The sequence below is a fragment of the Microtus oregoni genome, unplaced genomic scaffold, assembly GCF_018167655.1.
Source record: "Microtus oregoni isolate MIOR12 unplaced genomic scaffold, Mior012 000037F_ref0000500, whole genome shotgun sequence".
Classification (NCBI taxonomy): domain Eukaryota; kingdom Metazoa; phylum Chordata; class Mammalia; order Rodentia; family Cricetidae; genus Microtus; species Microtus oregoni.
Window position 1 is genome coordinate 16,145,924 of NW_024543096.1, and position 144,179 is coordinate 16,290,102.

The 144,179-nt window shown below is 39.6% G+C and overlaps 1 protein-coding gene across 1 annotated transcript; it reads left to right on the top strand.

The window, feature by feature from the left end:
* The first annotated feature begins 51,959 nt into the window (after positions 1-51,959).
* Positions 51,960-116,320, top strand: Tank (TRAF family member associated NFKB activator). The gene is made up of 8 exons (XM_041631608.1): positions 51,960-52,109; positions 69,247-69,394; positions 86,382-86,490; positions 88,011-88,129; positions 105,954-106,021; positions 106,562-106,677; positions 111,978-112,528; positions 115,510-116,320. Exons 2-8 carry the CDS (start codon positions 69,296-69,298, stop codon positions 115,684-115,686), a joined length of 1,239 nt encoding a protein of 412 aa, XP_041487542.1. The 5' UTR covers positions 51,960-52,109; positions 69,247-69,295; the 3' UTR covers positions 115,687-116,320.
* The last annotated feature ends 27,859 nt before the right edge of the window (positions 116,321-144,179 follow it).

The following is a 144,179-nucleotide window of genomic DNA, read 5'->3' on the forward strand; positions in this document are numbered from 1 at the left end:
TTCCAGTACAGGCATCCACATGGGATTTCCTCAAGAAGAAAACTCTAGCCAAATGATTAATTGATCCCCCATAATGGCATGCCAACAGCATGGGATCTGTTCCAGCAATCTGTCCGAGGGCCAGCCCTCAAGTGTTGTAGAGTAGGCAGCTACAAGTAGATTTCTCCACATTCCCAGCAAAACTAAAAGAAGAAAGGGGCTATGTGTTTGGCAATTGGCTCCTTAATGAGCAAAAATCGCTGAAAACTAAATTCACCTCTGGTTCTTTTAAGCTTAAGTTATCAGAGCTCCAAGGGGGCAGACACTCGACATTAGCCATGGAGTTCCCACCTCTCCAGTAACCTCCATAGTCTATCCACCCAGATTTGGGAAGTGGTGTAACTCTGGAGCCACTTCCATCCAGACCCGTGTCTAAGTCTTACAGTTGTGTGGCGTAGGTAGGTGTCAGCTTTTATTTCTTATATTTTAATGCTTTCCAGCAGCATCGTGATTATGTGGGGGATATTTTCTTCCTGCTTGTATCCTCTACCCATAAGGAGGAGACACACCTTCCAAACTCTCTCTAACAGGATGGTGAGTGGGCAGAACTAATGTGGCCCTGATATTGGCAAATTCAATGTGAATACACAGGCCTTGGGTACTGAAACTCTCAATAAACCCAGAGACACAGCAGAAAACATGGTAAGTAACAATGACAATGCAGACTTATGGGGATTGGGTAGAGCCTTAAGGGATGGTATAATGACATTAGTGTCAAGATCCTGAGTCTTTTGATTTCTGTGGTCTTTGCTCAGATTTTTCAGGGCACAAAACTTCAGGCACATATTGATTTGCTGGTTGGTTTGCAAATAAAACAAAGAGAATTTAACTAAGTTTGGTTATCATTCTTTTCTAAAAAAATTGTAAATTAACATTTCGTGTGTGTGTGTGTGTGTGTGTGTGTGTGTGTGTGTATGTGTGTGACACATTCAAGAGTGTTGCTGTTGATGGGATCAAATCTAGGGTCTTGTGCATACTAGGTCACTCTGTGACTGAGCTACCTTATCTTGAACACCTTATCTTCCTCTCTGTCCCCTTGGTTTGCTTCTGGGTCTGCTCCATGCCACCTTCAGAGCCTGTCATTTTACCTGAGACCCTTTCTCCAAACCCAGACCCAAGGCTTTGTATTTTTCAAATGCCTGACCTAACCTCATCGTCTTTGCTGAATAATAGGTATTTGCTCCTTTAACTTAAAATGTCAGCATGCAAACTTCCTTACATGCTTGGTTTATTTCTGTGCTCTCGGTTTCACTAATCCAAAAAGTTTCAAAATGTTTAATTGTTATGTAATGTTATAGGTTTTTTTTTTTTTAATCTGGATGTTCTCCATTTGTGACCACCACTTTTTATTACTCTCCTGTTTCACAACTGGCTTTTCCCCCACCCCAATCCCGCAATGAACTTCAGTATCGTATTGCATAATATTTGACCTCAGGCATTCAGCAACAAATGATACACGAGAGAATGACGACCAGCCGACAAAGTGACCGTGACTGTTGATCGTCAACAATGATTCTTTAGTTTCTTCTATTTTCATGGTTTCTGCTGCACAAACAGTACAGCTGGGACTTGAAATTGAACCTGGGTGATTATTTACTGTGCTATCCAAGCCCACGATACAATTGCTACTGTAATTCTTAACAAATGATGAGACCATATTGAAATCAGCTCTTAGTTTAGTTACCTGCAGCCGGGATCCGAATTTATGGCCCCCGATATAGCAAAGCTGGCAGGTCACTCACGTGGACAAGAGCAGAAATGGCCACCCATTTGCTATCCAAGAAGCATAGCCTTAAAAAAAAATACCTTGATGTTTTTAGCTCCAATGCAATAAACCTAGGTTATTTTCCTGCTTCCAAAAGAATGGATCGACATAGATGTTTGAAAGCTTCCTACGGATTCAGAACAGTATAAAGGGAGCTGGAGGGAAAGATGTAGAGACTCTAACTTGAACATGACTATGTGGGTCTGATGTATGGGAATCCCAGCTCAATTTAGGACATTCTTTCCCCATGGCTAGCTGGTGCAGCAATTAGGCTAAGTAGTTTTACTAACCAGATTTTGCAAGGCAATGAAAAACAACAAGGTTTCTTTGTAAGGTGTATTTAGAAAATGTCACTGTGAGATTCCTATTGAAAGTAGTTCTACAAATTGCAACAAAAATAAGAAAAAAAACAATTCAGAGTAGGCACAAGTGGTACATCCATGTGACAGTTGTAGTAAGTCCACATGACACATTCAATTCATATGTAGCTTTCATGTGTAGAACTGGAACTTTCAAGCACTCATGTTATTATAAGCTCCCAACTAGCTTCTTCCCCACTCTCCATTTCCCTTGGGTTTTCTCTTTACAGAGAAAGAGAAGGCATAGGTCAAGGCCTCTGCTGTGCCTTGATCCCCAATGCTTGCTTCACAAAGAAGCCTTCCAATACCATGATATTCCAGGCCTCTGCTGAAGACAGAATGCTTAGCTGGCCACTCTAGTTCCCCTTTCTGGCCTGGTAATCTTCTTTTAAGGAAAATATTTGCTTTAAGATGGCAAGTAAGAGTGGAGAAAGTTTCTGTCTTCAGTCATTACCTGCACTGAGGGCAAAATTAAAAGTGTTAAGTGTCTTGTAGCACCTCTCTATTCTCTCCCCAAGGGAATAAGATTAAGCAAGCATGATCTTGGAAATGAACTTTTCATGATCTTTGGGCAAGCATGCCATAATCTTTTCCCTGTTGTTGGTTGTTGTCTTTCAAATACAGAAAGGAAATAAACCCAAACGTTCATATTAATCATCTTTTAAGTTAGTGATATTTGGGACGACTTTTTCCTCATACTATCTGAATTGCCTAAACTTTCTTCAATGACTGCTTTCCCCAAAGTAAGATAGCTTGAAGCTTTATTAAACTAAAAGAAAAAAGACTAGGTATGAATACTCTAGAACATTGCCAGCAGCTAATTTGGAAGGTAAGATTCCTTTGCCTTCTTACTTTCGTGTGTTTTCTGATTTTTAAAAATTTATTTGAAATTTTAGAAAGTAGTTCACCAAATGTCTTAGTTCTTGCAGGGGCAGGTAGAAATATTGTTATGGACTATATTTGGGCTTCACACATGGTCACAATTACAGTGTACTTCTGTCAAAGCCCTCTGTTTCCTTTGTTCTAAAATAGAAAGTAAACCTGCTTTTATATGACTCTCAGGAAGAGGATGAATGGCACAAAAATCTGCAGCCTGCCCCCCTAACGCAGCCTTTTTAAGGAAGTCATCTGCTCAATTATAAAATGCAAGCTCTACCCACCTAGTAACTAGTTCTCCTCATACAAGTCCCAATATTCTCCTGCTATAGAACAGGTTCTCAACTCCTTACTCATCTATCCCTGTGGGACATAGCTATCCCTTCTCTCTTCCCCACCCTCAGACTATCCCGCATTCAAGTAAGGTTAGCTCACTCAATTATCCACCGTGGTTCCGAGCAATGGAAGCTCAATGTGCTGTCTTACTGTACGCTTTGTATTTCGATGACATTCTTAAAGACCTGAAGAAAATAACTTGGATTAATAAAGACTGAAAAAGAAAGAAACTAAACTATCATGAACAAAAAAAAAAAATCTAAAACTCAGGCTAGCAAGATGGCTCAGCAGATAAAGGACTTACTGTATCCCTGGTGACTTGAGTTAGACTCATGGGATTCGCAGGATGGAAAGAGAGAACCAGTTCCCATAAGTTGTCCGCTGACTCCACATGCACATTGGGGCACACATGTACACACACACACACACACACACACACACACAAAATAAATAAGCAAATAAATAATGTTCAAAATTAAATTAAAAATAGGATTCTGAGTAGCATAAAAGCAGCAGCTCACACCTTGGGATGAGTGCATTTGGAAGCATATATAACAGGAGAAAGTAAAGCAAACAAAATATGGGTACCACACCTTGGAAACATAGCAAAATCGTGAACGCTCTTCTTCCCTTTCCCTTGCTCTTGTCTATCTCTTTCTCTCTCTTGGAACTCCCAGTACCTAAACATCACCTTAAATGCAAGCATCATGGTCAAATGAGCAACAGAAACACTTTGTGTTTTTACAAACATTTTACATTTTCAGGGCCCAGGAACTCTACCGCCCAGCTTTAGCATGATGTGTGGGTGGAGGAAGAAATGGAGGAGAGAGAGAGACATAAAGGGATTCAGGTCTGCTTCACCTGTCATCTCAGATAAGATTGTAAAAATGTCTGCTTCCTTTCTTAGACACATCTAAGTCTTTACAGAACCTGTCCCTTGTTTTACATTCTGCAAAATTTTTTTTGTCTCATTTAGTTGTTTTGATAATACAAGGCTTTCGGGTTTCACCGTGTTCTAATCGTTTTATCATCTGCCCTGGCGTGGTCCTTTGTTCTTCTAGATTTCCCTTTTTCTACTCTGAGAAACACACTGAACGCACCGACCCCTGGCAGCTGTTCCGTTCTCTGTGAAGCCTGAGACAAAGAGTTAGCTAGCTCTGCTGTACCTGTCAGTCACACGGTCCTGGGATTCTGCATTTACAAATACTTCAGTTATGATTTTTTTAAAAAGCTATTACTGCCCTACTCCAAACTTTCATTTTCCTAGCCCACCCTTAGTACTCATGAAACACAATAGACAACCAACATAGTTTAGTTATTTAAGAAAAAGAAGCCAGGCATGATGGTACACACACATAATCCCAGCACCAGGCAGGCTGAGGTTCACAAATCCAAGCCCATTCTTCAATACAAAGCAAAAAAACAAAACAACAGAAGAAAGGAAGAGAAAGTTCCACTTTCCTAAAAAAATCCTTCAACTCTGGACTTTGTAAAATAATGGAAAGATCAGTGACTTTGCGGAAATAGATTTTTATGGTTCTTCCCCTTTATGATCTCTAGATTCCTAGGGTTCGCTCTAGAAACAATTTCATTAGAGCTTTTAATGAAGTATACTTTTAGCTTATAGTGACACAATAGGTCACTCTTCATTTTTTAATAACTAGAAAATCTTTCCTTCCTATTTAAAAAAAAAAAAAGTCTTCCAAAAGAGCATTACCCCAGATGGATGTATTTGACGGCAAAGAACTATATCTCCTTGGTTTCCTCGAGCCCTCTTCTGCTGCCTGTCAAGAGGAAGCCCCTGCAGGTTGCATTTTGCAAAATGGTGGAGAACGAGATGTGGAAGAAGGCTGTCCTTGGGCTGTTTGCCTCATAACGAAGAGGAGAATTCTTTTCTGTAAACTTTGTGAATTGGTTAACCGATAATAACCAAGAGGCTTGCCGGGCAGTGGTGGCGCATGCCTTTAATCCCAGAACTCGGGAGGCAGAGGCAGGCGGATCTCTGTGAGTTCGAGGCCAGCCTGGTCTACAGGAGCTAGTTACAGGATAGGAACCAAAAAAGCTACAGAGAAACCCTGTCTTGAAAAAAAAAAAAAACCAAGAGGCCTTCATTTAATTTTCTCCAAAAGAGCTCTGAGAAATCGTGAACGCAGAACAAGCAGAGAAATTTTAGTCGCTTCTGCCATATGGAAAGCAAACCAGGGAGGTCAAAGACATCTAAGGCCGAGAGAGCTGCGCCGGCAGGATGGTTGCTGCTCCTTTTTCCAAAGCTGTTGACTTTTTAACAACCAGCAACTTCAGGCTTTCCGTCAAATGCTCTATTGATTATTATTTACGGCAGGCAGCATACGAGAGCAAGCTATAACTGGGCAGCGAATTGAGGGGAAATGTCAATCTTTAAAAATAAGTCTAAATAAGAATAATGGTAAGTGAGTTTGGATGTCTAAAACTGACTTCACGTCACAGAAGTCTCCAAACTCACGCTCGTCCCTGCGCACCAAAGCCTGCCTAGATTCTCATGGCCCCAGTACAATGTACAAAGCCTGCCTAGATTCTCATGGCCCCGATACAAAGGCATTAAGAACAGCCTATCGTTGTTTATTCTTTGTGATCAATTGTTTATCCAGTGTTAAACAAATATTGTGGGAAGAATAGATTGGAACAGGCTTCAGAACTATTCCTTGGATGTTCATCAACAGAAACACAGAGAGACAGCAGAGCTCAGCACTTGGATAGATGAAATCCAACAGGAAATCTAAAAGAAAACTGACTGGAATTTTAAATCCTCAACAATGAATAGAGTCATGGGATTACTGGTATAAATGCAAACCTGATGCTGCAGAAAATAACTCCGAATTTTTGTTTCCAAAAAAATAAATATATCAACTTGTCTTTCCAAGGAGATCCTTAATGATACATGTGCCAGGGTAATGTATGCATGTATATATATAATGTGTGTATTTTATATATAGTCTTTTTTGAAAAAAGCAGAAGGGGGAAAAAAAGCATGAAGAACATATAACATATGGCATTCCCTGTCGCCTCAGCTGGTGTTTGCCATTTCCTGCTTGTAACTTTCTTAATTTTACATCTTCTCCTCAGCTTCAATATACCAGACATTTAAATCAGAATTTCAAGTTGGCCTCCCCCCCCCTTTTTTTCATTTGCTGTTCCCACTCCTATTAATTTTTTTCAGCTACATGGTGAGCTCTAGTTTAAAGAAGAGCTAGTGATTGCTGTGAGGTATTGCCAGAATTAATCAATACAGTGTTCATTATGACGTGCCTGCCTGGGTAGCAGATGTCCAGATGCCAGCAATAAAATGAAAACCTATTCCAATATTTTAATCAAATTCTCTAGGACTGATAATATAGCTGACATTAGGGAGAATGAGAACCCATGACTGGCACAGAACCAGTCTTGAAAATAAAACCCCAAAGTCACTCTGATTCAGTTACACATTGCCCCCCAAAGTGGTGCCTCTTTTCCTAACTTCCACCTCCAGCCAAAGACAGGCCACCTGAGGAAGATGTCCTCTGTAGAGAACTCAGGAAAATAAGTCTTCTTAACCCTCAGAGAAACACGTTGAATTTCCTTGTCAAAGTAACTTATTAGGATTAAAAAGTATAGAGCCTGGTCTAGGATGGCTGCTGCTGATGCCTTCCTCGTCAGTTCCAAAAGTCAAAAGTGAAAGAGAAGAGAACAAAAATTAAATGCCACCTTACTCCTTCTAAATTGGCTCTTAGGGGCTATCCAGATGGCTCAGAGGGTAAAGTTACCTGTTACCAAACCTGAGAACCTGAGTTTCCTGCCTGCGCCCACATGATGAAGAGAAGCGACCCCCTCAAAGCTGTCCTCTCACCTCCACATGAGCCCCTGGCACATGCCGTGCTCACATACAAACTAAATAAATGAACGAATGAATGAAGAAACAAACAAATAAATAAAAATAAGTGAGCTATGATAAAATGTGTCTTACTTAATCTACTCTAGAAAGTCGGTTGCTGGCAACACCAGCAGTTTAGGGTAGCCCCCCACTTCTATCCGAGTTCTCGGGTTGTTGTCGAAAGTTCTAGCTTGTTTCAGTTCATTCTTGTTCCCATGGGTACTCCAAGGGGTTTTCCTGTGAGACAGAGTAAGTCACCCCAAACACACAGTGTCAGCTAAGGGATAACGCAACTAGGTAGGACTCCATCAGCATCTTAGCTGCCAAAGTGTGCCTAGCAGCTCTTGAACTAAATTCCTAAGCACACACATACATCCGCAGGGATCCTATCACACGCCTCCTGCTTCATTAGTTAAAGTAGTTTTTAGAGAACGCGGACATTATCGTAAACTCTTGGTCACGTGATCGCAAACTCAGCCCAGCACCTTCCTTGTGAGCTTCCTCAAAGCTATCTGATGGTGTTACGCTGTTCTCTTTCTAAGTCCTTCTGCCATGGGAGGATGAGTAGGTTTCGGTGAAAATATGACCAGGGTTATTTATAAAATTTGAGAAAAGAGGGATGTGAGAGGGGCTGGAGGGACGGTTCACAGGTTAAGAACAGGGGCTGCTCTTCCAGAGGACCCCAATTCAATTCACAACACACACAACTGTCTGTAACTCCTGTTTCAGAGGATCCAACACCCTCACACAGACGCACATGCAGGCAAAACACCAAATGCACATAAAATTAAAGTTTAAAAAATAATTTTTAAAGAGAGAGGAGAGAAAGAGATAGAGCAGAGAAAGGGATAGAGCTGGAGAGATGGCCCAGCTGTTCAGAACTTGTACTGCCCTTGCCATGGGCCCGAGTTTGGCTTTCAACACTCTGGTTAGACAGCTGGTAGTCACCTGTCACTCCAGCTCCAGGGGAATCTGAGCCTCTGATGTCTTTGAGCACTGGCACTCACATACACACTGGCATCAATTAAAAACATTAAAACAGTTTTTTTTTTAAAAAAAAAAGATACAGATATTTTTTGTTTGTTTTGTTTTGTTTTTCTGAGACAAGATTTCTCTGCAGCTTTGGTGTCTGTCCTGGAACTAGCTCTTATAGACCAGGCTGGCCTCAAACTCACAGAGATCCGCCTGCCTCTGCCTCCCGAGTGTTGGGATTAAAGGCGTGTACCACCACCCAGCAACAAAAAGATACAGGTGTTCTAGGTTACCAGTCTGCCTGTGGTATTAGAGTTTGTAATTTTCTCCTTCTGTTGATGCTTTTGATGTAGCAGTTCATAAGCCACAGCGTGAGTCTCCAGATACAGAACCAAGACTTCAATAAAAGGACATGGATCCAAGAGAGTCAGGTGAAACAGCCATGAAGGGAGTGGTGGGGAGGGAGGGCGTGATCCAAAACAAAGAATTCTGCTCCAGTGCCCTTCTTACCTGTCAATGAATGATCTGTAATGTGAAATTACAGGCATCTTCACCATGCAGCCGTGAGAACAATTCTTATTGCTAATATTTTTATGATCATAAATGTTTAGTTTAGAATTTTTAAAATGGTTTCATAAAAAAAAGAACAGTTGTTACCTTATGCCAGGGTGAAATCTGTTCCTCTCCAAAAGAGAAGAAAAACAACACATTCAAAATAAGGAATCTCAGAATTTCACATGGGCCTGGGCTCTGAAACTGAGAGCTGAGGTTGAGACTGGAGATGCCAGAATGGATTTTTAAATCAAGCAAATCTTTGAATCCGTTAAGAAGTCACATCTAAACACTGCTAAATATAAGAATTTCTGAATGAAATGGGCAGGATAAAATTTACGAAATAAAGCAAAGCCAAAACGTAGTGTGTTGTCACACAAAATCTAACATCATCACTTCTTGCCCCCATGTCTTACCCTGGGCTAGAAAATTAATAGGGAACGGAGACTTAAGGAATGAAGTCCTGACATCTCAGTCTAAACGGTCATGAAACTGCACTATCAGAAGACTGAGAGGAGGCAACTCTTATGATGGGAATTTACAGCATTCAAAAATAAGTGACGCCAGATGTCAAAATATGTATTTAGTGACTCATAAAATTGCATTGCCCTAAAGTGAAAAAAATAGGAATATCACAGTTTAAAAAAAATATTTTCAGCAGATGTCCCTAAAATACTTCCAACTTTAAAAGGATTCTTGACCTTCTCAGTACTTTCTGCTTCCTGAGTACCTCTCATGGCCTTGGCATTTTCTTAGCACTGTTCTCCAGAACTGGGCACAGATCCAAAGGTAGGAGATGGGGGGGCGGGGTGAATGCTGAATTAGCTCTTCCTGAGCATCCCCATCTTCTTTAACCTTCCCAGACACCAGACAGGTGAGATCGGGGACAAAGGGAGAAGGAAACAGAGAGGTTTCTATCGTATACTCCCCTTCATCTTTGTGAAAGGTGATGTACAGGTTCCATGTCACATGTGATGCTTTGAAATTGCTTCATAATCCTTCAAAGTCAAATGCCAGTGGGCATTTCATACTGAAGAAAACTCTACATATGAGAGAAAACAATAACCAAAACCCCTCCTCCCCCCCAACCAACCTCTTTATCTTCTACAGAAGTAGAGACCGAAAACTAAGTCTGCCTACGGATAGGTGTTCATCGGCCATGGTTTTTGTTTGCTTGTTAATCATTTTGTTTTTAAGACAGGGCGTCACGTACTCAGGCTATTGTAGAGAGATGAATTTCATACTCAGTCTTGATCTGTCCCTACCTACCAGTGCTGAGATTCAGCCATGTATCACTTGGCCAAGCAGCAGTTACCTTTCTGATAGAATATCTTTCGAGAGACCTTCACCTTCCAATTAAGAACAGTCCTTACCACCACCTCCTAAACATCACATGTCATTTCACACATGCACTTTGTTCAATACTCCCTGGATGCACTTCAGATTTTGGACCTCAAAGTTAAAATCATCCACTCACATAACCTCTGCACTGGCAGAGGCTTTCAAATCCATGTTCTAGAACTATGGACTTCCTGATTTTTTAAAAAAAAAATTATTTTGCTTAGCTTTTACAAATCAGAAACACCAAAAGGACTTTTAAAAAATTAGAAACCTGAATCGTGTCTCTCTCCCACTGAATTAGAATGGCCGAGAAAACAAGGGGTGAGGGGAGCCCCTCATCTATCTAGATAAATATACCTGGTGAGAAGCTAGCACACTGTCTCCTTATAGCTAATAGCAAAGAGCTCACAGTTTTGGTTTTTTTTTTTTATAACAGTGTAAGAAAACTCTTTCCTCAGGCAAAAGTGGGTGCTCTTGCCAGGGACAGAGAAGAGTCATCTGCCTCTCAGCCCCGGGGTAGTTTGACAGTATATTACCGAGCCTTATCAAAGCTCTGGGGGAGGGAGGGTGTTATCAAAACTAGTCTTAACTCCTTGCTCTGCCTGCCTTTTGTTTCATTCCCTGCTGGCTCAATCTGGAGAAATCCGTGCATCTCTGTGTTCGTGTGAAATCTAAAGGTACCTATTTAGGTATTTCAGCTGTCATCAACAATATCCCAGTGAGGGGATGAAATAGATTTTGCTTCCAGAACTATGAAGAGAGAGTGCAGAAATGACACGTTATGGGATGATGAAGGACAACATCTGCTCGGGATGATGAAGGACAACATCTGCTCGGAATGAATCACGCAGGTGCCATCAACAAGACAAACAGGAGACTTCCCCCACGAAGTAGCGAAGTTAAACTTCCAGGCTATTTTGGGCATTATGCACACCTATCCATCAGTTCAGTAAAAGTGGAATTAAACTGGATTTAACTAGATGCTTGGCTGACCTAGATGAAGGGATGATCATTATAACATGGCAAAACTTCATCCATGTAACTGACCACAGAAATTTAATAGCCGTAGCTAATATAACATAATATCCCAAGTAGACATTGGAGGGTATGCTGTATCTTTCAGAGTTTTCGCTCACAAATAATCTCTCTGCAATGGTAAACAAACCCAAGTGTCAGATGACAACAAACCCACATGACGAAGACGCAGACTCCTGTCGCATGGTTTTACTCATTTAGAATCAGCACCTACTCAGATGACCAAATTCCCAAATCTCATGTCAATACTCAAGCCCTGCAGATCTTCAGTTTTCTGGCTTATCGAAGAGAAAGCTGGGAAGAGAAAGAAACTGTGCGCAATAAAACCCGAACTGTGATTATAGAAAACACATCCTCAGACAAGAAGAAAAGCAGGAGAGAAAATAAACGTGAGAACTGGGTGTTAAGGTACTGCTGGGACAAAAACATCTGCAAACAATTCCCAGGCCCGTCAAGAACTGGCTGTCAAAGACACAGATACAGGCCAGCAAGCAGGAAATGAGGTTGGCTGAGCAGCTCTGGCACAGCCATGAAAGAAGAGAAGTGGTACTTTTGCATACTAAACTGTTCCTGACTGAGGAACTGAATTCTGGAACATCTGGAGGAGGTAGCTGTGAAGGGTTTCTGAACTTTGGCAACCAGAATGTGTCCTGGTGGTCAGTTGCCATCAGAGTGGGAGTGAAGTCCTAAACAAATACTCTGTTTTAAAGAAATAACCTTGAAAAGACAATGCAGAGTTATTTGATTCTGCCACGTTTTGTTCAGCACGTTAAGTCATGACAAAATCAGGGGAGATAGCCTCTTCAATGCCAAGATATTAATGCCTCCTGGTTATTAAATTCCAAGATTATTGGTTTGAAACAACAACAAGAAGAAGACAATGGGTCAGGACTGATGGCACACAATTTCAATCCCTGTGTTCAGGAGGCAGAAGCAGGTGAGTCTCTGGGAGTTCAAGTCTTACCTGGTGTGATAAAGAGCCCCAGACTAACCAAAGATATACAAGGAGACCCTGTCTCAAAACAACAACAACAACAACAACAACAATAACAGTAACAGCAAACCATTTGAAAATGTTTTAAAACTTGGCAGTAAAAACAGCAGTACAGTTCCACACAAGTGCATAGGGCCGATATCAGCTATAGACTGATTCCCCCTTCAGTCTAATTCCTAACTGTTTAGAACATGTTGTCAAAACTCTGCTATAGAATTGTAAGCAGAATACAAATCTCTTTGAGGTTTGAACCACATGATTTAATTTCTTTCCATTTTTAAATTGTACTAGTTTCCAGTGTTGATTTAAGGACAGACGAGCTTGCTCTAATTGTCACATGTCCCTGTATTAATATTTCTTTGTAAGTTCTAGATGTGTATATATATATGTATGTCTATGTACACATAGACATACATATATGTATACATATACATATGTTCATATACATAGACGACATATATCCATGCTTCAGAAAATCCAAATTTAAATACCAAATACATATTCCAGCTTAAGCAAAAGCCAACATAATAAAGTTAAAAATATTAAAATCAATTCAAAGTGATTATTAATCTTTATTAAACAAATGTCTATCAAGCCTGTTTTATGTTATAAACTGTGTGAATTACAAAGATTCAAATTGGACTAGAGGTTAAGTAACCCATATCTGAAATGCTGTGACCAGAAACCCGTCAAGTTTCAGAAGGTTTTTTGGATTTTTTGAACATTTGTATAAGCTTTGTTGACTAAATTTCAGTAAAAAAGACAATTGTAAAGAACACTTGTCTTAAGAGATTTACCAGGGAAAGAGAAGGGAAATGTTATGGAGCTAAAAAATGAATAAAAATATAACGATATTCAGAGGAGAGTAAAGACACAAATCAGCTGTCAAGGTTCTGATGATAAATAAACTTATGTACTATACCAAGGAAAGTAGATATGTTATTGTAGACAAAAACCATTGAGAAGTTTTAACAGCAAATGATTCTTAAAATCATATTTTAAAAATAGTATAAAGGACTGTTACCAGACATGAGGAAACCAAGTATCAACCCTACTGGTAAAGCTCCCATGATGGGACTGGGTGTAATAAAGAGCTGAACCGCCAATAGCAAGGCAGGAGAAAGGATAGATGGGGCTGGCATGCAGAAAAAATAAGTAGGAAGAGGAGGAGAGCAGAAAAGGAGGAGAGGAGGATACCAGGAGCCAGTCACACAGCCAGACACGGAATAAGAAGGGAAGAAAAGATATACAGAAATAGAAAAAGGGAAAAGCCCAAAGGCATAAGGTAGATTGGATAATAAGTTAAGAAAAGCTGGTTAGAAATAAGCTAAGCTAAGGCTGGGCATTTATAAGAAAGAATACATCTCCTTATGATTATTTTGGTGGTAGGCTCCCCACAGAGTAAAGAGTAAAAAAAACAACTGCAATTCAAAATAGAACTACCATATGAACCAAGAATCTCAAACTCACAGGATGGATAACCAGAAGAATTAAAAGTAGTTTTAAGGAGAAATTTTAGATTGTGTTTATAGCAGCATTCACAACATCCAAAGGATGGAAGCAAACGTGTACCCATGGGTCAGCAAAAAGAGTGGGTAAACAAAATCAAGTATGCACACAGTGGCTTCTCACTCTGTTTAAAAGGAAGAAATGTGTGCCATATTCCAAAATATGGATGAAACAAGAGCATCATGCCAAATGAAACACCAGAAGAAAAAAAAAAAAACTCTGATCCCCCTTACATGAAATCTACAGATACACAATCTTCTCAACAATTCACCTACAACGCCCGTCACTTGGGAAGTTCTCTGTGAGCCCCAGGCCAGCCAGAGTTACAAAGTCTTAGCAGAAAAAAGAAAAACAACCTACAAAAAGAGACTCTGGACTGCACTCCGTTCCTCGCTGCCATCCAGTGACTGGAACATAGAAGATAGTTCATAGTGTTGGTTGTCAAGCTCTTGAGAGATTTATCTGTTTGACTTCTTCATTAGAGGACTTCATAGAAAGGGTTGTGTAATTGCTAAGGAGACTGCTTTGAACCTGTAGAGATAAAGGTGTATGTTATTGCTGTAGCCAGTGTATTCTGCCATAAGCAAGAGGGAGTTTCCTGAGTAGTGGGAATCAGTGGTAGAAAAGAAAGTAAAAACAGGAGTCTCGGGGTGTAAATTTCTACCACCTGCTGCGCTTGTCCTGTTCTGAGATGTAAAGCCACCGCAAACTGCACAGATAAGGGTAGGCTTCTGGAAGCTGTGTTTTAAGTTTCGGTGCTGGCTGAGTTTAACCCAATGCATATCTGTAACAGCTCGCGAAGAAAACCTGCTTGGAAGCAATACATGTGGAGATGATCAAGACCATCTTGTGGCTATCCTTCAGTTTTCCTGGAATTACAACACATGCACGTTGAGCCAGAAGCAGCTCTATGACAGAGGGTTCTCGGAAGGAATGGGAGGCCCTCCCTTTTCCAACTGCATAGCTGGGAGAGGCTGGATTTTAAAAATACACTTCAACCAAAACAACATTTCACACCAGATTGAATGCAGGAACAGACACAAGAATCCAGCTGTCTTCGAGTGAGCCAGACATGAAATAACTTTGCAAAGATGTAAAACAATGTCACTCTCCACAGTTTTTAAAGGTAAAAAAAAAATATGTATGGTTGCATACTATATAATTATGTTACTATGTCACTAACCCTATTACATGTCATTTTTCAATAAATTAATAAACTGCCTAAGTTTCTCTAATTTCTACTATGGTAAATATTAACATAAAACGAAAATCACACACTTGGAGGACTCCTCAGCAATGATCAAGAACATGAGGGTGCCAAGGATGGTCATACATGTCTACAATCCCAGCAACATGGGAGACTGAGGCGGTATAGTCAATCCTTATGGGCTGTGAACTCAAGAGTAACCTTGAATGCACAACCAGGCAGCCTGTAAATTAAAAAATAAAAAAAAAATTTAAAGGTGTCTTGAAATCAGAAAGTTTGAGAGCCACCGTCCCTAAGAACCTAATGTTTGCTGTATGCAGCTAACACTGGCTATGTAAGACCAAGGAGCCAACAGAGACTAAGAACACATAAATAGCACAGACTTCAATATCGCCCTCTCAAAACCACTCCAATGGGAGTAGTCCCACTAGCAGGAAAGGACACAGACTTCAGGGAGAGCAGCAAAGGCTAATAGAACTTGACCATACATTGGTCTCTGATCGGATTTTACTACTGCATTTTGTCCAAGTTTGTTCTAAAAACTAATTTAGCTTCTTATTTGACCAGCTTATCAAGAAGTTCCACACCTAAATGTTCACACACATTTACACATATGTGAGCAAACACACATACATGCATATATATATATATATATATTGTGTGTATTTACATACACACATACATGTACACATGTATGAGAATAGACTGGCTATTATGAACACACCTCTATCAAAGGGGTCAGTGTGTGCTAGAGGAAAACCTGTAAGTGCTCTCACCTAAACAAAAGATATTTATTAAGGCACTTACAAAGAACACACAGTACTATGCATATAGTCAGCATACCCTTAGAGAGAGAATCTGACCTTTCCACAAGGTTATGGTCAGCACTTACTAGATCATGTAATAGACTGAAAGAAAATGTTCTCCAAAGGTAGTGACACTATTAGGAGATGCGGCCTTGTTGGAGGAAGTGTGTCACTATGAAGCCTGGTTTATAGTCTCCCATGCTCAAGATTCTACCTGGTGTCTCAGATCACTTCCTGTTGCCTGAGGATCAAAGATGTAGAATGCTCAGATCCTCACCAGCACCACGTCTGCCACCAAGCTCCCTGTCATGGTGATAATGGGCTAAACTTCGGAAATTGTGAGCCACCACCTCAATTATATGTTTTCCTTTATAAGAGTTGTCATGATCATGGTGTCTCTTCACAGAAATAGAAACCTTAACTAAGGCAATCATTAAATTTTAGATTCCCTGAGATCTTTAGTTTACAGCATAAGTAGAGAGTTCCATAACTACAACATATGGCAAACATTCCTGTCCCTGCCCTGGCTGAATCTGCGTTTGCTTCATCACTAAATTCCTTGCCAAGGTATTTTTGTTTGTAATACATAGATAGTAATACCCATCTTAAGCGTTCATCATTAAAAAAAATGCTGTGAAGAGAAGTAAGATTAGTAATGGCCAACTTCTTTCTTTGAAAGGTGCTATTTAAATTTTTAAGAGCTCTTATTAGGGCTCTCTGCAATGCAACAGATGGGATCTGAAAAATGCTTAATGTTGTTGATATTTCCTTTGAATATTTTTTCTTCCCATCTCTCTCATTTATTATTTATTAAAAGTCTAGCTCTGATGTGCATAATGAGAAAAATAGAAGGTTTCTATATTTGAGCTGAATTTGCCAAGATGACCTTATCCAGACAGTATAAAGTGTGCTGCTTCTATTATTTGGAAATGATATGCACAGTTGGAGCACTGGCCCACGAGGGCTTGATGCACATAAGTAGATGGGTTATAAGCTATTTTCTTTGTTCAAAAAAAAAAGCCACTGCTCTTTATAGTTGACAAAGACTAGGAAGAGAAAGCAAAAACTTCCACACCATTGGTGGGAATGTAAATTAGTGCAGTCTTTATGGAAAACACCATGGTGATTCCTCAGACTATTTAAAATAGAACTATCACGTGACTGAGAGTCCCACTGCTGGATCTACAGTAAAGCCAATGCAATCAGTATACAGATGTGGTCGAGCGTCCCATGAGATCTATATTAAAGCAAACGCAGTCAGTATACAGATGTGATCGAGTGCCCCACTGCTGGGTCTACATTAAAGCCAATGCGGTCAGTATACAGATGAGACACCTGCATGCCTGCATTTGTTGCAGCATGGTTCACAACAGCCAAGATAAAAAAAAATCAACTTCATTGTCTACTAAGGAAAGAATGAATAAAGAAAATGGAACATATATGTACGAGTGCTACACTCTTCAGCCACAACTAATGAAATCCTGCCATTTGTGATATGAGTACACGTAGAAAACATTAATGATAAGAATAAAACAGATAAACAAGTACCCAGGGATCTCATTTATGAACTCTTTTAAAAAGCTGGTTCTACAGAAATAGAGAGTAGAATGGTGGCTCCAAGAGGCTGAGTTAGTTGGAGGAGGGCAAGGAATTGTTTGAAAGTTATAAAAGCAGAGTTGGGAGGAATAATCTCAAGTATGGTAGCTATAGCTAATGATTCTTCGTTATAATATATTCTTAAAAATACAAATATAAGGGGTGTTAAGTATTCTTATTGCAAAAATAACTGTGTGAGGTGACACATTTGTTAATTACCTACATTTAACTACTCCGTGTGTGTATGCTCCAAGATATCATATTGTATACGAGAAACATATAGTTTTAAACTATCAATTTAAAAACAAAAAAGTGTTCTCTGTTGGTGCTTAATGTTTGTGAAATGAAAATAGGGAAGCACAATATTAAAGTTCCACCTATGGTTTCAATGATTTCACCAATGGGGTGGCTAAGTGAACACCATAGATGAAGCAATAGAGTACGATTATCGTTTATGTACCATCGGTTCAAAGCAATGAAGGAGGAAGATCAGAAAGTCTCAGTAATGGGAGCCCTGGCTGATCTGCAGTAGACATTAGGAGGGTTTAGAGCTGGTAGGTGGAAGTATTACAGCAGAGATAAAAATGGATTTTCTCTAAAGGCCTGATTGGAGAACCTACCAGAATCAGGTCATGTCTCGCATCATCCACTACACTACCAGCTTGCTTTTGGGGTTCAGTCACCTCTGGTCAAAGCCACTTTACTTCAAGGGTGGCTTATTCTTCCTCCGGATGTAAACTGTTTCCACGGCCAGCTCACTGCTTTTTCAGCTCCACACTGGAAAAGGCACCTTAGATTTGACAGGGGAAATGCCTAGGGAGAAACTTTACCTTGCCCAATTAGGATTAACACGGAGAGGAAGAAGCTGCTTCTGAAGCCTTCCAATGAGCAGGCTGCTGCTGGGCAGACTATGAGAGAAAAGAACAGGTTGTACCTGTTTATTGCTGCGTGGTGTTGTTCCCAAATAAATGGATGCTAATTGAGAGGGAGTGTGGCTTCCTAGTTTATGACACCCCGGGTCTACGCTGGGAAGTCTCAGGAGAGGTGATTTCAGTTAGAGCTAATGCTAGCCCCCACTTAATTAGCATTGCTGGGTATGGTTTCATTTTTCCCTGCTAAGGGGAGAATGTGCTAGGTTACTGTTTCCCTGTTGCGAATACTGAACTACGCGGTGGAGGTGAAGAAGTTATTTCAGAACTGAATGACTTGCTGGCAGAGGAGAACCAGACAGCGTGGCATTCTACTAATTAAGATGAGTAATGTTACCAGCCAGATGGAAGGGATACGGATCAGAACAATGGAGAGACATCCTCAGAATGACACCATTCTTTTGGAAACTGTTGGAAATCATCTTGGGGTAGAGGCTACAAGCAACTTCCATTAAAAAAAAAATAATAAAAAATGAGTCAGTCTCTCCTGAGCATCCATCCTGTGGGGACGCATATTAAGCAGACTCCACACTGAAACCGTGGAGTCGAATATTCATCTCTACCTAACGGAAGCCTAAAAGCCCGGCAGGAGAGTGAGTAACCCTTACTTTCGGCAAATACTGCCAGTCAGTACACCAATTACTCTGACACTGGCCTCGCTTCATCTTAAGCTCTGCCACCTGCCTTTGTGTTTTGCACATTTGCGTGTACACTGTGCAGACTTTACGCATTAGATCGAGTTTCTTCCTTAAGTGCCAGGGCAAGCGTTGTCATTTTGGCTGCTGGTCACCCAATCTGTTGACAGTTTCATCTGCGATGAACTTAGAAGCACATGACTGGTTGGTTATGATCTAGCCACCCCGGTTCTAATCTCTAGCCATTGCATAAGGCACAAGTAGGCCAGAGGCCGTTTTGTAGATTAATATAGCAATAAGTGGACCAGAGAAGAAACGCAAAAATGTGTAATGATCCTCCAAATGGTTTGCTAAGTGGCCTGTCCTGCTCTGAATCTCAGGAGAAAAAAAATTCTGAAGTTGGCCAGTGCTCAGCTGCCTACCCCTGCCAAAGTGGACTACTGCCATCTCAGAATCGAGGAGATTATTCAGCTCTCTGATGCAAGTCAAACCCACTCCCATCTCCTGCACGCAAGGCGCCAGCGTAAAATGGATGCTGAGCTGGGAGAACAGGTGTGTTTGTGCTTGGAGAAAGCAGACAGGGATATGAAAATGACTTAGCAGCTGGTGGGAACGAAGATTGAAGTTGTGCCAGGCAAAAGGTGCTTTTTCCTTAATTATGCAAAAGCTTTAATTTCATTGATCATGTTGTTCTCTTCCTTCTCCACCTAAATAATTGGAATTCTATATAATAACTCTTTGGGGAAGTTAACATTATTGCCAGGGATGCTTATTGCAGGAATGAGGGTCAGGAAGCAGTCTTAGGTGGATAACCTTCTATTTTATGAGGATTTTTGAACTGTGGTAAGATTAATTGGGGGAAAAAGATGTATAAGATGGGATATAATCACTAGAGCTGCAAATAATGTTGATAGAAAGAATAACCTCTATAAACAAGACCCAGGGAACCTGAAAAGCTCTTTAATAGTCCCACTGGGATTAAGCTATTGATATTCATTCATTCTTCTCATTTAATAAAAAGGTAGCAACACATTTTTTGAGGGACACTGAACCATGCTTATGAGACACATATTTTAAAAATTACAGTTTCTGTTTTCTATAGTGCCTCAGGATCGAGGCACGAGTAAAAGATTCTTCCCTAATTCATTTGAGACATGAATGGGGCAGCTATTGGGGTAGAACATGATTTTAAGATCTGTCTGTCCTTTTGCTTCAGGTGCAAACTTAACTTTTTAATTTGAATCTTAGGTGAAGCCGATGACTTATAAACAAACAAATAGAAAAGCCTCGGTCAAGGATTTTAATTAAGAACAAGAACCTTGCTCACCCATGTGTTACTGTGAACCCACGGGCCTACGGCTTCCCCTAGCCTTGCTCTGTAACCTATAAGTGTCCCCACGTAAGTATGTTTCTAAGATATGCCTAGCTTTCCTAAATAAGGTTTAAAAACCAGCGAATTATACAATCAAAACACTCCCCCCGACACACACAAGCACCATACACATACACACACACACGCACCATACACATACACACACACACACACACACACACACTATACACACATTCACAGCGAAGAACAACTGCATGAAAATGTGTTGGTGACAGTGTTGATCTTAGCCTCACTGCGCTCCCATTTCAGAAAGCAACGTGTGCCAAGCCACCAAGTTAAGGCTACCTTCTGACTCCACAGCTTGTGGTTATGAACCAACATTGCACATCTTTCCACACTGTCAAAAACTGTATCAGCAGCCCTCGGAGCTGGAAACAGCAGTCACGGAGCGAGGTTCCATATCTCTCTGTTTGACTTGTAAAATGTCAATCATTGTGTGGTCTCAGATCCATTGACTTGCTCACTGTTTGGTAACATTGCAATGACAATGTGTTTTAAATCTATGCTGGAAGGACAATTTAAACACTCGACAGCAGTGAGAATCAAGACAGACCATATTTTCTTTTCTGAATCTAGTATGCGAGAGACTCTGCACATACTGCCAGTGTTTTATTGTCATTTACATAGGCTTGGAATGTGAGCGTGGCGGTTAAGCAAGCATTGGCTGGTTGATTTTACCTTGAGAGCCTGACACAGGGAAGGGGAATGCTAGGGGAAAGAAAACAAAGGAGGCAGAAGCATAAAGCCTATAGGTATCTTTTTGTTTTCCTCGTTCTATGCAGGTACTTTAATACATTTTTTTTTAATATTTCTTTCCTTAAACTCCATATCAAGCTACTGCCCTGGAACATGTAACCTTAAAATGTTCTGTGCAACGCTCTGAACATGGTCACCTGATTTTATTAGTGGAAAAGAGTCAAAGAGAATGAGAAGAACAAGGTACAAAATGCAATGTGGTCACAGTCATTGTTGAAACAATAAATGGAGCTTTATTCTCAAATTATTTTTTTCTTAGTCCCTTTGCAGAATAAGAGCTCAATAAAAAACAATTATTCGCCTCAAAAAGAAAAGTTTCTTTTTTTAACCCAAGAAAATATTTGGCTTCTCTTATCTCTTCCAAATGTCATACATTTGGATATAAGGACCTAGAGTCTACTGGGTATTATTTGATCACACTTCTATTCCACAAACTTAAATTGAACTCTACTTTTCTTTTTTTTTCTCTCTTTTATTTTTTTATTGATTTTTATTGAGTTTTACATTTTTCTCTGTTCCCTTCCCTGCCTCTCCCCTCCCCTTTCAGCCCTCCCCCAAGGTCCCCATGCTCCCAATTTACTTAGGAGATCTTGTCTTTTTTTCTACTTTCTACTTGCCACAATTTCATGGGTATTGCTGACAGATGACATCTTAGGTCAAAGATAACAAATTTTATAACTAATTGTCAGGAGGTCATATAAGTAGTAATGTTTGTGTGGGCATGTGTTTGTTTGGTCAGTTCTTTCCTGTCCTTGAGTCCTACGGAGACCGTATAAACATACTCCCCAAACATGGTTGCCCATGAAGTGGCCTGCATTTCAAGTAAACAATGCTAAACTTTAGGAGTTCTAGCCTTTTCTACTGTACAGCAAGCATGCGTGTTGTAGGCCCTTGAGACTCCCAACTCTGCCTTTCAACCCTGTTTGCTGTACAAGCCACTCTGGAAATGCTTCCAGCAATCCCGGATGATATCTGTTCCTAAGGCATGCAGAAATGTCAGAGACCCACAGAAAATTGTCACCCAGCCAGGCTAATCCTACTGTAACATTTGCAAAGGCTAAAAAAAAAAAAATGTATGACCTCAGCCCTGCAAGAATTCCATAAAAGAGCTCGATTAGCTGATGTAAGACTACCCGCAAAGAACTCCACTTTCCAGTGTTCCTTTCTCTGCGATTATAAAACAGGAATGACATCTGCCCACTCAGTGCTTATTTTGAGAAATAGAGGGAAAAGAACAGTTTGACAACTGCTCTGGGTTTCATGATGGACACTCTCAAATAGGAGAAGAGTACATACAAGCACACGGAGTTCTAATCCTACTTCCATTCTCTGATGCTTGCGGGGGACGCGTGATAAGCATACAGGTATTTTATTCTGATAAGGTAAAACACTGATTTTCTTTGTTGGAGGAGATAACTGATGGTAGGTGTAAGCCTCTAGATTCACCAGACTATAAAGCAATCAGATGTATATTGATTACTCAGTTATTATTGAAACCACCAAGCGAGCCCCGAGATCACATGATCCTCATCATCTCCAGGTCCTCTTCACAGTTTTTTTCCTTGTGCCCTCATCATTATCCACACACGGAGGCAGGCCTCCTCCCCCTTCTGTCTTCCAGCTCAGAACTAGAAGTTCATTTTTTCCTCTCTTCCCATTCTCTCCACTGTCTGATGAGTGCGGGGATTGAGCCAAGCTAGACTTTAAACTTATAGTTACAAGAATCATGGGACTGCTTTTTATATTTGTATCTGAATGCGGACCTCCAGCATTCTATGGTTAACCCTGCTAACATTTGAGACAGCCTACATTCCCTAGAAGGTGTTCACCTACGTGGAGTCTCCGTTCCTCAACATGAGAACGCCTCTCCTACACCCCAGATCAACCTAATTAGAATATCTGTCTATGGAACCAAGAGATAAACAATCTAGGTGATTCTGAAAGTCTCTAGGTTTGAGTACTGCTTTTAAAGTAATAACTAATGTAATTCCAATAGTTATGTTAACCTTATAAAATTTAGAATATAAGACACCAGCATAGGGTACTCGTAAAAAGAAAATATGAGACAGAAAGAAACTGTTTTTAATGAAATAAAAAAGACCAAATATAACTTGACGATTCATTTAGGGAGTCTTTTTAAAAAAGGACAATAGGCTAAAAATAACTTAGTAAAGGGAAGGCAGTTAAAGTGTGGAATAGCCACCCAATGACTATTTTTCGGTTATTATAAATGATTATTATAGAACATGAACAAAAATATAGAACACAAAATTACATGATTGAAACTAAATATTTCATTTATTTGGAAGAAGCTACAAGAGAAAAGGTCAGAATTGCAAGATTATAAGATAATCTTCGCCGGGCGGTGGTGGCGCACGCCTTTAATCCCAGCACTCGGGAGGCAGAGGCAGGCGGATCTCTGTGAGTTCGAGGCCAGCCTGGTCTACAAGAGCTAGTTCCAGGACAGGACCCAAAAAGCTACGGAGAAACCCTGTCTCGAAAAAAAAAAAAAAAGATAATCTTCCTCCCTTAGTTTTGTTCAGAGAGTATATTTGCCAGCTGGGTGGTGGAGGCAGAGGCAGCGCACACCTTTATCCCAGCACTCAAGAGGCAGAGGCAGGTGGACCTCTGAGCTGGAGGCAGAAGTTCTACAGAGCAAGTTCCAATACAGCTAGAGTTACACAGAGAAACCCTGTCTCAAAAATATACACACCGGGCAGTGGTGGGACACGCCTTTAATCCCAGCACTCGAAAGACAGAGGCAGGCAGATCTCTGTGAGTTTGAGAACATCGTGGTCTACAAGAGCTAGTTCCAGGACAGGCATCAAAGCTACACAGCGAAACCCTGTCTCAAAAAACAAAACAAAAAAACCACACTCACACACACATTCTCACATGCACACATACGCACACACACTCACACACACATTCTCACGTACACACATACGCACATTCTCACATATACACATACGTGTGCACACGTTCTCACATACACACATACGCACACACACATTCTCACGTACACACATACACACACACACATTCTCACGTACACACATACAAACACACACACATTCTCACGTACACACATATGTACACACTCACACACACATTCTCACGTACACCCATTTTCACACACACATTTGCTTGTATAATTTAAGCTGAAGAACTAGAATGACTGAGCTCAGGAATTCTGGTTGAAGCCTGACCCAACAAGTCTTGGTTCTATGAAACAGTGGATGATGGTGACTGGTTTTGTTTATATTGACTTCTGATTGAGCATATATTAATATATTATTGTTTTAAAATATTCACGCATCCCATTAATATCCAACCACTTACTGCCTAAAGACTCTTGTCAGTCTAGGAATCACACGCTCTCCTCTCTTCTCTCCACTACAGGCTTCCAATGTCTGCACCTGCCAGTCATTCACTGCTTCTTGAGAGAAATCTCAGTAATCCACTTTCCAGAAAGTACCTTTTCTTTCTTTCCCAAAAACCCACAGACCCTGTGGTTCGACCTTAGAAATCACAGTAAATTTTGTTCTGCAGTGCAAAGGTCACCGACTGGCCTCCCAAAATTGGATGTGTATTTGGTGGTTGCTATTCATTTTAGAGTTTCTAGTTGGGAAAAGAAATGTTTCCCCTCTTCTGCTTACTAGCTGCAAACATACAAAATGAAAATCTCAAGATGAAATGCCTTCCACCCTTTATTTAATAGGAAGTGCTGTAGCTTTTATCAGGACTGCCATAAGATGCTGCTCTCGGTATACGTAACACAAAAGCTGAGGGAAAGGTTGAGTGGCAGCAAATAACCAGCCAGAACTCTGCTCACCAGATCTGCTCCTTTGTTGATGCAACACCTGGAATGGAGTACACATCCCCTAATTGGGGAAAAAAAAGACCTGCAATATGTCTGTCACTAATGATTTATGATTGATTTCTTTGTCACTCCATCAAAAATTCCTGCCTGAGCATTCAGTATAACCAAGATATCTGACTTACAAAATCATTCCCTTTTTTTGGTGCTTTTTTTGACTATACTTGCAAACAAAGGAGCTATCTCAGACCCTGTCAAGATTGCCACTAGCATTTTATTTCTTTAGAGTAGTCTGCAAAGAGAGCATGGCTTGTATTTTCCTGCTTAAAAGTAACTCTAGGGTCTGCCACGCACTACTACAGCTCCAGGGAAACTCAGTAATAATGATGTCAGGGTCTCTGGTAACAGTGTAGTACCTTCAGCATAAAGTATGAAAGTAGGTGCCATGTAGACACAATAGATTCTCTTAATAAGCTTTGAGCCTGAGTTAGTTTATTACAAGTACCTAAGGCAATACATAGAACACGTGTGTTTCTAGTAAATCATGAATATTATCACCATCATTATTGTTTCTCTCATAGAAAGTCTAAAGAAAGAGGAAGTCAATCAAGGGCTAAATCAGAAGGGGGAGTTCCCAAAGTAATATGTGAGCTAATTTCAATATTAATACAAACTTACAGTTTTTATTTAGCTAGCTCTTACTGAAAATAATGACTGCTCACACCATGCTCAGTAATGAGAGCATGACCTATGAGTATCATATGCCCCTTCAGCCTTTCTACAATCATCAAACATTGTCTTTGTCACTGTCCCATCTCCCACTCTGTAATCAGTGATATTTTATAAAATTGTTTAATGATTCAGCTAGTCTTAAGTGCATTATATGGATAAGAATCCCCAGAACAAACATTTAGGAATGATGCGTTTTACTCAGTTACTTCAAAAAGTCAGAAATACAGTCTCAGGAACCTATAGTGCTAGCTCTGAGAGTCAAACCTGAACAAATCTGACCTAGACATGAGAGCTATAGAGATAGAACGGTTATGTGTCTCATCCATCACAGTATGACCGACAGCTCTACAACAGAAGGCAAATTAACAAGGGAAAATTATGCAAATTCATTTAATAAGTCTCATGTGGCATGAGTTTCAGAAAGAAAGAGCAGGAAAAAATTTTCCTTTTTATGCAGTTATGCAGAAATAAGATCAGAGAACAAAAGGCCTGATGTCAAGGAAATAACCACAGATGCAGAGTGCTCAGAAACACCTCTTTGTTCAGATCTTCCTTGACCTCTCCCTCATATTCTTTCCCTTTGTGGAGAAAGCAGAACACCTGTATAGTAAGTGACTTACGACCCACCTTCAAGGAAGATGGGGCAGAGAAAGCTTTTATGGCGAAATCTCTGAGGAGAAAGGCAAAAGGTGGCTGTGAAGCTTAATATATTACTTGTCAACCTGGCTATATTGAATGATAGAAGTTCATAAAGCAAGTTCTAGGTGTACCTGTGTGGATGCTTCCGGAGATGATTAGCATGTGGTCAGGAAACAAAGTGGTGATGTGGGATATCCTTCTGTATATGTGTTGCTCTTATTGGTTAATGAATAAAGCTAATTTGGCCTATGGCAGGGCAGAATATAGCCAGGTTGGAAGAGATATAGAGAGAGAGTAGGAAGAGTCAAGGAGAAAGATGCCGTGAAACCTTGCAAGTAGGTCACAACCTTGTGGCAATACATTGATTAATGCAGATGGGTAGATTTAAGATGTAAGAGTTAGTTAATAAGAATCCTGAGCTAATAGGGCAAGCAGGGTTTCTGTGTGATTATTCAGGTCTGGGTGGCCAGGAATGAACTTCTACAAAGTGGAGAATGTTTGTCTAAATGAGGGCAACACCCTTCAGTAGACTGGAGGTTCCAGAATGAAATAAAAAAATCAAAAGAACTGGGAGGCTCCTACAGGACTATCTCTGTTCAACTCTCACTACATAGGTGATGTTTTGGGCTGCTGCCTCCATGGCCTGCTGAACCAGATTCTTCAGCCTCTGAAGGCTAATTTGCACCATCTATGCATCTTTGATCCTTTTTTATCTTGAGACTGCCAGTTCTAGGACTGAGAAGCTATTGGTTTCTCGAGCTCTCAGGCCTACAACCACTGTTCAGCCTTTGTTCAATGTCTTAGTTACTTATCTACTGTTGTGATAAAACACCATGGCCAAGCCAACTTATAAAACAGAGCATTTGATTTAAGGGTTAGAGTCCATGATGGAAGAGCAAAGGAATAGCTGGGATTTCACATCTTGATCCACAACCACGAACAGAAAGAACACTAGAAATTGTACCGGTCCAGCACTCGGGAGGCAGAGGCAGGCGGATCTCTGTGAGTTCAAGGCCAGCCTGGTCTACAAGAGCTAGTTCCAGGACAGGAACCAAAAAGCTACAGAGAAACCCTGTCTCGAAAATCCAAAAAAAAAAAAGAAAAGAAATTGTACAGGTCTTTTGAAATCTTAAAGCCCACCCTCTGTGACAGACCTCCTCCAACAAGGCCACACCAGCTAACTTCCCAAACAATTACACCAACTAGGGACCAAGTATTTAAGCATCTGAGCCCATGGAGGCCAGCCTCATCTAAACCATCCCAATCATAAACCAGCCTAGTAAATTCCCTCTTTTAATTAGAAGTGTGTTCTGTTGACACTGCTCGTCTGGAGCAGAAGTAAGTTTCCTACCTTTGCAGCTAAGCTAGGAGTCATAGCCAAAGGGCTTGCGGGGTATCTGGCATCTGGGCTAGCATTTGGTTCCTCAGATACATAGGGAAAGAAGTAATATATTGCAAAACAAAAATAGCCAGAGATTACATAGACAGGATGGTGAGAGATGAGGGGAATCAGGGAGCATAGACCATTGTCATGATGCAAGATAAATATCTACCTAAAATAAACGTATTTCGTGTGTAACTCCTTTGTGTATTTGTGGGGTTTTTGTTTTGGGGTGTGTGTGTGTGTGTGTGTGTGTGTGTGTGTGTTTTAAAAATATTCGCTTGTCCATTCTTAAGTAATTGTCATCCATCTTTTTGTGTAAAATGTATCTTTATGGATGTAAACGAGGCTTCTAAAAGCCCCATCTGCCCTCTGAGAAACACAGCAAAGATATGAACACCACAGACGCCCCCACCCCAGAGACAGATAGACCTGATGGTAGTTAACTTTTGTTCTCAACTTGATTGGATCTGGGATCAGGTTAAGAGTCAAACCTCTGGAGTAGTCTGTGAGGGCCCTTCCAGAAAGGCTTAACTGAGGGGGGACGAACCCTGCTCTACAGCAGGCAGCTCCTTCCTGTGGCCACCCAAACACAAAAAGGACCCAAGGAAAGGAAGAGCTGTGTTCACCTGCCTCGTACTTCCTGGTGATCGTATTGGTCCTGTTGCTGCTACTGTGGCCATCCTTCAGTGAAACTGGAGTGCAGATTCTCCAGCCTCCCAATGAGGACTGAAAACCAGAGGCTCTCCAAGGCTCCCTACACACCTTTAGCACCAAACTGAAATCCCTGAATCATCCAGTCTTGAGGATGAGCAGGTTGTGGGTTCTCAGCCTCTCCAGCATGTAGAAAGCTCGTGTCACGCAGGTGGTCACCGTCATGAAAGCCTAACTAGCAAGTCTCCTTTGTGAGATATGTCCGATCAGTTCTGTCCCCCTAAAGAGCCTCAACTAACACACCTGACAACTAATACGTCTGCTATTCAGTCTCTGGGCCTGCCTTGTCACCGAAAGATATCAAATTTACAGGATAATTGTAAAAATAAAATAAAAATAGCCTAGCCTGGAAGAGGTACGCAATACATGTTAGCTTCCTGCCCCTTTCTTTCATTGAAATTTGCAAACTAGGTGTTAAGGTAATAAAAAGAATCTCCACGTCTCCAAGATTAGCCTTTTGTGGAGCAGCTCAGTTTCAAGGCAATCTAATTAACACCCATCCTCACCTTCACCCACACGGGCATCGGCTCCAACAGCAGTTAATCACTAGCGGGAGGTCACAGGGCTTCTCCAGGCCTCCCGAGTCTTACTCCCAATTTATAGTTCTGAGCGTGTTTGCTACAGGAAATTTAAATATGATGACAACATGGTATTTTATTTGTGGTTCTAAAAATAGATAGGCAGATACTTTGAATTGATGATTTCCCTCGTCCTAATTTCAAATATAAACAGAATATCTAGAAATGCATAAAATACTTTGAATCAAATATTTGGGATCATTTTTATATTAATTTATGCGGCATTTATTTGTGCTGCAGTAGAGCAGCTTTTGTGGGCTGTAAATACTTTACTGTTTCAAGAACTTAATTTTTTTTTATTTTACTTAATTTTATCGTGTGTCTATGAGTACACGCATACATTCCAGAGAGCGTGTGTGCAGGTAAGAGGACTGTCTTGTAGAACTGGTACTGCTGCATCCCTGAACCGCTTTTTAGGTCTTTAAAGACATGAGATGTCACAGAGTTTGTCATACTGATGGCATGTAACAAATGACCAGGATAGCAGCACATTTGTCTGGATCATGTGGCAAACAGTAGCACATCTGTCCGGATCATGTGGCAAACCAAAACTGCCACCTCACATCCAGGAAGGAAAAGAGAAGAGGAAGAGGCCAAGGTCTTCTAGTCTCCCACATTGACCCATTGGCTATACCTCCCCAAATCCCCATCTCCCCTATACTCCCCCCTCCGCACGATTTCTGTGTGTGTCAAGCTGGAAACTAAGCAGAAATGGTAGAGGAGCACGGGCTGTGAAAACACACTGCCTGCGCCAAATCAGGAGCACAGTTGATCAGAATTAGGTCATTATTTAAAAATGAAGAACACAAAACGGATGCTTAGCCAACGCCTTGTGTCAGACTTTCTCTGGAAAGAGAATACCATAAGAGACCTTAAATATTTCTTCTACAGCTTCTCTGTCCACTGTAGCCTGCAGACGCATCATCATTTACCTGCCCTGTTTCCCAGACTGCAGGAACCACCCTGGAAGAAAGACGGAAGTCTCAGAGCCTACATATCAAACTGGTCCAACCACGTGAGCTGCTGTAATTCCTTAAGAAAACATGTCCATGCACCGAACTGTCTTGTTCTGTCTGTACACATTGTTCGACTCTGAATGGATAACTGACATGTAAAGCCATACAAAGCAGGATTTTTCTTACATTACGAATAAGAGCTAACCTATTTCAAACATCGGACTATGAGGATGTGGGAAGTGACAGATTTTTGTCACGTTTCTCCAACTTCAAGTAATATAGCTAATATACTTAAATAAATGTGATTGTTGAATGCTGGCATAACAGGGCATAGTAAAAGCTAATCCCCCCTGCATACAAAAGTGTGCAAGCTCAGTAGGTATTGTCGTCTGTGGGGATCCTCAGTCCGAGGGGAAAGAGGCAGAAGCAGCAACAGAAAGCTTTGTAAACGGCCTATGGGCTCGAAGGAGACAGCCCTCTAGAAAACAGACTTCCATGAATCAACTCAACGTTTTTTCCAGAGTATAAGAAATATATCAGATTGGGGAGCCTGGGGACAAACCCTAATTTACATTAAGTGGCACACTCCTATCATGAGGCTCCTCGCACAAGTCTTCTTAACAGAAATATCTGTGTCAAGGGTCAAGAAAAAATAAAGGCATCTGGTTCAGAGACAACTTTCAGTCTTCCAGGCCCAGGGACATTCTCCAGAAAAGGGCAGGTAAAGGCGGGAAGTTCCGCCAGAGAGAGGGAGCCCCATCTTGTCAAGCAATTGAGAAGTTCCGCCAGAGAGAGGGAGCCCCATCTTGTCAAGCTATTGAGAAAAGCTGCCAGGCCTTGGGGAGACTGCAGCCTCCACCAATCATCAAAAGCCTTCTAACTGTGCTCTTGCCCCAAACCCATCTTCTACCGCTTGCTCCTCAAATGGGGTGCTTGAAATGCTTCTTGGTAGTGAACACAAATTTAACCCTTTTTCAGTGTGGGAGCTGCAGAGACACTAGAAACGGAACAAAATTCTTCTTTTTCTCCTATTTTCCACTTGCTTCTTTTTCCTATCTCATGACTGTCACCTGGGCATGTGGGGTTTACCTAGTGGTGTTCACCTCAAGTCGTAGTGTCTATGTATGGGGGGGCTTCTTGTGAAAATTTCAGCACTCTGTCTGTTGACAACTTCCCCATGGACGTCACAGATATCCCTAACGCTGATTTGCTAGGCTCAGTTCACCTGCACTTGGGAAGTGATCCCTGTTTACCCGGCACACAGAGGCCATTCCTGCTGTGAACAGCCAGGCAAACTTCCTGCGACCTGGAGATCTAGAAAAACCTTTTCTTCAGCACAGTATGGACCTCAATCTTGGGGAGAAAGTCTCTTCTCCACATTGGTTGTTTGCCTGGGTACTCTGTCAGAGACTTGGGATAGTCTTACGAGTTATTGCCCACTCTTAAGAGAGGGGCACCTGGCACAATGTGCCATATTAAAATTTCCCATTCAAATTACTGATTGGTTTCTGTCTCCTCGTTGGACACTGACTGATGTCAGGGGGTAGAGGTCACCTTTTTTGTGGAAGACCAGACTTTAAATGCTTATGTAACCCCTCAAATATACAAAGTACCGGAACTATTTTGATGTTCTGCCAGTAATCTATTTGAAATGAGTCTATCATTGTAACTAATATAAGTGAAACAAAAATGAATTATAATTCAAATTTCAGAAAGGTCATCATATTAAATCTTCAAAGTAAAACAAAACTCAGAAACAAACTTCAAATCTAAGGTGCCTAATCAACCGTCAGGTGTCAGTATCGCTATACCTACATATCTTCCTGAAATTACCGTTTTGGTGACCAGCTAAACAAGGTCCAGGGATCTTCCTTTAAATTTTATTATAAGTGGTATTACTATTATTGTTTGTATAGTGTGTGTGCGTGTGTGTGCATGTGTGCATATGTTTCACATGTATGTGCAGCTCCCAGCAGCTTTAGATCACAACATCACAAGTGGTCAGGCACTTTGGAGCTTAGCTCTTTAAGGCTCCTACTAATCTGTCAGCACCATCGGTCAGCTGTTTGATACTAAGCAAATCAGTTTGGCTTTTCCTGTCTGGTTTCCTCTTCTTTGAAGTGGATGCATTCAGCCACATTACCCAGAGAAGTAGTAACTTGTGATCTTTCTTAGAACCTATGTTTACTGAATCTTCTATTCTGGATCAGGCCTCTTACGAGATATATCAAATTGAAAAGGAACTTAACCGGTACCCTAAAGAACCTTGCAATCACTCCGCAAATTTCAGCCAGTTAATCCTGCCAGCATCATTGTAACATCAGGCTAAGCAGTTTTCAAAGGTTAGATCTCATCGTGAGTCTGACTTGTTTTTATTAAAGTCATGGAAAAGCCAGGGCCATGGGTTTTCCTGTCTCGGCAGTTTTTCTCTTCATCTGATTTCTTCCTCACTGTTGTTGTGACTTAGAGGTTACGGACAAGCTAACATATTTTTTTTATCTCCTCATTTACAGAGAATTACAAGTATGAACTATGAATCTTGCTAATATTAGACACTATATAAGTTCTAAATTACCGTGCTATGTGTACTCACATGGAAAATTATCAGTGACCTTAGGTGTCTCACAACAATTTAATTTCATCAACTTATCAATCCAAGAGAAACCTATTTTAGGCATACATATTAGTTTTCTGTCATTTATAAATTTTGAACTTCTTTAATAGGAGGCAGTAATTTCTATTTCATCCTAATTATTTAAGCCCTTTTCTAGGTTTCTCAGTTTAGAAAGAAAATGCCGATGAGATCCTTTGTTGGTGGGATCTCACTCTCATCAAACAGGAATTCCAGTGCACAGATCAAAATAAGAGCATTATTTGGCTATTAACTAAATGGATTAATGCCTTAGATACTGAAAGAGAAAGCAGACCATCTAATGATGGACATAGACCCTTCTAGAACAAAATGCCTCATTTTCTGATGGGAGTCTGTCAACTTGCAGATTTTTAATGAAAACATAAGCAGTTCATCTTGTACTCTGTAGACTGGCTAAGCTGTCTGTAACAGATTAGAAATGTTGAAAAAAAGCTGAACAAATAAATCAGAGAAATCAAAATGTACATGACCATTTTCCTTAAACAGGGGCATTGCATCCTCCAAGGCAGCTCCATTTGCCCAGACTGGCGTTTGAGAAGAGACTATAAGCCTAGCTTGCTCCTCCACTTCATAACCAGAGCAGCCCTTCTGCGTCACCTTCCTTCCCTACACCGTTCTCTTCCTTTATCCAACTGTACTATGATCACAAGCCCATCCCAAGATCAAATCTGTAGATAGAGAATAGTGTACCCCGCTTTCTTGGATTGCCAGACCCCCCCTTCCAAAAAAAACCTTAAATTAACCCATTTCTAGTCATCTTTGTGCTGCCCCAAGGCTCACTGCGACCTCAGCTACACAGTGTTCATTCTGCCTTCCTGCTTCTTCCAGGTCTGTCTGTCCTTCTGACCCCTAGCTCGCTGGGCCCCAGCTGGCTTCCTGACTCCCCTTTTATCTCTCTGCCCACCAGACTAGTCTATCCCTCCTCTGCCTTCTTATTGGCTGTTCAGTTTTTTATTAGACCAATCAGGTGCCTTAGGTCGGCAAGGTGAAACAGCAACCCACCTTTACATAATTAAACAAACGCAGCCTAAACAAACGCGACACATCTTTACATAGTTAAGCAATTATTCTGCAGCACTAACAATGTAATATATCTTCACATAGTTAAACGAATATTCTACTCCAAAACAGAGTAGAGGTTGGAAGTGGTACATTCTCAGTTGACCACTGTTCTGTCAGTCTGGAAGCTTCCAGAATGGCATGAAGTACTCAAAAGAGGCAGAGAAACCATTTGAATTTCTTTTCACACACTCCACCACCCTGAATTCTATAGTGTTGCTGAGTGGTTGAATGATTGAATAATAAGAGACTCTATGCTTAAGTGCATGACACTAGACAGGCAGACATGCCAGCTATTTGTAGATAGTTGCTAAAACGATGGGTTTTGGAGACACGTATGAGGGCTTCTGCATGCTAGTTATTTGTGCTTTGATTGACTGGGTTAGTTCACTTTTTATGCATCCATTTTTGTATCTATAGACCAGCACTTTCACCATGGAGTACTTATAAACATCAAATGAAGAGATCTGAGTTAAGTGCTTGGAATTGTGGCAGGGCCATCGTGCATGCTTTGTTAGTCATTGTTCTCAGAGATTCTAGTCCCCGTTCAGGGTTCCCAAACAACCATCATTTGTCATGTATTTGATTTACTTGTAAAGAAAAAAGAAACTCGTTGAAGTGAGCTACTTACTTCCTAAATACAATAATATTAATTTTCTATAATAAACCAAATTTGTTTTCTAATTGCTCCTATTCACTAGTCTTGAGGTCCACCTTGAAGAATTTAAATGGTGTTTGAATACACTTGCTTCCTCTCCCTTTTCTCCAGCAAAACCATTCCTCTTTCCTGAAATCATGTGTTTATGACATGGATGAGTACTCAGTAGCTGTTTGTCTTTGGTCTCAGAGGTGGTTGTAAATCAGGAATGGGGCTTCCTTTTTTTCCAAGGCTCTTATTAGTTTGGGGTCTTGTTCAGCGATTTTACATGACTGCCTCTAGTAAACCTCAAGTCGCTTTTGTATGCCTGCCCCTAAATTGAGTCATATCCACCCTTCCTAGGCACAAGCAGCATTTTCCCTTTTGTTTCGTTTGTAGGGTGGCAGTACTTTGTAATTGCTCCTATTAAACTTCATGTTGAAATTAGCCAGTTATTAAAGTGTGTGCAGCTATTTCTAGATTTTGATTCTATCAGACTTTGGTCCATTATCTATCACAATAGCTTTATTTCGCTGGATAGCCAATAATACGGTTTGTCAAATAAATGAGCCTGACAGAAGGCTAGGGAACCTAAAACCCTACTTTTATTGCCATTCTCCAGATAATAAACCTAAAGTACCTCTTAACCGCTCAGCTTGTATACCTAAAAAACTTTATTTTAAGAAGTGCCAAGAATATTAAAATCATGTCTGTCATTAAAACTGTAAATACTCTCATATAATATTAACAAGCAAATGAAGTCTTTTAAAAATCTACTTTAAAAGCAATAAGAACAAGCAAACGCCATAAATTAAACCTAAAAGAAACAGTAAATTCTTTAAGATTATGGAAAAGTATGAAGTAAAGTTTTGACCCTTATTCTTTTACTTCTTCAATGCCTACTCTTCGTTCCTGGCTAAGAACTGTCTCTTTGCCCACACAGTGGTGTTACATTATGCAGTGATTGGGCTATGACGTTTCCTCATGCTCCCACACAAAAGGCCTGTGTTAAGAGCTTGACGGCCAGATGGTGAGCATTTGAAAAGTGACTGGATTATAAAGGCTTGGATTTCCTCAACAGATTAACCCACTGATGGATTTGTAGCTTAGTGATGCGTTATTAAGAGGTGCGCCTGCTTGGGAAAATTATGTCTTTAAAAGTGTGTCTGTAAAAGATGTACCTTGTCCCTGCCTGGCTCTTGTTGGTATCATTCTGTCTCCTAGGTGACACTGCAGACTCTGCAATGACGTTTCACCTCACCATACAAACCATGAAGTGAACGAACCCTGTGAGATCAAGAGTCTGCAGAAGTCCTTCCTCCCTTAACCCATGTTCTCAGATGTTTTGTCACTGTGACATAAAGGTGACTAACATATCCTACGTTCATCTTTCTCAATGAGTCGAGAAATGGTTGTTCTTAGGCTCATGAGCTCAGACCGGTGAGATAGCTCAGTGTGTAAGGGCACTCGCTTCCAAAGCCTGATACCCTGAGTTCAAGAAATAGGTAATAGATGGTTATTAAACAAACAATTAAACAAGCATTGATATAAGGCCAATCATTAAATTGAATTATAGCTTAAATACAACCTGTTCCACTCCTTCCTATTTCCAGGGACTATCTTAGAAGAGGTCAGAAGGAATATAAGAACAGGAGTTTGGAGGAGAGTCTGAGAAAGGTGCTTCTGGATCCGATATGTCTGGTGTATTCTTGAATTCACTGGAGCTGCGGTCACCTGCACAAGGCTTACACAAGATTCAGCTTGTCAACACATCATTATCAAAGAGGGGAGGGTTAAAGAAACCCTCTACCTTTTTAGGGGACTAGTGACAGTCAATGGTGGGTGAAGGAAGATGTGTCACTTTCTTTAGCGATGTAGCCACTGACAAGTTGCCTATGCTTCAGTAAAGAATTTTCCACCCATGCTCATACAGGGTACCCTAGTGAAACACACACAGAACAAAGACATGAAGCTAGGAGACGGACTTCTTAGGAGGGAGAAAGCTTTTAGCAGGACTGGGAGCATAAAACAGGCTAACGGCTTCTTACAAGGATGTACATGTATGGAACTTACAAAGAATAAAAAAAAATATTTTGAAGAATTGTAACAAAGTTAGTTCCCTAGCTAGCTCCTCTCCCCATAGTCCCCATCCATGCTAGCCCTGAATTCTACCGAACGTGGATACTGAAAGTATCCATATTAGCTCAGGACCCCCAAGACCAAGTTCTCAGTGCAAAGGAAATTTATCTGTCCCAGAGGAACAAAGGACAGATCAGAGACAAAGACAGGAGATAGAGGATGGGTGAGGAGGGGAAGAGAACAAGGGAGAGGAGACAGGGATATCTGTCTTATGGAATGGCAAAGATGACAAAGGGTTGCCTCTGGATAGAGTGGAGGCAGAAGTGGCTCATGGGAAAATACTTATATATATATATAAAGGTAAAATGGGAAACCCCATGTGAGGATGAGGTGTTTAATTTTAACTGGGCATGTTAATTAGGTGAGTCAAAGGGGGCTTTTGACTTCTGGACTTCAATACATTGATAACTAGACCTTGGGAATCAGTTTCAGGAGAAGGAAGTGGCCAAATAAGGGAATAGACCTTGGTGACTAGCTTTAGGAATGTTATGTAACAGTTTTTAGCAAGGCAGAGGGAATGGGGAGAAGGGCAAGGCCTGCCAGAGTCGTGTTTGCCATGCTTGGGCTGGCTAGAGTCCCTTCAGATACCAAACATAAGTATCACCACTAAGGAAGAAATATTTGCCATAAATTTATAGTAATCCTTGAGCTCGCATGATCAGCTACTCTCCTCTGCACATGGTTTATAGAAGCTGGGGAAGTAAGGTTTTTGATGGTAAGTTGCATCCCAGGATCAGTCAGTCCTGCTATAGCCATAGACCAACAAAATCTCAGAGCTTTCGCCTATCAACTATTAGAGCCAGGAAAATGTTTCTACTCCCAGAAACCCCAGGAGCACGCATCTTCTAGGTGCCTGGTGAAATAATCTAAGTAAAGTTTCTGAATTAACCATCTACTCCTATGTCTCACAGCTACCTAACCAACTTCTTGGCTGGATTCACAGGTCTCAGAGTCTCCCTGAAACACAACGGTTAACAGCATTGAATCTTAGCGCTTAGCAAATAGACCTTGTCTTATACTTCGTCAGAGGCAGAGGGAAAGAACAGCTATAGAGAATTCTTCATGGGGAGACCTTGCACATAGACTTACACTGAGAACACGTCTACCCCATGGTGCTGCTGCTTGTATTGGTTAGCCAACAAATCTTGGGTGTTTGTCTGTCGGAATAGGCACTTAAGTTTTCCCCCCAACCCCTAACTTGGGCTTGTCATTCATTTTCCCCTACCACCCATGACTATCTGTTTCTTCTTTTCCTAATGGAATTTCTCTGAGAGGATAAAAAGGTAGAATAGGGAGCAGGAATAGACAAAGGAGTCAATAAAGACAATAAGGTAAAATATTCAGTTACCTTGCCGAGACTCTAATTTAGTCAATGGTATCTTGGGCTTTTAATTTCACACGCTTGCACATAACTTCTTCAAAAAACATCTCTAACTTAGCTTCTATATCATAGTCTCGGAAGCCTCCCTCAGTGTCCCACCTGGTTGAGGCCAATATTCCAGGAAAAGCCAGCTTTCAGTACTTTGGATTTCAGCCAAACTCAATGCCCAAAGTAACAGAGGAAGTCAGGACAGGATGGGGGGAACAAAAATGGGGGTATTTCCCAGTCGATATGGGAGCACCTCTTTCCCCAAAGAAATGTACTTTTAAAAGCTTGCTTCAAACTGTAAATTCTTAAGGAGTAAACTCCCCCACACCAATGATACCTTAAGCTTTCGGTATTTCTCTTGGTTGTACTTAACATTGCTAAATTTTTGTTTTCCGTTGCACAAAAGCATGTTTAATGTTCGCTATTTCATCAGTGAGATTGTTCTAAGTACGCAGCACTGGAAGAAATGCCTCACTACATATTTACGAGTAAAAAGAACAGTTTTAATTATGTGCTTATTCAGCACTTTAGAAACTTTTTAAAAAAGTAGTTTTAGAGAATAATTCCACAAGATGCAGCAGTACCTCCGATATGTTTAAAATGTAATTTAAGAGATGGTAGTGCTTTAACGTGGCAACGAAACCAGACCACAAATCAGAAACTGTACATTTCTGTTTCTATTACCTGGAATTCTGGGGGATGCCTCCACGGACTTCTTAACTCAGCGGGGAGACTGCCCACTGCATCCAGTCTTGTCCTGGCTTCTGGCCTTGCCACAGAAGAGCACGGTGGTGCCCTAAGTATGAAGTCGCACTTAGATTCAGATGACACAGGGCAGCTGTTGCTCCTAACTTGGTGACTCCGAGGGCTCCTTCTCCCCTGTTTCCTCCTCTGTTACAAAAGGGAAATGGGACAGAAGGTGTCTAAATTTCCATGTCTAAAATTTTATGACAAAGAAAAATGTCCAAATATCACTGCCTTCCACGTGCATGTAAATCTTACAGGTTAGTTCCCCATGGCCTGAGAGAAGCACTTGCCGCCCCATGAGCTAGATCATGGGATCATCTATGTAGACAGTGACCTACGTCTCAAACTGGAAAGTCTGTCTAAAGAGACTTCTTGGCTTCTACCTTTCTTGCAAGTATCTATGGTCACACTCTAGAATCTTAAGCTATGCCTTATTTTTCCCCCCAGGCTTCAGTCAAATGGCCTCTGAAAGTCAGAAAGCAAAGAAAATTTGGGTTTTGTTATTTATAAATACAATGATTTGGGGGTCAAATGTGACTCAATGACTAAAATGCCACTTTCCAAGTAAGCTCACCTTTAAAACTCTCTACATGAAAAAATGCTTCTTCCAAAAAATTCCATGTTTACAATTTCTAAATGTTTTTTAATGCCTTAACTATTCAGGTGAAATATCATTGCTTCAAAAGGAAGTCAGAGTTATAGTCACGGGTGGTTTCAGAACATTTTCTGGTAGTTTTTGCTTCATTTCAATATCTTGCCCTGATTGGCTGTTGATAGTTACAAATAAGGAAGTCTTCAAAACAGGGGATTTTTCAGTGGAAGTCCCCAGTTCAACACAAGGGAGAGCTCAGGACAGTTCAGGCAGCGCTGCTCAGCAGTAGAGCCGGGGCAAACAAATGGCTTCCAGCATGTGTACCTGCCTACAACCTTAAAGGAAAGTAGTCTGTGAAGGGAAGCGTCTGACCTGGAAACGAGGTAACCAAATCTTCCTAATTCCTATTCACTGTTAGCATAGCAAGGGGGTTGGGACGCCTTAAGTACGGCAAGATCTGTGCCACCCCTGTACCAGCCCCTGACACGAGTCAGTAATGTCTCTGTCATCATCGTCACAGTTAGCAAATCTGGCCTTTAAAAAAGCCAGGATCCAAGGAAAACTTAAAACACTTGCAGCTCTTTTCTCTATTCCTCTAACCTTTAAGCTAGAATTTTTTATGTCTTTAATTGAAATGAATTTTGTAGGTTTATATCTGATATGTAAGTCTTCTCAAAAAGTGATTTTTTTATACCATAAAACTGAGAAACATTTGGCCTAAGTTAGCTTGCTAAGTTGAAAGTAAGTTAAGAGAATATGTAGTCATACTTCTTGCTGATATTTAAAAAAATCAATCCCAGCATGATCGAATGTGTCCATTCAAATAGGAAATTAACTTACTTTTAGTCTCGTAAGAAATACGTGGTATGAATATTTTATGATATCATTATTAGCCTTTTAAGGATTTCCAAATACAGGAATCACATCTTACTTTGTTACCAACGATTCCTTTTATCTTCATCACCATAATTAATGTTGAAGACTACATAATATTAATTTCTTAAGGATAATCATAGATCAAATATCAAGAACTGTTGTCAGTATTGTCATGTTTTCAGACATTCGATAGGAGTGTCTGTGAGAGGGAAATGATTGTATACTTCCAGGGGATCTCGTTCAGTGGCATAGTCAGACAAGGCTTAAAACCTCTCACCAGTTCATTTTCCCTGGCTTTTATCATCGCTGCCCTGCCCTTTTACAGTGGTCAAACCATGTTTAGGATGTTTTACCCAAGCTGCAGTAGGATGGGGAAAGGAGAAAATGATTTCATCCAAGTCACAGAATAATCAGGTCGTTCCTGGAAACTGTGTCCCTTCTCACTCATCCACTGCCGTCTCTCTGGTCCCCTAGGAAGACAGTTCCAAAGGTGTAAGTAGACACCTGGCACACTAGTCTGCCTCTGGGGGATGTGGAGCCGTATGCCAACTCATTTTGCCTAAAATGATGCTCAGAAGCTGAGGATTGTAGAGCAATGTCCAATTATTTCTCTTAAACATTTGTGATTATGGCTACCAGGATGGTTCAAAACAAATCTGTTAAATTCCCCCTGGGAAAACCATCTGGTTGGAGTTTTAGAAAATGTGTGCACTAACTTAAGGGAAATGATTGTCCGTGTAGTAAAAAACCTTCATGTCTGTGACCATCCTGTCTTTCTATGTATTGAGGCCTCGGTAAACATACGGAGTCCTTTACTTTAGACATCATAGACATAAATAGTAAAATATATTCCAAGCCAGTTAGCTTTGCCTCCTTCTTATGTGCACAGTAAGGGAATTATTCCTGATTGTATATTCTTTCTAATGTGTTTTAACTACAGCTAACATCTCGATTTCATAATTTTTATCTAGTCATTTTATCGATCTATTTCTTTCTAAATTATCCAATTTATATGTGATTTCTACATCAAAAAGAACACGTGACATGCTTCCTCCTTGTTTTCTCACCATACCAGCTAGAATTTCTGGATCAGGGCTCGATAACAGAGAAGAAAGTAGTCGCCTGTTATATTTCTGATATCAGGGGAATTTCCCTAGTGGTTAATATGAAGAACGAGATTGGCTGTTGGCTTGAGGGAAATGCTTTATCATTAAATATATATATCCTGACTTATTAAGGGTGCACTTAATAAAAAAATATAAATGTTAAATAAAATTCAATGTCTTTGCTAACATTAGCGACAACTATCTGATTTTAGCATTTCCGATGAGGCAGTGATCTGCTATTTTAAAAGATTTAGCAGAAATCAGGTTGCCGCTGTGTTTCTGTGACTGAGCTGATTTATAATTAGCAACTGTATTCTGTTATCTCTCAGATTCAAATAATAAAATTGGTTGATGAAACCAAACCAAGCCTACACATTTCCTTTTTCTCTTCGATCCACATGCTTAGACGCCTCTCTTCTCTCGCTTTGGCTTCACAATTCGGTTCCCAGCTCAAACTAACAGAAAAGAAGGGAAACAATGTGGTTGTCAGCCAAGGAGCCCTATCCAGGCGGAGCAAGCAGATCTATAAACAAAGCAGCTGTTCATATGCTCCCTGCAAACAGCTTCCGAAAATTACATCCAAAGAGGGAAGAAAAAAATGTGTGTCCAAATTGATTAGCCTGTCTCTAGTTTACATTAAGAAAATACATACTGGAAAGCAAGCACATGTTTGTGATTTTCTGAGAATTTTCGCATTCATATTCATAAGGCAAATTCATCTATATTTTCATTTTATGGAAGCTATCAGTGATGAGTTTCGATACTAAAGTTTACTTTCAGAAAGTAAGTGAGAAAAAAAACGCCCAAACGTTCCATATTCTGACGACAGTTTCATGCACGTGGTCTGTTCCTCGAAATGTTTAGGGAATAGATCCGAAGCATCGACCTTGGCGTTCCTGCTTGCAAGTCTCTCTGAACAACATTTTCCAACGACTTCTATTGTTTTATATCTTTGCAAATTTAGTGCTATTTCTTCACATAGGGTAGGTTTTGCTTGAAGACATTTTTTTGAAAAGTAATCTTTAATTGAAATTTTTTTGTACAATATATTTTGATCATGGTTTTCCCTCCCCCAATCCTTTCCCATACTCCCCCTTCTCTACTCACCCAAACTTGTGTGTTCTTCCTTTCCTCCTCCTCCTCCTCTTCATCCTCCTCCTCCTCCTCCTCCTCCTTCTTTCTCTCTCTCTCTCTCTCTCTCTCTCTCTCTCTCTCTCTCTCGCAAACAAAAACAAAAACCCAAGAAACACACACACACACAAATGGAAATCAAAATAAACAAGCAAAAGATCATTAAAACAAACAAACAAAAAATCTAAACAAAGCAAAATGATACAAAAAAAGTCTACAAAAAATATTATTGAGCTTGTTTTGTGTTGGCCAGCCATTCTCGGGCACCGGGCATGCCTGAAGTGTAGTTAACAAACCCAGTGAGACCCCACTGTAGAAAACTGATTTTTCTTTTGCCTTGAATATCAATTACAGTAGCTTCTTGGTTAAGGGTGGGAGGTGGCGTCCACTTCCTTTTTTCGGTGCTGGGATTCTGTCTGGCTTGAACCTGTGCAGGCTTTTGAAACTATTTTTAAAGCAATTTTTCTGATCAATTTTTTTTCAAATGTATAGCCAAATGGGATAATAGCCTACACTTTTTTTTTAGCCTACACTTTTTTTTACACCATTTCTGTAACCCTTTCTAGTGCTTATTTTGTTTATATTTTCTCTCTTTTCTTGATTGGTATATCATAGAACTAATCCCATGGGTGTGACTTAGCTTTATAAAAATATCTTTTGGCTTACCTTTATTAATATTTTCTTGATATTTTAAAGATTATTTTACTTTTCCCAGTTCCTGATTGAGTGCTTAGTTATGTATTTTTAAGCCTTTATTGTTTTCTAATAATATTTAAGGCTAGGGAATTTTAGCACCATTTGAACTCCATCTGGCAACTGCTTATATGTCTCTTTCACATAAGCCTAATTTACAATATTAGGACTAATTTGGTTTGACTTTGGAGGTGCGCATGGGGTGGGCATGGGACATGCTGAGGATTGATCCCAGGATCTTACACAAGCTCACCGTGCACTTTCCCTTCCAGTTTTTAATTGCAGTTTTATTTCCTCTTTAATCATAAACAACTTAAGTCAGTTAAATTATCTTAGAACAATTTTAGATTTAGAAAAAAATTAAGCAGGAACTATAAACTCCTGTATATCATCCTACCTCCTCCCTTCAAGTCAATTTCTTCTGTTATTGACGTCTGTATTAATGTAGTTATAACTAATCCAGATTTTTTTTATTTTATTGAGTCTTAAAATTCTTTTATTGTTTCTTTTATTTATCTCCCCTCTAATCTGTGTTAATCTCTTTCCCCTGGTAATTTGTTTTTCTCTTTCCAGTTCTTTGAAATATGCAGGGTCTTACTTTATCCCACCTACCTCAGATTCTCTACCAATGGAATTACAAGAGCCCACCACCAAGCCCCATTTACTTGTTTACCGGGGTTCTGGAGATCAAATTCAGGTCTTCATGCTTGGAAGGATGCATTCTCTGGAGGAGCCGGCTCCCCAACCCTGCTTTGCTTGTTTGCTTTTCTAGTCTTTTTCATCACATTTATATGTTTATGGTGTGTGATGATCAGAGACAACTTGAGGGTGTCTGGTTATTTTCTTCTACCTTGTTTGTGCTCAGGATTGAATTCAGGTGGTCCTGCCTCTTGGTGAGTGTCTTCATACCCTAAACTATTTCACCAGCCCCTGGTGGATGTTAATTGGAATTAAGGTGTCACTGAGCAATATTTTTACTATATAAGCTTTAATGTGTTGCAAGTTTTACTTTCATTAATCTCTAACAAAATCTCTCTTCGGTGATTTCCTTTTTGACTCATTGGTAGTTTAAGACTATGTTGATTTTCACAGGTTGATTTCTCTTCCAGTTTTCCTTGGATTACTGGCATCTATCTTCATTCCATCTTTGCCAGAGAGGATATTTCAAATGACTTCAATCTTCTGAAATACATTGAGACTTTGGACGGGGCAACTATCTATCTGTCTATCTATCTCTATCTATCTATCTTCAACTATTTGAAGGGTCTATCTTGGAGAAGTGTTCTCGTCCCTTTGCTGAGAGTGTGTGTTCTACTTCCTGTTGGTTTGGCCTAGCTGACATACAGTAGTGTTGCAAGTTGTCTTTCCCCTCTCTGGTCTGTTTTTCTATTCATCATCAAATGTGGCATAACAAAATTTTCCATGATTATTGTAGTCAGTTTTGCTTCAATTCTGAAAATGTTCTTTTCATTTACTTTAAGGCCCTCTTTGTTGTTTATGTGCATAAATGTTATCTCTTGGTAGATGACTCTTCTTGGTGATATAATCTTATGGTTTGTCTCCTGTAGAAGGTTTTTTACTCCATTCTGTCTAATATTAGTACAGTTACCCATCTCTCTTTTGATTATAAGCAAAAATATTCTTCATCTTTTATTGTTACTATTTTATCTTTGTGTGTTTGTGTACAATGTATGTGTTTTTGTGTGTGTAAGTATCCATGAATTCATGTGCATGTATGTCACGGCATACTTCCAAAGATCAGAGGACACTCCCAAATGCTAGTGGTTCTCATCTTCCATCTTTGAGAAAGGTGCCCTTGGTTTAGTTTGGCTTTCTTTTCTACTGGGTACATCAGGCTGCTTGGCCTCTGATTTCCCAGGGATTCTGTCTCCATTGCCCATCTTCCTATAAAGATGCTGGGATTATAGACAAATGCTACAACCTCTAGCTTTACATAGTTCTGGGGATAAAAACTTGGATTCTCATGCTAGCTTGGAAAATTCATTACACACTGAGTCAACTCTCCAATCCACATCTTCGCTTCCATCTATTTGTGTCTTTTCATCTAAAATAGTTTCTTCTAAACAGCATGTAGCTTGATCATTTGACTATGTTGGATTGTCCATGTTTGGTCAAGCTCATCTCTCTATCTACTTTTATAGTAATTACTAATAAGAAAATACTTCTGCCATGTACTTCTTGATGTATGCATTTCTTATACCATACCATACTTCCTTTTTAAAAGTTCAAGCAAAGTAGAAATATCCAGGCTTAACGGTAGATGAATAATTATTAAAACTTGGGCAAAAAAAACACCCAGTCTAATGAACATATAAATAAATGCCTACAAACATTATATTTTTTACCATGACACAACCTTATACCATAATCACTTACAATAATTCATGTGACATTGTATTTGAAAATAAAGTACAGAATACAAGTGAACTTGCTAGTGAATAGCCAGGTTAAAATGGCATTTAATCAAAAACACAGACAACAGAGAAATCCTATCAACCCAGTGCAAGAAGCTGAATCTGCTCAGATCTGATATTATTTTCTAGTTTTCACTGAAGAATTTGCTATGATAAATTAAAAATAACATATCTGAATTATTGGAAAAGAAAACATTAGGTGTTACCTCTCATGTTATTATCATAAAATTTAAATATCTCTTTAGTAAAAGAAAAAAATCTTTAAAGGAACATTAATCACTTCCATGCATTCACAATAGAAGGTCTACTTACGAATTTTAAATATTACTAAGAATCTGGTTGAGGGTCAGTTTAGACAATGTGGCTTTTGATATTAAAAGTTCACAAGAAAAACCAAGCCTTCTTTTAATTTTGCTTTAATGTCAAACTAAATAAAGCAACTTTAAAATTCAATAAAAAAAAAGTTAGTGTGTTTTAAGAAGTATTTCCAAAATTTAATCATTGAGCTTCTTTTCAGAAGTCATAAGCTAGTACAAATTATTCTAACTTAACTTTAGAAGTAAAAATGCAAAATCAAACTCACAGCATTATGACGTAATCCTCCTCAGTATTGAAGACCTGCTTTTATGTTCTTAGATGATATTCTGTTCCAAAGGTTGATTCGACGACTCTGGTAGCTTGGCTGATCAGCATCCTTCTCAATAGTGTCTTGTTTGCATTGGAGATGTTCTGACTTCATTGTCACTTTCTGTAAACTATTCTGTGAATGCAAGCCGGCAACTATCTGGAGTATTCTGTTGGCGGCTGCCTGACTCAGCAGCTAACAACAATTTGTAAGCATAGTCAACATGTGTCTGCAGGAGTCCATCTTCTCAAGAGAAGCCCCGTCCTGTCATGCACTGCTTGAGACATGCTAGTAAATTTGGTTCCCAGACACCATCCAGTCAATTAGGGAATGCTTCTGCAAGCTCTTGTAAACCACTCTCCCACCAGGTGGTGGTGGTGCACACCTTTAATTCCAGCACCCTATAGGCAGAGGCAGGCTGATCTCTGTGAGTTCGAGGCCAGCCTGGTCTACAAGAGCTAGTTCCAAGACATGCTCCAAAGCTAATTCCTTACTTCACCTTCTGTGTTTAACTGGCTCTTTGCATTACACCATTTTAGCTTCTTCTCATTTTTCTCTTATTTTTTTAAAAGATGTTTTCTTAGGGGTCACATAGAGATTAAAATAATTTAATTGAATTGAACTAATTCACTTAAATTAGTTTTAGTAACATTCATAAACTACAGAATACTATTAGTTTAATTCCTTGTGTCTTCCTGCAAGTTATTTTTATATATTATAAGCTCATGTAGAAAACAAAAGAGAGAAATTATAAATAAAAACCGAATCATGCCGGAATTTGTGTTTATGTAGTTGACTGATTGTACTAAAGTTGTTGTTTCTTTATATGGCTTCAACTCTAGCGGGCTTTTAAATATTCCATCTTCCCTTACTTCCTTTACTGTTCTTTATGGCAAGCCTACTAATAACAAACTCCTTCACTTTTTATTTAATGTCAAAGTATCTTTATTCTCCTTCATTTCTAAAGGATAGCTTTGCTGGATATAGAATTCTTTTTTTATTGTTGTTTTTCTTTTTGTTTTTAGACTGGGTTTCTCTGTGTTATAGTCCTGGCTGTCCTGGAACTAGTTCTTGTAGACCAGGCTAGCCTTACACTTACAGAGATGAACCTGCCTCTGCCTCCTTCATGCTGGGATATAGAATTCTTGGTTGACACTTTTTCTTCTGTATTTTCAGTAAATTTTTGAGCAAAACTGCTGTTAATTTTTTTAATTTTTTTTTTTGTTTTAAGTGTATGATTGTTTGACTGAATGTATGTCTATGTAACATGAGTGTCCCTGGAGGCCAGAAGATGGCATCAGATCCTCTGGAACTGGAATTTCAGACTGTTGAAAATTACCTTACAGATGTTGTAAGCCACCATGTGGTACTCTGGGAAAGCAACCAGTGCTCTTAACCACTGAGTCATCTGTCCAGCCATCAAACTGCCATTAATAACTGCTTGCAGGTACTATGACACTTCTCTTTTGATTTTGATCTATCTATCTATTTATCTATCTATTATCTATTTATCATCTATCTATTATTTATCTATCATCTATCTATTATCTATCATCTATCTATCTAATTATCTCAATCATCTATTTCTATCTATGCATTCTTATCTCTACATAGATGGATAGATGGATAGATAGATAGATAGATAGATAGATAGATAGATAGATGACAGACATCACTATAACCTGGCTCCTCTTCTTATTTCCTTGATACTTCCAAGAATCTCATTTTGCCTTGGGCTCTTTATTTGTTTTCTCTGAGAGGTAAGGCATCACACAGCCAGGCTGAAATGGAACTTGTGTCCGAAGACGACCTTGCACTTTTTATCCTCCTACCTCTCTCTCCTGGGTGCTAGAATTACAGATGTGCACTGACGCACATGGTTTGTACAGTGTTGCAATAAAACACAAGGTTTCACATATGTGAGGCTAACACTCTACCAATAGGCTACATACTCAGCCCCAAATAAGGGATTTTTCTTTTTTCTTTTGAGATAAAGTTTCATTCAACTCAGGTTGGTTCAAACTCTCTCTGTGCCAAGGTTGACTTTGAAGCACTCATCCTTCTGCCTTCACCTTCAGAGTGCTGGGACACTGACTAGAGATGTGGAAATAATACTCATTCCAGCTTTATAGTTTGGATTTTACATTAACATGATGACATGACATACAGTACTCTAGGTGATAAAAAGTCGAGGAACATGCTGACATTAAAATTTAACAAGAGAAAATGTGAGAATAGTTATAAGGTCGTTATGATAATTATGAATTGATAATGGTTTAAACAATGGGTGGCAGTGGGGACAAACTGTGACACTGAGGGCAGAGGGTATATATTTATATATCCTTCCCCCAAATATGCAAAAAATGGGGGAAGAATTCTGATTATTTGCCATTCCTACAAATCACATTCCAAAATATTCACTGTTTTGTGTTTTCCTTATGGAACATAATCTTCTCAAAGACATGCTTTGTTTTGTGTTTACTCATTTGCATTTTGCTTTTGTTTTGTTTTTTTTTTTTTGGAGATAGGATCTCACACGTAGCTCTGGCTATCCTAGAATCCACTATGTAGACCAAGCTGGCCTTGAATTCACAGAGATTTGCCTCCCTCTGCTTCCTGAATGCTGGCTTGTATTTATTCATTTGAAACCTGGTCTAGCCCTTTCTCGTTGGATGCATGGATTCTCTGTGGTTCTCACTTTCTGTCCAACTGTTACTAGTTCTTCAGCACATATCCTAAATTGGGAGACCAGATAGACATAGACAGTTCACAGTTAACTCTTGGGCTTGAAGCTGATATTCATCAGCGTTGGTACTATGGGTGTTGGATTGAAGTGAGACCCCTTACACAGACTGTCTGCTTTTCAGTATGAAAAGAAGTGAAACTTAATATTGGTCTTTTAAAATAGAAATCATATATAAATAGCAAGCTCCAACAGAGACTCAAATTTTCAGCTCTGTCTACTCATTTCCTCTCATTATTGGTTTTATATACTTCAACAATTCGTGCAAAAATATTCACACAAAAATACTTCTATTAGTGTTAGTTCAATATAGTTTTTAAGGTTTTCATAAAGCATATATTTTACATTGAGTATTATTTGCCCCCACACCCTCCTACCCTCTTTCTTACCCCTCTCTCTTCCAATTGTCCCTTTTGTTTCCCTAGACAGTTTCATTTCCACTTCTGTGTCATGTGTGTGAGTGTGTGTGTGTATATATATATGATTTCATGTATCTATTTAAAATTAGGGACTACTAATGAAAGCTAAAACTACAAAATTTATTTTCTGCATACATTTCTGTTGTTGGATACCTTCTTTGATTCCGTAATAGATATTGTGAATAATAGTGCTACTATAAATATTGGCATGCAAATATCTCTGTGATATATCAACTTGGAGTCCTTCAAGGAACTACCTAGGAATGTTGTAGCTGGGTCATATCTACTTTTGGTTTCCTGAGAAACCTCCATGTTGACTTCTGTAGTGACTGGACTAATTTGCATTTCTACCAACAGTGTATAATGGTTCCCTTTTGTCCATTTCTTGCCAGTAAGCATTTTGCTTTTGTTTGTTTTCTTAAGAGTTGCCATGCTGACTAGGGTAAGAAGGAATGCCAATATGGTTATAATTTTTATTTCTCTGGCAGTTGGTGATATTTAACATTTTTATATGTTTGTTGGCCATTTGCATTTCATCTTTTGAGCATTGTCCATTTCATTGACTGGGTTGTTTCCCTGCTTAAATTACTGAGTTCTTTATATATTATAGATATTGATCCACGCTCAAATGTATAGCTAACAAAGACTCTTATTCTGTAGGCTATTTCATCACTTACCTAACATGAGGTCCCATTTGTCAATTATTAGCCTTATTTCCCCAAGCAACTTGAGTACTGTTGCAAGTTTTTACCTTTGTCTAGATCTAAAAGGATCTCCCTTACATTTTTCTCTAACGGTTTTTGAGTTTCAGGTCTTCTGTTAAAGTCTTTGGTTCTTTTGGAGTTAATTTTCTGTACAGGTGAGAGATATGGTTCTAGTTTCATTTTTCTACCTATGGATGTCCACAACACTATATTTTTAATCTTCAATGAATATACTATACGTCAATTCTGATGGAAATCATAATCATTATAGGAAAATATGTCATTGTTTTGATTTAAAAACTCATCTGTTTTAAATCATTGTAGACGTGTCCATGTTCATTTCACATGTACAGTCACTTCTCTTCATGATTATCATGCTGGGAATGAAAAGAAAACTACATATTTAAGAAATACGTAGTTTTCATTATTCGAAGTTTGTCGCACATTCATGTTTTAAATGGCCTATACATTGAGCCCTGTGTTCTGAATGCATTAACTCTATAATTTCAACAAAAATTTCAAAGCAGCTTCAAATATACTCAAAATCAAAGCTGAATGAGCTAGACTTATTAAAATTTGACATTTTGCTGTTCAAAAGACATTATCAGGTGGCCACGGTAGCTGGTGGCTTTAATCCCGGTACCCAGGAAACAGAAGCAAGCAGACATTTGTGAGTTCAAGGCCAGCCTGGTTACATAGTTTTCCTGGCCATCCAGAGTGACAGGGTAAGATGACAAGTGAGGAAAGTCCGTGTGTCATAGGGCCCAGCCACTCTTCCTCTCCCAGAAGCCATCAATTAAAACAATCAGACACTGTTGCCTAGTAGAATGCCCAAAATCTAGAACACTGAGAACACTAAAAGCTAGCAAGGGCTGTCGGGGACAGAAACTTTCCTTTGTCTTTGGTGGAGTACAAATAGTTTGGCAGTTACCTAACAAAATACGTATACACATACCGTTCCTCAGATGCCTTGCATTTGCCTTAAGGAGTTGATAATGTATTTCTCCTAATAGAACTAGTACATTATTGTTTATAGCAGCTTTTTCAGCCTCCAGGCCGACGATACCGACCTTGAACAAGCTTATATATGTGGAGATGAGGGGCACATTTGAAATTTCTAGACCTTCCTCTCGATTTTGTTTTGCACCTAAGCCTGTTCTAGAAAAAGCAAAGCATTTAATGTAAGTGGTGCTGTATCACATTTAACATGATTACCTATTTCAAAAAAAAAAAACAAAACACTTGATCTTCATGTCCTTTTTTGTTTTCAAGTGACCATCAAGTCCAGTTTGTGTTGCCAGTGTATATCCATGCATAAAGGGTCATCCAATGGAGAATAGGTCACACCTTAAAGAAAGCTGTCCCCTCTTCCCCGCAATCCACTTCCCAGAGCTCGTCGGTTAGGGATACAGATCTGTGAGCCTGCTGCTTCCCTGCTAGAAAGTTCGGCAGGTTCTGCTCAAGCTACCACAGCTGATGTGAGTTTTAAAATTCTTCTAAACTATGCTTTGACTTTTTTAAGTTGTCCCAAATATTCAAGCTTACCGCTGGAACTTGACAAGTGTTTGAATCCTTGGACTTACTGACCTAAATAAAACACATATAAGTGCCAGAGGAAGAGAAAAACTGGGGCAGCCAGAACCCAATCCTCTTGTTCTAACAGAGAAAAGGTGTTTTTCTCTGTTCACCTGACATGTCTCTCTTAGACCATTCAAGCATGTCTGGAAATAGACTAATGAGAAACTTTGAATCCATGGGAAGTTTTAAAATAAATTTCTATTCCCATTTACCAACAGTCGAATTTAGTTTCGCAGGTATGTTCTTTGGAATGTAATACTAATGGGGGGGACCACCTATTGACGTGTATGTATAGTATTTCTCAATACACATAATTAAGTAAATATTTGATTCACTTAATTACATTCACATAAGGCTCCTCGGGAAAATGCAGATTCCTGGGCCTTTCCCTACCTCCTCTAAACAGGAATTTCACAATATCTCAAGTTTTTCTGGTGGTTCTCTAACCTATATATAGGATGATAGTAGTAGTTATTTATGGTTTGCTCAAAATTCTAGCTAAGACACTGAAATGACCTTTAATTATAATACAGGGTTCATTTGCTCCCAGACGTATTTCCTCTGTGGCCCCTGGATGGGGTGGAGCTTGGCGGGGGCAGGGCTTCGTAGGCGGGGCTTTTGCAAGAGGAAGGACGTGGGGCGGGGCCTGGCCCTGCGGCTGGAAGGTGAAGCGTTCCAGGGCTCGGCGCGCAGACGCTGCCCTCTGAACTGGAACGGAAAGCAACTTCCGGCTGTAGTCATTCTGCCGGGCACCGGCGACCTGTGGCGTGAGAAGGTCGCGGCGGAAATCTTCAACTGTGAGTAAAAACTGCGAGTTGGGGTGTCTGGGTCGGCGGCCGAGCCGGAGGACTCAGGACTGGGGTGTGTGAGCGGGTGGGGCGAGCTCCAGCGAGGTGGCCTGGGAGAAGCGGAGCTGCGGCGGCAGCGAGTTTACGGTGGGGGTCCGGAGCGAGGGAAAGCGCCGGTCCATGCCCTCGAGCTGACCTTGTGGGGCTTTTCCGGCCCGCGACCTCGGCTTCACGACGACAGCCCCCTTGCGCGGCTTCCAGGGATGGGAAATGAGCGCGACCCGGGCCGCGGGGTTGGGGTGCGGGGGACCCCGGAGTCCTCGACTTCTCTGCCGGAGAGAGGCTGACTTGCAAAAGCGGCAGCCCTGACGGCTGTGCTCTCGAACGCTCAGTAGGTTCTTTCTGTTTATCCCGGGAGTTGCACAATTCCCTCCTCGGCTTTCCTGTGGCGTGTCACCAGAGTCTTGTCAATGAGAAGTTGAGTAACTTCCCCCACGGGTCCCGGAGAGAATGGCTGGCTCGAGGTACAAAGAGCAGAGGTAGCCACCTGTGTACACCAGTCGTCCAGATAGTCCTCACCGCGGTGTAAAGGGACTGGCTACCACCAAAAAAGTGATGACTGTCAAGAAATCCGAACAAGGGGGAAGATGCTGTACCCAGAGGACTGAGGCTCTCTCACTGTTAGGCAGGCTGCACTGAGCAACCCCCCAGGGTCTCTTTTCTCTCACAGATGCTTTTGAGACGTGCTCGTAAAAGAAGAAATGATAGTATAGAGTGTATGAAGTGAAGTGGTGCGGAGTTGAAGGAAAATTAATGCCCCGCAGGTTGCAGCTTGGAGCAGAAAAACAAGCACCACTTTCTTGCGAAAAAAGAATTTTGTCACCTTTGAGGGGACCGTGAACCCCCACGTAATACAGTGGAATGTGAAACCACACTAAATCATTTCCAATCATGTAAGACAAAGCTTTCTATATCTCTTAAAGATGCATAATCATGTTATTTTATCCCCCCATGAAGACGAGATCACGCATACTGTTCTGTGACCTGCTGTTTTAGACTTTAGACTTTAGACTTGGTAAAGTATATAGGTGATTGTTGTCACGATTGACATTCCTCAAGATGAACCGTTGTTTGTTTCGTTCATTTTCCCCCGAAGTTTATTTCTTTTTTTGTCTTTAAAAAGAAAGATACAGTTGTTGCCAAACACGGTGGCTTTTAGTCCTAGCACTCAGGAAGATACAGATGTAGTAACCCTTCATGATCTATGCCAGATATTTTCGAGAACTGTTAGTCACTTGACTTTTAAGTGCCTGATTTTGTAAAATCCGAGGTTATGGTCTTCTCACAAATTTTTGGAATTGTTTTCTATGTTATCTCTTTTTAAGAATTTACTCATTTTAAACATCTGTAATTATTTTTGTCTGCTGTAGATAATTTCTCTCATGAGTGGCATCTTAGTTTTTGCCAACATGATCAAAACCTAGACATACCTGGGAAGAGAAATTCTCACTTGAGATACCGCCTCCCTCAAAATGGCCCGTGGACATGTCTGCCTGGCATTTTCTCGGTGGCTGGTTGATGCGGAAGGGTCCAGCCCACTCTGAGCACTGTCATCTCTGAGCAGGCTGGTCAGAACTTGATAAGAAAGCACACTGAGTAGCAAACCAGGGGAAACAAGGTAGGAAGCAGGGCCCCTCCAAAATCTGTGCCCCCAGCTGCCTGCTTGAGGTCCTGCTCCCCCAAGTGATGGATTATAGTGGCATGATGAAGTAAACCCCTTCGTCCTCAATTTGGTTTTGGTCATATTGTTTATCATAGCAGCAGAAACCAAAGTACAGCAAGTGGGTAGCCATTTTCCCCCCAAATAATTTCTTCCAGTCAGTTTTTAAGTGGATGAGATGACTTAGCAAGTAAAGGTGCCTGCCACAAGCCTGCCATCTGAGTTCTGTCCTCGAGAGAACCAGCTTCTCAAAGCTGTCCTCTGACGCACGCTCGCGCACATACACACACACACACACACACACACACACGGCGGGGGGGTATCAAAATTTAATCAGTTGTTTTCTAAGTGACTGAAAAATTATTTTATTTTTTGAGGTGGGGGACTGGGATACATGAGACCTTGTCTGAAAAGAGAAAAGGAAAGCCAGGCTTGGTGGCACATGCCTTTCTTCAGTCGCAGTACTGAAAGATCTTGGTTGAGTTCAAGGCCAGTCTGGTCTACATAGCAAGTTCTATATATAAGTGAGACCCTGTTCTAAAAAAGGGGAAAGTTGACAATGGTCAGTGGGCAATTTTATATTATTTATATTCTACCATAGGTTTTAGGAGTTTTGTTCTGTTTTATTTTTTAATCTTTTTAAAGATAAGGGATTTAAAAATGTGACATATATACTACAAAGGTCTGAAAGGCATATTTTCCAGTTGCTTAGAACAAGGTACTCTTGCCTTTTCTAACACCCCGTAGTTTATTGGAACATCTGTCATATACTGCACCTAGTTCAAAGGACTACATTAGCCATCCACCCTAAAGGTAGTCCTGTGCTATCCTGTGTCATTCTTTTCTGAATATAGTTCATAATCTTGATTTTGAAAGACATTTTCTTACCTCTTTTCCTTGACTTGCTGAAGTTCACCACAGCAAGCAGGGGAGCAATGGCAGTGTAAGCTCTAAAGGAGATGTGGAGGAAATGAAAATAAAGAGCTCACCCTAGTCTGGTGAGCTCTTTAGGAGGAATTAGGTTGCGTGGCCTTCGAGGAGGAGGTGTGTCAGTGGGAGTGGGCTTTGAGGCTTCAAAAGGCTCAGAATTTCCTTCTCTGCCTTGGTGCCCGAGAATCAGGATTTAAAGCTCCCAGTTGCTGCTTCCAAAAGACAGGATAGCCATGGACTGACCCTCTGAACCTGTAAGCAAGCCCCAATTAAATGTTTTTTTTTTTCAAATAAGCTGCCTTGATCATGACATCTCCTCACAGCAGTAGAACAGTAACTAAGACAGAAGATAACAGCACAAACTTCACTTGACATAACACAAATGAGTTAAAATCACCCACTAATATTTATGCCTTTAAAATGTTAGAAAGGAAAGATAAACAGCTATAATCAGGAGAAAAGTAGTTTTGTATCAGCTGATGATTTTCATTTGTAGTTTACCTTTGTATATGAATATGATTTTTTAAAAATACTCATTATATAGTAAACCCTCATGTCAATTTTTTTAAGATTTCATTTTTATTTGTGTTCTACATTTGTGTATGTGTGTGTGTGCATGTGTATGTGTGTGAGGGGGGGGCAGGGGAGGAGGGCACGAACTAATGTGTGTATGCCATGGTACACGAGCGGAAGTCAGAAGGACTCCCTTCAGGATTCTGTTTTAACCTTCTACCTTGTTAAGGTAGGGTCTCTTGTTTCTGCTGAGCTGTATGTACTCCGGGCTAGCTGGCCCAGCTTTGGGTCATTTCTACTGTCTGCCTCCCATTTCACCATAGGAATGCTAGGATATAAGTACATTCCACATTACTTGGCTATTTATGTGGGTTACACAGTGAGCCATCTCACCAGCCCTATAATTATTTTTGCCATAGAAAACTTAGTGATAAATTAAAATAGCCAAATAACCTTTCACATGCCTGCATTCTTGCCAAAGTAGTATTCATGTGTGTTCTGACATGTCCTCCATAGTTTACAGGTGGGTATTGCTAAGTTCCATTACCTGTCTAAGATGATTCTTGACAGTAACCAAAAATGTCTGAAATAGGCATTTATAAAAGTTAATAATTCTAGGGCCAACTCCATGGCTCAGGGAGTAAAGGAGCTTGTTACCAAGTCTGATAGCCTGAGTTTGATCCTGGGGACCCATATGGCAGAAAGAGAGAACCAGCTTCCTCAAATTGTTCTTTGGATTCCACACATGTGCCAGGACATCCTCTCCCCTCCCCCATTCACAATCCATACATAAATAACTATAGGGGTTGTTGTTGTTAATTATTCTAAGGCTGGCTAAATGGCTTAGCAAGTAAAAGTACTTGCATTGCAAGCCTCGCAACCTCAGTTTGAACTCTGGGAGCCACGTAAAATAAGTTGGAAGGACAGACTGATGTCACAGAGTCCTTTTCCATGTTGTATACTTACATGTAACTCTAAGAATACTTTAAGTGAATAATTCTATAAAAGATAAGTTAACATTTATGTATTAACAATAAACTTGGTTAAAAAGTGGGCTTTTCAAAAAAAACCCAGGATAGCCAAAACAATCCTGTACAATAAAAGAACTTCTGGAGGCATCACAATCCCTGACTTCGAACTCTACTATAGAGCTACAGTACTGAGAACAGCTTGGTATTGGCATAAGAACAGACAGGAGGACCAATGGAACTGAGTAGAAGATCCAGATATCAATCCACACATCTTTGACACCTGATTTTTGACAAAGAAGCGAAAAATATCAAATGGAAAAAAGAAAGCATATTTAACAAGTAGTGCTGGCATAACTGGATATCAACATATAGAAGAATGAAAATAGACCTATATCTATCACCATGCACAACACTCAAGTCCAAATGGATCAAAGACCTCAACAAAAAGCCAGCCACACTGAACCTTATAGAAGAGAAAGTGGGAAATACACTTGAACACATTGGCACTGGAGACTACTTCCTAAATATAACCCCAGCACCACAGACACTGAGAGAAACAATTAATAAATGGGACCTCCTAAAACTGAAAAGCTTCTGTAAAGCAAAGGACATGGTCAACAAGACAAAACGACAGCCTACAGAATGGGAAAAGATCTTCACTAACCCTACATCAGACAGAGGTCTGATCTCCAAAATATACAAAGAACTCAGGAAATTGGTCACCAAAAGAACACATAATTCAATAAAAAAAATAGAGTACAGACCTAAACTCTCAACAGAGGAATCTAAAATGGCTGAAAGACACTTTAGGAAATGTTCAACATCCTTAGTCATCAGAGAAACGCAAATCAAAACAACTCTGAGATTCCATCTTACACCTGTAAGAATGGCCAAGATCAAAAACACTGATGAAAATTTATGCTGGAGAGGTTGTGGGGAAAAGGGAACACCTTTGCATTGGTGATGGGAATACAAGCTGGTACAACCCCTTTGGATGTCAGTGTGGCAATTTCTCAGAAAATTAGAAAACAACCTTTCTCAAGACCCAGTAATACCACTTTTGGGTATATATCCAAAGGATGCTCAATCGTGCCACAAGGACATGTGCTCAACTATGTTCATAGCAGCTTTGTTTGTCATAGCCAAAAACTGGAAACAACCTAAATGCCTCTCAACTGAAGAATGGATAAGGAAAATGTGGTACATTTACACAATGGAGTATTACACAGCAGAAAAAAAAATAATGACATCTTGAATTTTGCAGGAAAATGGATGGAGCTAGAAAACATTATTTTGAGTGAGATAACCCAGACACAGAAAGACAATTATCACATGTACTCACTCATAGATGGTTTTTTAAACATAAAGCAAAGAAAACCAGCCTACAAACCACAATCTCAGAGAACTTAGACAACAATGAGGACACTAAGAGAGACTTACATAGATCTAGTCTACATGGGAAATAGAAAGTAAAAAAAAACAAAAAACAAACAAACAAAAAAACAAGATCTGAGTAAATTGGGAGCATGGGGACTTTGGGGGAGGGTTGAAGTGGGAGGGGAGAGGCAGGGAAGGGAGCAGAGAAAAATGTAGAGCTCAATAAAAATAAAAAAAGAAAGAAGTGGGCTTTTGTTTTTATGTCAGCTTGACACAAGTTGGAGAAGAACCGTAGTTTAGAAAATGCCATTGCCATGACCTGTGCAAACCTGTGGTGATTAATGTAGGAATGCACAGCCCATTGTAGATGGTGCTACCTCTGTGTTGGTGCTGAATGAAAGCAGGCTGAGGAAGCCATGAGGAACAAGCCAGTAAGCAGCACTCTTCCATGGCCTCTGTATCAGCTCCTGACTTCAGGTTCCTGTCCCGACCTTTGATAACAGACTATGATATGGAATCAATCCCTTTTCTCCCCAAGTTGTTTCTGGCCATAGTGTTTTATCACAGCAGTATAAATCTTAGTTAGGACAGCTTTTGTATGGTTGACTGATAATCAGTCCTTAAAGTTCTGCTCCATGCATATGCAACACACCACCTTTACCCTGAACTGTTCCACGTCATAGTAAACAGTTTAAATTTTCTCACCTATTTCCTTTGAAACTGCCTGTGAGATCTAGCTACAGCATAGTGACAGCTTGTTATTACCATTAAAATAAGTTTTCCAGCAAAATGGGGAAGCTAAAGACAATATAGTGAAGCTGATAGTTTCCTTTAGGATATAGACCTTGCCTGTGCAGAAGCAACACCTTTTCTTTCATAGCAGAAGTGAAGAAGAGGATAAGAAGCATTGTGTTTTGCTCAATAACATTCTTCTACCTACTTCATTTTTTGTTTTGTGTACAGTGTTGTTGTTTGATCAAGATTAGTATAGCAATTCTTTGTTTTTGTTATGATTGATGCCCTTTTATTTATTTGGGATTATTCCAGCAGTTTTTGTTTTAAGTTCTAACCTTGATCTCACACTGTATGCTAGGCAGGTTTTGAACTTAAGATTCTTCTACCTCAACTTCCCTGCTAGCAGGGATTACAAACCTGTACCACAAGGCTCAGAATAACAGTAGTTTTAAAAGAACTTTTTGGATTTTTGTTTCTTATTTTTGAGGGAAAGAAATTGGGGGAATAAATAATGCTGTTTTTCTCACAGAAAAATGTCCTGGACAGTAACTTGACTTTTCTTTCAAAGATAGTCTCCATAATGATAATATGTGATGAGTGTGAATAGTTTTAAGTATCGATACTCTATAATAACTTTGACTTACCTTAAACCAATATTTTTCCTTCACATACACACAAAAAAGTGTTTTCAGTGAAAATGAAGTCTAACTTTTAAGTCATTAAAGTAGGGAATTGCTTGAACTTGCTTAGACTAAGAAAACTAATGAGAAATGCATTTTACTGGTTACTTAGCAAGTTAGAAGTATGAGTCCTGGAAATATTTGCAGTAGAATGGAGTGTGGGAAATCATTTATTGAGCAATGGACCACATACAGTTAGGTAATTTTGATGTGGACTTCTTGCTATAAAGATGGAAATCAAAGACTTCCATCTTTTCAGTGTGAAGAACCTATTACTTAAATTGCTTGAAGAAAAGTTATTTGAGTTTGTTAGCAAATCAGCTCTTACTATGGGATGGTTAAATAGTTTAGTTTTCTTGAGGGGGACATGGGATTTTGAGACAGGGTTTCATTGTATAGCCTTGGCTGTCCTGGAACTCACTCTGTAGACCAGGCTGGCCTCAGACTGAGAGATCTACTTGCATCTGCCTCCCAAGTGCTGGGATCAAGTTGGAAAATAATTAATTAATTAAAAATAAAAGGAAAAAGATATTTCCAATAAAATTCTCACAAATCGTAGGTTATAATTTGAGCTGCATTTCCCACACAGTTGTGCACGCCCTCTGCACATGGCCTGCTGTGTATGAACATTCTCTGTCGTTTTCTCATCTGTAAATGTCAGGTTTATTCAGCTTATGAGAACAGACTAGTATGAGCCATATAAAATTTTTGTGTCCTCATTTCTGTCTAGATTCTAGCATGGCCCCTACTGAGACCCCTTAAAGTATGAGACCCCTTGTGAAGTATGTCATGGTGGCACATTCCCTGTAATCCCAGCACTTTGCAGACTGAGACAGGAGAATGACAAATTCAAAACCAGCTTAGACCACATGGGGAGTGTTTCTGTCTTTCTATTCCTTTTTCCCCCTTTCCCCCCTTTCTCCCCTTCTTTTTCTCACTTTCCCCTACTCCCACAAAACCCACAACAGAACAGTCACTCATATGCCTGAGCACAGCTTACTGGTTAGTGCTATATTTATATTTAGCTCAGAGATAGAAAATCATATGCCCAGGTTTTCTTCTGATGTTTTGGTCTCTCATTATGTACTCGAACCCCTGGCATTTATTTGATAAGGAGTCTGGGAGAAGAAAGTACAGCCATAGCCCTGATGATGACAGGGACCATATATATGATGGTAGCTATGCCGCACGGCCTGCATGTCTACGTATATAGTACGGTGTTCACGTGGTGACAAAAATCCCCTAGCACGTTTTTAAAAATGTATTCCAATGAACTATAGAGAAAGCAAGGAATAAAGCAAAACTGAAACTATGGGTTAGGTCCTATAAAATATTTCCTTCCTGGAAGATACATTTTCACCAGATTCTAACATTTAGCAAAGTGTTGCTCAGGGGTCTTTGGTTCAGCTTATCAGTTGTCCCATTTTGTTTATCCTGATAATTTTTAGTTAATCAGACTATAGAAAAATGCAGAACAAAAATTTCTGATGCTGTTGGAACTATAATAAAATTTCTTTTGTATTAGCTGCCTAATTGGAATATAGAGGTTGTTTAGTGTGCTTGCTATGAGTATATCCAGAACAAAGTTCACGACATGAAAAGTCAGACTAGAAATGCAAATTGTCATTGGAGAAATTGGCTGATTGCCTCTTACATAGTTCTGGAAGTGGTAAATGATCATTAATATTAGGAATGACAGTTCTATACCATTTCCTTTTTGTTGCTGTTGTTGTTTTGTTTGTTCATTTGTATGGCTTTTCAAAACAGGGTTTCTCCGTGTAGCTCTAGGTGTCCTGGAACAAGCTGTGGCTACCATTTTCTTTTGAGGAAGGAAAACATGAGTGTTCTGCAAGGTCTGCCTAACCCATCCACAACTAAGAAAAAGGATGTCTCACTTATGTGTATGTACTGATATTGACAGATTTTTCTGGGTTTTGCTCCTAAGGCTAAAATTTAGAGGGACTATAGTTGAGATGCAGAAAGGATAAAAATGTTTCTTTCATGCATTCGCCTTTTACTGCTCAGGTGGCAATGTTTCTGAAATAGAATGTGAATTCTTAGTATTCACACCCAGAAGAGATTGGGGAAGACAGGTGCCCTTCTCGTCTAGGGCGAAGTAGAAGAGGTTGATGTTTTTAAGGTGGTTTCCTTTCCCCATCCTGAAACTGCATTAGGTTTGAATTGGCCTCTCACCACAAGTGTGAACACTGATAGAACATTTACCCAGAAGTTTAGTGGTCTCAGCAGCTGGGGAAACCCAGCTGGGGCCTTCCCTACTTCTGACTCTCCCACACTTGTCTCTCACCCCACAAAAGAACAAGGTAGATTTTTAAGAATTATGTATAGAATTTTTACCTTTAAGGCCATGATTTGTCAGCGAGTCTGGTTGAACTGGGATATTGGAGGTAGAGAATTGTTGAGCACTTGGACCCCAAGTCTTAGCTAGCTCCTAAAGCACCACTTCTTACTCTTGTTCTTACTTACTTTATCCAGAACCGGCTGGCTCCAGAGAAAATAAGAAAAGTTCATTTTCAAAGGCTGGGAGCCTGGGAAGCTAAGGAAAGGTGGTGACAAATCTCAGGGCCTGAGGTCAACCTGAGCTATGTAACAAGGCCCTGTCTTCTAGAAATCAAAATAAAACAGGGGAGGGAAAAAAGCAGGGGTGGGGGCAGGGGTAGGCCAGGCATTGTGGCATATGCCTTTACTCTCAGCACTCAGGAGGCAAAGGCAAACAGATCTCTGAATTTGACACCAGCCTGTCTACATAGTAAATTCTTGGACCAGCAAGAGCTGCATAGGGAGACCCAGTCTCCAAACAAACAAACAAACGAAAAACCAGAGACAAAGAAGAAGAGTAGTGGGGAACAATAGAGTAATAGTTCAGAAGCTCCGTCATCCATATATTAGGAGTCTCAGAAAAGAATACAAAAATAATAAAATTGAAAACAAATTCAAGAAAATTCAAGAACTGGAGGATTGATTTTAGATATAGTGAATTTACCAAGTCTTAATTTGTGATGGATATAAGTTTCAGAAAACTGAGAACAAAAAACAACAACAACAACAGAAAACAATTGAGGATTTTGATAGTTTCATTTCAGGAAAGGAAAGCATCCATAGAATTTTATATAGTTAAGCAGTAAGTAGTATTATAATAAGACAATAAGTGCTGAATGCTAATCCAAAATAGGAAAAATGGGGAGAGTAAGTAGAGAGTATTTAAAATAATATTCTTATTTGAATACTGGGAAGACAAAAAAAATCATTGTGATATTATTGCATATTATTTAGAAGTACAGAGATAGAAACTGATAATCAGAAAGAGTTGTTGCCAAGATGAAGTAGGGAATGCGGAAGAGAAGCAAGGGACTGTTATCTGTTTTAAACCTTGTAGAGCTGTTTGTCTCAGTAGAATATTAATATGTATTGCTTTTGATAAAATAAAGACTAAATTAGGCCGGGTGGTGGTGGCACACACCTTTAATCCCAGCACTCAGGAGGCAGAAACAGGTGGATCTCTGTGATTTTGAGGTCAGCCTGGTTGGTCTACAGAATGAGTTCTAGGACAGTCAGGGCTACACAGAGAAACCCTGTCATGAAAAACCTTAAAAAAAAATCTTAACATGAAAACTTTGAAAAATGTTTTTCAGTAATCTTTTAAAAGATCCTCCAAACATAGGAGAACAATATAAGACATGCCATAGGCTGTACAAAGATTGATAAAGGAGAACTCTGTTTCTAAACTAGTACTGAAAACTTAGGATTAGCCTCTTTCCAGCATCCTGCACCACTTGCTGCATCAGAACAAAAGGGAGGGAGAATTGCAGTGACAGGGCTCTTCTATAGAAGGAGAGTGCGATTTCAGGAAGTGGAGCTTTTCTCAAAAAGGCCTATTTTCTCTTTAAATCACAAGTTTAAAACTGCTGAGCAGCATTTAGCCTTGAGAATATTACACGGATAAATAGGAGAAGGCAAAGGCCTCGTAATTATAAAGCCGTAACCTCCGTGCTCTTAACCACTGGCATAGCTCTTCATACCTCACTGTTTAATTTCCCCGAGGACGCCAAGAGGTGTTGGGCAAACGGTTGCAAGTCATAACTTGTTTTATTAGAAGCAGTTGTGAGAACTCCAATGAGAAAGAAAATAAGGTTTCAGAGCTCTTCAGGTCTCTCCTCTAGTCATTCCCAAGACGTTTAGGGTGTGATGTTAAATGTATAATGTACATTTAAATCTAGAGTCAATATTTTTGTGCTGTTTAACATACTCTCATTACAACTGCTGAATAGCTCTGATAAGCCCCATCTACCCCAAACCGTTGGGAAGCCTAACAGTTTTTAGATCTCTATCTATGCCACAGTTACCTACTTTTCACTCTTTCTTTAGGGCCACAACAATTTTTCTTAACTATGAAGATCAAATATAAATCAATTTTAACTTTTTTTTGTGCCATTCTACTGGGGAAATTGAGAGTTAATTATCTTCCATATTGATTGCATTTATATTTGAAAAAAGTTAAATGATATAAAACTGATTTCAGACGAGACTAGTTTACAATTTGCATAAAATATACCGTCTCTAAGAGAGTTTGTATGGCCCTTTCCGTGGACCTCGTTCGTCTGCTCCTCAAAACGAGTGCTGAGATTAAACGTGTGCCACCATCCTGACATATTAAGATCTTACAATAGAGACAGACTACTACTTCTGAAAATACCCTGACTTGTTATAATTTATGGTCATAAATTCGATAGACTAGGAAAGGTATTTTTAAAAGACCTGCGTTCAAGGGCTAAAGGGATGGCTCAGAGGGTAAGAGTACTTGTTGAGCAAGCACAAGGGCCTGCTAGGTCTCCAGCACCCATGTAAGAAGGCCTAGCCTGGCTGAGCATGCTTTCCTTTAGGAGCATTGGTAGTGCTTGCTAGCTGACATAGTAGGAATTCAGTTCCGTGTCAAGGGAGTAAAGTAGAGAACGTCAAGCAGGACGTCCAACATTTATCTCTGTCTGTACATGGCTCCTGCACATGTCCGTACACACAGAAATAGTAAAACAAGTCATATGGTCAAGCACTCTGGCAGAGATTTATTTTCCCTGTTTTTATCTGTGTGTAAAGGTTAACAGACCTGCATTACTTCCTATTTCATTAACCTAATCTCTTTTTAGAAAATTATAGAATTATGTTAGAATGCAAGTTTCATGAATTTCCTAGATTTCCTTCTAGCATCTTATAGGTTAGCAAGCCTGTCTTTTTTGGTTTATATGTGGGAGAGGAAAAAAACGTATAACTGTTAATGATACAAAGTGGTCTAATAATCAATTCTGCTTCTCTCTCTGTGATTTGTGTTTTGAAATTGAGTTTCCTACATCTCCTTGGTGAGAAGACTGGGTCTGACTGCTCAGAGGTCTACCTCAGTGTCAGAACATCCAAAACAGACGCACGCAAGGGATAAACCGTGGGGAAACACATTTAACCTTTAGTTCTAATACGTTATCAATTGGCTCTCTCTTCCTTATTAGTTACCTTTTCTAGCATTCGTGTTCAAAATTTAGTTCACTGTATCCTCAACCTCCCCACCCAACCCTGTAAGCGTTGTCCCTTTCCCGTGTTTTTCACTACTGTCCTTTTACTATTCGGGACAAGTACTAATGGGCCACCTGCAGCAGAACCATCTTAGGTACTGTGTTGAGCGGGATGCAGAGCCCATTTCGTGTCTGACTAGTATAGAATCATTAGTGCCTTCTTATCAAGTTGGCCATCAGAAATCATGTTAATTTCAACTTTGAAGTGTCTCTGGAATCCACTCACCTTTTATTTTCTCTGGTTTTATTCACTTTCATCTAGAATATAGCAGTAGTTTTTAAAGACTATTCCCACATCGTTTTCTTTGCTGGTCTGGACTCCATGCTAGCATCCAGTCTTACCTTCTCTCTCTTTTTCTTTTTTTTTAAAAATATAATTAGAATTTTGTTTTGTTTTATTTTTATAGATGATAAATTTTCTTTATTCTGAAGACTCAGTACTTTACATAAACTTTGGTGGTGACTCTAAATCAGTGCAACGGTATTTCCATGCTTTACGAAACCAGTTCTTTAGCCAACTTACAGTGAATAGCAGAACTAACATAGTTAATGAAGCTTCATGTATGATCTAGGAAGCACATAGATGCTGCTGAAGATACTTCAGATATGTCCCTGGTGACTGTAGCCTCTGTTATATTTCATATGAAAGCTATTTTTTGTGTTTTCAGTTTATTTGGTTGCTTGCTTGTTTTTTGGATAGAGGGTATTACTATATAGCCCAGACTGGCTTCAAACGTGACAGTCCTCCTGCCTCAGCCTCTTAAGCTGGAATTATAGATGTACCACCATACCAAGTGCTTGGCAAGAAGCGGCTTAAGAAGGCAATGGCTTTTAGTTTAAGTTGTGTGGGCAGGCAGAAGTGTGAGACACCTGGACACCCTAATCCAGTGAGGAAGCAGAGAGAGAGGACAAAAAGTGGGACCAGACTATCAAACTCCAAGGCCCACACTCACCAAAGTGCTATCTTCTGAAGGTTCCACTTCCTTCCCAAAAAGCACCTGTTCTTAAGGGCCAAGCATTGTAATTGTTGTTTGAGCCACTTTCAAACAACAGCAATGGCCTCCTTCTTGGGTACACCTTGAGTATAGTTGATGCACTGAATAGGCTCTCCCCTTTGTTTGAAATCAAGGACATGAGAAATCAAGTCTACCTTGTAAAAATATGTCTGTGCCCTGCTGAATAAACCCTTAGTTCAACAGGTGAAAGGCTGAGTTTTTAGTGACATTTTGTGCTCTTCCCTGAGCATGTTCGGAGTTTCTGCAGTAACTGCACTCTGATGTAAGCTTTATGAATAGCGTGCAGCACAGTCATATGCGATGATCGACTGTACCGTACCACGACTCTCCTCTCACATACTCTCTGCACTGGACTTCCATAAATAGAATACCCCAGTCACCAACTACAGCCTCTTTGTGCCGTCGCTGTTTCTCTAATTCTGTACTTCTGAAGTCCCTCTCATCTTTTAGGACCCATTTTGTTGTATCCTTTATGAAGTTTTCACAATTTTTTATTTAGTTTTTTTTGCCTATTTGAATTTTGTTTAGTTCTTTAACAGCTCATTCTTCTTTTCTAACACAAAAATGCACAAAACTCCAACCAGACCCAACCATGAAGTCTTGCAAATACTTAACTCTTTTGCTAGACAAATTTCTATCAAAGTATGATCATGCCTTTTATCTAACATTTAACTAGCTTTTTGGGTTGGTTATTTTCTTACTTGTCCACCTCACTAATTATAAGGTTTAAGGTTTAATGAGTAAAAAGGTAAACTCCATGACTATTTGTCTCCTGAGCAGAAGAAAAGCATCATATACTATGTGTTCAGCACTGAACCTGTCTCGAATATTATATATAGTTTATCTCTTTTCTTTAGAAATCCACAGAACAGTGACAGTGGTTACCCAAGACAAATGATTTCTTCTTCATAAAACTAAAAGTATGGGATGTCCAGACCTGACCTAGCAACTTCAATGTCAAGGACCTGAGCTTCTTCGTTCTTGTTCTGCCTTTTCTGGGAGCCTTACCTCCACATCATTCCATCCAGCTGAAAGTCAAAATCAATGACAAAGACAGCTTTTTGATAGTTACACCCATCTATCAGTGTTCTGAACATAGTGTCCCTCATCAATACCTGCTAAAAAATTAGAACTTAGAACTTAAGAGAAGGAGGTGATTGGTCACTGTGTTTGGATTTGAGCATGTTTAATTCAATAAAAAGTATTTTCCTGGAGGGTGATATTTTTTTTCAAAAAGCACATCAAAATGTAATTGACATGTAATTGTACCCAGAGACCTTCCTTTTCCTTGTCACTAATGTAAAACACATTTCCCTTCTTGGTTGAATAAAATGTAACATTTACTTATTTGTATCAACCAAAACTTAATTTCTCAGCATATATAGCTATATTTTAATTAAAAACATATTTTTAATGTGAGGTAATTTTGGAAGGAAACTTGTTAAGACATAAGCTATAAAAGAAAGTAAAACAACCGGTTATTTAGGACCAATTATTTACAAGGAGACAAAACAACAGGATCTCTAAGGGTAGGTCAGACACTCTGTCCAGCAAAGAAGCTCAATTATGACAGGAAGTAAACAATTCAGAATAGCTTCAGGAAGTTCCTGAAACTGACCAGATTCTCTAGCCCTCTCTTTCCAAAAGTATGTAAATATTAGACTGCTTAGAGTCACTTTAAGTCTAGCCAAGCTTTAAAGAAGATTCTGACCAGCCCAACAGCCTAGAAGAAGCAAGGACCAGCCAAGCAAGCTGAAAGCAAAAGGACCCCAGCTGAACTGTATGGAAAGGGTCAGACCAACAGAGCCACCTGGAAGGGACACCTTCCAACCTGGTGAGCTGCCTATCAGCTGTGCAGTATGCTCCAGGTTTCCAGGTTTTGTGAACTATCACCCAAACTGGGATAGGCTTTGTTGTCCTTTAGTCATTTCTGTAAGAACCACAGCAAAACTCATTGATTTACCAAGTTGAACTTTGGTGGTATCCATACTTTTGTCTGTCACAGGCTTCCTCTTTGGGGTGAGTGGATGTGTATATTGACTCTCCTCAGGAGAAGTCTGTCCACATAAAGGTAACCAGTTAGGGAACTCGTCCTTGGTGAGGCCAATTCTCCCTCTTTCAGCAGTTAACTTATAATTCTTTGCCTAGGCTTGTGCACCTCACCCCTGGGAGATTTTCCCCTTCTACATTAGCATGTCCATTTAGTGAATATACAATATTTGGAATATATTTAACTATATAAGAATAAATTATTGTTATATTCCACAACATGGATGAACCTCGGGAATAATTTCTTATGTGAAAGAAGTTGCACATTGAGGCCTTGTGTTGTATGATTACATTTGTTTATTTTTATGATTATTATGGGTTAAACTAGGGTGTTGAACATGTTAGAGATTAGTACTCTACCACTGACCTATCTCCCCAGCCCTTACCATATCATCTATATAAAATGATACAAAGAGGCAAATCCATTCAAACAAGCCAATTATTTGCTAGGAGATGGGGAGGTGGGAAGTTGATGTTAGCTTTTAATAGGTTCAGTGTTTTTGTCAGGTTAAAAATTGACAGAATTGTACCAGTTCTACCACATAGTAAATGCCCTAGTATATACTTGAAATGTTAAATTTTGTTTTATGTGAATTATATTTAAATATAATGATTTAAGTACTTGATCCCCAGAAAGAGAACAGACTCATGCAAGTTGTCTCTAACCTATACATCTGTGCTGTGGCACCTGGGTATAACTGTGCATAAAGTAAATATGTTTTAAAATTTCAAGATTATAAAGATTTTGGGGGCCCTCAAAAAAACTGGTTGTCCTTGAAAACCAATAGAGAATTGAATCTCTGCTGTGACTTTTAGAAAATCCTAAAAGGAAGGTTCGGGTTGTATTTTTTATAACTGCACAGGAAGAGTCATAATCATTAAGGAGCTCTCTGCTCAGTGCCAAGGAATGTATTAGAGGGATGTTAGGCAAACTGAGATGATAAAACCAAATTACCTCCTCGGAGAAAATCATGTGTAGTTCAGAAGCAGCAGGGAAGTTAGGAGACTAATAGGTAGTGGGGCTGAGCCTGAAGAGATGCGAGCTTTCTTTTTTTAATGTACAATCCAACAGGAGCTCTCCCTAGATTTTGTTCTAAAATAAGAGCATTTTCACACATTTTAATTGCTCTGTGATAACAACAGTGTGAACTCCATCCACAAACATTTATTATCTATTTAGTTTTGCTCTAATTCAGTGTAGCAAGAATTCACCTTATAAGTAGAAGTAACGATCCATTTAGTAAAAAGAAGTCCCTTCCCACATTACTAATCATGTTGTACATTTCTGTGCTAAAGTATTAATAATGCTCTTTCTCCATTTTTGGACAATATTTACAGGGTCCTATTCCCAAAGCAGAATTTTTATGAACTGGACCATGACTTAGGAACTGGAATATTAATAAAAAATATTTTACTTAACAGTGTAGATTTCATATTTTATGTCATGATTTCAGGTAAAACTTTTATGTTTTTATAAACCTTGATATCACCTAGTGTTATGTTTGTAGGACTTTTTAGGAAACACTTAAAAAGTGTGTGCAACTTTAATAACTATCTAAGTTGTTCTGATATTTTCCAGAGTTGGCATTCATCCCATCCTTTATAGTGATGATAAAGGACAAAGAGGAATGGATAAAAACATTGGTGAGCAACTCAACAGAGCATATGAAGCCTTCCGACAAGCGTGCATGGACCGAGACTCGGCAGTAAGAGAGCTGCAGCAGAAGGTGTGTGCTTTGGATTTGAAAGCTGACTGTTTCTCTTGGCAATTGAGGTTAAGAACTGAGAATGTTAGATTGCTAGAAAATATTTGGAGAACTATAATTATTAAAACACAAGAGTATAATAATAAATAATAAAATAATAACATTGAGATTTTTGTTACCTTTTAAAAACATATTGTGTCCTATGGAAAAGGTTGATTTGATGGATTCATTTTAAAGTGATTATGATTAAGATAGAACATTGTTTCTTTTTTTAAAAATTTTTTTAAATTTATTTTTCCATTCAAAAATTTACACTTTCTCCCCTCCTCCCATTCCCCTCCCATTCCCCAATCACCCTCCTCCCTCCTCCTTCCTCCTTAAGAGAGAGCAGGGAACCCTGCCCTGTGGGAAGTCCAAGCCCCCTCCCCCCCCCCCATATCCAGGCCTAGGAAGCTTTGCATCCAAATAGATTAGGGTCCCAAAAAGCCAGGTCATGCAGTAAAAACAAGTCCCAGTGCCTTTATCAATCGCTTCTCAGTCAGCCTCCATTTTCAGCCACATTCAGAGAGTCTGGTTTAATTGCATGCTCATTCAGTCCTGGTCCAGCTGGATTTGGTGAGCTCCCATTAGATCAGGCACACTGTCTCAGTTTCTCCATATATAGCTTTTAAATGTCACTATTTTATATAAGAAATAAATATAAAGTCGTTTTATAACTGAAAGACTTTTATCACTGCTTCTCAGTTTTGCATCGTTTCTTTCCATTTTTTCATATTGTCATTTGGGTACCAGGAACTAATGTATCCTGGAACTAAATTTGTTATTATTTTATCATCTTCCATTCTTTATGACAGTTAAAATAGAACAGAAGATGATAAATTATTACAGTGATGTGGCATAAGTTCATAATCAGGACTCATGGAAAAGACACGTGGAAAGGTCTAGAGGAGTCTGTTCCCTCTTCCTGTGGACTTCCCCCAGCTTCACAAGTTCTGTCACATGTGTGCCAAGTGTAAGAAGTTCCACTTTAAGATTCATAGTCACTGGATTTTGCTGTTATTTTTGAGTTCAGAGCTGGCTTCGCGGGGAAGGTAGATCCTCCATAGACGTTATTACACTGTCTAAATAGGCCTACTCAGCAGTCACAGTCTTACCACGTAAGAGTGTTTTAAAAGTCAGTTTCCAAATATGAAAGGATCAATTTTGCAAGTAGGCCTTTATGAAAATAACAGTCAGAAGATCTACTAGGAGGAATGTTAGCTTATTCCTCCACAGCAGTTGGAGGTGGGGAACTTGCATTGATTCCTCTGGTTAAAAAAAGTCCTTGAGGAGCTAGTGGTTTAAAGTAGTTGCCATGAAAGCATGATGGTCAGATTTGATTCCCAGCATCTGTGTAGATGTTGGGTGGGCATAGTGATCTGCCTGTAATTCCAACTCTTGAAAGCCAGATAATCATTCTAACACATTGGCAAGCTCTCAGGTTCACTTGACAGACCCCGCCTCCATGAGTAAGGTAGAAAGTGATTGAAGAAACTCAGAATCTATCTCAGGTTCACTTGACAGACCCCGCCTCCATGAATAAGGTAGAAAGTGATTGAAGAAACTCAGAATCTATCTCAGGTTCACTTGACAGACCCCGCCTCCATGAATAAGGTAGAAAGTGATTGAAGAAACTCAGAATCTCTCTCAGGCCTCCACGTGCACACTTGCCCACAAACATGAACACACAAGCATACATATAGATGTATATGAAGAAAAAACATTATTTATGAAATTTTGAAGTCAAAAGACGTAAGCTATCCATGAAGTTCTTTGTTCATTCAATAAATATAGTGTGTCATCTATACTATTTCTTCCTTTCTAGGTGATCCAGCTACTGTTAAACATTTCTATATATACCTTCCTGAAGTCTACAAAAGCCATCTTTATTCTTTGTGAATCTTCTCTTTGTTTGTAAAAGAATAGTGTTATTGAGTGAACTAAAGACTCTAAATCTTCTCATTTGAAGTAGCTAGAAGGAAGAGGGCATGATATAACAAAAATTATTTAATGTAGGAAAAAAGTAAAAAAAAACAAATTTTGTTCTTCTACGTCACAAGTAGGCTCATTAAGGGACTTAACAGTTCTATTTGTGTTCTAGGGTACCTTGGAACTAGGGAAGAAGATGGTGCAGTTTTGAGAATACTAAAATAAGTAAAACATTATTATACATTTTAGAACTTTCAGAAGTTCAAATAGGTAATAAATAAAATGGTTATTGCATGTATAATTTTAAAAAACAGAAAAGAAAAGAGGCTCACTGGCTGTTAATCTGACTGTTATCAGACATGACAGAAAAGATCAGGTAGTGTGTGACCTAGGGAAGAGGCATCTAATTCTTTCTTTGTGAGTCAGGTCAGCACAATATGAGTTCACATTTGGGCTAAGAACTCTTATTAGGAAGAACATAGTAAGCTAGGAGACAGGGGTCATCACGCACGTGTGTGTGCATGTGTCTATAAACAAGAAGTGAGGGTGTGTTTGCTACCTTGCATGTCTTACAAGGTGGTCCTATGACTTCATTAAAAATGATGAGGTATGGGGCTGGAGAGATGGCTCAGTGGTTAAGAGCATTGCCTGCTCTTCCAAAGGTCCTGAGTTCAATTCCTAGCAACCACATGGTGGCTCACAACCATCTGTAATGAAGTCTGGTGCCCTCTTCTGGCCTGCAGACAGAATATTGTACACATAATAAATAAATATTTTTTAAAAAATGATGAGGTATTATGGGAAAAGAAGCTGTAAAGATAATAGTCCCATTATGAGGAATATGACTAAGTATGTATCTTTAATCAGTCAAAAGTTACTGAAGAATTTTATGCTTTAGAAAACTCTTGACACTGACAAAAAAACCAGCAAACATACTGAAGACATGTTACATATGTTCTAAGTGTAAATTATATTAAAAATGGCAATCTTTATACTTTATAAATTACAATAAGTACATTAATGTAAAATTCATATATTAATAATTGTGTAATGTATTAAACCTTTACTAACATATATTAGATAGTAAGTATACGTAGGTTTATTGCACCTTGGTTGAGAAAAATAAAAACCTGAATATCAATAATTTTAAGAATTTAAAATAAGGCACTGAATTAACAGTTATGTGTGAATTTTTAAAAAGACCTAATTTCTTTTTTCCAATCAGTGTTTCTCTGCATAGCCCTGACTGTCCTGGAACTCACTCTGTAGACCAGGCTGGCCTCAAACTCACAAAGATCCTCCTGCCTCTGCCTCCCAACTTTGGGATTAAAATTGTATGCCACCACCACCCAGTGACCTAAAATTTCTTTAGTAGATAAAATGACAAGAAGGTGGCACCTGAGTGTAGGTCACTTATGAAGATGATGAAAGTAGACTCTAGAATGTTTAGTTTAATGCTAATGACTGAAATCAAGAGTGATGAAGAACTTAGAGTTCGGTTATGAGGAAATTATATATATAATGCAGTTCTAATTCTTAGTTTTAGACCTGTGGAACATATGGGTGAACTATCTGATGGGTAGGTATGAACACTGTTCTGTAGGCTTACAAGGAGTTCTGTATGGAGACTGATGGTTTAAATAAGAACGGTCCCCACAAGCTCATACATTTGGCTGCTTAGTCACCATGGAGTGACACTATATGAAAAGATGAGGATAAAGGGGGTGGCTTTGTTGGAGGAAGTGTGTGAGGAGGGACTTTGAGGTCTCAAAAGCTCATGCTAAGCCCAGAGTCAGTCAGTCTCTCTCTCTCTCTCTCTCTCTCTCTCTCTCTCTCTCTCTCTGTCTGTCTTTCTCTGCCTATAGGTCAGAATATAGTTCTCAGCTGCTGCTCCAGTACTCTGCCTGCATGCTGCATGTTTCCTGCAGTGATGATAGTGGACTAAACCTCTAAATAGACTAAGCAAGCCTCCAGTTAAATGCTTTCTCTTTTAATGGTTGTCTTGGTTATGGGTCTCTTCATGGTAATATAATACAACAGTGACTAAGATAGAGACTAGAGCTAGAACAAGACTGTGTAGTTTTAAATGGTATTTCTCAGTTAGAATGTGTAGTAGCTTGAATAGATATTTAAAAAACGAAAGTATGTTAGGATGAAAGGAAGAGAAAGACTGGCAATTTAGAATGTAGTTTAAGCAGTTTGAAAGATGGAGACCCAGAGAACACTGGGATTTTAAAGAAGAAACATAAAAGGGGGCCCTTTAAAGAGACTTAACAACAACAAAAATAGTCTACAAAGCAAGGAACATATTAGAGAAGAAAACGTAACAGAAGCCACAGGAAAGGGGTCTCAGGAAGGATACAGTAGTTAGCACAACTAGATAGCCAAGTGACTTGCTAAGAGGATGGTGGAAGGTGGCATTGTATTTGGCCATGTGTGGAGGTTGTTGAAATTCTAGGGCTGTTAGTGGAGAGGGGAACATAGTACACTGAGGCCTGGGGAACAGACAACTGCCAAAACCTGTGAAGGCTAGAGAAGTGTTTTTGTGTTTTAGGATGAGTGAAATGAAGAAAGACAGCTTTAATGAGAAGGCACAAAGAATAATTCAGTTCCTTGCACAACTGTTGGGGGAAGCTACTCGTTCATTTCCCAGCCACTTAGACTTCATATAACCACACAGAAACTGTGTTAATTAAATCACTGCTTGGCCTATTAGTTCTAGTCTGGCTTCTTATTGGCTAGCTCTTACACCCTTAACTAACCCATCTCCATTAATCTGCGCAGCACCATGAGGTCGTGGCCTATGGCAAAGTCTCTACAGGTTCCAGTGACTCCATGGCTTCTCCATGACTCTGCCCACTCTCTCTCTATAGATATCTCTTCCAGCCTGGCTATATTTTGTTCAGCCATTGGCCGATAGCAGCTTCTTTATTAACCAGTAAAAGCAACACATATACAGAAGGACTTCCCACACCATTTCTCTTTTCTGTTTAAATAAAAAGGAAAGTTTTAATGTTAACATAGTAAAATTACATATAACAAAACAGGTATCAAGCCAGAATTACAGTTACAATATTTATATCTATTATCATAACTAAGGAAACCTATAACTATCTATTCTTCAACTCCATCAAAGACACCAGAAGGATGTAATATTACCTAAGTTAACAGGAAGTGCATTGTAAGCAACTTCCAAAACTCTAGAATTGATAGAGACATCTTGCTACCTGGACTGTCATCCAAAGGTCTTCTGTGACGTTGCAGGCACCCATCTTCAGCCTACTGGCCCATAGTATTCGGCAGACTTTTCCATGAAACAGAAAATTTCAAAGACAGTTCCACCTATATTGGCAATTTGCCAATTTCTTCTGTGTCCTGCAGAAAGTCTTACACACTCTTTCATGAAGCAGGAACCTCAAAGGACTGTCTCACCTTCTTTAGGGCAGCTTCAGCAGTCATTTTTCTGTGGTTCCTGCAATTCCAGTCAAGCAGTTCAGGCAAGAGCAGTTTCTTGCCCAAATGGCATACAGGTTAGCAGAGAGCTGAATTCAAGAAAGAAGGGGAGAAGGAGGCAGCCACTTGGTTTGTTTGTAGAAAAGCCGAGCTTAGGTTTGAAACCAACCAGGAGTAGAACACAAATGTTCTCTCAGGACTGGAGAGAAAAAGACCGAAACACACATACACACACACACGAAAATAAATGTGGATGTCAGAGGAAGTGATTAAAAAAAGAGTTTCATGTAAAAGTGGGTTTTTTTTTCTGTGAAATACAGCGTCAGCTACTAGATAAAGTGATTTGAGAGTGAGAAATAAGAAAAAAATATTACATTCAAATTATTTTGAGTTTTTAGTAATAACAGTTTATATGTTTGCTTGGTTGTTTTTCAGCAGCTGTAGGTAAGATCCAAAGTTAAGTGATGTTCTCACACATTAAGATGCTAATTCAGGATTGAGAGTAAAAGAAGTGTAAGTACAAACAGGTGATGACAATTATGTACCCGGAAACATGAGTTGGAACTACAAAGAAGATATTAAGAACAAAGGCTGTTGATGGTGGAGGTCGTTTGGAAGAATGGAAAGACTATATTGCCAACTTAGCACCAACTGATGGTTAGAATCCCCTGTCTTCTCAAGTCATGAGAGTTGAGGAAGTAGAACACTTCCTAGAGTGACTAATGGGGTTTAGAGAAGCTGTGTGAAAGAACCAGAGTTGTTGAATATGTGAGAATGACCAAAATATCACATGATAACAGTTCTGAAAGAGAGACAGTCATATAATTAAATGCCTTGTGTTTTCTTCATAAGTGGTGATCCAGGACTGAAAATGGTAGGCTAGGATGGTATTTGTCCTTTTGTTGTCCCATAACCTACTTCATTGTCCAGTCTTGTGGATTTAGGCAGTATCACACAAGTTCATTTGAGGTATTTGTATCCTTGGAAAACAGTGTAATTGTCCTCATTTTGAAGTGGTATGTCAACTGCAAAAATTGAGATTCATGAGCCATTAAATCATCTGTGGTATAATAAAACAACCATTCTGGCATTGGGTTTCATATTTGATCTTATTATCTTTTTTGTTTGTTTGTTTTGGTTTTGGTTTTTCAAGACAGGGTTTCTCTGTAATTGTGGAGCCTGTCCTGGAACTAGCTCTTGTAGACCAGGCTGGCCTTGAACTCACAGGGTTCTGCCTGCCCTTGCCTCCCGAGTGCTGGGATTAAAGGATTTAAAACTTAACTTTTCCTGTAACATTTTTTGAGGGGAAAATACCTATCTAACGTGAATAGTAGAGCTCAGTCCATAAAACGAGATGTAGATTCTATAATGTGAATTGTCAGCAGTGAGGTCACGGGTACCCAAAGAGCTTGCTAGAAACTTGAGGGATGCAGTGTCCCTAGTACTCAGATTTTATTAGAGGCAGTTGTATGAAAAGATACTATATAATCATTAAACTATGTTTATAAGGAAATACAATGTTTTGTAAATTGTTTTGTTCACCGGGGGAACAAAGACAAGGAAGTATGACTAGAAAAATATATGAGAACAGAACAAGCCTTAGTTCTTGAATAGCGCATTCCCAGACCCTTGAGGTGGGAACATCCTTTGTGCAGTTCATTTCCCTCCAACTTAGTGTGCTAAGGGTCAGCGTGCTCTTAGATGCAAAATGTGCTTCTCATATGAGGCTGTTGCCAACATGTACATTTTAGCATTTTAGAGATTTTCTTATGTGGTCATTTGTTCTATAAATTACCAAGTCTAACTCACTGATTTTCTTTCTTCATATACTTTAAGATGTAAGATTGAATTTTCTAGGTAAAACAAGCTCATTTAGAAGTGACACATTTTCTAACGTCAATAATAAGATAAGAGCAAAAGCTTTGAAGTCAAACCTGGAGTTTTAAAAATTGTCTACCACTTCCAAGATTTTCAGTCTTGTTGATCTGAAGATTGAAGCTATGGCCTCAGAAATACAAAATACTATATATCTGTTGATACTGGTAAAGGGGGTTGTTGTTTTATTTATTCAGATATTGAGCTTAAGTTGTAGTAGATCTGCTAGGGAAGGTGCTCAGCAAGCAGCTGAAGATGGGCCTTTGAAGTAGAGTTATACTTAGAAATGCAAATTGGAGCTCATCAGCAAATTGATGACTTTTGCTGTGATAAAAGGTGGTGCTTTAAGTAATGATTACAGAATAAGAGAAAAAATTAGAACCAATGATGGCAGAAAAGTGACTGAACCCAATTTCTCTTTCTAATGTTGCACACTTTCTAAAGATTTGACCTGTCAAGAGACAGTCACAAGATGAGAGGCTACTAAGTTTTAGGCCTACATTCCCATACAAAAGCATCAAATATATAAAGATGGACCCATAATAAGTTGTAAGAGCTGGAAAAACCAATGATCTGCAGCAACCAAGGTTATGCCTGCTAAAGAAAAGTCACATTCAGAATGGCTGGACATTTTGTGACATTTTCTTGCCTTTGTGCTGCTACCGTCCTGGCATAGCATATGTTTGGAGGAAAGGGCCCAACTTTTGGTTCCCTCCCTACTGATGAAGGAACATAGCAGAGCTTGATTTTGGTGATATGGTCATACCGATAAGGAAAGAAGACTACTAAGTATACTCTTTAGCATAGTGCCGTCTAGCCAGCTAAAACACTGTATTTCAAGCAGGATGAATGAGAGGAGATATGGGGAATAATGAGCAGTCCTTGCACATCTTTTGGCTATGATGAGGTTACATGCAGAGTTTCAAACACTACAGTATTCTTTAAAATGTGAAGTTAAATACTTAATTGTTGTATTGTTCATGCCAAGTTGCCTGTCACTGATTTCTGCTGTTGTTCTATGAGAAACTAAATATATTTAAGAAAGATTTAAGTAAATTCTCTTGACCATCTTTCCAGAAGAATCAGTACTAAAACAAAACATTTGAATTTTGTAAGCTGATTGTTATTTATGAGCCATAAATACTGGGCTATAGAAAATGCCCTGCAGTGGACCTCTAATCCTTGTCCATGAGTCTTCTCAGTATATGATCAGGGGATAGTGATTGCTTTGTTGCAAAGAAATATGTGAAGTAAAATTTGTCTATTCTTGCTCAGTCTTGATTAAAGACGAAAATTAACAGGCTTATATAGAAAGGAAACAGTCTTAATTCAAAAATTGTTTAGGTGCTATTTTATAAGTTGGTTTTTCTTCATACAAATAAGAAAGGTAACTGATGTATGATATTTAAAGTCATCCAATTTGTTAAGCAAGGAGCTTAAAGACCATAAATTTGACTATGTCCTCTTTTTTATCATGGGTACTCTGTAGTGCTTTCTGATAACTAATATACAACAATAAATAATGTTTTGTAATGGCTAATACCAAAGCACTATATTATGGGTACTACTTTTTACAGAATACCTCTATGAGCGGTAGCTGTAGCTTAGGTGGTAGGATATAGTTTTTCTATCATACACAAGACACTGGATTCAACCCCTAGCAATTCATGAGTAAGGTGTGGTACTGCATGCCTGTGATCTCAGCTCTCAGGGGATCAGTTCTAGGTTATCCTCGGGTACGTGTGGGTTTGCAGCAACCTAGGCTAGAGACCCTGTTTCAGAATATAAATATAAAAAGTACTGTCACAGGTACTGAAGAGACAGCTCAGGAGTTAAGAGCATTTATTGCTCTTTCAGGAGGCCTAGGTTCAGTTCCCAGAACCCACAAAGCAGGCTTACAACTTCTGTGGCTCCAATTTCAAGGGCTCAAACACCCTCTCTGGCCTCTGCAGGTTCCAGGCATTCATTGGTACACATACATACATGCAGGCCAAATATTCATAAATAGAAAATAATAATTAAAAACATTTTAAAGTACTTTTGTTAAATGTTAAGCATAAATGTGATTAGGAAGTACTGAAAGCTTTGCAACCCACAACCAATCACTTTGACTTGACGTAAATAGCCTCAGTATTAACACTCTACTTCCCTTTCCTTCAGCCCTCAACATATTCTCTATGTAGAGTAGATAAAACATTTCATTCTTTTGTGGGGAGGGGTTGAGGGTGTTTTGAGACAGAGTTTCTCTGTGCGACCTTGGCTGTCCTGGAACTCTTTGTAGAACAGACTGGCCTCTAACTCAGAGATCCGCCTGCCTCTGCTTCCCAAGTGCTGGGACTAAAGGCATGCTCCACCACCACCTGGCCCATTCTGTTTTTTCTATTGAAGCTATGGGTATTAACATTATTGCTGGTTTTTTTCTTCTTCTGTAGATATTGTCAGTTTTGAACATCAAATAATTTTCTGTTCCTTACAATTTAAAATGTCTATGTATCTTTCTCCCAGATTTTAATCCTCAGAAATGTCTTGTGAAAACTTTTAGGCATCTCTGAATGTCTTGTAAGGGCCTGGTGCTCATTTGGACGGTAGCTCCTATTAACTGCATCCTCTGTGAGGGATAAACATGAATCCTCAGCTGACTGAAGTTACAGAAGGGCAAAAGAGCTGAACTATGTTTATGGCCCTTTTAAAGGCCTTAATCCCATTACTGAGGGAACCCTGGCCCATTAACCTCTTCAGCATGAATTTTGCAGGGATACATTCAAAACATACCATTCTGCCCTTTGCTATCTCCACTCTCAAATTCATGTGTGTAAACTTCATTCCTCAAAGGCTTGATGCATTTCAATAACAGCTTTAAAAATCCTAAGTACAAAATCTTGCTTGAATCTGTAGATCAGATACAGATGAGACTCAAGATTCAGTTCATCCTGTAGCACATTCCTCACTAGTTGGAAACCTATAAAAGCAAACACGTTATCTGCTTAAAAATATGATGTTAGGGAGCTGGAAAGGTGAGTTAGTAGTTAAATAGTTAAGGCTGCTCTTCCAGAAGACCAGAGTTAGCTTCCCAGAATCCACATAGCAGCTTACCTTCTGTTTGTCCAGTTCCAGAGAATCCCATGCCTTCTTCTGGCCCTTGTGGACACTGCATACAAGTGATACACAGAAATAACATGGCAGGGAAAGCATCTTTACACATAAAATAAAATTTTAAAAATATTCAATGATAAAACAAATATAGGATAGACATTCCCATTCTAAATGGGAACAATGAGAAAGGAAAAGGGGATAACGGGTGCTAGGCAAATTTCAACCCAGCAGGGCAAAGACTAAATCATGGGGCATGAGAGTCTTCTTTGAGTCCATGTCTCATCCTCTGTGCACCCTCAAGACTCTAGGCAGTCCAGCACCATTTTCTCCCTAAGTCTCCTGGTTTGGATGACATGCCTTTGATTCTCCCAGGCTAAAGTTACACACTGGTCACTTGAGCAGTCTGGGATCTGAGTAGATCTTCTACCCTGACAACTCCACAAAGCATTGTCCCTGCAGGGCACTCTACAGTGACTCAAAGCCCATTACCCTAGTGGGGACTCCAGTGGTGCAGCTCCCACAATTCTAAATAACATGTAGATGCTTTTCTTGTTAAGAGATCTATTTCTCAAAAAAGAAAGAAAGAAAGAAAGAATATCTACTAACATTTACAAAGAGGTTAGTCTATAACAGTATTTTATATTTGCCATTTCTTTTGATCATTCCAGTAAGGATCTTTCTTTCTTTCTTTCTTTCTTTCTTTCTTTCTTTCTTTATTTATTTATTTATTTATTTATTTTTGAGATGTTTCTCACTGTGTAATCCTGGCTGTCCTGGAATTGAGCTCACAGATATGGCCCGGTACTGGGCTTAAAATGTGAACCACCATATTGGGCTGTTTTTTATTTCTTATAGAAGCTAAAGTCTAAAAGTGGGGCAGGGGGCAAAATTAGATTGTAAAATGTTGAGAATAAATGTATAGAATGACTTACAAATGGCTGTGGTCCAGCTAATCCAACAATGGCTGCCTTTGAACAGAAGGTCCAAGAATCCAGTAGTTGTTCAGTCCACAAGGCTGGATGTCTCAGCTAATCTTCAGTGTGCACTGGGATCCCAAAGAAGTAGACTCTGAAGCCAGTGAAAGAATGGACTTGATTGTGAGGTGAGAGCAAACAGGCAAAGAGCAAAAGCTTCCTTCTTTCACGTTCTTATATAAGCTTCCAGCAAAGGTGTGGCCCAGATTTAGAAATGGATTTTCCCACCTGAAAAGAACTGACTGGATTATTGACAGAGGTTTCTATCCCTCCCAGTCCTGCAGTCGTTCAGTCCCAAAGATATACACAGAGGCCTACATTAATTATAAACGGATTGGTCTAGTAGCTCAGGCTTCTTATTAACTCTTATAACTTATATTAGCCCATGATACTTGTCTGTGTTAGCCACGTGGCTTGGTACCTTTTTTGGCAAGGCAGTCACATCTTGCTTGCTCTTTGTCTGGGTGATGACTGCGGTCTGAAACTTTCTTCTTCCTATAAATCTCGTTTCCACGCCTCTTCTTCCTGCCTGGTCACCTTCGCCCCATCTGTACTTACTGCCTGGCTACTGGCCAATTAGCATTTTATTAAAAATAATACAAGTGACAGGATAAAAGACCATCGTCCCACAGCCCTGGATTGAAGGTGTTCCTACCTCAAAGATCCATATTAGAAGTGGATCTTCCACTTTTCATTAAGCAAAAATTCCTCACAGATGTGCCCTTGCATTTCTGTGTTTAGTTACAGATGTAGTCAAGCTGACAACCCAGAATAGCCATCACAAGTCTACTTGTCAGCCTGACACACAATCATACCTCCTTATGTCGTGATTAATATCCAAATGAAAACAATAACCGGGTCATAATTAAACCTAACATGATATAACTGCCCCTCATACAACCACAAATACATTATAAGTTTAGAATATGTGGCAGTATCCCTTGAAAGACATTCTCTTAGTATCTAAAATGTAAATATAATATTCTCTTATTTGATGCTATGTAACAACTAAGAACTGAATAAAGAAAATATAAATATCTTTACAAATGCATTCTTTTTTTTATATTTGTTTATTTATTATGTATACAATATTCTGTCTGTGTGTATGCCTGCAAACCAGAAGAGGGCACCAGACCTCATTACAGATGGTTGTAAGCCACCATGTGGTTGCTGGGAATTGAACTCAGGACCTCTGGAAGAGCAGTCGGTGCTCTTAACCTCTGAGCCATCTCTCCCGCCCCAACAAATGCATTCTTTATAAAATATGAGAGAACCACTCATTTCAGTTATAATCCTCATTTATGCAATTGGTTGCATGGCCTTAGCTGGTATTTATAACTATATTCATCTACACCCAGTCTGTAATTCATCCACCCTTGGCAAGAACTCCAGCAGGTCTTGGCTCTTTTCCTTGCATAATGACCCATTCCTTCATTCCCAAGGGGGCTATTGTAATTTCCCATGGACTTCAATCACAGGATATAGTTAGTACCAGGAGACACCCTAAAGGATGTCCTGCACTCTAGACATAATCTTTCTTACCTCCATTGTGGAGAAGCAATCCAGTTTCTCCTTGATAATCTGGAACAATCACCTGCCTAACACTGCTAGTCCTTTCTTAGCCTGTTGGCTTTTAAGAATATCAGAAGCACAAAGTGGCCGGCGGGGGGGGGGGGGGGGGGGATCTGAGCTTTCAGTCCAACAGAATGTTTGTTTGACTCCTAGCAGAAGCACTCCCCACTCGTTTTTTATGGCTCACCACTTACTATCCTGAGAAATGGATGACAGTACTAGCAGTAGATAATCAAACCAATAATCTGATCTGTCTAACTCAATATGTCTTAGATAAGTGCTCGTATTTAGTGGGTGGTTGGGGTGGGGAGTTTATTAAGGTAGTATGCAAAGAATGGTTGAAGAAAGAGCTACGTGCAAGTCAAAAATATATGATCTTGTATGCTAAAAAAAAGTAAAATTGATGCTCAGATTACTAAAGTTGTATGACAGATTTTAAAAATAGACTGTGTATTAACTTTTGTCTAAACTGCTCTATATTGATGTAATATTTATTTTCCTTCATGAACTGTGGTGCTTCCTGTTGAGAGCATTTTTTTGTGCAAACAGAACCTACAATAAAACTTTCATATCCCTTAATCTTGGAGCAATTTAAAATGTTTTTAAATTGAGACTATGTTTTATCCACTCAACATTTATTGAATTCCCTAGTAAAAATCATTGGAAGAAAGCCATAATGTTTTTTCAGAATATTGGGATTAATGCTGAAGATGACTGAAATAATATTTGAGCAATGTAGGGTATTATAAATGGCTTACAGACATTTGAAGCTCTCTCCCAGTATAGGAAGTAAACATCTTGGGAAATATGAAAAATTAGAGCATCCAATATCTGCAATAGAAAAAATTCAACTAACAGAACTCTATCTTAATATTTATGAAACTTATGAAAACTTGAACAGCTGTATGTCCAAAATTATTGGAAATATGGTAGCATAGTTTTGAAGAGGACAGGCTGAAATTTTTCCTTAATAAAAGAACAAGTCTTTTTTATTAGAATTTTTTTCATGTATATTAATGCTTTGCCTGCATGACACACATGCCTGGTGCCTACGGAGACCAGAAGAGGGCGTTGGATCCCTCAGAACTAGCAATACAGATGGTTGTAAACTGCCATGTGAGTGCTGGGAGCCTAACCCAAGTCCTATGCAAGAGCAGCCTTTGCTATGAACTGCTGAGCCAGCTCTCCAGTGTCAGAATAGTTTTTAAAATGAAGGTTTTGCTTTATTAATGATTCTAGAGTGTGCTTGAATAACCCTTTTTTATAAATTGACAATATATGTTATTATACATTTGATCTCCATCATGTTTTGTTGTTGAACACTAAGAAAGAATACACAACCCTTTGTGACACAAGTACCTATATACCTGTTTACTTCTTAGATTTTGGTAGACCACTTGTTTTGCTAGTTTTTGGAATTAGAAGGAGTGTCAAGTACACAGAAGCCAGAGTCATCGCGGCCAGATGGTGTTTGATCCAGATGGATGGTTAGTTGTCATGCAGATCTCCTAGTTGGTAACTTGTTGCTGCCATCTGACTCAAAGAATCAGTCACACACACTGGCTGTCAAAAGCATCTTCTCTTCTGTCTGTGCTCTGTACAGAAGTGTTGACAAGACATTACTGTTGTACATTTTCAATGTGGTTGTTAGTGAGTTTTCTGTTTGCAGGGTCTTTGATAGTACTGGAATGCACTTGCTTTATAATTGTATGTTTTAAAATGCTGTGATTTGCATTGATTTTCTTATCTTTTAAAAAGATTTCATGCTATTTGTTTATTCACAATCATTTGATTTTTTAAAAAAAGATAAGTAAACTTGTTTTACTTAGTTTTCAAGCATCTAAAGCAAGGTCATTATCCCTCCATTACTTCAGGGCATTTTTGAAGGCATATCTATTTCTCAGATATTTCATTAACAATTTAATTAACTTGTTACTCAATTAATGTATACCAAACACCTCAATATATGCCAGACACTGTGTGATACTAGTGATTACAGAAACAAGTAGTCTCTGCTCATCAGACATGAAGATAAGACCAGAATTCTTTAACTACCATAAACAACTACATGAAATGACCAGGACATGCTCTACTATTTGTCCAACTACACTTTCAGCATATGTGACTTTAAATACATTAACATCTGATTTAAGAAATAGTTCAAGACTTCTATGTGAGATAGCCATTGATATATTAACTTTTCCAGCTATTGAATACATTATTTATTATAATATGTTATAAGCAGATGTGCTGAAGTGTGTCTTTAAGCTAGAGAGAGAAGATGAAAATTAATTGGCAGAAGTGTTCTGAGTTGGTTCCAAATGAACATACATGGTCTTTTGGTTTCTTCACTAAAACTGGGGAGAAAGCATAATAAATGAAGAATGGGCTGAGTCTTGAATGATTTAGGCATTTATTCTCAGCCTATCTCTAATTTTCTGCTTTTTTAAATCTGCTTACTTGCTCACTGAACAGCAGTAGGATATATATGCCCATCCAGATACAGTGAAAAATAGGTAATTATTGAAATTACTTATTGATGTTTATGAAGAATTTTGAGTTCTTTGAAATAAGAATGTCCTAAATGCATGAAGTACATAGGGAAGACCTTAACATATTGCTGATTCTTTCCCCTCATGAATTGTATGTAGCCCAGATAATTTTAAGGTATTGAGAACTAACTAATGTTTGCACCCTTTCTGCAGTCACATCACCACACCCATTCCAGCAGCTTAGGTGCCAGTGTATGGAGGGATAAGAAGTCTTGCTCTGGGAGCGTGGCTCTGCTCTAGACTTAAATATCTTGGGCTTGAATTCTCTGATGCTGAGACTCAGCATTGATTCTTTCTTCTACTTACGATAATCAGCATACATTTAACATAATTTGTGGAGTCCTGTGGGGGATGTCAAGTTATGTAAGATTGGCCTCACATAACATACAAAGTTAACATGCCAGTGGGGTTGCTTACCTGCTCTGTAAGTTATTCACGTTTGAAGTGCCTTGTGTATAAAAGTGCTTCTTTTACTTGGGTGTGTTATTTTTCTTTGATTTCTTAAATTTTTTTGTTTTTGTTTTTGTTTTTTATTTATGATTTCTTAAATTTGTATTTGAAGCTTAAGGAACAAATCTTTATAAAGAACTTTAGGCTTACTTGGGTTCTGAAAATAATACTTCATTAATTGTGAACTTTTGATTTAGTCAGTTGAAATCAAACATCTAGTACATACCAAAGGTTGCAATAACTATTAGAATCCTTTTTATATTTTAAGGAATTTATATTTAGTCATTTGTTCCTCCAGTGGTAGAAAGAGGCAAAGATTTTATAGTACGGTTTCTTAATATAACTTTAAAGAATGTACTAATTAGTTGTTATACAACATTTTCAGGTTTTTCTTGAAGATTAACATAATCTATATGTCTATATTCCTAATACATATGTCATTTTCATTGTTGTTTTCACAGGCAATATAATAAAGTAACAAGATGGGTGGAATAAAAATATAAGGGGATTATGCCTCTTAAAATCTATAAGTAATATTTTTATATAATAAAAATTAACCTTGGTATTCTTGGTTCTGGACACTATACTTTCAGAATCCATATTTGTTCCTTTGGTTTTCTTAATATTTACTTCTAGCTACTTCTTTTGTGGGTTTGTACTCTAAAATTAATTTCAGTATTTATTTAAAAGATAAAAGTTTGTCTTAAGACTGATATGTATTTTTAAAGCACAACTTTAATGCAAAATCCACTTAAGTTTTTTTCTTACTGAACAAGTATTAAATTTCAAATTACAGTACATTTGTCTTTACTGAAAGACCAAGAAAACATAGTGTCAATCTCTTGACTGAAATCTTTGAATAAGACAATTTTTAAAATTTTATAGTGTTCTAATTGTTTTAAGTTACTGATATGATGATGATCACAAGTCAGTCCCTGGAGCCAGTCAGTGACCTGTTAATAGGTTTTTCAGTGACCTGGGCTTCAGGCAGCTCCTGTGCTTATTAATAGACAGTAAATGCATCTGTCAGTGAGTATCAGGCTAACTGGGTTGGGCTTTTTTTTCCTTCAGACTGAGAACTATGAACAAAGAATACGCGAGCAACAAGAACAGCTGTCGTTTCAACAAACTCTTATTGACAAGCTAAAATCACAGCTACTTCTGGTGGATTCCAGTCGAGGTATTTTCCTTTCTTCTTTTCTTCCTTTTTTAAATGTATTTCTGAACTTTAGAGAAAAGGTAAATTTTGAGTTTTTCTATTTTTGTGCTTTATTAGTTCTGATGCAGAAAGCATAGTACAACTATACATTATGATTATTTAATTAAAATTTGTAGGACATGGAGAAGTGGACACTCACAAGTCTATAGGCTGAAACCTTGGATTGATAAAAGTTCCTAGAGGGCACTTTGCCAGTGAATAACAGAAAGCTTTTTAAAAAGTTGGTGCCTTTGAGATGAAAGTATCAGCCCTAAGAGGATAAGACGAGGTGTGGAGGTGCTAGAAGATGGACATACATGTATGTCACCGTAGATTTCTAGAGAAGAAAAGTCAGAAGAGGCCTCTGAGGTTCCAGATAGCTGAACATGTACTGTGCCCTTCCCATTCCTGTCCTATGCTTCTCTCCCTTTAAATGTCATTTGAGGAAACCAGTAAATAATCAAAAAAAGGTAAGTTTCCGTGAGACAACTGGGTAGCCAAGAAAAGCAGTGATAATAAATGTTAACTTACCATCAGTAAGTAGGTTCATGGTCTGCAACAAAGTAAGATATAAAAATAAATATAATTTATTTCATGTGTACAGAAAAACATTGCATTTATATGTAGAAAAGCAAAAGATAAACCATAATGTTAATTAGAAAAGTTCACAAGTAATGAAAATTAGATAGCTTTTTTAAAATAAATTTTTAAAACTTTTGTTTATGGATGTTTTGCCTGAATTAAGAGTCTGGACCACATGTGTGCCTTGTACCTACCAAAACCTGAAGGAGTGTTAGACCTCCTGGAACTGGAGTGAGTCACCATGGGGTCCTCGGGAAGGGCAGCAGTGCTCTTAACCGAGCATCTCTCCAGCCATAACTACATTTCTAATTTTCTATAAGCAGAGTTTTTTTTCAGGTATAATTATCTTAAACAAGAAATGCACACCTAAAAAGTGATGTTAAAAGTTTAACTGGCCTGGGAGTGTAGCTTGGGTGGAGCACTTAGTGCATCCCCAGCCCCATCACCCTCCTAGTTTAGCTGTTGATAAGTAAAATGTAAAAAAGCATAATTAATTCTAGTCTTCTGAATTCTGTATATTTTACCATTGGCTCATGGGAAAATAAGTGTTTAGTGGGAAGGAAAAACTCTAAATGGGCAACTTGCCAAGGTAAATATTACATAAATATTGAATATTGTAAAACTAGGACTTATAATTTATTCTTTTGAAATTACTGAGATATGTTTTTGTTTATTTGGTTTGTTTGTTGGCTTTTCATTGTTGTTTGGTTGTGGGTTTTTTGAGACAAGGTTTCTCTGTGTAACCCTGACTATCCTAGAACTCGCTCTGTAGACCAGGGTAGCCTGAACTCACAGAGATCTGCCTGCTTCTGCCTTCCTAGTACTGGGATTAAAGGCTTGTGTCACCATGCCTGGCTTCATTTTTATTATAATTATTTTCCCAGGGTTTTGTTCTGATGTACAAGTATTTTGTCTTACAGATAACAGTTATGGCTGTGTACCTTTGCTTGAAGACAGTGAGAAAAGGAAGAATAATTTGACTCTTGATGAACCACATGATAAAGGGAAACTAGGAACACTGAGAGATAAGCAGTCAAAGGTAGGAAGTGCTGTTAGACTCGTTCCTAAGAGAGTAAGGCTTCACAGACTTACAGTGCATTTAGTCTGTATGCCCTCACACTTTGAGTGGGTAGAACATAGAAGAAAGGAGGTGATATTCTTTCCCTAACATTGCTTCTGCAGAAACCAACATTTAAATGCTGATATGCAATATATCTTCCTTGTTTCAACTTTCTTAGGCAATGACCTACCACTGAATTTTTTTAAGAAAAATGTTTTAATTAGTTTTATGTATATAAATATATGTGTGCACTGTCTGCACACAAGTGCCTTCAGAGGTCAGAAGAGGTATCAGATCTCCTGGAAATAACTCCATACAGTGTGAGCCACCATGTGAGGGCTGGGAACTGAACCCATGTTCACTGTAAAAGCAATAATCTCTTAGCCACTGAGCTGTCTCTCTCTCTATTTTATTATTTTTAATTACATTTATGTGGGTATCTATATGTAGATATATGCACATGTATGCAGATGCCCATGGAGGCCAGATGCATTAAATCTCCTTGATCTGGAGTTACAGTTGCTTGTGAGCTATATGAAGTAAGTACGAGGAACCAAACTCAGGTCCTCTGCAAGAGTAGTGCATACTATTTACTAATGAGCCGTTTCTCTCCAGCCCTTATCACTAGAACTCTAAACTAAGTTCCGTGTTTGCAAACATGGCATACCCTCCTCAATAGAATTGCTTATATTTAAAATAAAGCTTAAGCTTCATATTTCCTGGTTTTTTTTTAAGGATTTGTTTTGTTTGTGTGTGTCTGCATCTCTTTGTGTATGGGTGTCTGTGCCTGTTACACACTCACAAGAGCTAAAAGAGAATACCAAGTATCCTCCACTGTTACTCTCTGCCACCATTAAGATTTATTTGTGTGTTTTATGTGTGTGAGTGTTTTGCCTGTATTCCTTCATATACACCACATGCATCCCTGGTACCCATAGACGCCAGAAGAAATCATCAGATTCCCCTGAACTGGAGTGAAGGATGGTTGTGAACCACTCTGTAGACCCTGAGAATCAAACTTAGGTACTCTAAAAGAGCAAAAAATTATCTTAAACCACTGAACCATCTCCCCAGTCCCAGGGGTGGGAGTCTGGGGCTTGCATTTTCTGCTAGGCTGGAAGCCAGAAAGACCCAGCAATCCTGCCTCCACCTTGGCTGGTGCTGGGGTTACAGGTAGATACAGGTGCTCTGCTTGTTACTTGAGTACTTGGATCAGAACTCCAGTCCTCATGATTGCATACAAGCACTCTGCCGAGCCATCTCCCCAGGTTCTCTAGTGGTTCCCCATCCTCCTCGTAAGCATCATAAGCATGTAATGAGATGAAAGTTTTAGCAAAGTAATGAAAATTTAAACTGAGGTAGATGGTTAGACAAAAATGATGCTAGATTTAAATTATTTTCTGTTTTTTTCCTTCAGCTTCCTTTGCTTGGCTAGCTTATTTCCAAAGAATTAATAATACTGTGCCAATTATACTGTATTTGAGGGCAGACTATGGAAAAGGCCTAAGGAAATAAGCTCTGGGTAAGGAGTAAATATCAATTCAGTGATGATCCTCATTATCCTTGTTAATAAAAGAGAGACATATGTAAAAGCCATATTTAATTCTTTGAATAGCTCATGAATTTCATTTTCTTGTGCTATAACCATTTAATAGAAGTAAAACTAGACTTTAAAATTTAAAATTATTTTAAAATTTTCTTCTTTTATGTATCTCAATCCAAAGGGCTAGTGAACCCTGAGTATATAAACAAGAAATCTATTTTTTATGTTCATATTTATTTTTCTTTTCAAAATGTTTCTAATTGAAATGAATTACATCATTCCCCCCTCCTTTTCCTCCCTCAAGCCCTTCCTAGCTACCCTCCATTGAACCACTCTCACTTGCCCCCTTTATCAAATTAATTGCAACTTCTTCCTTGACTATTTTATATATAGTGTATATGTTTTCTTTGATTTTATATAGTGTGTGTATACATACATACATAATTTGCTGAACCCATTCTCGGTTTTTGTGTATATACGGTTTCTGACCATTCTTAGTTAGACAACCAGTAATGGGGCTTATTGCTGGGAGAGGCTAATTATCCCTCTTTCATTAGTCATTAGTTGCCTATAGTTCTTTGTCTAAGGGTGGGACCCCACAAAAATTTCCTCACAAAAGTTAACATGTCCACTAATACTACCATCGTTCTGGTCTCATTTATGCAGCCATTTCCTGAAGAGATGTTTCACAGCCAACTTCCTGGTATTCTGGCTCTTACGGTTTTTCCACTCCCTCTTCTGTTAGGTTCCCTGTAGAGGCAGAAACAGTGGTGTAGCCGTGTCCATCAGGGCTGGGCTCCCCACTGTCCATCCATCTCTGCACTGTGTCCAGTTGCAGTTCTCTGATGGTTTCTGTCTGCTAAAGAGAGAAGCTCCTTTGATTTGGGGTGGTAGCTGTACTTATCTGTGGGTGTAAGGATAAGATTTAGAATGGAGTAAGGAATTATGCTGGTCTAAGGAAGTGTGATAGTAGATTATTTTCTAAGGTCCATGACCTCCCTAGCCCCAGGAAGCTGGCTGGATTTCCTGTACCCATCATGATTGCCCTGATGTTTAGTGGGCCTTAAGTCCTATTATATAGCTGTTGATTGCCACTGACATGAGTGCCACTTATTACACCTGAATGTGTATCTTGCGTGCTGGTAATTGTCGTGGTTCATAGGTATTACAGCTATTATATGTTGTGCCCCCATCCCCACCCTACCATCTTGCATAATATATTCTGGAATCAGGGAAGCAAGACCACAGGAAAGAGACTTTCAGGTCAGATCCCGCTCTAGTCATCCAGTCCTGTGTCCTAAGTGTGAGGTGTCTTCAACCTACCTTCACCTTCTGCGAGAGAAACAAGTATTGGACTGTCCTGACCAACCTTTCAAAAGGAGAGTTCCTTATACCTGGTGCTAGATTTTTGTTAGTGTGTAGTTCTTGAGGGGAGCATTGTCAGCCCAAGTGGCTTAACTTCCTTTAGTGTATATGAATATGTATGTGTGGATACATAAATACTTATGTAGCATTATAATTTTAGGTAAATATAAAATAATATGATTCCTTGAGGCTTTCTCAAACAATCTTGGTGTTATTTGTCCCCTTTTCCTCCTCCCTCTGTGTTGACTACCCCCTTCCCTGTTACTCCTTTTCCTAGTTTTTATCTCGCCTGTACTCTGCTGACCACTGCCCCCAACACACACACACACACACACACTCACACACACACTCACACACACACATACACACTCACACACACACACACTCACACACACACTCACACACACACACTCACACACACACACACTCACACACACACACACACACACTCACACACAATGATTTCGTTATACTTTTAGTTTTTGTGGTTACTCCATGTTGAGTATTTGGAGCTGGAAATCATAGATGAGAGGGAACATGTGTCTGTCTTTCTGGGTCTGAGTTACCTCACTCAGTGTAGTCTTTTCTAAGTCTTTTCCATTTACTTGAAAATTCATGATTTCATTTTTCTTACAGGTGAACAGTAAGTATTCCATTGTATATATGTACCATGTTCTCATTATCCATGTTTTTGTTGAAGGTTGTTTTGGGTTGTTTCCATTTTCTAACTTTTGTGAATAGAATGACTGTGAACATACCTGAGCAAGGTGTGTAGAATGGGATGTCAGGTCGTTTGGCTATGTGCCAAGGAGTGGTATAGCGGACCATAGGGTACATTTATTTTTCCTTTTTGAGGATTCTCCACACTAGTTACCAGAATTACTACACCAGTTTGTATTCCTGCCAACAGTGAATGATAGGTCTTCTCTCTACGTCACCAGCATTTTTTGGCAGTTGTTTTGTTGATCTTAGCCATGTGACTAGGGAAGATGGAATCTCAAAGTAATTTTAATTTGCATTTCCGTTATTGCCAAGGATAACAAATACCTCTTGAGGTATCTCTAAGCCATCATCTTCTAGTGGAAACTCTGTTTAGATTCCTAGTCCATTCACTAGTCCATTTTCCATTGGGTCATTTGTTCCTTTGACTCTTTAGATTTTTTTCAGTTTTTTGTATATTCTTCATTTAATCCCCTGTCAGATATATACTGGCAAGGATTCTCTCGCATTCTGTGGATTTCTTCTCTAGCTTAATTGTTTTCTTGACTGTGCAGAAGTTTTTTTGCTTTTATGAAGTACCAGTCGTTGATTGTTGGCCTTAATTATTGGGCAAGTAGAATCCTATTCAGAAAGTCCTTTCTATTTTAGCCTACCTGTATTTTGTCAGCTACCACCTATGCTTGCTTTAGCAGTTTTAGTGTTTCAGGTTTCAAATTTGAGGTCTTTGATCTACTTGGATTTTTCTTTTTCAGGATGATAAGATAGAGGTCTTGTAGACAGAAGTTTCTGTCCCACCCTGTCCCACAGCCATTCAGTCCCAAAGAAACACACAGAAAACTACATTAATAATAAATTGGTTGGCCTATTAGCTCAGGCTTATTAGTAACTAGCTCTTACAATTTAAATTAATGCATAATTCTTGTCTGTGTTTAGCCACATGGCTTGGTACCTTTTCTCAGCATAGCATTTTCATCTTGCTTCCTCTGTGTCTGGGTGGTGACTACAAACTGAGCCTTTTCTCTTCCCAGAATTCTCTTAATCTGGTTGCCCCACCTATACTTCTGCTTGGCTAGTGTTCAATAAGTGTTCTATTAAACCAATACAACTGACAAATCTTTACAGGGTACAAGAGCATTATCCCATAGCAGCTCTAATTTCATTCTTCTGCCTATGGACATCAGTTTTTCCCAGCACCATTTGTTAAAGATGCTGTCTTTTCTCATGTATGTTTTTCGCTTTTTGTCAAATACCAGATGGCTGTAGTTGTGAATACTCATGTTTGGGTCTCTGTTTTATTCTTTTGTTTTCTTGTCTGTTTATGTGCCGGTGTCATACTGTTCTTATTACTATGGTTCTATAATGTGTTTTTAAGGATAATTAAATTTATTACATATTTGAGAGCTGGCAATATATTCGGTGTAAAATAATTGGTCTGAACTTAGAGAAAATATTGGCCAGTCAAGCAATTGAAGTTAAAATCTTTTGCATTTGCATATGTTTTGATCTGTATTTAATAAGTTATAATTAAATTCACTTTTAGGTAATACAGATGAGTATAGAATAGAATCCTAGGAATATAACTTTGAAATATTTTGTTATATTAGTTTTTTTTTTCAAGAATGAAGGCAATGCACATTTAGTTACTTTTGTAAAAGTACTCATTTGCATGATGAGAATAGGAAAGCATAGAGGAATGGATAAGATATACTTTAGTATGTTGATTTTAAATAAAATATCTCTTTCTAGAAGTTGTACTTCTAATCAGTCAGATTTCTGTATGAATTATTAACAGAAATGACTTTAACCAGTAAGAGAAGGATTTACTACTAGCCACCTAGAGTCCTTTTGTCCTTATGTCTAATGAATGGCTTGGAGATTTGTTTTCTTTGAACTATTTCTGTTAGAATATGCAAGAGAGGGAAGGCTGTTGGACACTGGCAAATTACAAATTACAAATTGTGTAGCCGCCTAGAGACATGAATCATGAAACAAAGGAATGAGAGATACATGGTGAGGAGACCTCTTGAGAAAGTTTGACTTAGAAACTTAAAATTGGGTTAGGGGTTTAGCTCTGTGGTTGAATGTTTGCCTAGTATACATGCATCCTGAATTCAGTCTCCAGTATTGCAGTCACTCAGCCAGTCAATAAAAATTGTATTTATAGTTCAGCATGTGCTTGTGCTATCTCTATACAGAGAGTATGCACGAGTCCTTGTCAAGACAACAAGGCCCTATCATTAGATAATGTTTAGGATTCTACTTAAAGTTGAAAGAATGTGCCTATTTTAACTTTAATAACTGGGTTTCACCTCTTGTTTACCCCTATAGTTATGTATCTTTTACAGTGTCTGTCATATAACTAGTTACCCTAAACTTACTAAAAACTTAACAGCATAAAAACAAATTATTTTCTCAATTTCTGTGTATCAGAAACTCAGGAGTGACTTAGCTGGATGGTTGTGGCTCACGATTTCTCATGTTGTTGAAATCAAAAGTAGGCAAGGATTGCAGGTTGAAGGCTTCACTTGTTGAAGGATGTACTTCCAAGATGGCTCATTCACATAAGTTTTGGCAGGAGGCTTTGCCATATGGGTGTCTACTCATAGCCTGGCAGCTAACTTTCCTTAAAGTAAGGGATCCAAGAGTAGAGTGCAAGTGCTTTCCATGACCTAGTCACGAGAGTCACGGCCTTCACTTCCACGGCAAGTGCTTTCCGTGACCTAGTCACGAGAGTCACGGCCTTCACTTCCATGGTTTCATTAGAAGTTTGCTCCAGGAACAAAGACCTGAATCCTCATTTATATATTTAAAGTATTACAGGCATTGTAGGTTACAGTCTGAAAAGGAAAATGTTAATAGTGAGGAGTAGAGGGTTAGCTCCCCCATCAAATGATGACAATGAATTCAGTTTCCTGAATCCTATGACTACACTCAAAAGGAAGAAACACCATGGCCTATGATGTTAAGAATTTGAAAAATATAACTTGAATATAGACTTTTATGAGAATGTAAATGGGTGATGAATGCTAGGAGAACTGAAAAATCATTGCATGTTACTAATTTTTATAAGCATTTTTAAAAATTGAAAATATTTATAAACAAATCAAATTATGTGAAAATGTGCCCTCCGCCTCTCTCCCCCTCCCCATTGTGTGCGCATACCTTGTGCCTTTAAGCTGTAAGTACTCAATGTTTTTTTGCAGCTCAGAGTTTCAAATGCTACTACAGCTCTTCCAAAACAAACATGGTCAAGTGTGTCACAGCAGTACTCCATGGTACTGTACCAGCTTCTCTGTTATTTACTTTCTTTTGCTGTGATAAACACTACAACCAAAAGCAGCTTGCAGAGGGAGGGATTTATTTCATCTTAAGTTGTAGTTCATCATGAAGGGAAGTCAGGGCAGGAACTCAAGGTACCTGGAGGAAGGAACTGAAGCAGAGACTGTGGAAGAATGCTCTCCATGGCTTGCTCAGTATGCTCTTTTATACAACCCAGGGTCGCCTGCTCAGGCATGGTACACCAGCATCAACCACTAAGAAAATGCCCCTACAGGCTTGCCTATAAGCCAAACTCATGGAGGCACTTGCTCAATCTAGATTCCCTCTTCTCAGGGACTCCAGTTTGTATCAGGTTGACAAAAGCCAACCAGCACATATTGCTTCAGTTTTTATGATGGACAGTTTTGGCAAGGGTGTAAAGTTGAACACCAGTAAGCTTTCTGGCCTTCTGTAGTTTATAGAATCTTAGATTGATGTGAGATTCCCCTCTGTATGCTGTAAATACCATTGGTGAATAAAGAAACTGCCTTCGCCTGTTGATGGGGTAGAACTCAGGTAGGTGGGGAAAACTAAACTGAATGCTGGAAGAAAGAGAGGTGGAATCAGTGAGAAGCCATGTATCCCCACCAGAGATAGACACTGGAACTTTACCCGGTAAGCCACAGCCATGTGGTGATACACAAATTAATAGAAATGGGTTAAATTAAGAGGTAAGAATAGCCAATAAGAAGCTAGAGCTAATGGGCCAAGCAGTGTTTTAAATAATATAGTTTCTATGTGATTATTTCAGGATTGAGCTGCTGGGTGGCCGGGAAACAAATAGGCAACCTCCTATAACATTCACTAGGCAGGTCTAGGTCTTGAGTGGCATCTTCATGCTTGTGTTGTATGCATTTATATACTCTGAACTCCTGGTTGATCTCCAAAGTAGGATATATATCTAAGTGCTGGGCCCCATACCTTCCTTCAGTACTTTAGAAACATTTTCTGTTGCAAGTCTCTTAAACTGCCTTTTTTGTTTAAGTTGCTATATATTATAGTCCAGGTTTTGTATCTAGAGAGCATAACATACAGATAGATGGCAGACATACTATTTATCATTTAAACAAAACTTAAAATTCAAACTTTTCAACAAGACATTAATTACCAAGTGATTTCCATCATAAAGTTAGATCTGAATTATTTTGTCGAAGCATAGTGCTATACATAAGCTTTCTAAGAGAAGAGATTGCAATAAAACTGACGGTTACTCAAATGTTAAAAATATTGTGAGCCAAGCAGTGGTGGCTGCACACACCTTTAATCCCAGCACTTAGGAATCAGAGGCAGACATATTCCTGTGAGTTCAAGGCCAGCCTGGTCCTACAGAATTAATTCTAGGACAGCCAATGTTACAAAGAGAAACCCTGTCTTTAAAAAAAAAAAAAAATTAAAAAAAAAAACCTCAGTGTCCTATTAATGCTCATCTTTGTCTTCCCCTCTTTTATTATCTAGAAAGGGTAGCTGGATTTGATAAATGATGGTACATGCCATCTTGGTGTTATGGAAAACTGAAGAAAGATGTGTTTTTGTGTGTACTGTGTTAGAGAACCCTTGCCTTTTCAGTGGAAGCAAATGTCTCGTTCTAAGGGTAGAACCAGTTTTATTTTTATTCAGTTCAACGTTTTTTTTCTAGAGTTACAGAATTAAATATCACAAATTCTAAGAAAAATGTTGATAGCTAAAGCTTTTTAATAAGTTCTTTAAATTTAAATTAGTATTATATACATGCAAATATAATTATATACACATATATAATAATTTTTAGAAAAAGAAAATGAGAAGTGACATCTTCTGTCTAACATTTAAGCAAATTTGAATATGTTAGTGTGGCTTTCTTTTCTCTCCTTATGCCCCCAAATTGTCCCTTTTTCACATTGTTGTAATAGGAGCGGCGGGGCTGCGTCCCCGGCACCCAGCCGCCTGCATGGCTAGCTCTAGCTTATGCCCCGAAATAATTACATGGAAACTGTATTCTTTTAAACACTGCTTGGCCCTTTAGCTCTAGCCCTTACTGGCTAATTCTGATATCCCGATCAACCCATCTCTAATAATCTGTGAGCACCGGTCTTACCGGGAAGATTCTAGCCTACGTCCATCATGGGTCAGAGCTTCATCGCAATGTGTCTGCCCGGGAGCGGGGCATGGCGTCTCTCAGAGGCGTCTGCCCCTGAGAGGAGAGCTGTCAAGTCTGAGCTCACTTCCTCTTCCTCCCAGCATTCTGTTCTGTTTACTCCTCCCACCTATGTTTTAACCTATGAGGGCCAGCCAAGCAGTTTCTTTATTGCTTAACCAGTGAAATCAACAGATTGATATATGACATTCCCACATCATCACATCACCCTCCTTCCCCTTTTTAATTGTAAAGCCTGCACAATGGAATTGGCATACTCTTTCCTGCCTTGGTTTCTCGTGCTAAAACATGAAAAGACTGTTTCCTCTCACAACCTCAGTAGGTAAGGAACAGCATCCCCATCCCACCCACCCCAGCAACACAATCTAGTTTCTCTTGCTGTTGTGTTAAATTCAGTCATCCTAAAAGCTCTTCACATCTAGTTTGAAGGTATTATTTTTCAATGTTATAGAATATATCTACATTCAATTTGTCATATTTTGGTTTTGTTTTATGTTTTCTTCCTTAAATTATATGCTAAGAATCCAGTCTCATGTACACAACATAGTTGTACAGGAAAGCTTTTAACTGTTGTGGGTATTGTTCTTTGATAATGCACCAATGTTGGTAAGAGGCAGTTCCTTTTTTTTTTTTAATTTTGTTGGCATGTGTGTGCACACACCCCATGGTGCACATGTGGAGGTCAGAGAAGAACATGCAGGAGTCTGGATCAAATCCAGTAGTCAGGTTACCTGCTCTGCCATCTCACCACTTTCTTAAACATCTGAAGCCACTTCAGTGAACTTCTCACCTACTTAAAAGCCAGTGGTCTGTCTTACATTTTAACTATCTTTTTACCCATATGGTTTTATAATGAGCTAGCCATTTGGGGAATATTGATTTACTGAACTGTATAGATTATATATCTTCTAAGGGTTGACTTATTAGATATTTAAAAATAAAATTTAATATAATCGTCAAGCAGACCACAGAAACCTTTAGCTATTGGGCAGCTGTCAAACTTACTATAACAGGTACAACTTTTCCAAATTTTAATTCTCACTCTAAAGCTCAAATTTTATTATTGGCAACAAGTCTTGTCACTTGTTTTCCTTAAAGTGACAGGCTAGCTTCATTTGCTTTTGAGAAAATGTCTGAATAACCATAGCCTGCATGTCATTCATTCTTTGAAGTGAAAATAGCATTCTATTAAAAAAAAAAAAGTGACTAGTTCAGCTTGCAACTCACACATTACACAAGTTTTTCCCCCAAGACAACCCTTGCACTTGAAGAGAACGTCAGCAGATTCTCTCAGGGTTGCTTCGGTGCCGTCACTGTAGGTGCCAGTTCGGTAAACACTGCACATACCATCTTAATGCTGTTGTGAAAATAGTTTAGCTAATGGATGGCATCATGTGAGTTTAATCATTAACCATTTTGCAGCTGCCAAAAGAAATGGTAGAGAAAGGTGTCTTTATTAGCTGTAAAGTAGCAAACAGCAAGAATGCATTTGCCTTGTTCTCACCTGGGCAGGAGGAGGTTTACATAGGAGAGCCTGCATGGATGCTTGTGGTTATGTTGGTGGAAAGGAACATTTAGCTTCGGGAGTCCTGCACTTTACAACAAGCACCAATTCAGCTGGATCTTTGGGGAACTTCTGGTCTTTCAAGTTGACTGTCTGTAAACATAGTCCTGAAAAATGCCCAGATAAAGAATAGTCAGAGCTTGAATTCTTGATATGTACAAGGACACACAAGCCTGTGACAGACGTGTCTCTCCAATTGCAGATATCTTGAAAGGATCCTAGGATTCACAGGGGTCCTGAATTCTGTGTTGAGACTCACTGGTTAAGACAGATTGTAATTTCCTCTTAGAGAAATACTAAGAAGATTCTAGCATTTCATCAACTTTAAGAGTACGTGAAGATGCCAGGTGGTGGTGGCGCTTGCCTTTAGTCCCAGCCCTCGAGAAGCAGAGGCAGGCAGATCTCTGTGAGTTTGTGGCCAACCTGGTCTACAGGAGCTAGTTCCAGGACAGTTGGGGCTGTTATACAGAGAAACCCTCTCTCGAAAAACAAAACAAACAAAAGAATGCATGAAGATCACAATGATGTCTCATAGTTCCTTTTCACATTTATTGGATAATTTTTATATATTAAGTTATACTTACAAATTGTTTCCAGTTACTGCTGGGAACCTCCTTCAGCCAGTGGCCTTTGAGAGGCCGGAACAGGTTGGGCATGGCCTTGGGTACCAAAAAGGTGTGCATTCGCATGCCTCCTCTCTTTCTCCTCTCTCACCTGGCTGCTGGATTCAGTTCCTGTTGCCTGTTCAGAGGACTGTGATCTGTGAGTCCCTCTTTAAAAAAAAAAAAAAAAAAAAAAAAACTTCATTATACCCAATTCTGAGCTAGTGTGGGATTATTTTATTCACATTCTTCTACAAGTTACTTATCTATATACATAGCAAATGCTGATTTTTACCTTTTTACTGTAATCTAGTAGTTTTGTGGAGACAAGGCGTGTTTAGCTCAGGGTAGAGTACTTGCTTAGTATACGCAGTCCTGGATTTAAGAATGCATGTAGTGGGACAGCAGGGTCGCTCAGTGGTACTTCGACCAAGTCTATGACCCGAGTTTGATCCTGGGGACCCACTTGGTGAAAGAAGATTGCCCTGGTAGGTACACACAAGTCTTACTCATCACACATACATGTGTAAATTAATGTAATAAATGTTTTAGAGAGAGAGACTCTATGTGGATCAAAAAGCCAGTTAGCTTTGTTTAACCACAGGATCTCCAGCACTTTTCCTAATGTGGTATTTTGACTTTTTTTTTAATGGGCCTTATAATCCCTTCAGTGACATTGCTAAAATATAGATGTGGAGAGGGCGGATCACCTAAGTTGTCATTTCCACCTAATATATTATACTCTGAACTCTCCTGCTTACTAGGCAGACTTGCTATGTTACGACAGCAGACTCACACTGAAAGATTTTTTTCTTTGCCATTAGTCATATTTCCATATTCTTTTTAAATTTTTTGTTTTGTTTTGTTTTTCGATTTTTCGAGACAGGGTTTCTCTGTAGCTTTTGGTTCCTGTCCTGGAACTAGCTCTTGTAGACCAGGCTGGCCTCGAACTCACAGAGATCCGCCTGTCTCTGCCTCCCGAGTGCTGGGATTAAAGGCGTGCGCCACCAACGCCCGGCTCTTTATAAATTTTTTAAAGGTTTTTTATTTTGTATTTTGAGTATGGTTTTATTAAATGTAAGATACAAAAATGAATACTATTGCTACCAAAAGAGTTGGCATCTTTTATTACTATGTCAAAGTTTTTAATTGTCCAAATAAAAAAAATATAAAAATATGGAGAATATTAACATCTAATCTACATTTTCCATTGGCAATAGAATAAAACATCAACTGAGTTTTTTTATTTCTTCTACAGCTACATAATGAGATCATTTCACATTTTTTTAAAACTGAATTCACAAAATAATAGAGTCAGGTCTTTAAAACTCGTGGTATCGGTTTTTTATTATGTGTGTGCGTGTTTTGCCTGCATGTACGTATGTGCACCACATGCATGCCTGGCGCCAGTCAGCTGCGTATGCACTCAGGAAGCAAGGAGCGATGAATGCAGGCACTTTGTTCTCCTGTTTTGATCATCTCTGATCTCAGCCCGTGAGGTGGGAGGCACATTTAAGTCAAGTCTTTCCTTACTTTTCTGGAAACACACTCATTGGCATACTCAGAATTGTGTTTCCATGGTTGATGGAGGAAGGTCATTGGTTAAAAAATAAAGAAACTGCTTGGCTGGCCCTCATAGGTTAAAACATAGGTGAGAGGAGTAAACAAAACACAATGCTGGGAGGAAGAGGAAGTGAGCTTAGAGACGCCATGCTCCCCTCCCCCGGGCAGATGCGATAGCTCTGCTCTCTGAGGCAGACAGCCATGAAGCTCAGACCCAGGATGGATGTAGGCTAGAATCTTTCCCGGTAAGACTGATGCTACACAGATTATTAGAGATGGGTTGATCGGGATATGAGAATTAGCCTGTAAGGGCTAGAGTTAATGGGCCAAGCAGTGTTTAAAAGAATACAGTGTCCATGTAATTATTTCGAGGCATAAGCTAGCAGGCGGCCGGGGTGCTGGGGACAATAAAGATTGATCATAGGAATACTGTGTACATTAAATTACAGGTAAAGAGTTTTCCTAGATCAATTAAGTTTAAAGGGAGCATTTGGGAGAGTGGTATGAAAAATCATATTTAAAATGGCTACTTAAAATATGTGGTTTCTATTTTGCATGAGAATTCACCCCCAGAAATAAATATTTATACTCCTTAAGAATGTAAATTAAGGGACTATGCACTTGAGAGCATAGTCTCTTCCAGAGAAACTGGGTTTGATCCTCCAACAACCACATGGCAGGTCACAACTCACTTGTAATTCTAGTTTGAGGAGATCCAGTGTTCTCTCCTGGCCTCCAAAGGTACCAGGCATGGATGTAGTACACAGACACACATACAGGCAAAACCCATTCATATAAAATAATAAAATACTTTTAAACAAAGTAAATTCAGAAAGATATATGTAGAATGTAATGAAAAGAAAAGGGCTTAAAAGACAGGGTAATAGAAAAATATTACTCTTCAACGTGATGTTAGTAGATTTAAAGTCATAATGGTTATATACAGATGAAGTATTTTTAACCTTTTAAAAGTATCATTGAATTGATAGATATTTTTGGTGGATTTATATTAAACCAGAATCCTGTAAAGAATTTGGAAGTAATTAGGGTGTTTAATTTTTTTATATATTGTTTATAAAACTCGCTATTTCCTTCAAAACCCTGGGATGAATCCCGTTTTGCCCTGGAGTTGTTCCCACGCTGGCAGTGGGTTTGCCTCACGCACTGTCTTGTGCGCAGCAGACCAAGCTCCTAGTAGTTTGCTCCTCATAGATTTTACATGTATATAAATCTGTTCAGATCAGTTACAATTCCCTATTTTTATACTTATCTCATTCCTGTACTTTTTTTCTGGTCCTATTTTCTGGGTCTTCTCTTGTTTTTGCTTTCTCCTTAGTTCAGTTAAACCTGATACTTGATATCGCCAAGACTTTTGTTTCACTATATCTGAAGCTCATGTGGAAATATCCAGCCTCAGTTGGTCTTTTAATATTTCATTCTTTAAATTCTAAAAAAATCTACATGAACGTGAATCCCTTGCTTTCTGCTTCTTTTTCCACAACTCGTGTTTCCTTTTCCCCAGCTCACATTTGTAGCTTCACAGTTTATCACCCTTTATCAACCTTTTCTCCCCCCGTGGTGGGTTTCTTGATTTACATTGCTCAGAGTAAAAGTAGCTCTCCTGCGTGGGCCTGTACTCCCTGTGCTCAGGACACTTAGTCAGAAGGGGCCCTGGGAATTGAAGACCAGCCCGATCCACACAGCCAGTTCTAGATGGCCATTTTCTTAAAATCACGTCTTGATCCAGCATTCAGGAAACAGAGGCAGGCAGATCTCTGTGATTTCAAGGCCAGTCTGTCCACAGCGGGAGTTCGAGGACAGTCACTGCTACATAGAGAAGCCCTGTCTCAAAAAAAAAAAAAAATCACCAAACAGAAAGTGTAGTTCTCTTTTTTGTTTTAAAAGAACAATCTTCTTGAACATAATTCAGGAATTATATGAATTGGTACTGACTCAACTGAGTTGCCCAAGCACCTAAAAGTAAACATTTTTGCATGCAAGGATCCCATCTGAAGTTTAGAAGGAACACTTCGTGCAAACTGTCCTAACATGACAGGCTCTGCTATGTATGTCACTGCGAACTCACCCCTTTATTTAAATTAGTCTCCTAGGTCTGCAGGTATAGCTCACTGGTGGGAAAGTACTTGCCTCGATGTTTTGAAGTCATGGGCTCAATTCCCAACAATAAATTAGTAAAAATAAAAATAGAATAAAATAAAGGTTTAGGTTACTTAAATAAAAGAAAATATACAAATACTTCCACTTTCTATATCAGATATAACAAAGATAAGACTTGTCTCAAAATGTAAACTGAGCCATGCCTATAATCCTAGCACTTGGGAAGCTGAGGCAGGAGGATCTTGATAAGCTCTCAGTGACATACTTAGCAATGCCTGGTCATGTTTCTCTGAGGTCTCTATGTAGGTGGTCTAGGTTAGCCTTGAATTGAGATTCTCCTGCCCCAGCTTCCCAAGTGCTACAATTATAGGCCTGGCTCAGTTTACATTTCTTTCTGGAAAGGGGCTGATATCTAGTACTTTCTGAAAGGCAACACAGTTACCTTTTTGTGTTTTTTTTACAGTGCTAGGCACACACCTCAGGTCTTGGGCATGCTAAGCATTGCTTTGTCATTGAGCGACATGTCTAGCCCAATTTTCCGTTATCTGCACATGAAGAAGAATAAAATAGATTTTGGAGTAATGGACTAGCAACTGCAGCTTTCTTTTTCTTCTTTTAGGATTACCAAATACTCTGACTCTGATATCTACCTATGAAAAGCTAAGGTTGACACTAAGATTGTCCCAGTCCACACACAAGGACATTTCAGGACCACTTCACATCCTCAGCTGCAGACGGGAGCGTGGCTGAGACATGTAAACCATCCTCCACCATGCGCTGGGAAGAGTTTGTGCTGTTGTGTATCTTATGCCTCAGAATAAAGTCATCCGTTGAATGGCTTGACACATAAATATCTCTTAAAATGTTCAGATCTCTCTTGCTTTCTTACTTGAAGTTATGATAATGTCAGCTTCCTACAGTGTAAAATCCACTTAGTAATATTTGAGAATCAAAGGAAAAATACAAGTTATGCTTGTCTAGTGTTAACTTCCTTTCAGAGGAGGGCTGGAGGTGGCGGCACACAACCGTAACCCCGGCACTCTGGAGGCTAACACAGGATGGATGAGCTCACAGACTGCACAGTGAGTTCCAGGCCTGTTTCCAAGAGAAAACTGTGCACTTGCTGCATAGTAAGAGATGTAGAGTGAACGGCAGAAATTGCAGCGTACTGCTCTGTATAGCAATGCCTTTTCTTTATTAGTAGGAAAAACAAAACTATATATATAAAAAAAGCTGTATATTTTTATCCGAAACTAAAAGATTTCATTTTTAGATATTTAATAGACATTCCTGAGTTTCCTGAGTAACCTCCCCCCTTTGCCCCTGCGAGTAACCCAATGATTTTTTTCAGGTTATCAAATTTAGACATCACAGAAGGTTGGCACCAATATTTTCTAAGCCAAACAAAAATTGATCTTTCTTCTATTATCTATTGTTTCACCCCTTCCCAGCCTGCCCCAGTTGGTTTTTAATACTCTTCTGACCTCAGAAATGGTCGCTCTTAGTTATATAAAAATCAGCGTTTGGAAAGTAAGGTATTATCATTAACCACTTACTGTAATTTATCTTCAATTTCAGGTTAAACATTGTTTTTGCTCTTTCTAGTTCCTAATAGGGTATAGTTACTGCAGATTTCTAGTGGCAGTTTTCAAAAGGAATTTGTTTCATTATTAAATTATAATTTAATAAGCATTTTTGTTATAATGTACATCTCCTTTGACTTTGTTACAGTACATTGGATAATACGGGGCTAGTTTTGTCATAAGGGGACTTCATGGCCCAGCCTCTGACTTCCATGAGCACCCGCACTTATGCACACAGATATGCACACACCTACATTTCATTAAAAATAATAAAAATTAATTGTTATTTTGCTAATAACTAGCGGTGACATTAATTGAATAAAACCAAAAGTTACTCAAGATCGGGCTGGCAAGATGGCCCAGTGAGTACACGCACTTGCTGCTGAACATGCAGACCTGAATTCATTTCCTAGGACCCAGATGGCAGAGAGAGAACAGACTCCTGCCAGTTGTTCCTGCATGCACACACAAAATAAATAAATGTAAAAATGGTTTGAATTTGAATTTAAGAATTATACAGTTTGTGCTAAATTATAATTTATGAGTATATAATATTAGGACTTCTTTAGATTTCAGAATTTATTGGCTTATGGCTTCAGAAAGCACAAAGAGCTTACCAGATATGAGGTTTTGTGTATTTTTAACTCTGAGCCATAGAATACATGACTACAATATGTTCTGTGGTTATCAATTTTCAGTGTCAGAAGTTGTGTAATACCAGTGTAGGCCACAAGGTGGGAGTGAAAGGCAAGGACTTGTATCCAGATAGCTCAAATACATAATGCATTATCTTTATAAGCCTTTTAGATGCTTAGTAGATAAAGCAGGAGCTGTAGTTTGGTTACTTCTTGTGTTACAGTTTCATTTCTTATTTTAAAAAACTATAACAAAAGACAAGGGCATTGATTTACATATATAGGCCATTATTAATAAATACCAAAGGACAAAGTGTCAGAAATATTTTGCCCCTAAATTCCTGGACATTGAAGTGCTTGGTGATTAGAGTAGTAATTTTGATTAACTGAATATGAAAAATTTCTTTAATTACCATTAGTAGAGACAATAATCAAAGAAATGACTGAAAATTCTTTGTATTTTTTTTTTCATTTCCCTTGATCTCATTTAAAGAAAAAAGAACCTATTGTGTTTTTATGGATACACAAAATCTCTTGTAGTATGTGTGAGAGAGCACACACACATTAATGTGATTGGTTTTAATTAGGTGAATGCTGTATTGTGTTTTCCCGTTTGAGTTTGGAAGCATGTAAAGTGATCATTTCTTTTCCTCCTAAGGGGAGAAGACAAGTTTCTTCTGGAAAAGAGCCCACAGCGGACCTCAGCCTCCCTTCACATCAGCACAGGTGCTTCTAGAACCTTTGCCAACTCAAGACTTAAACAAATTAAATATGCAATATTTTGTATGTTTTTAAAATTTTTAGCAATTGTAAAAGAAAAAATAGTTGTTAACCCCTGAAGTGGACCTGACTGCATCATATGGTTACAGTAGAACTAGATCTGAAAGCTGACTTCTCTCGCAGTCCTATTTCAGCCTGTATCATGGCCGGATTGTTGGGTGTGATGAATCCTGATGTGAGCCAGAGTGAAGAGTAATTAATACTCTATTCATGATGCTTATGGAGAACATCCGTGTGACATATGAAGGGGTAGATACACTAACATGCAGGGCAAATGAACCAGACCTTTTATCATTTGTTTTGTGCCTAGCTTTTTAAATATTAGAATTGCTTTTAGCATATCTTCTACAAATTTAAATTTTAGTTTTAACATTTAACCTTTCCATAATTCTGATACCCATAAAAAATATGCTGTATATATTTAATTACAATAAAAAATCATTTTAATTTATAACCTTACATTTTAAAATATTGATTTGTTTTTAGGGATAATTTAGAGAAGACTTTCTGGGACCTTAAGGAAGAATTTCATAGGATATGCTTGCTAGCAAAAGCACAGAAAGACCACTTAAGCAAACTTAATATACCAGATATTGCAACTGGTAAGATTTAATTTATCTTATAGTAATTTTAATTGTACTGGTTGAAATAATTTAATTTTTAGTATAAAAATAATTCCAGATGCTTATGAAAGGCTAATACTCTGCATCTTGCCCCTTATGGTTAAACATATATATGCTATTAAATTCTATGCTGTACGTTGTAGAATTTCTGCTTTTTCACTGTTTTTTTATTACATATGGTACTGTATAGACTCAAGTGAATAGCCTAATTACCAGTCAGCTTAATGAGAAGTACCGTCTTCAAAATATAGGATACATCTCTATATTTTTTTTAATTTGGGGGTCATGTTAGACATTAACTCACATGTCAGTAAGTGACCCTAAAGCAAAACTACTATATCTGAACTGACTAAAATTATAACATCTCCCTTGTTTATAACCAAGTTCTGCCCGAAATGTCATCAAACAGTACTTAGAGTTTCTGATGATCTAGTTGAAGAATGAAAATGTGGAGTGCACATTTCCTGAGACCCGCTTCTCTTGGCGGCACAAAATAAAAACTGAGTATAAAATGCCACCTAGGAACATCTGTGCGTGTGTGTGTGTGTTGCTTTTTTGGGTTAGTTTTGTGTGGTGTGTGTGTGTGTGTGTGTGTGTGTGTGTATGTGTGTTTTAAGCTCCAGACTGGAATTTTTGTAGTTGCTTCACAGTTAAATATTAATAACAAAATATCAGAACATATTAAGTCTAGCATCTGGACACACTAGTAAACAGAAAGTAAAGTGATCATTTAGAATGATGGGTTCCTGTGTGCCCTGTGATTTGGAATATCCTCCAGGCAGTTCCCTAGTAATAGGATTTACAGTCTTCACTCTGAGAGATGTCGCAACAATGATGACTAGCATGTCCTTCATTGAAGGTCCTGTTTTTTTCTGTGGCTCTCACATCATAACGTTTAAAATCACTGATAGCGGAAGTTCTCTTTTTGCCACTACCTGTATTTATTTCCAGTAAATGGTGAGGGGCAGGAAAACAACCTTTGTATATAGACATACTTTGTGTGTCCCTGCTTGCCAATCTTCCTATCTTTTCAAAAAGTACTCTTAATTTCTCCATCTTCATGTTTGTAATGTTCATGGAAAATTGTTTTTTTCCACAAACTGAAGATACTAGAAATCAGCAGTCTCACTTGAAATAGGCTAGCTGCGTCTAGACTTCATAAGCACGCTCTTTGAGCATCAGCATCTTATCAAAACATTGTAATAGTGATATAGTCTTTGTTATGCAGAGAACATAACCCATTATCAATTATTTAATACTTTGACCATTTTTAAATTGCGTAAGTCTAACTCTTAGTATGTATCTGTCAACCTGAACACTGAGTGTTTAACTTCAATTTCTTCCTCACGAAAGCTGCTTAACATTATTCTTATGCTTTACATTAACTGTGTCACAAATAGTAAATCGTTACCCTTGAAATATGTGAGATCTGTATTCAATTGAATAAGGCTTTGCTTGGTTCAAACAAAACACAAAATGTTAAGTATTATGCCCTGACAGTATAGCTTTATACTGTCTCTTACTGTATATTAGGGGCAGGAATGAAGACAGAAACACACCAAGCAAGGTTTCCAGTACATGTGTGATTTATTGCCATGTCTCTTCTGGTCATTCTCAGGGTAGTAACCTTGAGAAAGGATCAAGATAGAGCTGTATGTTTAAGCAAATATTTTCTAGTGAAGAGTTGCTAGTCTAAAAGCAGGGTCCCATTTTATTTTCCACTGGACAAGAAGAATATAGGATTGGGTTATAGATAATCATTAGCTCTTCTGTCAGTATTCATGATAATTTGCAGAAGTAGTCTGACCAGCTTATATATAAATTTGGAAATTCAAATTTTTCATTTTACTTGTTTTCCATGCAAAAGTAAGTGTTATTGAAACAAATTGTGAAGGCTACATGTATGCTCACTGGCGTGTGTGCCTCAGTGTGGTATTGGGGTAACAGGTATTTTCATGAACTTTGATCTTTATCTAAGCTCAGACTTCTGATAGGCATAGGCCTCTTAGTTTCTACTCTTACCACATGTACAGATCAACTCTAATTAATTTAATGTGGCAAAGCTCATATACCAACTAGCTAGTCAAAAGTAAATGTCTGCTTCCTTATTACAGCTGATTGATGTGTCCCTGTCTTCTTTGAAAGGGGTTAAGTCAGCTGGTAAGAAAGTCACTCCAAGCACAGTTCTGTCAGCTTGATCCTCTGTAGAAACCATCATGTTCAATTTAACGTAATGTTTTTGAGGACACTCCCAAGTTGACTACCTGGGTTCTAGTGCCAGATTCAGCACTTGCTAGCTGCACAATCTTGGAAGTAGCCATGGAATTAACCTCCCCGTATCCATCCCTTCACATGTAAATTAGAGATAATAATAGTGCCTGAGTTGGCGTTACTTTGAGTATTAAGTAAATTAATGTACATACCACAGTCAGTGCATGGCACATGGAAGTGCTATCAGTGTTAATAGCCGTTGCCATTAGCAGCAGCTGCGATTCTAAAGCATTTACCTTGTTCTCCTGAAAATCAGTTGAGAAGTTATTCCTTCTCAGGTATTGCTGAATTTTATTCCTGTTTCTTAGCATTTCCTGCCACCCTCAAATCTACTACCAAGAAAAGTGACTACTTGAGAGTGAATGGCCTTTTCAACCTCAAAGGTCAAAGAAATTCAGCAAAACAATTGAGTTTGGTCTCAGTTACTTACTACACTGTTCCTAGTCACAGCCAGAATGGCTAGTAAATGTGGCTTATAAGTCTAGATCCTATGAGGAAAAGAATACAGTATCATATGTGTGCCAGGCAGTAGGTGAGACACCTGGGTAAATAGGGAATAGAATGTGGTTTCAGATGTCATAGAAACTTGCTTTAATGGGGGAAGAGAAAACTACTTGCAAATATAAGAGTGTTCAGGCCTCAGAGCACCTAAGCATCATGGGAGAGCCATTCAGAGAATCAGTGTCTAGGTCAGGGTGCGAAGGACAAGTAAGAGTTAGGTGAAGAGCTACGCATAGTAATGCCTGTAGCCACCACGCTAGCAAGGTTGGGACTGGGGGACTGAGAGTTTGGGATAAACCTGGGTGTCATAATGAGGTAGTCTGAGGGAGAAAAGGGGGAGATGTGTAGGTGTATTTGCAGAATGAACTAAAGGTGGAGGCATTGTACTGCACACCATATCCAAACAGAATGTACTATGGCAACAGAGAAGTGTCATAAAACCCCAAAGATCAAAAGAATATAAAGAAATTGGCATTTGTTGAGCACCTACTAACATAAGACTGTGGAAGGTGCTTTGTATGCCCTGTACTCTTATGCCTGCCTCCTTGGTAAGTCTTCATTCGTGAATGGATGGCTTCACTAATGACAATTTGTCTGTTGAATAAAATGCATTGCTGCACGCATAGTACTGCACACTTGTAATTCCAGCCCTTGGGTAGTAGTGTTGGAATGGTCAGGAATCTAGTGCTAACCTCAACTAGTTCAGAAATGTTGCAAGGGGTCACTTGTCCCAGCCGCCCAGTCCCAAAATAATCACACAAAAACTGTGTTTAGTAAATCACTGTTTGGCCCATTAGCTCTAGCTTCTTATTGGCTAACTCTTATATTAATTTAACCCATTTCTATTAATTAATCTGTATATCGCCACATGGCAATGGCTTACCGGCAAAGATTTGGCACGTCTACCTCTAGCAGTGCATCCATGGCATCTCTGTCTCTGCCTTCCTCCCCCCAGAATTCCGTTTAGTTTTCCCCACCTAGCTCTGTTCCCCTATACTATAGGCCCAAAGCAGTTCCTTTATTCATTAACCAATGAAAGCAACACATAGACAGAAGGACCTCCCACACCATAGAAATTCCAGATTGACCTGAGCTTCACGAGACCCTGTGACAAAGACAAAAACAAACAACCAAATACACACTACAAAGCACAGTTGCTTTTTGCAGTGGCATGGTGGAACCTAATTTTGTTTTTCTAGTATCTCAGGATCATAAACATGGGCTCTGCTTTGATAATTGTTGTGTGTGTTTGGTTTACTTTGATACTGTGAAAACAGCTCTTGCTGGCTCTTTATTACATTGTGGCCTTTGGTTTATTTTTTTAAGATTTAATTTTAATCATGTGTATGTGGGTATCTGCATGAATGTGGGTGCCTGTCAAGGCCAGAGATGTAGGATTCCCTAGAACTGGAGTTATAAGTGGTTGTGAGCCACCAGGGTGAGTCTGAACTTCAGTACTCCGGAAAGTATGTGCACTCTTATCTCTGAGCCATCTTTTCAGTTCAGTACTATGGCAGTTTCTGAATTCCCAAGTCTCCATTTTTGTTTTGCTTGCCTCCTCCCATACTGCCAGCATTTGCTGACTTCTTGTCTTTCTATAACAGCTTGTATCTCATTTAATTTGCTGTGATCCCTGTCACTCTGACTGGTTTCTCAGAAGTTCTTTTTGCCAGCATCTGACTATAACCTAGAGATCTTGTTGGAGAAATAACTTCTAGATGAAGGAGCTAACACAGCTCTGGTGCCCACCCCACATCTGCTTGTTAGTTAAAGAGGCCTTTTTAAATATGAGAAAATGACATATACATATATTTTTACTTTTTTGAGACAGTGTCTTACTATATAACCCTGGCTGTCCTTGAACTTGCTATGTAGATCAGGCTAGCCTGGAATTCACAAAGAATCACCTGCCTCTGCCTTTTAAGTGCTGGGACCGAAGGTGTCACTACACCCGGCCATATTCCCATGCAATTCCTTAAAGTGCATCCTAGAATGTAATCCTCTTTTGCCTCCACTGTCTTCTTCTTTCCTGACCCTTACTGACACCACCGACTGTAGACAGTGATTAAACTGATTAGAGTTATACTTAATAACACACTGATATTAGGGGAAATGAATTAACTAATTCATGTAGTAAATAATAAATGCCCTAATTGTGTGTGTGTGTATGTAAGCTTACAGTTGTAGCTCTGTTACAAAGTAAATATATATGCTACAGCATTGTTGTAAATGTAAAGCAGTGTAACTGAGAACAAGATGCAGAGCTTATAGCAGAAGACCTAGGAGAAGACAAAGCAGTTAAGTTGCAGCCTGTATGCTGTGCTCAATTCACCTGCAGGGGACCGCTGTTATCCTCATGGAAGATGGGAGCCAACATAAAAATACCAGTTGTCTTCAGTTAGTATTCAAACCAATAGAAAAACAATAGTCCTCTGCCTAACGCTGTTTCAGCTTTTTTTTCAATGATTTGAGTGTGACTATTTCCCTTCTGTATCCTTTTCCTGCAGACACACAGTGCTCTGTGCCCATACAGTGTACTGATAAAACAGATAAACAAGAAGCGCTATTTAAGCCCCAGGCTAAAGATGGTATAAACAGAGGTACACCGTGTATTGCATCTGTTACACCAAGAGGACTGGGCCGAGATGAGGAGGACACCTCTTTGGAATCACTTTCTAAATTCAATGTCAAGTTTCCTCCCATGGACAGTGACTCTGCTTTCTTACATAGCACTCCAGAGACACCGAGCATCCTTATTCCTGACACATCTGAGGCTGTGTGCCAGGATACATATAATGTGGAAGGCAGAGACAACCCAGGAAACTTTGGTAAAACAGAAGAAACTTTATTTGAAATTCGGGGAATTGACCTCATGACTTCAGCTATACAAAACCTTAAAACAACTGACAAAACAAAACCCTCAAATCTTAGAGCTCCGTGTTTGCCAGCTGGAGACCATAATGTGTTCTATGTAAATACATTCCCACTTCAGGACCCGCCTGATGCACCTTTTCCCTCACTGGATTCCCCAGGAAAAGCTGTCCGAGGACCACAGCAGGTAACTCTTTTGCATTAACAAATATTTTATTATGTGTGAACACACATTTTGTCATACGTGCACAGATATGAATCTCTTTTAAGTTATCAGACATCCATTTTAAATTAATGACTATCCAGAGTTGAGGCTTTCAGTAAAATATATAAGTTCTGTAATAAAGGACATGAATTTTAACCATGAGTATGATAAAGCTCTGTCGTGGTTTATGGCATGATTTTACATGCTTGTTTTCTATCGGTATTCTAGTGGATGCTTTATTAGGTCTGATCATGTGAACCAAATATTAAACGTTACACGTACACATAATAACGTGTGATTTTCCATATGTAGATAATTGCACCAAATATTCAGGGTAAAATGTCTTCCAGGCTGCTTGTCACATCCTCAGTTACGGTAGCGCATAGGTCTGCAGGGTTGAGGGTGGTGGCTAGCCTGACACTAAACAGACATCATAATACATTTCTCAAATAGTGAGTTAATCAAATGTCTGTTTACTGTTTGTGAAGCACGAAGGCTTTATATAGCCCATGAGTCTACCTATAGACTATAGTCTACCTATAGTCTTACCACTGTGTCTCAGATTAAGGTTCTTTCACAGAAAGATTCTTTTTGTTAGGGAGAAAAATAAGTTTTGTTTAATTCCTGAATGCAAATGAAAAGTATATAAATGTTCAAATAAATAGAAGCTTGTAGGGGGAAAAATCCTCATTAGAACTTTCAGATGTTTGATTTTTTTTCATTAAAAAAAAAAGCCCTTTGGCTTTAAGTATTCTTAGCAGTTATAGGCCTTCAAACAGCATGTGGGGAACAGTAGTCAGACTGTAGTAGGTGGAACCAGGGGTCGTGGACCAGTCTTCATTATTAACTCTCTGTCCTGTGCCGCACCTTATTTCTCATCGCTGCTGCCCAGTGAAACAATGTAACAGTTTCATTCCTTGTGAGTTTCATTCCTGTGGAGCTGTGGACTGCACCCATTCTAATGCTTGTTACTCTCCCTCCGCTCTCTCCTCGTCAGTCTGTGCGTTCATGTTTCAGTAGATGGCACCCTGCATTGTGCATTTACTTCCATACTGCAGCGAGAGACACAGCTGCTGTGTGACTGCAGCTTGATGGAAAAGTATGCAGCTTAAAAATGCAAGAGAGTTGGTGTTGAGCTGGCACGGGGCATGGGCGCAAGGTTAGAGCATTGATGGCTTGGCAGGAGAGCGCAGAGACTGGTCTGACTTAAAGACCACATTACAGTTTTCATCCGCAAAAGTACTTATTTCAAGGAGTCTTTTTAAACATCATTCTCTGTACTAATGAATCTCAGGGGTACAAATAGTAAGAAAGGAAGTTTTGGTTACTTACTTTGTTTTTATTTGATATTAATTATTACTAACATACTCATTTTTCACTTCAGTTCTCACTGTAAAGATAAAATATATATCAGCTTATTTTTGTTCTTCATGATTTTCTCTTTTTACTTTTGCTGAGTCAGTAATTGGGGTTCCAATTAAATTCCAAGAACAGCCCCGATCTGAACCAAGAGATACTGTACTGTCAGATTTCAGAAGGAAGTTGTCAGAGGAAGATCGGCTTTCGTGGTTTAGGAACTGGCTCACTTGTAGGCTAATTTCTTGCTGTTCTATAAATCTTAATTTAAAAAATCTTTAAAGTAGTAATTTCATTACTAGCTACAACAGTTTTGCATTAGAGTATTTGAATCTAATCAACTCTTAACTAATTTCCATTTATAATTATTACTGCTTTTCATTCATCAGGAAAATTTGTCAACAAAAAAATTCCTTTGCCACAAACTTTACAAAATTTATTTTAAATATTGCTAGTTTTGTTGCAGCAATCACTTCCCCTGAAAATAAACTGAGTCCACATTCTAAGGTGTCTGCACTAACTCCTGAATGTGTCTTGCTTCCTAAGCAGAGCTTATATATTGAATCCTGTACAGCCCTGCTCACTGTTAAGTAGCTATGCCTTGAAACCCAGATACTTGGATTAACAGTACTGTTCATGTGAATACTTAGCTAATAGGTAAAGTTAAGACATAAACACTGTCATGCAATAACTAAGCAGTTTCATTAAAAACATATTAGTAATTGGAGCACAAAGGAGTCTCTTTAAATGAGCTTATGAGGTGACTGTCTTTATTTAGCTGTGTCAGTTTAGCTACATGAGGGTGACTTACCTGTGTCCAGGAAAGAATCAGTTGTTAATAATCTGGTTACACAGTTCAGGAAAGTAAGGCAAATTTTTGTCAACGTTTTTTTATTAAGTACATATTATTAAAGTAATTTCTATATACTATTTTTCTAAATTTCTTAAAAAGATATTCACAAGATTTTGTTTATTAATAAGTACAATGGAGGTAATTCTTTTTAGTTACAATTTTCCATATTTCTTTAATTGGCAACTGTTGGCAGGTTTTATTTTATTCATCTTCAAGAAAAAATAAGGCCAAACTGTTAAACAGAAGCAAAGTGGGAAATCAAGAGAATGTGTCTCAAGTTAAATTTTGTTGAATGATTTAATATTTCAAATTTTTAACTGACATATTTTTTTTAGTCGTTTAAGAGAAACTTTTTGAAGAAATCAGAATGATGATTATATGTGATTTGTTTATTTGTATTTTGAGTGCCTTTACTAAAAGTGTACCTGTACATGCATTATTCCAATTTAAGGTCCCTACTGTAAAGTAGAAAATACAGAACTTAATAAAGCCTAAAGTATTGGCCATTGTTTGAAAACTATTGCCAATGTGATAACTGAATGTTAATGACGGCTGGTGTTCAGCTGCAGTGTTTTTAAACCTGCAGAGATAGAATTCAGGAGTGTGTGGCCCAGTTGTGCCAACTCTTGCACATTACATAGGGAAGTTCAGATGTAAGCTCATACAAAAGTCATTCAAATATTTGGATTTGAAATTCGATGTAAGTTGATTTTAAATACAAGTAACAAAAGATGTTTTTGTTTGTTTCCTGCAGCCCTTTTGGAAGCCCTTTCTTAACCAAGACACTGACTTAGTGGTACTAACTGGTACAGACTCGGAACGCCGTAAACCTCAAGTGTGTGAATTCTGTCAAGAGCCTTTCCCACTGTCCATGACTTCCAGGGGGGATTTTTTCCGGCATCTTAATTCACACTTTAATGGGGAGACTTAGGGCACATTTGAAAACAGACATAGCAGGCTCTCTGTGATGTTCTGGATTTGTAATGCTGGAAAATACTTGCTTTTAAGCTAAATTTAAGATGGTTTATAAAAGAAATTCAGTGTCACTCCTATTTGAATTTTTTTCTAAACTTGTTACTTGTCTTTTGAGAGATCATTTTGTATAAAACTAATTCATTTTATTCATGTTTACACTATTATAATAATTCAAATTTTGCATGTGACTTCGAGTTACATAATCATAATTTATATCTCAAATACCTATGCTTATTGTTTGGCTCATGAGATCTATTAAATTTGGTAATATCAAATGTGTGTAGGATTTCACTTGAATTTTTAAATTATTTATGCTACAGCTAATTTCTTTTAAGATACATAATATAATTTACAGAGAATTGCAGGCAATATAATCATCTAAGTAAATATTGAATCAGACATTAGTTGCCCAGTGAAAATTATTTAAACATTTTAGATTATATTTTTAAATAATGCACATGGTTTTAATTTTTACTATGTGTATAGATGCATGATTAAATGAATTAAATATTAAAATTTACATGTGTTGTGATAATAAAAGTGTTCTCTTTTTCCGAAGTAAATAAATAAATAACATTTGGGGAACGTTCATAAAATTCATGTCTCATAGCATTTATTACACATTAATAGGTCACTTTAAATTTTAAAATGATCTTTCAAACTAAGCATCCTAAAAAAATCTTTTATTGAGAACAAATGCAAAAGCCTGTAAGGAGAATACATATTAATTTAGATTTAGAAATGTTCAAATTCGTGTTGAGAAATTTGCTATTCATTGTTAGCAGGCTGATTGATGGCCACTGGTCTCAAGACGTCTGCAAGAGGGTACCAAGTATGCAGTGCCGCAAAACTGTTCAAAATGAGACTTGCCTTTCATTCCTCGTGATTCTTGCTGTTTGGACTTCTCTCCCCTCCCCACTCTATCCCCAAATTTTAAAAATGGTTGAGACACGGCTTCCATTTTATGAAGTAAGCATTGACTTGTAGCTTTCACAGAAATGTAACGTCCTTGAGAAATGTCTCCTACTGGAAGGTTTAGCGTGGGGGAATTTGAGCAGGCCTCTGTGCCCAGTGGGAGAATGAGAGTGGTACCTTGACTTCTCAAGGTGCCAAGCATATCACGTTGATATCTTCCTCACCAAGGTGACACAGCGGTTATTAGGTATTCACTGGGAAAGGTTCTGAGGCATGTACATCTTTTCTGTTGCCACTAGGCTGAATGGAAATGCCTAGACAATTATCCAAAGACTCTTCTCTTTCCCCTCCCTAAGTCTTAGCCTCCCCTCACTACACACACACACACACACACACACACACACACACACACACACACACCCCTCATAACTTCCCAGTATGTACCAGTCAGGATATACAGAAAAGAATTATCTTTTTTCCTCTCCTATCATTTGACATCTCACTGACTTGCTGACAACCAAAAGAACCTCAGCATCCCAGAAAGTGACTCGGAATGGACCACTACCCGCTTTTCAGGCCTTCCTTTCCTCAGCACTTTAGTAAGAGATGGGAATTTAAGATTCCAGCAGTACCCCAAGCTGCAACTTCTTAGGGGCAGAGACCCTATTGGGCTGCCAGAGAGGGGGCTTCCCTCCTACTCTATAGAGGTTGGCGGGAGCCACAGCTCGAAAGGTAGAATGGACACAGGCCAGGTCTGTCCCTCTGTCTTACTACTGTGCTGGTGCCAGGGCTGCCTCTAGGCTTCTGCCAAGCCTGGCCAGGTAAGAACAGCTCCCAGGTAAGAAAGCTAAGAAAAAAAAAAGCTCTGAAAAAAAAAAAAGAAAGAAAGAAAACCACCCCTGCCGAGGCGAGGCAGTTGTGAGCGGGAAGCCTGAGAAGTGGGAGGTGAATGTCCTCGGGATGGCCCCCCCCCCCCCGGTGCAGCTTTCCCCGGAGGCTGAGGCTGCTGCCAGCGGGGACATCTGCTTTCTTACACTCCAGCCTGGCTCACCCCGCCCCCTCAGCCCCGGGTTGCGTGGTTATTTTACCAACACCGGGGGAGGGAGAGCTAGAGGAGGTAGAAAAGGGATGGATGGAAGCTTAAAAGATTTTCTTCCCACTCCCCCCAGTCCCCTCCTTTCTTCTTCACATCTTTTAACCTTCAAGGTAAAGACTTTATAAATATGAAACAATAAGGGAGTCTGCCGGCTGACTCGCAGGCCCGCCGTGGGCTAGCAGGACTGGCGGGGCTGCCGGGTGCTGGCCTCGCTCTCTCCATCCTCCCAAGTCGGGCCGCGCTCGGGTCGGCGGGTTCGGCTGGGCGCTGCGGCCGGTGGTGAGCGCTCATCCCGTGGCGCCTTCGCTCCCGGGCTGCTGCCTCGACAGCTGCTTGTAGCTACAGTAATTAGACTGTCAGTGCTTGTTAGAGGAGAGAGGGGAAAACACGCTTCTGACAGCAGATTCCGAGACTCCCCAGTTTGTTAATTTCTAAGAGATCTTTAAAGCATTAATTGAGGTCTCCCCAACTCTTCCCTCCCGTCCCTCTCCCCAACTCCTCCCGTCCCAAAAATATCTTTAGGAGAAAATTCTCTCCGCGTGGAAGCAGTGTTTCCCGCAAAACTGCCAGCCCGCCCCCTGCTCATGCACACACACACACCCTAGTTTACATATGCATATATAGGCGCACACGTATACGCAAGGTTAACTCGGCGGAGCACTCGTCCAAATAGGCACCGAGATTGCATTTAAAATGATAATAATAAATAAATAAATCAACTAGGAAGGAAGGGGGGAGGGAAGCAGAAGTCGGGAAGAAAAGAGAAAAGCAGCAGGCTGATTACGAGGTGTCAAAACTGCCAGGAGCAAGAAGGTGATAGCAATCAGGGGTGAGAAGAGTGCGGCATTCGTGCGGGGCAACTAATTATCCGTCTCATTTGAGAAGAGCAGCATTTGAGGCAGCAGCGTTCGCCTGCTGAACGGTGACAGATTGGCGCGGAGGAGAGGGGAGGTGTTAAAACAATGGAGCCGGGCGCGCGAGCGCTGCTGCATGCTAATCAGCCCTCCCTCCGCCTGCCTGCCGCGCTCCCTCCTTCCTCCCGCTCCCTCCTCCGCGCGTCGTCCTCCCGCCTGCGGCGCTCCCTCCTTTCCAGCGGGCCCGCCGCCGCCCGCTCCCCTCTTCCCGGCTTTCCCGCGCGTCCTACCCGCCGCTGGAGAGCCTCACCCGGGTTGGCCGGCGGAGCGCAGCCCGCATGGGGCGCCGGGGACCCACGTTTGCGGTGCACGCCTGCCGGGTCTGCCTACGGAAGAGCGGACGCCCGAGGCCCAGGGACACCTCCGGGTGGAAGAAAGAGCCAGAAAAAGCAAAGGCAGACTCAGGCAAACCTCTCCCCCACCACACAACTCCCCCCACCACCACTCCGGTTCCCCGGCCCGAGTTGAACCTTCATCACCCTACAGGCTTCCAACCGCGATGAGAGCCGCCGCGCCCGGCTCGCCTGAGCTGTTGGCTAGGTCAAGCCTCCCCAAAGGCTGAGGACTGCGACCCTTGCACCCCAGCACTCGGCCCTGTGCACGACTGCGCTTTAATAAGCCAGAGAGGGCCTTCCGATTAGCTGTACTTCCAAGGTCTGACCTCCTGACCCCAAGACTAGGCTAAAGGGGTTTCTGTGCCACATAGCCCAGAGAGAACCACCTAGGACCGTGGTGGGTACGACGAACGCCTTTCAAAGGCCACCACCCGCCCTAGACCCGGGGTACCCGATGACGGGGACCTGGACATAGCTGGTGCACTGCGTCCTTCCTTGGTCGGCTGGCCCAGGGTTCTGGCCTGTGAGATTGTGGCCATGAACAGCAGCTCCTGAAAATCCACCATAAACTGAGTCGGGGCGGCAGTCAGCCGTACCTGTTGAGGCCCGCTGGGAAGCCCGAGGAGGTTTCCTAGCGGTACTTTTGACCCGCAGAGCTGCTGATTAAGCAGAAAAACACTTGGAACTATCATTTCATCAACTCTTCTTAGGATTAAACACGTTGATGTCCCCGTGGGTGAAGTGGCTTAGCCGGAAGCCAGAAACAAAGAGCTGAAGGAGAAGGCTGTTTCTCCTAAGGCGCCGGGCTATTTTGCTAACCAGGTGCCTAAATTAACATGATAAAACTTTCCTCTAACCACAGGTGACAAATGAAAGTAAAGCAGCCGAAAGATAGCCCACGCAGTCTAACTTTATTTTCCCACTAACTTTTACCCCCGGCATAACTTGACGCAAATAATTGCGCGGAGGCTTATGGCATACGTAAGGTTTCGTTTATCTTATTGCCTTACCCCTTCCATTGGAATAATAATTGTACATAATAAAAATACATCAATATAAAATCAAGTGGCTTCAGTGACTCATGGTGTTTTTCAGTTCTCATGGATTCTATTCATTTGGAAAGCTACACGAGTGCTCACTGTAAGTCATTTTGCCCTTTAAAATACACCCAGGCATATCAATAAATTAATGAATGCAAAATTATTAGGATCAACTAAAGTGCTGAAAAAATTAAAAATTTCTAAAAGGGTTATATAAAGTATTTTGTGTTCGTAAGAAGAAACACTTTTGGTTTCTCCTCCTCTGGAAAAGCATGGACAAGACCTCTGCCCTCGGCCCGTCACAGGCTTTCCAGCGCTATCCTGTTAGCCTGCATTTGGAAAACTCCGTGAATCTGTTAAAATAGCAATCCATCTAACAGCAAGGGGAAAAATTACTTTCATTAATGTAAACCTGAGCTCGGTGGTTCCATCGACATCAGAATTTATTTATTAACTATTTATCAGCCTTTTCTTCGTTAACTAGTTCTGCAGAAGCATGGCATTTGAAGGTGTGAAATTATGTGGTTCGATTCCCCGTTGCCTTACGCATATCAAATAGCTAACAGAATTCTTTCCCTTCCATCCTCTTGGGTTTTATGGACCTAGGACAGTTTCCTCTCAGCCCCTGGACCTCACAAATTTGCATGGCTGTTTGAATGGCATATTTACAGATAAGTTTTTATTTGCACATAAGGACAAAAAGGTGAAGTGAAATTTGGTCCCAATGGAAACCTGATAGCTTCCCTGAACATATGGCTCACTGGTCTGTTACTTCCTTTTTGAGATCATTTTCCAAGATTTTTTAATATATACATCAATTTGACACCAGTTATAAAGAAAATATATTGCTTTCGAAGATGCCTCCACCTGGGGCGTATCTTTTAATAACAAAGCATGTAGTCAGGTGTACCTCCGAATTCACAGGTCTTGGCGAGCAAGGCGTACTTTAAAGACAGCTATCACTGACAGCTGATTTCCAGTCTTAACAAATGAGTTAGTTCTGTGGGTTCTTAGAATGTCACCACCAGGATGACTAATGCAGGATAGGGGTGAGCGCCGAAAACTCTTTCTGGAAGGCCCTGCACTTGGGATACAGTCTTACAAAGATTTCTCTCTCTGTAGACACAAATGATGTAAGTCTCATTCGCTGCAAGTGTGTGGCGCCAGCTTAAGACTTTAGGGGAAAATCACAGCCCTGAAAAAGATGTAAATGTTCAATTGGTAAGAAAGGGGGGAACCGTGCTAAAACATGTGCCTGCTTCCATTCTGCTTAATTTACTATTCAAGACAAGTTTTTCCTAATAAGCTCTATTGTTTCTTTCTGTTTTGTAAAATTTAGTATGTGTGAGACAAAAACCAGATTCAGAATGTGAATGAAGTCTGTTTAGGGAAAGAGTGTTGGAGACTATGGTTCAAGAAGGCCTCGGTTCAAAAGAGATCTCACCTATCACCACTGATAACCCAGCAAGGGTTGGCAAGCTCACATCTGTGACTGCTTGCGACCTGATGGTACTGCCTACTTCCTCCAGCCTCAGATCGCCCCTCAGATGAATTCATACATTTCAAAGTGCACCAAGTGTCCAAATGTTCAGAACGATGGCACCATGCCTGTTCACTACCTACCGTTAGCTCTGGTTCATGACAGTCTTCCTCCATTGGCCGCAGGTAAGATCTGAGCCATGTCTACCTGTGAAAACGTGGAAGTCTTTAAGTCACTCACGCCTCTCCCGGAGACTCGGCACCTCACTAAGGTGTGTGGCACACACACACAAATATACACACGTCCCTTTGCCATCGAGAAAGGCCAGATAATCTGGAGTGTGTGTCCTTTCTTACTTAGGGCTCTATAATGAAGACGCTGAAAAGCTAGCTTACTGATACACAGATATTTGTTTGGGAAGCATATATAAAAGATGTTATCACTTAGCTCAATGAATAGTTGTTTTCACATCAACAAGGCCTAAAATATGGCCCGATTCAGTTTTCTTGGTGGTTGAGGGTGGAGGAGCAACACTAGACCCAAAGAGAATAAATGAGTCTCTCAGAGGCACTTAAATTAGCTAGACCCCAACTAAGGCTCTCTGGACCGTCAAGCTATCTATCCTTTTCCCCATACAATCCCTTTTACATGCACACACAAATATACACAAAGTAGACTTTTGCCCTGCCCATCTCAAGGACTTTTGATTCAAAGACACGGACAGTTAAGGTAAGTGTGATGAGTATGGTGGGGAGCCTGGCCCCAGAGTGAGGTTTGCTGTCCAGGTATTGAGTTAGCCAGCACCCTACAAGGACCTCAGTTCATCTCTATTGGAAGAAGAGGCGCTTCTCCATTCTGGGTGTTGAGCATTTCTTGAGCTGGCTCAGATGAGAATAAAGAAAGTATTGGAATGAATTTTTGTCATTTGGGATGCTTTAGGAAGAACTGAATCTATAAAGGATTTATGTCTCTGCAATGTTCAATTAACCGAGACCGTAACCCCCAAACCACAATGCTCACTTCTGATAATCTGAATTCTGACCAGGGGTTGGAGTCCTCTAGAGAAGAACAGGAAAGCAAAGCCGTGTGAGCCCCGAAGTAAGCACATCCTGAAACCAAATGCATTCTGTAGCTACAGGTTGCACTTGGCTCCTGTTGGCCTTCCTTGTCTGTGATGGCCCTGCAGCTCAGGGGGAGGTCTCAGCCTTCCATTATCTTCCCCCGGTGTTGGCGAATCAACTCTGACAACAGATCTCATTAGACAAATAGTTTCTCCATTTGCAGTTGTTAAATAGCACTAAGTGTCAGCGAGAAAGGGGCATCCTGTGTGGGTGTATTCATCCAACTTCAAGCAATTGGCTTAAAAGGCATCGGGCTAGCTCACTGGGAATCCAGAGAAGCCAGAGGGTGACAATGCTCGCTTGAGAAAGCTCTGTCTGGCCCAGGCTGGGAAAGAAATGTAAGCAGCAAGCATAGAGCTTCCTCCCTCCCTTCCTAAAGCAACACACACACACACATGTACATACATACACACACACACACACACGCACACACACATGTACATATATACACACACTCACGCACACACACACACACACACACACACACACACACACACACAGCCTCACTACTGTTTGGTCTCCTTTTCCATGAGACTTTCCTACGGGCATTTTGAAAGCCTTTCCTTAGGCACCTAAAAGACAGTAAATGAGATTTATGCCTAGATGAGAACCTCGAATAACTTTCAAAGCGGGTTTCCTTATGCCTTTCGGCTTTCAAAGTTCCCAAGGCCCTGCTTGGTTTTCTTTCCCAGTGAACACTAAGAGGGCAATACTGCTCTTTAGGAAGGGTTAGACAATTGCATACAATGCTGACGGTTCTGTTGTGATGGCCAGAGATGTGGTGTGAACCGACGGCAACCACAGGGAAGAAATCCTAGCCCCTGTCTTTGTGAAGAGGCAACAATGATTCTGCCTTCTCCAAGCTGTCCATCAGAGTCCCCTGGCCTCACAAGTCGTTCTTGGAAAACGATGCAACTGATTTTCAAAGGAAAGAGCTCGTAAAAGTGGTGTCAGGACTGCATTAGAGAATAATCCTTGATGCCTACCAGTACAGCATCATCAGTAAAGAAGCTGTGCAGATGTAACCAATGAAAACACAGGATGCTCAATGAAATCTGAGATATAATCTTTTTAGGATACGTAAGCCCCACACTACTTGGCAACCCTATTTTTAACATCACAACCGGGTCTTAAGAGAGTCTTCCCTAAGGGTCTAGGGAAATAGATGTGCAATCTGGAATTTTGATTTTTGCCTCCCGTTCACCAGACAGCTGGGGGCCTCTCGGATACGGACTGGTGTGCACACCCCGAACCTCTCGGATACAGATGTGCTCTGCCCACTGTTCCTCTCGCTCTTGACTACACAAAGCTCTGTGTTGTTTCCATGAGAGTTTAAATAATCTCCTCCACAGAAAGGTGAGCTTAGAGAAGGGTGTACCCCAATACTCTTAGCAGGCATCTTTCTTGTCTCTCTCCTGCTGCCTCAGGTGGTTGGGAGGGACACCCGAGCCTTCTTAACTCTATTTCTAACCCAGCTGGAAAGCAGAAGTGAGGCCGAGGAACTGGGTCTGTGAAGAACAAAACGCAGGAAGCCAAGAAGGAGGCCCAAGGTCCTATCCAGTTTGTTACTGCAGGACTGAGGACAAGATAGGCCTTCCTGAGGCCTGAGCTGGAGACCACCTCTAGGCCTCCTGCCCTTCGGTGGGCGAAGCTCAGAGGCCAAGGACCTGGGCAAGAGTTGAGGTGCCCGGGCCCTTGCAGCCACGCCGCTGCCAGGCTTCTACACGGCCATTCTTCCCCTCATTTGTTGCATTGTTTGCATTAATATGAATATCTTGTTCTGTTTGTTTTGTCTCCTGGGAGCCAATAAAGCTGTGATTTTTTTTCTTTCCACCAAATGCAGCTCTACGGGCGATCAATCAATGGGTAGTCTTCGGATAATCTGTGAGAGTGAGAAATCTAATAAAGCTAGCGACTAAAAAAAGAAAAACCAGATCTATTTTTCTCTTAGATTAGCTACGTCAGGATTAGTGCGCTCCTCTCCCACCGCTCAAGGTGGCTTTAACTTTTAATGGATTTCAATGTCAAGATAGGAGGGAGGAGAGCCTAGGGGGAGGAAGGAAAGAGGCCTCCACGCTCTCTGAGGTTGGTGGGTTCTTGCAAGAGGAAAATTCAGTTCTTTCCTAAAGTCCAGAAAATGAGAGAGATGTCGGGGTCTAATAAAATACACTCTTAGAGCGAGAGCCTCCCGCAGCTTTCCAAAGAGAAAGGAAATGTACACTGATAATGAAGTAAACCAAACAAAGCGAAATCAAGTTATTGGGTCCCTGCCCCTCTCCCTTGTTCACCAAACTCAGTAGAGCAAAAGCATTTCCTGGGAGGCGCTCAGCTGTCCTTGGCAAGACAAGCAACCTCAGGATCTGCCTGGGCCGCCACAGTGTTCCTCGTGGCACAATGCAACCCAAATCATTTATAAACGGATCCAAATAACTATCCGAATTATCTAATATTAACAGCTGAACGGATGAGCCCACGATTATGTGATGAATTGTTAAATCGCAGAAGCATTGTTTTGGATTGCTAATTACAAAAAAAAAGTAAGCAAACCCCATGACTCTAGATATGACAACTGAAAATACCCACAAATTATTTAATAAATGAAGCGTCTAACAACTTTAACACTTCCTGGTCGCCTTGTTAATAAATGTAATTTGAGGTAGATTTTTAAAATCTTCCATCTAAACAGTGAATTCATTACGCGCCATTCAGATCTCTGGATGCCTATGGACTTCTTGGAATTAGGTGTTAAACAGACAAAAGTGAACCAAACTGCCTTTAAAAGCACAGCATGACCATGTAATTCTTTTTCCAGTTTGTGGTAAAAAATGATGAAACTTCTTTCCAAGTAGCTATCACCCAGATTTAGTGTGAAAAGTAGTGTAATTGTAATTCACGCCATCAGGGTCTATCGCTGATAGACGATCAGCTGTTCTGTGGTGGGAGAGGCTTTCTTTTCAAATAGGAAAGCTGCCAAGTGCTCTGTGATACCTCCAGCTAGCTTATCGGATTGAGTTCAGAGCCAAAACAGCAGCTGCACACATATGCAAATTGGCAATTAATAGTATAACATTCTGCAAAAAAAAAAAATGTTTAAAAATTTTTTTTAAAGAAAATAGAGAGAGTTACCTGCACATTAACCTCCCCTGTAACTGCGACTTCTAAGATGAATGGGGAAGGATTAATTACCCTCTGCAGAGGGTTGGCTCTTTATTGCCTTCTCTTCTGTAGATCAAGTCTTTGTTATCTCTCTGAGTTTTGCCCGCTTCGTGGAACACAATGGGCTCTAAAACAAGAAGTTTAAAAAGAACTTTTTAAAAAGACTTTATACATTTGATTCCAGGGAAGGAGGGACATCGAGTCAGTCCCGTGGACCATTCTTCCCATAGGCAGCGACCACAAAGCAAGGGCTTTCGCATCCTTGGGAAGTGACATTTTGTTCCTGGTGTTAGCTTCTTCCACTACAGCTTGGAGTGGGAACAAACTTCACATCCTGGGGTGCTGCTTGCCTCCCTCATTCCTGTCTGTCTCTTCCCCCCACTGACAGCAGTGCCATTGTGTGCTTCTCACAGCAGTTTGCGGCAATCCAGCAAGGTTTATGGGTTGTGTTGCCCAGCATGCGTAAACACAACACTCCATGTGTCCTTAAAAACCAGTTTGTTAAATTTTGTATCACCCCTGTTCCCCCACCCCACCCCGATGCAATCCTCTCTCTCTCTCTCTCTCTCTCTCTCTCTCTCTCTCTCTCTCTCTCACACACACACACACACACACATACAATACATTGTTTTCCCTGACAAAATGATACAGTAGTTATGACTCTAAGTAGGTCTGCAACCTAAGCCCCTCAAGAGGGCCTGCCACTCCTCACAGCAGGCTTTCCCTCCAACACATAGAGTCCTCTCTTCGTGCCCCTTTCTTCATCCTGAGTCTCTCTCCTAGTGTGAGAGTGGAGTGACCAACAAACCCTTCTATGAATTTTACCCCCACTGCTAGCAGTTGAACCCAGGGTCTCAGGTATGTGAACCAAGTCCTGTACCCCAGAACCACACCACCCATATCTTGTGGATTCTAACATTTCCACGGCTGAAGGTCTCTATTTCTGGGGTGTTCTGGGTCTTTGGCATTTCCAAGTTCTAGGAGTTTGGCACTCACATCAAAATCCTGATTGCCCTTAGCACTGAAAGGAGAGAAAGTTTTGTCTTTATTTTTCTGGCTGCTAACAGATAAGGCTGTGTCCTCACCTGACTATGACATGCAAAGCAGACTTGAAGTCGTCGCTTCTCTTTCCCCTATGAGCGCCTATGCATCTCCACTCCATATTATTGCTCATGAACTGTGTCTTTTAGTTTTCAAACACTTTCCTTCTTGCATTCTATGGGCACTTCTACTCTGAGACAAACTTGAGGTTATTAATGTTCCAATCGAAAAGATACTGCACACTTTTGCTAATATAGGCTTTGAGCTTAAATGCTAACATCTTAACGGGAAATACTCATTTAAATGTATCTGTTTACATTTCCTAGAAAAGTATTTGGGATGATGATGATGAATTTAACATTCAAGGCAATGTGAGACACAGACCTTTTGTTCCCTCTGAAGAAACTGTGTGTGGATCAGTCCATTGCCGTGTTTTAGATGTGATTACCTTTCTCTGATCTCAGCTGAAGCATTCTATGCCCAGAAGACTAAAATGTATAGGAAGAAAATGATCTTACTGAGCTTAAATTTTATGCATAAGTATATTGTTTTTCTTAACTTGTGATCCAATTTGAAGGCATTGTTAGGCTTTTCAGTTTTCTTGCGATTAAATGAAGAAAGGTTTAAAAAGCGAGAAAGTCATTGAAAAGTTGCTTTTGAATAAAACAGAAAAATGGGATTGCCAACTTTCTCTCTAACTTCATTAGCATGGCTGTATATACATTTGCATGTAAAATGTAGCTAACAGAAATTACACAGAGGTAAATTTAGTCCCCTTGTGCCTACCTCTATGGTGAAATCAGACCATTTGGCATAGTGCGAAGTCTTCCAAGAAGCCTGGTTTCCACCTGGAAAATAAATTACTAAATTTGAATGTGTTACTTATATTATGGTGAGTTGTCTATCTGTTACATTTTATTTTAGTGCATATACTAGAAGTTGTATTTAGAATGTTCTAAAATTGTCATCTGTCAAGGTAGAGAATTATAATACTATAATTATATACAGCAAAAGTGTCTGACTTTAGATTGTTTTGATACTGTTGAAATTATGATATACTTTTTCAAATTCGGAATGTTTATCATAAATGCATAGGTTTAATTATCAGATTTTTTGGCAGTAATTTAGATTAGCCATCACAAAGTTAGTCCTCACCCTCCGTCTTCTGGGTGCTGAGGATTGAGCTCGTGGCTTCACACGTACTATATGCCTGCCATTGGGATATATCCCCAGTGTCTTTCATATTTACAAATATATAGACAATATTTATACATAGGCTTCGGCGAAGCAATATCTACTTGTACTTCCATTGCTTTGTCCTCAGATACTACTTAAACTTTTTCAGCTGAAAGAATTCAGATCGGTATTGCTTTCTCAGCTCACCAGTCTATCTCAGTTAATTGCTGTTAATGACAAAAGCCTGTTTGGGGATGGCTACAGCATCACACATCCGTGATGTCAGTACTGGAGAGACAGAGGAACTAAGGTTCCAGGCCAGGCTGAGCCACACAGTGAGGCCCTGCCTCAAAAAATTAGGTCATTTTGAGTAGTCAAGGAGTCTACGCTGTTTAACTTCAAGTATCGGTGAGCTGTCACAATTGGTGAAGGCAACACTCAGTGAATTTATCAAAAAAGAAAGATACCATCGTTTTCTGATGCTGAAGACGGAGGAGGTACCGGTACGGGCCACGGCTCAGTAAACAGTCATAGCGGCCACGGCTAGTGGAAAGATGTCCCTTCTAAAACTGTCCAAGTTTTTCATCATCTCAAGGGATAGTGAGTTAATCTCCTGCAACACGCCAGCTTCCTTTCTGAAATATATATTCTGTAAGTAGAACTAACCAGAACAAGTGTGGCGCTGGCATTCCGTATCCTCAAGCGCAGAAACGCTGTAACTCACTATGGCGTACCAAATACGTCTAATTATTATACTACCTTCACAACAGTTAGACTTCTTCTGTTTGTCCTTTCCAAACCTCTGACGGGCTCTGGGAATGCAGGTGAATGCATAATAGATGCGGCCTTCTGTGTGAGTTGGGGGGGGGGGGGCTGATTCCTATCTAAAGGTGCTATAGTTGAACAATATGGTGTTAAAAATGTTTTCTTCTGCATAAGGCATTTGTTTTTAAAGAATAGATCTGCAGGGTTCATGACACTTCTAGACAGTAAATGAAGATCCGTTCATTAATGATAAACGAGGATTAGCTTAGAAAAATCATACCCCTGGGAAACGTAATAGCAGGCTATTATTCTAAGAGTTGATGGTAGAAGACCAAAAACAACGTTTTGGTTAAAGTCTTTCTCTGTGGTAGACACTTCATTTACATTCCCTGATTCCATTTCAGTAGCCACCTTAAGAGACTGGCATTATTACCTTTGTTTTGTTGTTGGGGGGTGGGGGGGGGAAGCCAAGTTTAAATCACCTGACTAGCGAGGAATGAGCCCCTGAGACTCCAGAGACCATGACCTTCTCGTGGGCTGCAGTTCCTCGGTGGTCACTGAAGAGCAGAGGATGGAGGAGATTTGAAAACTCTCTTCCTGGTCCGTGAATTTTGCACCCCAGTCAAGGTCCGTCTGATTAGGAAACATTCCTATGACTAGAAACAGCATTGCTTTGGCACATGCATGAAGACGAGCGATCTACACATCCATCCTCAAATTTAGCAATTCGAAGCAGTTAGCTACGCGGACAGTTTTGTATGCATTGCTAAATGCAGACACAAAAACTGCATTTGCAAAAAGAGGAAACCCAGTTAAACTAGGTTGCAAATTTGGCCCTAATTTAGCGTAGCATTTGTGATACATATAGGTTAGAGTGACATTTATATAATGGTGTGAAATATGAGAAAGCTCCAATGCTAGACACAAAGACTTTTACGATTGCTTTTGCCTACTTTGGCTAGTTGAAGAAACAGGAGGAAGAATTTGGTTTTTCAAGTGACGGGAAGCCTTTAAGGATGTTGGAACACTGTCCTGTCCCCTGGGGTTCTGCCTGCTGTACAATTTTAAATGTCTTTTAGCTAAAAAATTGGCCAACAAGGGAAACATCGAGATGAAATCTCTTCTTACTTAGCCGGCAAGTGAGAAACTATTGGGGGCTAGCACAATCTAATTGTGATAGTCAGACGTGTGGTCAGCTTTGGGGGGTCAAAAAAGCCCGCGATGGTTCTACTTAACGGTAGTTAATACAGCCACCCGACTGGAGGAGCTACATGTCTGTTAGAATTCTGTTAGGAGAGTCTGTCCTTTTCCTTGGTTGTAGACAAGAACTAAAGCCGGAAGTGAGACTAGATAAACACACCACATTTCACACAAATGCTGCCTTCGTGGTACCTGACTCTCGCCATCCCCCACTGGAGGCCACTGGAGGGCAGTGTTTTCTCCTCTGGGAACAGCACCTGGTCTTGGAGGCGGCTTTCAAGTGATTAGAAAGGCGGGCTGTGGGAGATGGATGAGTTGCCCTTGTCGTTCAGGCTGTTTGGAGTTTACCCTCCTGTTTACATGTTAGCGAAGTTTTTGCTGACACGACACCGCCAGCCAAACCATTGTGACCAGGCTCCGATAGGAGATCCTGTACAATATTTACTATTTACGAGACTTTTAAAGCTATGAATTAATCATGCGAGAATTGTGTAAAATTGATTTTGTTAATTTAAGTGGGAAACGAAAGAAGATGTATAACCAAGAGTGACTAATGTTTACTAGAGGTTTCCCATTTGACAGCTTCAATGTTTTATTATGTTTACCGACTCGATCATTGTATCATATTGAACATGTATACAGGTTTTAAACAAGTCAGTATTTTCTAGAAATAACATGAGACCTTTCCTAGAAGATCATTTGTCGTTCTTTATCAAGCACTCTGTTTCTTATCCCTAGCAATAATAATGTAGGAAAGTAGATTTTTTTATTTTAAAGAAACAAAATCTGGCACAGTAGCCCATATCTGTAATCACCCTAGCACGTGGGGAGTGTAAACAGAAAGGTCAGGAGTCCAGAGTCCTCCCGGCTACACAGCAGGTTCAAGCCCAACCTGGGCTACGTGAGCCACTGTGGCAAAAGATTACACAAATAAGTAAACAATCTGTTATCCAATGTTAATTTGTAAAATTGCACTTGTTTGTAGGTTCTGTTTAAAATGAAACTAGATTATATTTATAACCTGGTATGGGATAACTAATTTATTTAAAGGCATATAAAGCTAATTGAATTGTTTTCATTTTAACAGTCATTTGTACCATTTCTTAAATGAAAATATCTTTTATTTTATATTAACTTTTTCAAACCAAATATTGATAATTTTTTGTAAAATCAACGTATAGTTTTTAATCTGATGTTTTATTTTGTTTCATTTTTAAAATAAAGTGCCTAACTGCTCAGCTGAGACGTCACCAGCACATGGCAAAGCAACCAGTCACTGGAGGGAAAAAACATACATCTCAATGTCTATGCCACATGGTTTAATTTTTTTTAATTTTTATAAAAGCAATACCTATTCATCGTGGAAATTATAGAAATAACAAAAGTTATAAAATATACCCAAACATTTTACTTGATACCTCATAAATATGTACAATATTTACATATGTTAAAAATTTAAAAATAGAGAAATAAATAAAATAACCATCACACACTGTATTTTTAAAACTATGGTTGGTTACTAGAGGTCGCCCGTCTTGCATGTTATATCTCTTTCCATGTGCGCATGTGTGTGTGTGTTGAGGATGGACCTGAACATGCTAGGCAAGGGCTGCCATCACCGTCACACATGAGCAGCCCATCTAATGTTTCCACTCTGCAAACAGTGCTATGATAAGCTGCTTTATAAACAAATATTTAGAGACATCTGTAATTTATCCGTTCCGTACAATTTTCTAAAATTGGAGTTTCAAAGTTTAAATTGTTTTTCTATTTTACCGGTTTCAGTACACAAACCAAAGGGGCTTCTGAAAACAGAGGCCTATGGGCATGCCCGTGTATCCCTATCTTCAACAGCACTGAATGTCATCAGGGTTAGCCTTCTGCACACTGATAGCTGAAAAAAGAATGGCCTTTTGCATTTTGCTACTTTATGTGAAAAAAAAAAAGAAAAAAAAAACAAAACAAAAAAACCCAAGTGCTTCAAGTGCCTTGACCATTTCCTTCCCTGGTCGGTGTCTTAATTATTACTGTATGTCATCCATTTTTCTACCGGGGTGTTGTTATTTTTAATTATAAGAACTCTCTATGAGAACAGTAAGAAAACCACATAATACTATGCATTATTCAATGTAGTAAAACGCATTTTACAAGTATCTTCCAAAGCTAAGTCTTATAATATTTTGCTATTAACTCTTTCATTTTTAAAATGTCAATTTCTCAATTGTTTTCATTTCTCCCTGGCTTGTACATTTAGAAAATGTCCTCGTGAAAGGTTATTCACTTTATATTTTCTCTTCCTTCCCCCTTCCTTTCTCTATCTATCTATATCTATGTATCTATTCATTTGGTAGTAGTGATGTTTTAATAAATATGATGCTAATTTTGGTTTATTACATGAAGTGAGAGTTTGATTCCCTTTTCAGTTGTTAATTGATCATTTCTGCATGGTTTTTGAATAGTACATTGCTCTCCAAATGATTTAAAAAAGACTTCGCAATTCAATCGAAAGCTTTATGGCTCATGGTCTACCCCTGAGATTAATTTCTGTCCCACTAAGTTCTCTATATTCTCCCACATCTGTCACAATCTTCTAATTACCCACTCCTCCATCTAATATGAAGAGTCCTTCTTAAGCAGCTTTTCAAAATTTGTCACTCTTGACTATTCCTTCATGCATTGCAGAATTACTTCACTAAGTTAAAAAGATTCACTGGAGAACATATGCTTTGGTATGGAAAAATGCCCAAGATATATTAAGTGAAGAACAGTATGTATAACATCATCTCTCGTAATGTAAAAGAGGCACAAAAAGCAGAGCGTGTTCGTGTCCGTGTGTGTGTGTGAATATGTGCCTTATGGATGCCTATACCAGTGTTTGGGAAATGAACAAAAATATTTTATTTATTTATTTATTTATTATGTATACAATATTCTGTCTGTGGTGCAGGCCAGAGGAGGGCACCAGACCTCATTACAGATGGTTGTGAGCCACCATGTGGTTGCTGGGAATTGAACTCAGGACCTTTGTAAGAGCAGGCAATGCTCTTAACCTCTGAGCCATCTATCCAGCCCCAAAGAAAAATATTACTAGCAATGTTTACCTGTGGTCAGTGGGAAAGAAGATGATATGGAGAAGAGGAACTTTTGCTTTTTATTATAAATTATCTTTACACATTTTTAATTTTCTGCCATGATAAGGCATTATTTTTACAGGTTTTAATGTGTATTTTAAAAACTGGAGTTTGCTGGGCAGCACACCTTTAGGGCCAGCACTTGGGAAAGCAGGGCATATTTCTGAGCTTGAGGTCAGTGTGGTTTACCCAGAGAAATCCAGGACAGCCAGAGCTACACAGAGAAACCTTGTCTCTAAAATCTAAAAGAAGAAAATCAGCTGGAGCTGAGGACCAGGGACGGTAGTGTATACTTTTAATCCCAACAAAAGCAGAGGCAGGTGCATCAGTTTGGGTTTGAGGTCAGCCTGGTCTACGTAGCCAGTTCCAGGGCAGAGTCAGGGCTACATAGTGAGACTCTGCCTCAAAAGCAAAAAAAATAATCAATCCAGGGTTAAGAATGTAGCTTTGCTGGTAAAACGCTTCCCTTGAGTACAGGAAGCCTTGGGCTCAATCCCCAGAACCGCGTAAAGCCAGCATAGTGGCCCACACACGTGATCCTAAGGCTTAGCACACGGAGGCAGAAGGAGCTGACATTTAAGGTTGTCCTTCACCACACAGAGTTTGAAGCCAGCCTGGGGCACATGAGACACAGTCTACACAAAAGGATAAATACTGCACACTATGATTCATACGAGTAATCTAGAATAAGCCAGTTTCTAGGGACCGGGGGTGGGGTGAGAGGAGACTGGAGGGCTTTGTCCAGTAGGTGCCAAGTCTCAGCTGTACAAAATGAAAAAGTTCTGGAAACGCAGTGTGAATACCACTGAAACTGTATAATTAAAATTACTAGAGTGATAAACCCACATAATTTTACCACAGTTAATTACATATCTCTAATTGCGTATCTCTCTGGGGAGGAGATGGACTGAAGATGTAGGGTATAGGTTAGGATTATGTTTCTCATTTACTTCCTTCAAGGCCTGAATTTTTCATAAGAAATCTGTATTATCTTCATAATAAACTCATTTCATGTCTTGAGATTAGGGGGGTGGTTCAGTAGTTAAGAAGGCTTGCAGAGCAGGCATGAGGACCCGAAATTGGATCTCTATCACCCATGTAAAATCTGACATTATGCATGCCTATAAACCAGTATTAGTGAGGACTGGACAGGTGGCTCCTGAAAAGTCACCAACCACCAGCATCAGCCAGAGAGTGTCCATTTTAGCAAGAGACAACCGCCTTAAAGTGGTAAAGCAAAGAACATGTGTCCTTTCTGGTGCCCTCACGTGTTGGCATGGACATATCCCCTTACATGCTCACATGCATGTATCATACAGCACAACAACACAAACGTGTGTGTGCGTGCGTGGTCTTGGGGGCTGGAGAGATGGCTCAGCAGTTAAAGACACTGGCTGCTCTTCCAGGGGATCTGGATTCGATTCCCAGCACCTCACCATAGACAGCTCACAACCATCTCTACCTCCAGTCCCTGGGTTTCAATGCCCTTTTCTGGCTTCCATGGGCACTGCATACAGGTGGCGCACAGACTTACATGCAGACAAAACATCCACACACATAAACAAGTAAAATTGTTTTGAAAAAGATTTTTTTTTAAAAAAAAAAGTATGGTCTTAAGTAAAGCCATAAGGCTTTCTTCATGTAGGTCCTATACACGTTCTGTAGTTCACCGGTTTTTCTCTGAAGTCTGTATCTGCAGCTACAGCTTGATATATAGATATAGAAGACATATAATATATAATTCTTTGTGAGTTAACTTGCTTAATGAAAAAACAATTTTTCCACTTCTTAATCTCTAAATATTTTAAGTAAACTTTATGTCTAAATGTTTCAAACTTTAATTTTTAAAAACAATCTGAAAGTAATCATTCAGTTTGTTTGTGGTAAAATGATTTATTTATATAGAAATATTCTAAGTTTAGTCAATATAACTTTTCCTTTAGATGTAAATTTTTAGTCATGGAAACGTGGCTTGAGAAAATAGTTATTACATGGAATATTCTGAGTGAAGAAATAATACATTATTCTCTAAAAGAAGGACTGGATAAAAAATATTAATATATTTGAAATACAATGAATAATTTAAGGGAACCTAGAAAAGAAAATAACAGATACGACCTATTTTGAAGCCTTCAGACTTTTCTCATATTTGTGGATGCTATTTCTTTTATATAATTATTATTTTCAAAAGCAAGGATTTTATTGCTATCATCTCTAACTATAAATATGTCCTGATCACAAAAAGCCTTCAAATACTTTTTAACCTATGGGTATTTTGCCTGTATGTATATCTATTTGTATACTACATGTGTTCAGTGCCTGTGTAGGGTAGAAGAGTCCAGGGGACTGGAGTTACAGATAGTTATGAACCTCCATGTGGGTGTTGAGAATAAAATAACTTTTTCTTTCTTTCCTTTTTTTTTTTTTTTTAGGAAAATGCCTAAGTATGTGGTCTGAACTTCTCCCTGTTCTTCCTCATCCTCCTGAGTTCTAGATGAGACCGCTATGTGTTTTTATATGAATATCAATCATGCAGCTTTTCCTTGGCACTGTAAATAACAACAAACCATTACAGGTGACACGTGGCCTATCTTTCAAGAATTAATTAGAGGGGCTGGAGAAATGGTTCAGAGGGTGAATACACTGGCTCCTCCACCAGAGGACCTGGGTTCAATTCCCAGCACCCATGCAGCAGTTCACAACTGTGTGTAACTCCAGTAGCAGGGGATCAGCAGGCACCTGCACACACTTGTGCACAGACACCCATGGAGGCAACCCCCCCACACACACAATAAATTAACAAAACTATTAATATATATTTCACATACTTGTAAAAATGAAACTGTGCAATATATAGTTCTGTAGATTCCTTTATCTCTTGGTGTATAAATTACCCCTTATCTTTCAGTGTCTACAGATAAAGACCTTCATAATTCCTTTCTTTCTAGCAGTGGATTTTATTATGGTATTTTCATAGGCGTGTAAAATGCATTTTGATCATATTCCCTCCCATGCTCACTGATTCCTCTTTCTTCTTCCTACCTCTAGTCTGTCTTCTGTTCTCACCTCTCTTCCCCCCCCCCCCCCATTTTCTTGCCTCTTGCTTTGGATGACCCTGTGGATGTCATGAAGATCAATACAGGGTCCTGGGTGAGGAACCTGTTTAAGGGAGCAAGGGCTCCCTCTTTAGCAGTGGTTACACTCTATGGTTGTTTGAAAGACAACTGCCCTCAAAGGTAATGGCACTACTGGGAAGTGTGGCTTTGTTGAAGAAGGTATGGCCTTGTTGGCAGAAGTATGTCCCTTTGGGTTTTTGGTTTGTTTGTTTGTTTTGTTGAGACTGGGTTTTTCTGTAGCTTTGGAGCCTATCCTGGCACTTGCTTTGTAGACCAGGCTGGCCTCAAACCCACAGAGATCTGTCTGCCTCTGCTTCCCAAGTGCTGGGATTAAAGGTGTGCACCACGTCCACCTGGCAAAGTGTGTCACTTTGGGGAGGTGACTTTTGAGGTCTCCTTTGTCCTCGGTGTGACACTGAGGTGGTTTCCTGTTGCCTGCAAGATGTAGGACTCTCAGCTGCTTTACCAGCGCCTTGTCTGCCTGCACACTGCTATTCTCCTTGCTGTGATGAAAACAGATTGGACATTTGAACTCTAAGCCAGCCCTAGTTAAATGTCTTCCTTTATAAGAGTTGTTGTGGTCCTGGTGTCTCTTCACAGTAATAGAAACCTTAACTAAGAAAACCCTGAAACCGACATCTCTCCCTCCCTTCAATGACCATTAACTGCCTAGAGTTTATCATGGAGGGGTGAAGTCATATGAGCCCCTTCCACCTAGATACCTAGATCTGTCTATAGTCCTTGAAGGAGGGGTGTGTGTGAGCTATTCTCCTGACAAGATATCGACAAGTCCAACGCCGCACAGATCTTGTGCCAGTCCTCACAACTGTGAGATTAAGAATGCAATAACAATGCTGTGTTTCAAAGACAGAGTTCTAACCTTACTCCGCTCCTTCCTTCAGCTCTTAGATTCTTGCCACCTTGTCTTCTGCACTGTTCCTTGAACCTCTGAGAGAGTGATAAATTAATTTCCATTTATGGCTGAACATTCAATAGTTCCTTGTTTTCAGCACTAAGCAATTATGGGTCTCCACAGTTATTGCTGTCCACTGTCCAAGCAGCGTTTTCTGACCAAAACTAATAGTAGCATTAATCTGTGGGCATGAACATAATCATTGAAATGGAAATTTGATGGACCTATCATAGCACGTAGTGTCTTCAGCAATAGAGTCTTATCATTTAGTTCTAGTGGCCAACACCCTAGAAACTCCCTCCTTGTTTAGAGGGTGTGGTTTGAATGAGAATGGACCCTATAAGATCATATATTTGAATACTTTGTCCCCATTTGGTGAAACTGGGAAGAATTTAGGACGTGTGGCCTTGTTGGAAGAGGTGTGTCATTGGAAACAAGTTTTGACATTTCAAAGTGCCGTGTCATTTCCAGTCAGCTCCTGCTGGAAGATGAAGATGTAAGCTCTCTCTGCTTCAGCACCATGTTTGCCGGCCTGCTGCTGCAGTCCCTGTCGTGATGGGTCATACACTCTATCCCTCAGGAACTGGAAGCCTCAAATTAAACGTTTTCTTTTATAAATTGCCTTGGCCATGGGCATCTCATCACAACAACAGAAACCCTAACTAAGTGCTTCCCCCAATCAACTACTTGTAGGAAGGTAGCCTACCCTATTCCCTGCAACAACAACAACAACAAAATTAAAATAGGATTTTCACTTAACAGCCATAATCTTCATAATTCTTTATGGCTAGCACTAAAATGTGACTTTTTTGTTTTGTTTTATGGATGTTCTATAATTTATTGATTAATCTTCTGGTTTTATTTTTGTTGATTTTTTTCCTTTGTTGTTGCCACTGTCTTATTTTGAAACAAGATCTTGCTATAGCCTAAACTGGCCAGGTCCTCATTGTATAGTCAAGTCTGCTCTCAACTTGCATGTGCTCCTACATCAGCCTCCCAAACACTGGAAGCTCAAGTGTCTGTCACCTCACCAGAAAATCACTCTCCTGTTGATTAACACTTATTTCCAATTTTTATAATAAATATTATGTTTACAATGGATATTATACTTACAATGAATATTATATTTATAATGAATATTTTTACATGTGGTCCATTATTACTTCCTTAATAAATTAAATTGCTATGTACTGTGGTAGAGGATGCCTATAATCTCCATCGTGGACTAAGATGATACACACCTGCAATCCTAGCACTCAGAAGGCTGAAGCCAGAGGGTCAGAAATTCAATACTGTCCTGGACCACACAACATGACTATGTTTCATAACACACACACACACACACACACACACACACACAAAGAAGAAAAAAAGGAAGGAAGGAAGGAAAAAGAAAGAGAGAGGATAAGGAAAGATGAGGAACAGTGGGGGGGATAGAAATGCTATTCTGTCTTATAATTAAAATATGTATTATTTCCAACTATTATCAAAACATCATAGGACCAGTGAAATGACTCAACAGGTACATTAAAGGTCCCTGCCAGCAAGCTTTGAGACCTGAGTTTGGTGGAACAACAGAACCAGTTCCCACAACTGTCTTCACTCTCCACACACACGCCATGGTACATATGCACCCACTGCACCCCCTCATCATCACACACCCTAAAATACAGAAACGTAATACAATTTTTGAAAATCAAAGTAATTTTATTCTCTATTATGTTTTATAGTTGGTAACATATTTTAAAATTCTTTTATATTTTAAGTGAGAAATGATATTTTATTACTCTTTTAATTTCTAGAAGTTGACGACTAATAAAGTTTACCAAGTTTGCATATCAAGACCCCCCATGGCTTTCCACATTTGGGAAGCAGTTATTCCATCTCACTACTGATTCCTTTGGAGTATAAATTTTGTTGTTAGCCTATAATTATATACTCTTTAAAAGGAAAAAAAGGTCAGTTTTGCTTGTGACGTGTACCTTTCAGCATGTCTTTAGCCTTTATGCCTTGTTATACCTGTTTTATTATACAAAGTTTTTATGTAAATCAAGTTTGTAAGCCATATCTATGTTTAATGCCCTTTATACCATCTTCAGAAAGGCATTTCTAAAGGGAGATTACTCGGAAATTTTCCTTTATTTTATTCTAAGTATATTTATGCTGTTACATTTTTCATCATGCCTTTAATCTATTTAGATTTCTCTTCTGATGTCTAAGTTAGAGATTCAACCACATTCCCACCTCCCTCGGTTTGCTGGTTAACATTCCCGCAGCATTTCTGAACACTCCCCATTTTCCCTGCTAAGCTTTTGGCTGTGCTATCCTCGGCTCCCTGGTTTTCATCTCCTGTCTCATATCTGTTCCAGTCACATGACTCTGCTGCTTTGTTAAAGTCTCACGGCAACGAAACTGCTAAACAAAAACTCCCGAGATTGCATCAGCTCACAGCAGCAAACACTTATTGCCGTGGTATGTATTTCTGGGTCAGCTGAGAGACTTCAGGGTTCTGGTAGAAAAACAGAACTTCTCTTTCAGCTTCTGGTCAGTCTTAGACTCCTGCCTGTGCCTCTTTTCTCAGGCTGATGGCCACCACCCCCAGTATCTTCTGTCAGATACCAGGATGGGAGAGACTTGATGAATCTCCCTAAATCCTTCCTCTCCCATTCTCTTTTCCTCTCCTTCCCCTCCTCCTTCTCTTTCCCTCTCTCTTTCTCTTCTTTTAGTTTTTTTTTAATATATATATGATCTTACTGCCACGGCCTCTGCATCAGCTCCTACTTCCCGGTTCCAGCCCTGCTTGAGCTCTTTGTCTGACTTCTCCAAAGATGGACTAATCTGGAAGTTTAAACCAAAGAAACCCTTTCCTCCCCAACTTCATTTTTGGTCATGGTATTTCATCGCCGCAATCAAAACCCTAACTAAGACACACACACACACACACACACACACACACACACACACACACACACCCCACAGAAGACATATCAAGGACTTAGAACAGAGAACTAAACAGAGAACCCTGTCTACCACACTGAGCTAGTTATGTTTTCCAAACCTCAGCATCCTCTGTGTCAAAATGAGATGACAGCGGAATTTCAGCATCATAGATAACAAATGTCAAGCGCATTGCACTTGGCCTTTAGTAATTTAAAAATATATTTCTGCTTCCTAACAAAGCCACATTCGTATGAGAAAAAGCAGATTCACTCCCACCCCATCCCTGTATAGACAACTCTCCTAACTATTCACTGCCATTTCCCTCCAGATGCCTTTTGAGTACGTAATAAACCCGGCTTTATTATATAACACGTATACATCTCTGTATTAACTAAGGAAAACGCCCTCTAGTCATTCTTTCAGACTGCTGAGTAACGTGGTCCACAGCCTTCTGTGAGTAGGCTGAAGAGGGACTCTTAGAAACCATAATAAATAATCAAGTGCATTCTGCAAATTCACCATGGTGAAAGTTTGCTATATTAATTTTCAAACTGTACAAACTTAGTCGGAGAGGTCAATGTCCTAGACATAGACTAGTATAACAACATAAAAGCGGGGCTCGCCAGAGTGGCAGCTACAGATGAAGTTACCCAATGGCATACAGATGGTCTCCAGTTCATAGTGGCTTCACCTGCAGTTTTTATTTACACGTTCGCTAGGAACTCTTTTGAATGTTGAATTTTAATGCTTTTTCTTTCCTGGCTGGCTATATGTAGCATAATTGCTGCTTACAGTGTTGGGCAGCAGCTGCAAGCTGCGGCTCCTGTTAGCCACGTGATCCTGAAGCAAGTGAACTGAAATTCTGGTGTGCCGGGTTGGTAAGCTGTGTCTGGTGGCTAGCTGTACTGATGTACTTCCTCTTGCTCTGTCATCATCTCACAGAGGGAACGCCGAGACGGAACCCTATAATAGGCTGAGGAACATCTGTGTGGGATGCACAAGAATGTGGAAGCGAAAGGAACAGAAGAAAATGATCTGAGGGATCATCAAAAAAAAAAAAAAAAATGGCTTAGGCCAGGCAAGTGACTGTGTCTTTAATCCCAAGGCTCGGGAGGCAGATGCACGGGGATCTCTGTGAGTTCGGGGCAGGACAGCCAGGGCTGCACAGGAAAGCACTGTCTTGCAAAACAAAAACAAATAAAACAACAACAACAATAACAAAAATGGCTTGAGGAAGAGATGCAGGTGTTGTCATGTGCCTGTAATCTTAGTGCTGGAGGCAATGAAACAGGGATGTTATTTCAACTCCAAAGACCTAGAAGAAGGAGGAGAGGAGCTGGGGCCAGGAGTACCAGGGGGTCTATCAAGCAATCAATGTATTCTTAAAACAAAGCGTTTTTATTGTGACTAACCTTAAATAGGCAAGGAGTGGTTTCTTCTTTTTACACGTATTATTTACATATTCATTTGAAACTTATTTCTTGTTTACATCGTTAAAGGATGAGAAAAATTGGTGATAGTTCAAAGAATAAAATAAGTAACTAAAAATATCTAATTTAGAGCCCTGAAACAAGTTAATCAGATTTGCATTATTCAATTTTAAAAGCTAAGGTGTGTGGGAAGGGCAGGGGTTTAAGAACTAATATCTATTTTTCTAAGATATAACATAATGTGTCAATAAATTGATGGGTTTGTACTGTTTTGGTAGAAATGAAGAATAAAGCAATGTGGCTTTGTTCTTATTCAATGACCTGCCTCCGGTTCCGTAAAATGTATGTATACATGTGGCAAGCTCACCAAAATTAGACTTTTCCCAACTCCTAGTCTACCAGGTAACTTCTGTTTAAGGAAGCAGTGTACTTGTAGACAGTAACAGATCAATTAATCAATCCTGTCAGGATTTTTTTAAAAGTAACTTTCATAAGCCACGCGTACTCTTTGCTCAGGTTCCACAGCCGCTGAAGAAAGGTAGCTGTAGCTCTCCCCGCCCACCCCCCCCCCCCCCCGCCCCCCTGCTTTACTCATCTCTGCCTGAGGAAGTGGCCTTCGCGGCTTTAAAGACTTCCGATAGATTCCACAGTTGTCAGCATTTTGTCCAATTGTTCTATGTTGAAAACTATATAACTGAGTCAATATGTGCATACAAATCTCAGGAGATTTTAATAAATGTAAGGTCAGGCTCCTCCTATTCTCCTTTTCCTCCCTCCTCCTCCTTCTCTTCCTCCTTCCATGTTGGGGATCATACCCAGAACCTCATGCACGCTGGGTGAGACTCTCGCTAAGACTGCAAACCAGACTGGCCTTGAACTCACAAGAGATCCACCTACTTCTTGCCTCCTGGTTGCTGGGATCAAAGAGTGCACCACCAAACCTGGCCCAGTTTCTCCTTTGGTATCTGCTTACTTCACAGAAGATGTTTATCACCGAGACTAAATCTCGTTCGTATTTTGAATTCTGGTATGAGAACTGCAAGCGGCACCGCTTGCCTCTTCCCACGCTCTGCGCTCACGTATACTTGTCTACAAAATACAACTTAGCTATATTATTTCCCACCTGTATTTTGTCACGAGAAACTCTTTAAATTACGAAGAGGAAATAACAGCATGTCAAGAGAAATTGCCTTCCAAACAAAGAAAACCATTACAGTGCTACACAGGCTTAAACCTGCTTGTTCCTTGTAAATCCTCGTTGTATGTCAGGCGCGGCTTTGATCTCCACTGCAGACATTCTAAGACCTTTATCTTAAGTCCACCACAGTTTGCTCTGAAGTGCTTCTCTTAACATCTTAACAACTTACTCTTAGTATCTTCCTCGAAGAGAGGGCTATTCTGTTCAAGTTGTTGAGTATTTAATATGACTGAGTGAGGGGCTGTTTCAAAAGATTTGAAAAGGGGGGGGCGGGAAACTTGGCAGTTGGAGACGGTCAGTTGTGGACTAGAGTGAGCCATGGTGGTTGAATGTGATTGGAGTGTACTGTGTACATGTATAAAGTAATGTATCTTCTCTATAGCTAATGTATACTTTTTCAGGCCAGCGAAATGGCTGAGAGGAAGACTGCTTACTGGCGAACATGAAGACTTGCAGAAGCCACATCTGAGAACTGAGTTCCACAAGTCTTTCTCAGGCAACCATACTTGTGCCCTGACTCTGGCATGCATGGGCATGTGCATGTGGCGCACCCCCCTCAACACACACACACACACACACACACACACACACACACACACGTGTATACATATATATGTATATATACATACACTATATATACATATACACCATATATGTACACACTGTATATATGCACGCACTATATATACACACTACATATACACACACACTACATATATATACACATACATTATATATATATTAAGACCATATTAAGCTGATTTCTATTTTTTTATTATTTTGTTTTGAGGCAGTCTGAGGATGAAACCCAAGGCACTAAGCTTCACCCTTCCATTTAGCTCAGTCTTCAACTCCCTTAGCTGGCTTCTAATGAAGACTACAAAGAAGAAAAGCTAGGCATCGTCGGTACCATACAGCTGCCACCCGAACTGATGTTCTCAACTGAAGAAGTACAATTAATCAATTCATAAAGCAATTCTCTGTGGTGTAAATGAAAAGTCTAACTAGTCATGTGGAAGAAAACCTAATGACAGTTCTAGTTATTCAAACTCAAACACAGTCCTTCATTTTCCCCACAGAGAAGTTTTGTGGGGATGGAGGAAAGGTTCTTGATAGTGCAGGGGACCCACATCCAGGTCCCACGGCACGCATCAGGTGGCTCGCAGCTGCCTGTGACTCATAACACACTCATCTGATCTTCCCAGGCACCTGCTCTCCTCTCCTTTCTCTTCCTCCTCTCCTCTCTCCTCCCCTTCCCTCCTCTCCTCTTTCTTCTCTCTGATCTCAAATGGTCTCTCTACATAGCTCTGGCTGTCCTGAAACTCACCTTGTAGACCAGGCTGGCCTCAAAGTCACAGAGATCTGTCTGACTGCCTTCTGAGTGCTGGGATTAAAGATGTGCATCACCATGTCAGGTTCAAATATACTTTTTTTGAAGATGTTTTTTAAATCTCTCTCTCTCTCTCTCTCTCTCTCTGTGTG

Coding starts and splice junctions, on each gene's coding strand:
- Tank (XM_041631608.1), top strand. CDS start 69,296: ATGGATAAAAACATTGGTGAGCAACTCAACAGAGCATATGAAGCCTTC. Junction 69,395..86,381: donor TAAGAGAGCTGCAGCAGAAG/GTGTGTGCTTTG, acceptor TTTTTCCTTCAG/ACTGAGAACTATGAACAAAG. Junction 106,022..106,561: donor CTCCCTTCACATCAGCACAG/GTGCTTCTAGAA, acceptor ATTTGTTTTTAG/GGATAATTTAGAGAAGACTT.